This window comes from Chiroxiphia lanceolata, chromosome 1 (assembly GCF_009829145.1).
Source record: "Chiroxiphia lanceolata isolate bChiLan1 chromosome 1, bChiLan1.pri, whole genome shotgun sequence".
Taxonomy (NCBI): Eukaryota; Metazoa; Chordata; class Aves; order Passeriformes; family Pipridae; genus Chiroxiphia; species Chiroxiphia lanceolata.
The window spans coordinates 48,439,624-48,569,948 of record NC_045637.1 but is presented as its reverse complement, the minus strand read 5'-3'; the positions used below and the strand labels follow the sequence as shown (position 1 = coordinate 48,569,948).

At 40.2% G+C, this 130,325-nt stretch overlaps 4 protein-coding genes across 9 annotated transcripts; 2 read left to right on the top strand and 2 right to left on the bottom strand.

Annotated features, from left to right (window-relative positions):
• Positions 1-12,438: 12,438 nt before the first annotated feature.
• On the bottom strand, positions 12,439-67,921 carry TMEM241 (transmembrane protein 241). 5 transcript variants are annotated; one of them, XR_004359520.1, is made up of 16 exons: positions 67,771-67,918; positions 64,272-64,318; positions 61,609-61,686; positions 58,011-58,092; positions 54,860-54,937; positions 53,414-53,439; positions 51,646-51,697; positions 50,463-50,511; positions 48,408-48,453; positions 47,375-47,410; positions 41,160-41,194; positions 39,848-39,917; positions 37,050-37,143; positions 16,459-16,523; positions 13,929-15,505; positions 12,439-13,127 (listed from the first exon to the last, which is right to left on the bottom strand). XR_004359520.1 is itself a non-coding variant. In XM_032701447.1 (16 exons), the coding sequence occupies exons 1-15, from the start codon at positions 67,840-67,842 to the stop codon at positions 16,484-16,486; spliced, it is 894 nt and encodes a 297-aa protein (XP_032557338.1). In that variant the 5' UTR covers positions 67,843-67,919; the 3' UTR covers positions 12,439-13,127; positions 16,459-16,483. The 5 variants fall into 5 exon arrangements, 4 of the variants coding, with proteins under 4 accessions (XP_032557338.1, XP_032557347.1, XP_032557329.1 ...); XM_032701447.1 differs by lacking the exon at positions 13,929-15,505 and adding an exon at positions 20,465-20,553 and having other exon boundaries at positions 67,771-67,919; XM_032701456.1 differs by lacking the exon at positions 13,929-15,505 and having other exon boundaries at positions 67,771-67,916.
• A 3,844-nt stretch (positions 67,922-71,765) lies between these two features.
• Positions 71,766-83,520, top strand: RIOK3 (RIO kinase 3). 2 transcript variants are annotated; one of them, XM_032703051.1, is made up of 13 exons: positions 71,766-71,977; positions 72,784-72,905; positions 73,755-73,900; positions 74,029-74,133; positions 74,669-74,778; positions 75,490-75,633; positions 76,514-76,641; positions 77,788-77,976; positions 78,434-78,593; positions 79,557-79,637; positions 80,174-80,263; positions 80,617-80,724; positions 82,187-83,520. In XM_032703051.1, exons 1-13 carry the CDS (start codon positions 71,783-71,785, stop codon positions 82,286-82,288), a joined length of 1,680 nt encoding a protein of 559 aa, XP_032558942.1. In that variant the 5' UTR covers positions 71,766-71,782; the 3' UTR covers positions 82,289-83,520. The 2 variants fall into 2 exon arrangements, with proteins under 2 accessions (XP_032558942.1, XP_032558951.1); XM_032703060.1 differs by having other exon boundaries at positions 71,781-71,977; positions 77,791-77,976.
• Positions 83,521-86,374: 2,854 nt separating this feature from the next.
• RMC1 (regulator of MON1-CCZ1) lies at positions 86,375-102,325 on the top strand. The gene is made up of 20 exons (XM_032684761.1): positions 86,375-86,605; positions 88,101-88,177; positions 89,638-89,722; positions 90,107-90,163; positions 91,251-91,337; positions 92,518-92,658; positions 94,293-94,396; positions 94,854-94,943; positions 95,583-95,688; positions 96,997-97,108; positions 98,108-98,152; positions 98,544-98,597; positions 98,892-99,020; positions 99,363-99,469; positions 100,170-100,289; positions 100,495-100,572; positions 100,730-100,834; positions 100,920-100,988; positions 101,138-101,363; positions 102,126-102,325. Exons 1-20 carry the CDS (start codon positions 86,384-86,386, stop codon positions 102,203-102,205), a joined length of 2,094 nt encoding a protein of 697 aa, XP_032540652.1. The 5' UTR covers positions 86,375-86,383; the 3' UTR covers positions 102,206-102,325.
• Positions 102,090-129,420, bottom strand: NPC1 (NPC intracellular cholesterol transporter 1). Its single transcript, XM_032684746.1, has 25 exons — positions 129,225-129,420; positions 122,296-122,418; positions 120,915-121,021; positions 120,168-120,343; positions 119,119-119,286; positions 118,273-118,522; positions 116,646-116,722; positions 115,600-115,970; positions 115,014-115,240; positions 114,380-114,480; positions 113,359-113,461; positions 112,196-112,385; positions 111,591-111,773; positions 110,834-110,948; positions 109,904-110,031; positions 109,673-109,813; positions 108,976-109,065; positions 108,674-108,864; positions 108,199-108,314; positions 107,511-107,640; positions 106,596-106,796; positions 105,563-105,794; positions 104,409-104,522; positions 103,491-103,653; positions 102,090-102,848 (listed from the first exon to the last, which is right to left on the bottom strand). The coding sequence occupies exons 1-25, from the start codon at positions 129,303-129,305 to the stop codon at positions 102,766-102,768; spliced, it is 3,861 nt and encodes a 1,286-aa protein (XP_032540637.1). The 5' UTR covers positions 129,306-129,420; the 3' UTR covers positions 102,090-102,765.
• Between the last annotated feature and the right edge of the window lie 905 nt (positions 129,421-130,325).

The following is a 130,325-nucleotide window of genomic DNA, read 5'->3' as shown; positions in this document are numbered from 1 at the left end:
GCAGAAGGATGAGGCACAAGCAGGCTCCTCAGCATTGTTCTTATCTCATGACCCTTTGTGCACAGGAGAATTTGGAATATGCCATTTTGGTTTAGTCCAGGTGGTAGTAAAATTTACAGCTGGTCCACCTACCAGTTGTAGTTCACAAGAAACTGCTTTCTCTTCAGAGGTTTAAAGTTCAGTTTTGGACATTTGTGTGTATGTACACCCAATTGTCCACCAGCTGTTAGCATTCAAACTGGTTTTTCACCTATGATGCCCCCTAAATCCAATACCTATCTAGGTGGTCTCACCAAACAACACCTATTTACTATGCATTTTCATTCCACATTAATAAAGTTACGGAAAAGGTTTGGCTCCCCACCGTCACCCATCACTCCAGAGACTCTCAACTGTAAATTGTATTTGTGACAATACAAACATTAGCATGATTTACACTGACCCCAGAACATACACACATACTTAGAAGAAAAATACTTAGCAAATCATTTTCCAAAACTACTTATTAACAGGCAAGGGCTTCTTTGGGATAGTTTGTAATATATTTAGATTATACAACCTCAGGTCATTGCTCCAGACTTCTAAAATATGCTCACAGCATAACTTCCACTTCTGTGGAAGCAGTGAGGAGTAATTTTTTAAGAGTCGATTACACCTTCCCACGATGCTAAAGGATTTTGGCACCAGGTCCCAACAGTAAACATTAAAAAAAACCAAACCAAAACCAAAACAAGGTAAAAGTAGTTTAGCGAGGTGAGAGACTGAGCAATCACAGTAACAATGCCAACATCACTAGCTGAGAATGAAATCTGTCCCAAGTTGCACCTTTGGGAAGGGGAGAGAAGGAGTGTGGGAAGCAGATTGGAAACTTCATTTGTTCATCTTTTATTGTAAACTCTGTAATTAAGAGGGGGAAAAAGGAGGAAAAAAGGAACGTTAGGTGCATCCCTTCACAGAATGTTGTATGCAAAGCAAAAAGGCCTTTCTGAAATCCTAAACCATAATCCTTCCCATCAACTTCACTGTGAGCCCATACAGCCAGAGACCCCCTGCCTCAGCCTGGAGAATGCAAGTGCAGATGAGTTCAGAGGAGAGCTTTTCAGTCACTACAGAAAAACCCAAACACCTTGCCCAGCCTCCAGCAGCAAACACCACACCAACAGTATGACAGAGGAGAAGCAATGCTTACACCGTGACACTAGGAGAAGAGCAGGAACTGTGATCCTGGAAAATGGCCTGCATACCTTCAAGCAAGGCAGGGGTGAACCAAGAAGTTACTGAAGTTGCTGCTGACTTGAGTAGCAAACACTTCCACCCCTTAGCAAGAGCTAAATATTGGCTACTATCATAATTTTCCCTTTCTACACATTGAACTAGTCTGTCATACACCCCTTTCCGTAATCTTGCTGAGCATCACCTAAACCACCTAGGACCCTTGCCTCTGCTACACTGTTTTAGACAGATGCTCTAGGCCTTAATTCCTCAAACCTGAAGAAACCTTCTAGTTTGCAGTCAGATTTCATTGGTGACCAATTTATAACTTGTTGAACTCATGTCAGTATCTCATCTCACTTTGTGCTGGTTTAAAAGTAAACCGGTGAGAGAAATGAACCCAACTCTAGAAAGATTATAAGTCAGAGTTACAATTTACTAAAATAAATTACAATAGATGCAACGATACAGAGAAAAAACTGGTTTTAACCCACAAAAACAGATTGTATAACCCAGCTCCCTGTGATAAGAACAGAACAGTGTTCATTGGCCCTGTGGTGAGCACCACGTGGCCCCCCCGGGTGCAAAGTAAAAGGAAAGGAAAACCTGTTGGCCAGATGATGGTGGCAGTTCTGTTGAGGTAATGATCACAATCCTGTCGAGAGTGGCAGTGGCAGTCCTGTTGGAGTTCTGGTCCTCCTCTTGATCCACCAAGTGGTACCCGAAGTCCCAAAACCCCAAGATTATATATGCTCAGGTTCAGGTGGGAATGTCCAGTACCTCCCCAGGGCAGGGAGTTTCATAATGGGTGATTTAACTCTGTGACTCATGGGATATTTTTGGAGTCTTTGATGGTCTAGGTGTTGCAGCTCCCTATTATGCCAGTCCAGTACGGCCCATTAGCAGAAGTGACCCCTCAGGCTGGATGTGAAGGTGCTAATTCCTCCCCAGGAGGGAGTTATCACAGCTCAGTCATTAGGTGTGCCCTGGGCAGCTGCTGCAAATGATCCATTATTAACAGTCCATCAGAAATGACATAGAGGGTGTAGAATACACAGTTTTGGTTATACCCACATAGTAATAAACTGGTCTCAGCCCCTGTAACTAGGACAAACTTGAAACTGAAATCTTTCCCTTATGGGAACTCTGGGGTGGGGGGGTCCTCAGTAGCAGCTGAGATTCTTAACCAAGTTCTGTCTGGATCCCTTTCTCCCCAAGGCGTGGGGCGGCCCAGTTCTAGTTCCATTTCCATCTGAGGAACCATTCCGACGTCTTGAAGGATAGGGAAAGGGAACTCCAGCATCAGGGATTTCTTCAGGTCCTGAGCCTGGAGGGGAGAGGTGCCCTCCCCTCCTTCCACCACCCACATGGTTCCATGGCCGGTACAGAGACAGCACACCAGCGTGGAGAGGAGGCAAGAGAGAGTTTGTTGTTGGGGGTGTTACATTTATAGGCTTAGGAGGATTCACAGAGTAACCGATTACAGGTTGCAGGAAGGGGTTAACAACCATAGTAAGGGGTTAAAAGGGGCCAATGAGAACACCTCAGGATATCTTCTCAGGACATTCTTGCATGGGATAAACACTTGTCGTGGGGGGTGTTGGGAAGAAGAAGCATGTGTTTGCAAAGAGACCACCAAAAGCCATTTTAAGACATGTTTAAACAACAGTTTTCCCATATAATGCAGATTTACTGCCACAGTTCTGGCATTTAGTTAAGCAAGATAATAAAAGGAGAAAGGAAAGGCAAGCAAACCAATCCTCTTCCAAGAGCTTCCAAGTGCAGTATCAGTCGGTAGACTGTTGGGGGAGAAGCTGTGCAAGCCAGGTTTTCAGCTTTCCTTTAAAAGGAAACACAGCACCAACAAAAAAGGGAAGCAAGAGGCCATCACCACAATTGTCCACATGAGCATCCCTACAGGAAAAGGGAGAACTGAGGCATGCTGAACACATGTTCACCTAAAGAAAGAGTTGAAGCAATGACTACCCACTCATCATCATCTTCATCATCTTCACCATCATCTCTTCTTAAGAAATGGATCTCTCATCTCCCACAAGTCCTGTGAGAGGACTAAGAGGGTGCTGAATGAACAGCATGATTAAAATGCAACCATTAGCAACCTTCCTTCTGCCTTCCAAGTCAAAGTGAGCTATTCAAAGAGGGCTTGGTCTGTGCTCTGACCTCCTGTGATGCAACCCACAAACTGGCTGAACTGTTGCTCCTCACAGAGCACAGGCATTTTAAAACATCTAAGCATAGATTTAGACATTTTAGGTGGACAAAGTCCAATATATTTCCAAACATCAGTACGTTGTTAGAATTTCAATATTTAATGCCTTCTTCTAGAACAACATCCTCCCAGCTATCTTGAAACATCATCCAATGAGCAGCAGAGAGTGGGTGGCATCAACATCTGGGCTATTTCCATGGGTAGAGATGACAATGAACACAAAGCCAACACTGTCATCTCCCATGACAGTCTGAGAGGTTAATTTATGTTTTCTGAATATAAAACTCTGCAAACTGTCATCTCCCTTTCAGGGCAACCTGTATATCTGTGCAGAATGGAGTTGAATGAAGTTAACAATCCTCATAGAAGAAAGAATGTGGTGGGTTTTTTTTGTCTAGTACAGACTCCTTCATTTCCTCAAACCTGAGCAATACCATGCCTAGTCAGACTTCTGCCAGTCAGTGGAACATAGGAGGCATTGCATTCAGATGTACTCTCCTAGGAACATTTCAGATATCACAGTTTCAATTATGGATCATGCAGATAGATTAGAACTGGAGATCCCATTTCCTCTTTTATTCCTTGTTATGGCCTTTCTCTTGACTACTGCTGTTCAAGCATTTTTTTTTTCCCTTTTTTTTTTTCCGCTTTGGTTCACCTTTTAGTATTTCCAACAAACACAAGATAAACAGAAGCTGGTGCAGTGCTGGGAGTTGGGTCTGGCTGACTCTTTCACACGGTGCATCCGGAGCTGCAGACTCCACCCTTCGTCTGATTTATTTCAAAAGCCTGCTGTGTCCATTAATGGAAAATTGGACTCTGTTCAGGCTGTGATGGTGTCCATGGACAGGAAAATGGAAAGTTTCAGACTAAAGCTGCAGGAGACCAGGAAGAAAAATATCTGGAGAATTTAATTGATAGTGGCAGCAGTTATTACAGACAAATACTAAAGAAATGGCAGTTTGTGACCCAAAGCAGATCTTTAGGTGGAAAGATAAAGGAGGGTAGCATGAACATCTGCAAGGCTACAGGGCTGACAAACTGAAATATTCTTCGCCAGCAGGAAATTCAGACATTTTTCAAAACTGAACATACACAAAATTTAACAATCATTGTGATGTTAAATTTGCTGACCATCCAAGTTATTCACCTCTTAAAGATCTGAGACATATCTGATGACACTCAGGCATCCTCTGTGCACTTCTGTGCTCCTCAATAGGTTTGAGAAAGTGATAGGAATCTCAGAGACATCATTCTGCAGCTTTATGAGAATGAACAGCTGAGTGAAGTTACCATAGGAGCCTTTACTGAAGACCTGATAAGACATTGGAGAAGCCCATCAAGGCACATAGAAACCCATCTACACCTGAATTGCTGCAGTAAATCAGTTGAACAGACTTTTCAAATCACAACTGAGCTTAGAGACTACCAATGAGATTCCTAAGGGGAAAAATAAATAAGTTAAAAGCTGCAAAAACAAGCAGAATTGCTGCTCTTAAACCCACTGATTGACATAATAGCAATACTGACCTCATATGATTTTTTTTTTTTGCCATTAACAATGTAGCAGTAAAGTAAAAGAATAACCGTAATTACAGTTATTTATATAAGGCTACTATAGAATATAGGAGGATGACATGGAAACTTAATGGATTCTACACCCAACCCCCCTACCCCAAAATTCCAAAACCTTAAAGAATGCTCCAGCTGAAATCTCATGCCACGGTCTTGCTTTATTGTTTGTTTTTAAACTGTTACATGGAAAATGATGATAGAATTCTATAGCAGGAACATATTTTTGGAGTAGTCAAAAATATTTCAGGCTACTTTGTACCTTCCTATTAAGGCAAGATAGCCAAACCTCCAGCCCATGAAAGATATGTCATGAAGTGAGCTTATGAAGTCTCTCAGAAAGACCAGCACAAAAGACATTGGCTCTTTAAGAGCATATTCTCTTTCTCTCCTTTCTCCAAGAAACACTTGCAAAACCTTTCCAATCTTTACCTTTGGATGAAATAATTGCGTGGACAGGGAGCTGATGCAACATAATATTCCATTATTTTCCTCCTCCTAGCTGAAGACACAGCCTAAGACATTCCCATCAGCACAGCCATCTGTTTACAGGAGCTGTATCTAGCCTGAAGCCCATAAAAAGCAAAGTGAGTACGACGACTGATACAGCAGATTCAATTTGCCTCAGTTTAAAAGATATGGTTTATTAACTCACAGTGCAGAACTACCTTGAATACCCAAGCGACCTTTAGTCTAGGAAACTCTCCCTGTTTTCCCATGATCTGCTGAAGCTCCAGATTCTGGCAGCAAGAGGTTACACAATCTCTCAGTTGTTTTCCACTGCATAGACTCCTTTAAACTGGACTTTCCATGGTTTCAAAGAGGAGTTTGAATCAGAATGGTGCCTTTGGTGTCACGTTTTCAGAAACAAGAAGAGTAAAAAAACATGAGAGAGATTTTGAAGGGAAAGGGGAAGTTATTTTTCTAGCCTTTACATCAATTTATTTAGCAGGAGGTTAAGGGTTCCTCTGTCAAAATTTTCAGTGGTGCTGCCTTTGCAATTCAGCATTTGCTCTGGTGAACTACACTGCTTCTCTCCAAACATTTCTGAATCACAGAGGGTTTGTTTTATGGATTTTGTTTGTTTGTTTTAACCCAAAGAAAACAATAGTTAAGTTTTTCCATCTGAGAGTCTGTGGTAAGCAACTTACCCTACAGACAGCTATTTCACAACAGAGCCATTCAATTCTTTGCTCAGCAATTTTAATATATCCACTTTAAATACAGCTGAGCCACATGAAATTCTGTTGTGTAAGGCTCTCCTTCAAAGTGGAGATTTATTTTCTTTGGTTACAGCTCATGAAGTCTTGAGGCTACAACCATCTGTGTTAATCTATGCACAGTCTGTTCTTATTCATCATCATAATAAGCCCAAGAAGCACCCATGCTGAAGACAGTATGAACAGACAACTGTAATAAAGAATAAAGCTGCCTTGCTGAAATTTTTAGCTTCTGTATCTATCCTACATCCTAATTTTTTGACCGTAACTGGAGACATTAAATGAGAGAAAACAATTACTTCACCCTGAAGGAACATAATGTTTGAAAGGAAGTTCAACTATGTTTTCTGAGTGGCCATTATTGGAGTGATTTGCAGATCTCAGTCTTTGGCAGTGGCAAAGAGAAGAACTTGGGTGCTGTTGGCTTCTGCCTGCTAAAATTTATTGTGTCTCTTGCACTACAGCTATTGGGATGTTCTCTACTAACTGCTGAAGTCTGCTGCAACAAGTAGACCAGGCCATTCAACTGCTTGCAGTGAGGATCCAGAGCAATGCCTGCAGAGTCACGCACAACATTACCTCCCGCCTGATCTCCACTGACACCAAAATAGGGTTGTCACTTCTGTCATTCAGCTTAATGAAGAAACTCACTGTAAGGGCTGATCACGCTGAGCATCCCGGGCAACATGCTGATAATCTTTTCCTGGCACTGGACTGCCCACAGGGTTGCAGACTTATGGGGATGAAGGGTCTCAATTAAAATGTTTTCTGTCTGCTCAAACCTGAAGGAACTTAATTTGCTAACTTGTGAACTTGTGGTGTTAACTGGCACAGGGACCCCTTCCTTGAAAAGGCAAAGGACAGACTGATTTCTAGGCATCAGTAAGGAGAAGTGACTCCTTGAGAGAAGTTTTCCATGCTTTGTTTGAAAGCCAAAGCTTAACCCTTCGTGTCCCAGAAGGTATGTGACAGAGAAACAACAAAACTCCCTTCTGGTTCCTTGAGGGGACAATGAGCCAGACAGGCTTGGTCTCCACATCTTCGAAGAAATTCTGAGAAATATTTGCCTTGAGGTGTTTCCCACCCCAGTCAATGATGCTTCCCGCTTTTGCTGGTGTGACTGCTAATTACAGCAGTCAAGTTCTTAACAGTGGGCAACTGCCAATCTCCAAAACATTTCTGCTTAACAATAACTTTATGCTTGAACCACTGTCCTCTTAGCAGAACTCCAACCCTCTTGTTAGTCTATCTGCTGTTAGTGATACTCCTTCTGTGCTTATGCATGGCAAACAGCATTCCCGGCTCTCCACCTTCCCTTTCCATCTTTGTTGCCTAATGACCAGTTTCTCAATCTGAATAACCATTTTCTTCAAACAACATCAACCCTTCTCCTTATCAGTTTCAAAGGGGTTGTGCTGGTTGTTTTATCCAGCCAGCTTGCTTCAGGCAGGTGTTGTTCTTACACGGTATCACAAGGCACTGGTTGCCCTGCAACTCCAGCATAAACAACTGTTGGTGCACCAGCTTTCGCCACTGGCGTGGTACAGAAATCAGAAGTTTAAGTGTTAAACAGGGATCAAACTCCTACAGGAAAATGGGCCTTGCATTTGCTTCCCAAGTTGTACTGGTCCTCAAGAACTTGAACTAACATGAATCTTAGAGCAACCGCTTCCTAAACAGACTCATCTTAAACATGCAAGTTGCCTTCCTCTCAAAATGATGTTTGTGAGGAGTCAGTCATGAAAGGTACAGGACTGCTGATGGCAAACAGCAAGCAGAAAAAGCTTCAGCAGTTGCAGGGTCTCCTACAGTCATGCCTGTGAATGCAGCTATGGGATTTCACCCATTGCCTCGTAGGAGCACTGAGAGAGGCTCACACCCATTTTACAAGGCAATGAGTTCAGAGCTGAACTCTATAGGGGCAATGAGTTCAGAGCTGAACAAGTTCTGGGCTGTATGTTTTTAAATCTGAATGACAGAATATAAGACAAAATATACTAAGTATGGTCTCAGTGTGGTTTTCAAAGAGATTTTGTATACCACCAAATCAAGAACCTAACATGTCAACTGTCTACTCCCACCCATTCTGGAAGCCAAGACATTTATTAAAAAGAGGAGCACTGTGTGACTGCTTCTCATCCGAGACAGTAAGGAGGAAGCACACTCCTCTCCTCAGTGATCAAGTAGAGAGCAGAGCTTTTTCATCAGCATTATTCAAAAATATAAGAAATTAAGGCTTACACAATGTCACTTTCAAAACATAATTTAAAAAAGGGTTAAGCTTCTCAAACCAGGCAATTCATATGGAAATAGTTACATGGGCTCCTCTAATTCCTTTTTGGAACTAAACAGACATGTTTTTATTATATATCCTAATTAAAAAAAAAACCACAAATGCAACAAACCAAAACCAACCAAATCCCCCCCCCAAACCAACAACCCCTCCCCAAACCTATGAATAAGAAACACACTTTTCAGAAGCAAATCTCTTCCCCTTTTTTCTCCTTCTACAAAAGTATTTCAGCCTCAATTTTTTTCAGTCCTGCCCCCAATTCTCCTTCCTCTCACCCATGCCTTCTTTTCAAACAAAATGAATCTGTCCCTGTGTCTATCCTCTGGAACAGGATTAAAGTTTCACACTGAGCCCTTTGCCTGGTTCACAGTAGCAGATGATCTGTTTGAAAGCTGTTCATTCAGCTTCTGCTCTGGGCAAGACAAATTTGCTATGGAGTTTTCTTCAATCCACTACCTCCTATAGTTTACAGGTAAAACAAAGCTGGATGAAACCTGTCCTCAGCACTCAGTGCAGCTCCCTTTTCTACAATACTTGCTAAAAGCATCCTCTTCAATGCATGTCCTATGTTGACATCAGATTTCCTGAATTCTTCAGATCTTCTTTTTTGAGGGTGGGAAACAAGAACATAACCATATATTCACTCATCCCCCAACTAAGACATAGGTGTTAAAAAGGGTAATAGAAAATCAGAATTCCATCCCTTACCAAATGTTTTAATAGGTCCAGTGCTTTTTTAAAAAATAATTTTAAAGGCTTTTCCCACTGCTTTTTGCTAAGATCACTTGCTCTGCAGATTTTCAGCTTCTGTATTAAACTGGTCCTGAAAGACTGGTGTAGACTCTCTGCCAACCCAACGCACAACCGCCACACACTAACAACAGAATCGCTTCAGTGGTATCAGGTTCATTTAATTCATTTAATAACATGTTCTGCTGGAAGCTATGTTATAGCCATCAGATCCAGAATATTGTTTCAAAACGGAATCTCTGTTGCCTGCATTTTACTAATCCACTTGTATTCCATATCCAGCAGTTTTACTGTCTCAATCTTCGCTCAATGGCAGCTGGTTTTAAGTAGAGGCTCTTTATGACAAAGGCCAGCCACATGCATGAGTCATGCCACTGCAGCAAAGAATATAAGCCTTGTCCCAAATCAATTACTTTGTAATAAAAAAAAAAGACATTTGGAAAATAAAGTGTAAGCAAGATAAGATCAAAAAGGTATTACCTTATTCAGGACCATCTCTGTCAGTGTTTTGATCAAAACCAGTAGATGTGAAAAGGGCATGACAGGACAGCCTCCAGGCATCTGCTGCTTCTCAGAAATACCAGCACACTCCAATTTCTCTCTCTAGTCTCATGTGTTGACAACCCAAGAAGTGGGGAGTTTTCAGACAGTAAGTTCCTTAAGTGATGGATACTGATAAAATCGGAGGTTTTTCTATAAGTTGAACTGCAGACCCACCACTATGCATTCAGGTAGTAATTGGTGTCATTGCAACATTGCAATGTAAAGGAACTCCTCCTTCCTCAGAGCTGTATGTTCGTCACTTAGTATTTTTGATTCACTGGAAAAAAAGGTCTGTTAGATATAAATGATCCACTCCTGCATATTTCTTCTCTAAATTACTGAGCATAACTGTTCACTAGTCTTGCAAGAACCATTTTAAGCTTGAACTTCTGAGATTTCCTGCTTTGAAGATCACTTTAATAACACTGAAGTGTTGGTTTTTACCATGCAGCATCCCTTCTTCAGAGGAAAGGCTGAATTAAAGATCAGGCCACTGCTTCCTCAGGAAATTGCTCTGCCCTGTCCCCTTCAGCCTCCAACCTCTGCAAGTAGCCAGTATGTGTCTGCCCTCCCCACATTTCCCCTCTGCTGCAATTGCCTGCCTGGGGCTATGTGCTGCCAGGACAGAGAGCCCAAACAGTGGCTCTCCATGTCTCTTCTCCCTTGGGTGCCACTGGTGGGAATGCACCCCGTCCCAAGGGCACTGGTGAGGAGCCAGGGTCTTCCTGTAGGTGTCCTCCCACAGCTCACCTTTAGGTTTGTATGGCAGGCACTGCCAGCTGAGATGTCATCTCAGGGCTTTTCAATTGCTGCAGCTCTCCATTTCCCAGTTGACATCCCCACCCCAGCACACATGCGTTGACAAAGGCACCACTTGTTCCAGCAGCCAGAAGACCCCCTTAGGGCTCTGTCCCCACCACCTTTTCCCCTACAACAGGCTGACCCCAACAGTCAATGCTGAACCAGCCCTTGGCTCACAGGCCCTCCCTCAGAGGCAGATGCCCCACTGGACCCCAGCCCTGCGGCCCCCTCTGCCACATTCTGAGCAAGGACAGCAACCCATGCCTTTAGCACCTTGAGACAACTCCAAATATGCAAAGATGGATTTGCAAGGCCATCGAGCTCTATTTCCACCCTACTCTTGAGTCTTCAGCAAGACTGATGAGCCTCATGCTGGTCCGCAGGAGTCACCTTCACCTGAAGCAGGCCAGGTCGGTTCAGAGGGTTCAGAGGGTACTTCTTCTTCCCAGTCATGTTTGAGAAAGGAGCCCAACTTCACTGTTAACTCTGGTTCTTTGATTTGCTTACACAGCAATGAATTTAAACCTGCACTATTTTACTGACCTCAAGCAGAGTCTCATTGCACTAAGGCACAAAAAGGCAAGCAGAAGTAAACAGCTCAGTGTTGTTTAACATTCATGAAGTTAAATAAAAAGGCAGTGGACTTACTATGCAGGGGGATACTAATGCAGTAGCTGCGGAGACTGAATTCCCCCAAAGCCTTTACAATGTAATGCCTGTTGCAGCCAAACAAGCTTCCCACAGCCACCCCAAGTATGCTCTCTGTGATTAAAATGCTACAACAAGCCTGGTTGTTGGTTTGACCACTGCCTTTCCGCTGAGACCACCAGCAAGAAAGCAAATGGGTTTTGGTACATTGCTATGAACAGCACAGGCAAAATAGAGGAAGAAAAAAAACCCAGACTGCAGCCTATCCTTGAAAGTTATGCAAGAAGAGAGGTACATGATGAGCTTTTCCCACAGCAAAGTTTCCAGCTACTATTGCAAAACCTCAGCAATCACTCAGAGACTCTTTCATGAGGTCTCCTAGGGTCACTATTCACTTCAAAAATCAGCAGAAAGGTGGCACAGCAAGGATTCTACTGTATTGCTACAACTGGTTGGCAGAATTGTCTGGGGAAAGCCAGAATGTTGCAGCCATCACTCCCAGAACTGTCTGAATTTACAGACTGGTAAGCCATTAGGATCCATTTTGTTAGATTGAAGAAGATATCCTCTGGTAACTGTAGCCTTGTACAGGCCATGTGTCTTATCTAGACTAGTCACCTTGTTTCTATCTACAGAGAGATAAACACTTTCAGAGGATCTTTCAGTCATATTAACACAGCAATCTATTCCAGAAGAATTATCTCTCTTAGGGCACCCCTCTCTTTCCATTGAGTTTGTCAACTTAGATTAAGGGACTACACTTTTCATACCTAATGTCATGTGAGACAAGTCCCTCTCCTCATTGAAGATTTGTTATCGAGTTCCTTTTACCATGTAGACCTTTCCTCAATCTTATCACCTTGTCATTTAATATTACTTTCATACAGATTGCTTTTGTAGGCTCTAATATATCAAGACTAGTTTCTAACAGCCATTTAGCAACCTGAAACGAAATTATTTTAAGAACTCTTGAGATGAATTGCTTTACAGTCTTTATGACATTCATTCAAGGTTCATAATCTTTGTTGCCTCTTGCAATAATTTAAGAGACAAACCACTGCTGGGAACAGTATGTGTCCCTCCAACCCCACCAGCCAACAAAAATTTGCAGAGTTCAAGAGAAATCTCAGAGAATGGAAGAGGAAAAAAAACTCACAAAGAGCAATCACTACAGATATTGAGATTTATTGCTGATTTTCCCTTTCTGCAAAGCTGTCAAACTGCTGCAGTTCCAGAAGGGGATTATCTCCAGAAGCCCCTTGGCCTCAGTCCCTGTGCCAGTTCAGACGACGTGACCAGAGACCTGTGTGTGGCAGCTTGCTGCTTACAGAACAGTTGGAGACAAAATCCGTCCTTCCGGATCCTGAATTTATGGCAGGATCTGGGCTCTGACATTGCTTGGTATGACCTGCTGTCAGCTTCCAACAAAAAAAACTGGGGGCATCCACTGTGGAATGTTGCTTTTCCTGAGTTTAGTTCCCTGTGCAAGAAGCTGCTACTGAGAGGTTCTCACACAGAGCCATCAGCATGAGACAGTGCATTTTTTTCCTTTACCACATCAATCTGATATAGTTTGTCTTGTGCTTTGAGGCAAAGGCTCCTTATCATCTTGCCAACTATGCAGCTTCCTTACCAGCACTATTAATAGCATAGCTTTTCTTTCTTAATGAAAAAACAATAGATCTCTTTCCTCATGTTTGGTTGCACTTCTTCATTCCCGCTGCCGCAATTTTTTTCATCATAGTGTCTCTAGGCTGCAAGTCAGCTCTTTTCCAGCTGGTGAAATCTGGTTCCTCTTTATGTGCCTGTCCTTTCAGTGTAAACAAGCAATGCTTCTCCAACTCCACTGATTACAAGGCTGTAAACAAAGTACACCACAAATTTAGCATCAGGCAAGTCCCTCTACTTGATACAACAAAGGTATTGTTTTACCTAAACACATTTCAACCTAGAGACAGTAACCCAGGTGATTTTTTTCACTTGTCTTGCTAAGAGAATGCTGAAACCCAAAATGTCTTATTTAACTGATCGTATCAGAAACAACCTTTCCTATATTTTAGTGCTGATGGTATTCAGTGAAAATGCATAGACAGAAATCTAAATAGAGAAAGTTGCCCCTAGTTACAAGAATAGCTCCACACTAGCAAGAATAGGAAAGGAAGGCAAGGGAGTTTGAACCTCATTAGCTTAATGATTCCCTCTTTCTGTTTGTGTTCTGTCCTGAAAACTTGCCACTTGATAATGTCAGGGGAGATGTAAAGCCTAGGTTTTGGGGACTAAGGAAATTTGGGAAAAATACTTTTGCTCTGGTGTGATCCCATTGGCACAGTGAGGCCAGCAGAAATGCTCGTGTTTGCCTCTCTCTGTGCAGAACACGGTGAAAGAACCTGCACCATCCAAAATGGCACACATGCCCAAGTGCTTCCTGTGCTGCTCACAGCATAGTGGAGGCAATAACACCTCCCTCCAAAACTCAGGCTAGAAGCAGGATGAATTGTTTTACAAAAACCTTCACTGAAATATGCTATCAACCCACTCAATCCATTCAATAGTTAATCCCCAAATATCCTCTCTCTGCTATCTATCATAGCTGACAAGAATATGGTAGGATGCCGACTCTTCTCCCCTTTTATAACAGTGCAAAGCTAAGTGTACTGACCTTTCATCTTGGCCTCATGGCTTAATTAGCTTATGAAACAGAAAAGCTCCTTAATGAACTTTATAAACAAAACAAACTTCTGTTAAGTTCATTTGTAAGAGGGCTTTTTTTTTTCCTTGGGAAGATAAAAAAAAGGCATGTAAGGCTGAAGGCTCTTTGGTCTAATAGTATTACATTCACTTAAATCGTAGCTTTAGTGAGCTGTTTTAAAAACCACATAATTGCCCTTGTTCCTGAGAGGGAAAAAATATTGTATAACAACAGCACAGTATCTTACAATTACACAGTAAACAGCCCTGGAAAGTAGGTGCTACAGACAGTCTGTAGACAGTCCACTGGGGAGACAGGCTACCTTTGGTGTGGAATCACCAACAAGGAGCAAAGGGCTGAGAGGGCTGCAAGCTATTAGAAAAGATCTAAACCACCTGAGTCTGGTTGCCTGCGACCACTAACAACCTCTGAGTGCTTTTCTTTGGAGAGGGTTAACCCCACTGTCTTGCCTGGATTTCATCTCCAGTTATAAACATACACTCTGCATTAATTTCTTTGGAAACTAAGGTTGGATAATGTATTCTTTATCCTGAAGAAAAAAAAACCCAAACCAAAACACTTCCTGTAGAAGACCTAAAATCAACAGAGACTTAGAAATTTTTTTTTCCCCATTTCTACAGAGTAGTTTTCCAAATTTTTAACAGAGACTTTAAAAAACAAACCTAATTTTGACATACCATCCTAAAAATTAGACTGGCAATTCTGTACAAAAGATAGTAACTGCACAGCCCCATTCTGTAAAAAGATGCCTGCATCTAAACTGTTATTTAATATCATACATCCTACATAAGAGAAGAAGAATCCAGATTACTAGGCCACTAGAAACCACTGTTATATCTTCAAGATAAAGCAGAGCAAAAACCACAGCTAAATGCCAACCCTTGATTTACCTTCAATTTACCATCTGGCAAATCCTTCAGCTTCTGTTTATAGTCGGGTAACAGCTAACTGCATTTGCCTGTCATTCAAAAATTAACATATGATATTGTCCATGACAACACTGAACCAACACTAAAATCCTCAGTCATTAATGATCTCATGAGTGTTTTGCAGCTGCTATCATCTAACAAACTATTCCCAAAGTTTTGCTGATAAGCCAAGACAGTGCCGATGCACAAGCAATATGAGAATTCAAATTAAAAAAATAAATAAAAGAAATGGTTTTCTTTTTGAATTATGACAATCAAAGTGTAACAGTGGCCCAAGGGCTAAAGCAAAGTTTCTCTTAAACATACAGAAGTGTCCATCATTTATATAACTTGAAGTACATACAGGGCATGTGGTATGTGTGCAACTATATGGGTCCACATGCTCACATTAACAAAGGTACACATTTTTTTTTAGTATACGTGTCAGTGAATACATATATTTAATCCAAGCCTACCTCTAGCACGCACATGATAGACCTGCACAAACACATGTAAAACACGGTGAAGAGCAGCAAGTTAATGGCCTAGACTAGGAGTGTTGTGGGTGCATTGATAGCAGTTTAGTCTCTTACACACAGATCACGTGTATTCCTAGCTCTAAAAAAAATACACAACTTATTTCAGCACTCGAGATTACATGTGCCTAAAATACACATAGGAATGCATATTCACACACAGGTAAATGGGGCTGGTTTGCACCAAGATTCTTCTTTCTGTAACAATTTTATCACACTTGAAAAAAGAATATGCTAATTCCACTCACTGTAGAGCTTAGTCTTTAGGATGGCAATCAAACTGTAAGGTACAAAAAGAAAGACTAAAGCTTTTCAAAAGTAAGCAGACTTTTATTTCCATTAACAAAGCCATCCTCAGAGATACATGCCTAATCCCAAATTGAGATGTTATTTGCACGGCAGAAGCACTGAGGAGCATCAGCCATGGTCTGTGATTCCCTTTCACTGGGTGCTATACAAACACAGATCAAAAACACTGCCTTTGACCAAAGCAGTTTGCACCACAATCCTTTATATTACTACCTAAAAAAATTCAGGTTAGGTGATTCATAATGTGTGGCCACACATTTCAAAATCCAGATACAGCTTTGGAAAAAGTTTATCATCATCACTTTCTACTGTTTTCATTTTATGCATTCACAGTACACAGTGTGTTAGGGAAACTTGAATGCACCCTTTTGGTTAAAACGATGTCAGCAAACCTCGGCTCCAGTGTTTTATTTCCAATTCTGCCACTAAATTGTAGCATGACTTTGATGGGTCATTTATTTGCCTATTGCATCTATTTGCCTAGCAGTAAAACATGCTGAGTGAATTGTGGCAAGGCTTAACATCCAAAATGTCCATGTTCTCCCACAGAGGCAGAAGAAACACTCTTCTATTACTGTACTGCATCCATCACTGCACACCTGGTTCTCCTTACATGCAAAATAATACTGGCAGCAATAGAATTTGACATTTAAAAGTATTTCCACACAAAGCACTGTATGGAAATTCATTTTTACTGTTAAGAAAAAAGCTCGTGTAGGCACTTACCAAGAAATTGTTAGTACATTGGCAGTCATGGCAAAGAAGAATGGTGATAAGCTAGCAGTGATAACCTGTTAAATTGAAAAAACAAACAAACAAACAAACAAAAAACCACTTTGTGAACTTGTACTATCACAAATGAAAACTGGAATACTTTTGCTAAAATTTAATTTCTGAGTATGCAGTCATATTTTTTCCTTTTATTTTTTCTTTTGTTTTCTTAAACAGTAGATGCAGTACCTAAAATAGACAGTCAATGTACAGGAGAAACCAAATGGGTCTATGATAAACAGCGAGGCATCCTGAAGACAGAGTTTACCCTCCTGCCCAACCTTCTTCCCAATGTAAGTAGAGAGACCACATACAGGCACCTCCTTTCCCCCTCAGCCAGTGGGAGGCAGGTCAGAAAGAGCAGAAAAGGACCCAGCAGACAGGGACACAAGAGCTGCACAGCTAGCTTAGGGCAGGAACCTGATTGTGGGGTATTGCTGAGAAAACGTGCTGCAAAACATCAGGCTGGGAAACCAGTGGAGAAACAGTATGACAGTCACACATCACAGTTCAATTCTGACTCCTTGCAGAACCTAGGACACAGCACAGGGAGGGCAGGGAACCAGAGCAGGGTTCCATCCCACCTGGCCTGGCCTAGAAGCTTGCTGGCTTTTACTTGCCAACAACAGACCGGGGAGAGCAGTCAGATCCCATGTTTGGAAAGCCTTGCATTTCTGAGGAGAATGAGAGCTTAAAATGTGTTTATGGATGTATTAAAAAAAAATAAATTATCAGGGTATAGGGCAAAGAAAAAACCCACAATTTCGGTAGGTTTATATCACAAATCTCTCATTACCACAAGGTGTCCTGGGTAGAGAAGCTGGAGAGAAATGATTTTATACTTTCCTAGTACTGATCCCAGAAACAGCTAGATCTTGACATACAGATCCCTGCCTCAGCAGCTATAGAGCTACCACATCTGCAGCCTGCGTGCAGTTTTGGACATTTTGTTGCCAGATGGATAATGTAAATGGAAAGAGTTCAAAGAACAGTGACAGAGTCATTAGATGGGGGGATTGATTTTCAGTCAACAGTTAGGATAAGCAATGCCTGTGGGAAAGGAAGACTTGGTAGTGGTTTACAAATACTTGGAAAACACAAGTACTGAGGAATGAAAGGAACTATTTAGGATAATACAAAATTGCCCAAGGAAAGAGATGAAATTAAGAAACAAAACATTTAAACAATTATCAGCTAAGATTTCCTAATCGTTGTTTGCCTAGTTGACTCCCAGGGGAGACAGCAGAAACTTCATTCCATAATCTATTACTTATTAAAACACTACTACGTGTGCATTAGGGAAGCAAATACCATTTCATAGTGGATTCTGTGCACCAGAGCTTGGAATAATAGTATATCAGTCAATACCTACTACATTTGTTACAGCCACATTTTAAAAGTCGGGTTCTGAATCTGCCTGGAATATAATCAGTGCAGGATCACAAGCAGCAGCGGCAGATGAAGAAGAGGTGGTTGTATGTCACTTCTCCAGCCCCACTCTAGAGTTAGCTGGAGAGGGGACAATAATCTAAAGTTAGCAGTAAGACCATGCAATGGCAGTATGCACCACTCAGGAGCGATGGTGCCCAATGGGGACTACACAGTGAATACCTCCTCTGGCCTATTTGGGGATGTTTCCTACTTTAGGAAGAGTCAGGCATACAGATGGCTTTTCTCCTTCCTAGACATTACCATAAATCACACCCTGATTGTTCTCCATTTGCCTATAGACCAGGCACCTGACAGAGGAAACGAAGCAGGAGATGGACTTGATCCAGGCAGGATACCACAAAACTGCAGACCCATTCCATTCCTGCACAAATGCAAAATTGCTGGTATCAATACAATCACAGACATACCTCCTGATACTAATTTCATCTGACTTAAGTATTTTCACACTGCCAACTGCAGTAGTGTATAACACGGGCAATGATGTAAAGCTTAAAGCTAACAGAAAAAGTGAGCCCCTATTCCAAGGGAAAATCAGAGATGTGTATCAGCTCTACTCCTACACTCTTTTATGTATACATACAAGCAAACATACAACTAAATATATGTACCAAAAAGAGACTGACAAAGAACAAGTCATGAACATAGAATTATTCTTCAAAATTCAAGCAGATCATAATTGCAACTGTGCACATGCATAGTCATTTGCAGCCAGAGAGAGCTGACACCTACTCAAAACAGTGGAATTTAACCATTCAAGAGCCAAATCTTTCCTGCACTTTACCTAAATACAGCTCTGAGGCTAGATATCCATCAGTTCAAATGCAGCGCTCTAAAATACATTCACATCTTGTTATAGCAGGCTGGATTCTCTCCTTACACACATTGCAGCAGATGCATTGACCTACAAGGAACTATTTCTCATTTACATGAGTGTGAATGCTTGTAGAATTAACTGTACCGAGTTTATTTTAGGTTAACGCTAATTCATTACACAAAAATATACAATACTAATTACCGAGCATGCAAACAGAAATGAACAAAGTATGGCAGCTGTGGTATCTACAGAGCATTCTTTTCTTTAAGCTCTTCTCCCAAAAGAAACTGAAGAGCTGTACTTGAGAAGTGGCACAACTTAAAAGTTGTGTCACCCACTCCCTTGTAAGTGCCTTGTTTATTAGAAACTTGAGAATCGAGGCCAACAGCAGAGAAACAGGCATTTAAGAACCCTCCCAACACAGGCCTTATCAGAAACAATACACCATTCTACTGCGATCATCCCAAACCTCTGCAAAAATGGAGGCTGTAGCCTCTTGGACTATTACAGCTGAACACTGCTGTATTTTTTAAAAATTATGTAAGAGTGTCTCAGTGCCAAAGACAGACAAAATGTGGGTTGGAAGTAAGCGTGTGTAAGGAAAAAAAAAACAAACCACAAAACAAACCAAAAGGAAAACACATTGCTAAAATGTCCACCTTTGATTGTTTACCTGAAAGAGGAATATATTTAAAAATGAAAAACAAGTCTTCAGAGAAGCTAACTATATAATTTGTTCCAGGAGAAAAATCTAAAATCTAGGGACATAGTACAGAAGGTAATTTTCTTTTAAGTACATTTCAGCATCTTCTGAAGTGTTTTAAGTGCACATTTAGTTTGAAAAAAAACCCACCTACATTGATGTTCTGAATGGCCTTTAAAAAAAAACCCAAATCACAACAAGCTAAGTGCAGTAATCTCTCTTTCTTCACTTTAAAGGTCACAGTTGTCCTCCCAGGCATTTAGATGCCTTAGGAAAAGGAATGAGCTTGCAAGACAAAAGAAAGCAAGTTAAAGGGCAAACTAAAGTTAATGATTTCCAAATATATTTTGATGCTGAATCTTTAAAATTAAGAGGTGGAAAGGAAAATTTTACTCAGCTATAATACACCCATTTTGAACAAAGGTCCTGAAGATTTTGACATACAGTCACTACTCTATCAAATTATACAGACTGGATGGTTGAACACCGACTATTTTAGAAACAGGAGCAGCTCCATAGACTCTGTTTATTTATTTGCTTAAAGGAACTGTGAGCAGGCAGTATTACAAAAGCTACTTTAAAAACGTCCATATCCTGAAAGTTTCTCCCAAAATTCTGACACAGCTTTCCACGATTAGGAAAAAAATCCAAGTGGAGCATTACTTAACAAAACATTTCCATGTGAGTTGAATTTTATCCTGAGAAATCATTTCAAATCCTTCCTTGCACCAAAAAAAAAGTTAAAAAGGTTAAAATATTATTTCCTAAAATAAATCTAAGTTTAGTGTGTCATTCCATTTTACTTTGGAAACAAGACCCATTTAAAGGAACACTTTATTAACACCTATTCTTCTTGATTTCAACTATTTCTGTAGTTTCGATCACTGTGTTATTTACAAGTAATTTTAAAAATTATCAAAAATCTTGGCATTTCAAACTGTGTTCTAGTTCTTTACACGGTGCATCAGCATATCCTTATGATGGATACTTACCTAGGAAGAGGTCTGTGCATAAGAGGAGAGTGGGCTGATCTCCTCCACACAAAAAACTGGGCCTGAATAGTCAGGTAATAATACAGGGACTGAACAAGAACCAGGAGAAAAAAACAGAGGGCGACTCAGCCAGTTAAAAGGTATCAAACTTCTTCATTGGAGGACATTCCAAAATTCCGGTCCCCATCCCCACAGAAAAGGGTGAAAACTTCAGGGATCAACATCATTCTGGGAACCAAAGACAGGCCTGGATGCCATAAAACATCCCATACACTGTTTACATTGTCATTTACATTTAACAAGCTCTTCTCAAGAACAACACAGTGCCCAACTTCAGGATCCAGAGAGAAGAAGGGAGTTAATTCCAGAGCTCCAGAGTTTGCCACTTATCAGGCTGAATTACTGGCTACTAGAAAAAACAACAGCATCATTGAAGATCTGGGTAACAGACTCAGATCCATAAAGCATGAATATCCTAATGTGTGGAAGAACTTGTTGTAGAGTAGGGACAAATCCAGCATTCAAAATCACCTTTGCACAGGAAAAAAGTAGGTATAGGAAAGAATATGCTCTAATGCATCTGGTTTTTGTAAATCTGCTTTAGTGACTCACAAGTGGAGGGATGCACTATTACTACTATCTTTAAAGAGTTCCCAAGAAACTTGGATAGACAGACCCCTGCACAACTCATGGCATGAATTATCTCCTTTCTCCTAATCACATCATGGTCAGACAAGAAAAAGGATTCAGAAGTGACAGTAACATTTGTTTCATAAATGTTGTTTAAAAAAATTGGGGGAAAATGGAACTTATGTTAGATTTAGAAATTAATTTAGCTTTATAGATTACAAAATAAAAAAATACAGGCTGTTCGGAAAACTTCTTGCTGAAGGATCTTAAGAAAAGGCAAGATCACTATTGAGCCAACTTCCCTATTAGATCTTTTTCTTGAACACATAACTATCAGAAAACTCTGGTAAGTCTGATGGCATTCTAAGGGTTCCTGGTCCTTGGCAAAGCAGGAACTTGCATCCAGGGAGATACAGGAATGTGGAACTCTGTATTCTTCTCTGCCTTGCCTTCCCCATTGACCAGCTGTGGTTATATCACAGGTACTACTAGAGTGTCAAATCTTGACCAGTTAAAACCAGCCAGCACTGGGCTAGATGAATGTGTCATTCTTGACAAAATTATCATTGATCCCTTTCATCCCTGATTTTACAATTACTTTAGAAAAAGATTTTCAAGCTGCAGAAGCTGGTTGTAGCTTCTGAATATCTAGCATTTCTGAGCTGTTCAAGAACATATTGTTTATACAGCCAAGAACACAGATGAGGACATTTTCAAATTTTAGATTCTGATTTAATCTTCCTATCTGGAATAGAAAGATATGGAGGGGATTTAGTCCTGACATGACCATGATTTGTTAATATTACAACCATACTTGTACACACCACATAAAAAGTATGTTGCCTCTGAAACTTTTAAACTGTTAAAAAGTTAAATGTCATAGTTCTCACTGTAAGGGAACACAGAATACTTTACAAAAGTTTTCCTTAATTTGTGCACACAGAGTCAATCCTTGTAACCTCACTTCCCCGAACTGCCAAAACCTCTGTCCTTACAAAAACGCGTATTTTTTCCACAGACAGTGTTTTGAAACAGCTCATCAAGTTCACTCACTGTTCAAAATAGATCATTCTATTTACCATCAGATCGTCTTCTCAAAACATCAGGAAAAAGCTTCTGATGTACGTAACCTTTGTTTTCATTTTACTGTTGGAATTAAAGCAATATCAAGCTTTTTATAGACATAATATTCGTTTTGTCCCTCTTCTGCGTGGTTTAACCAGCTGCTAAGATAATCATCAAAAATCACCAGGGAAATGGATCACTGTTAGTGACACTGCAAACAGCTACACCAAGATAATCCAGTACTACCAAAAAGGTACAAATTACAGCAGGTAAACATCAGCAAAAACACGTAATCTTTTGTTTCTTGAAGGAGAGCCACTGAAATAATTTCCCAGATTTCAGAGTTACATCTCTTTTGTACATATGTTTACTTCAGAGTAAACATATGTACATATGTGCACACAAAATGTTATGTCAGATACGGAAGTATAGCAGAAACAAACCAAAAATCTTCAGAATAGAAAAAAAAGGAATAGCTAATATTTTAATGCCATCTTCCGTATTCATTAATTCACATGCATTTTCTAAGCTATTAATACCATTCCTCTGTTTGCACACATTTTTCATCTCAGTTTGTCTACAAGCCATCTCTATCTAGCTATCCTTGGCTTTGTTATATCCAAATTTAAGGCAACCAAACATCACCAGATGGGTAAATTCTCTGCACCCTAGCAAGAATACTTTCATTCACAGACATTCAGTAGCTACAGAAACAGATGAAGGCATTGAACTGGGACAGCCAAATACATGGAAAAACACTGAGGGACCGAGATTTCCCTTGTCCAAACCCTGACTGAAGTGGTCCAGCACGTACTGACAAATCTTTTTGAAATAAACTAGACTTGAGAGGAGATCTTCATAGAGCAGGTGGTGATTGTGAGGTTTCAAACTGCAGAAGGTCAGCAGTGAACAAGGAGAGGTGCCAATAAGACTACCAGTAAGCTCACTGATTGTGGAAGGTTGGTACCATCACTGGAAACCTGCCATCAGGTTGGCAGCAAAAACCCCTCCTAAAGATGACAGACATGGTACACATCCTCCCTCATAAGAAAGACAGGATGGGACTAGAACTAATGTCAAGTACAGCAGGATTGCTTGTAAATAGCACAGGGGGAAAAAATACAAACAAACTGTGTAGAAAAAAAGTAATATTTTTTCCCCACGATCATCAATCAAAATAAAGCACCATTAACAGCTACAGATGCTGTGAACAGATCTCCTCCATCCTGAGCAGAATTAAGTATCTGAATGAATGCTGCATGCAGAACCAGACTGAAATCAAAGTAGCATTAGCTGTTCAATTTCAGGTCAGCTTTGGGGATGACCTACCCAGAAATAAAAACCTCCTTGGAAGCTTTCAAGTATATTGCCTATTGCAATGACAAGGCTTTCTGTGCAATCATTTCTAGAAGCTCAAAGGCTTTTTGCAAACAATTTTTACAATGCCAAAGGCCAATATCTGGTTAAAAAAGAGATACAGCAAATGCAGGCAAAATTCCTCTGACGAACTCTCCTGTAAAGCCTCCTCCCTCTAGCTATTGATTTAGTTGTATTAATCAATACAATGAAACAAACTGAGAGTTTTCAACTTTGCTCTGGGGTCTGCTGTTACCAGTTGAAAAGCAAGACAATATATTCTGCTTAACCTACAGGCCTCAGGTGATAACACAGCCCCTGAAGGAGCACTACTAATTAATGCACTGACAAGGATGGATCTTAAGCAGATATACGTCTTTTTCCAAGGAAAGGTAATGAAGTTTTAGCCTTGAACCACCAAAATAATGGCTCTTCCCAAAGGAAACAGCAATGCCATGATCCTACCTGAAAAGCTGAGCAGCCCAAACAAGGGAAAGAAACAATCCAAAGTAAAATACATTGAAGGAGGGGGAAAAGCAAACCAGGCTTCCTTCTCAATTCTCCCTATTAGTTTAAAGCTAATTTGAGCATGTCTGCTGCGTACCCTCACAGCCTGACCAAAGTGCAGACATGCCCTAAGGGTTTTCATTCTCTGACAGACTTAACTGGAGACCGTCAGTCTATGAAATCAGGGGACACTGCAATGAGTTTGTGCATTACAGCACACTTAGCTGCACATAGGTGCTCATAGGCGGACTCTGCACAGCTCTCCTGAAGGAAGAAAACCCTTTAACCCTTCTGACACACGGGCTGTTCCCTAAAGGATAATCTGGTGCTGCTGGCACCATGGCAACAGTGGCACCATGACAACGGTGACAGACTCAGTAACTTCATGATCCACAGAGCTTTGATCCAGCCACACAGAAGTTTTTCCAGCTGCTGTAAATTTCTTTGAGAACCTTTATTTCTTATTTGTCTAAATGCCTGCACTCATCTCCATCTTCCCCAAAGTCTCTTTTTTCTCAAATGAGTTTTTGGTCACTCTCTTCTGCCCTTTCCTGATATTTTCTTCTTCTTTTTTTTTTTTTTTTTGAGCATTATTACAACAATAATGGTAAATTCCAGGGGTTAAGAACACAATCAATTCCATGTATTATGACTCAAAAGTAGCCAATGTTTAAACATGCCTTAGCAGTCAAATGCCTAATGATAATGACAAAACTTAATGAATCTATCTGGTTTTCATAAAAATTAACTTCTGACAAAGCTTAAAATCCCCTACATATTTTAAAGTGGGGTTTTTTTTCACTTTAGCAATACCTAAAACAATAATCTCTGTATTGCAAAGGAGTATTTCTATATATCAGCTTTTCAACTGCTATAATAAAAGTAGATTTCTTAATTATCCCTAGTGTGCATTTAGAGGGCAGATAATCCTCTGCATTTCTATGGCTAGATACCCATATGTAGATGCAGTATCCAAAGAATTTTGTATCCATCCTCTACTTTCTATCTCATTTATGAAGATTTGGTTTTGGTGCTGTTTTCTGTAAGTTCTTTTCAGTTCCAGGATTTGATGACCAACACAACCATGATGCTGATTCTTGCAAGTCCAAGATTCTGCAAGACCAAGATTGGAGCAACAGGTGGTTGTATCAGCTTCCTTAAAGTCATCCAGCATTCTGTCTTACCAGACTAGTACATTAACTGTGTATGACTAACGTACAATACTTTCAGATTAATATTCTATAGTAACTAGTTTTTAGCCCCAGCACCCTGTGAATACCAAAAGAACTGCTGAACTACTGTGTAACTTCATAATTTTTTAATTCCTCATTAGATGAAAATGGCCAAGCTATTGTTCTTGTACTGTATGCATCTCATTAGCAGTTTGGCTGCAGGAGAAAATGAGCCATTAGGGAAGCTGTGGTTAGTAGGTCATTCTGGAACCCAGCTGTGTGCCCAGTCCCATTCCACAGTTCAGAAAGGGCTCAGGAAAACTCAGGCCTCTTGCCCCTGAATCACTTCTAGAGAATCCTCTGCCTTCACCTCTTTAAGATATGTGGCACTTGTCTTACAGCTCTCAGCCATATAAAGATTTCATGTATAGCTCACAGACAGCTCTTCTAATTTGTGGCAATACCTTCATTTTCTTGGCTCTGCCAAGAAACCTTACATGAGCCACCACAAAGATATGGCAATTATTTTATGTTGCAGAAACAACTTACCATGTTAAAGTAAAGTAAGTAAAGAAGGATATGTGTGTTACTGAGTGTAATTAATAGGATCTGTGTAAGAACATTCTCCTCTTAGGAGAAGCAGGATATCATGATCATATTTACAATGATCAGACAGGAACAAGGCAAGGCAGGACAAGACTCCTCCTTTTCAGAAAGGTCTACATCTATCAATGTATAAACATGTATCTATCATTCATTTATAAACATGTACTACATATATACGATTGAAATATATAAATGTACATCACAGATGAGAGAAGACCGAACTATTACAAGCACATTACAATTCATTTTGCTTTCCTCAAAAAAAGTGAGACTTTTAAAGAAAAATCAAAACTCTTTGCTCCTTGTAAAATACCACATTGGGTTGAAAATTATGGTAGCTATTTCTTTTTGAATATCAAGTAGCCACTACACCCCATCTTCAGTCAAACATAAAGATCAGACTTTCTGTCAAAGCCAAAGCCAAAACAAGAAGCATTTGCCCTCTGCTCTTGGAGATAATGGCCAAAACATACATTTCCCCTTCCTGTAACTAGAGATAGCTGGAGAAGTGCCATCAATCTTCAGCCTATGGAGTGGCTGTAGTACAGAACTCAATTTTAACAGTACCTCTGCTCATATTTAAATATTTCTCTTAAATGTCACAATCTGTAAATCCAGATACTATTATTACTCTCAGATACAGTTCTGTACTAAGAGGACAAAGGGAAAACCCTGTGCAATTCTTGTAGGTTCTCCCCCAAGCATGCTTTGCTGATATGGATACACTATAAATCATGATTCAAACAGGTGTATGTACATGCACCAGACTAAGAGCATCTGTTTAGGTCAGTTCTGCAAATGAGAGGCACAATCCATGCTGAAGCTTTGTCAAACAAGGACAACAGAAGTTATTTAACGAGGGACATGAGAAGGCTTCTTTAGGCCAAATAGATTTGATTTTCTTTGATATCACCAAGAATCTTTTTTCCTATTCTTGCTATTACCAGATTGACTGTTAATGTATGTATACATGACCAAAAGCTGAAATATATTTGTATTTCCAGGTTACATCAAACTTAAGACCCAACACTTCCTGTTTCGTGTAAATGCTTCCTGCATTATAATGCTGAACTGTACTTTTCCTGTAGCTTTTCAGCCTGTCAAGAAGTCTCTTTCCCTTATATGCTGCCTCATTACTGCAAAGGCCTTAAACTGCTCCTGACATTAGGTCTCTCCCCTGAAACTTCTGAGCTCAGAAGCTGACAGGGTAATGTGATTCATCATCTTGTTCTTATGTTATGAATTATTAAATATTTGTCTAATGGAGTAAGCATTGCAATAGCAACAACAACAGCTATGAAGTGTCCTATCTACCAGGACTGCAGACACCAACTGGATGGGACTGAGGGTTTGTTTAGTCAAGTCTTGGTTGATGGTAAAGAATTCAGGAGAATTTATGATCTTCCTTAAAGCATCAAGTCTTCAGTCAATGTGCACAGCAGAGGAAAGGAGGTTATTTGCATCTTGATCTTAGTTGATGCAAAACTTCCATCCCATGGCATGCAGTTCATTAATCTTTCCACTACTCTCTTAGAAACATTTCCATATAATGTCTGCTTCTGCTGAAATTACTAGCAACTCAGTCACTGGAACCTTTTGAACCTGCAAAAAATATACATCTCTCTTTACCTTTACTCAGTCTCAGTATTATCTTCTGTTTGATGCCTTAAATTTTACTGCTCAGTAATATCATAAACTGTGTTAAACAATTACTTTTTCTATCTGATTTGGAAAGCACTGATTTTCAGTTTTGGGGAGCAGTCAGCTGTACTAACCCTCTGCTGCTGTAAAATACCACAATAAAATACACTTCATCTTATGGTAAGCTCAGAAAGAGCTAGCCTTTTGGCAAGTTACTCTTCACCTAATGAGATCATGAAATAGAAATTACCATAAAGAGACAGAGACTGATAAGATAAGAAGACCATGCTTTTCGTTGTCACACATAAGCAGTTGTGGTGGGTTGACCTTGGCTGGATGCCAGGTGCCCACCCAGCTGCTCTATCACTCCCCTTCCCAGTGGGACAGGGGAGAGACCAAAGTGGAAAAAAAAACAACTCATGGGTTGGGATAAGGCAGTTTATTTAAAGCAAAAAGTAAAGCGAAGCTTGCGCGTGCAGAAGCGAAAGATACCAGGCTTTATCCTTTACTTCCCAGTTGTGCACTCTGAAGTCATTACACAACTGACTCAAATGACCCAGATGGGGACTAGCTCAGGACTAATCATATCTGGAGTACTTTGCTGTAAAGGGGTGTTGGGTAGGATGCTGCACACATTCTCAGAGATTGCTCTTTCCATGCCAGATTGCCCAAAGGTCTCAGGCTAAACACTGCAGATTGAGGCCAGTGTCAGTTCAAGACCTGTGCAGTTTTTGTGTGCATCTTCAAACCTTTTCCTGCCCCCAGTATCACTGCTATAAGAGAACAGGTCCTACACATGCTGCTTTACTTATGCATGGAAAGCCCAAATGTTGCTCAAAGGGTTCAAGGAGATTGTGAGAACCAATGAGGTTGCCTAGCTTAAGGGGACTGTTTTAGTTAAAAGCAATAAAAATTCAATTTTCCATTGTTAAAATCAATAGAAACACCTGAAGTGCTTACGTTCCTTGTCAGCATTATCAGATGTAAAACATTTTTCTGTCATGACTTAACTCAGGACTCTGTGGAGGATATCAGTAGTATCAAAATAGCATAGGAAACTTTGGGATGCGTAATCAAGTTTTTTTTTTTTAAAAATCTGTTAGCAAAAATAGTAAGTTTCCATCAACCTCTCTCCCTCATGACACTTACAGTTTTGGTATTTCTGTGCATGTATAAAGTCCATTTCCTATTGTATTTCCCATCTCACGACTCCTTTGGGAAAGCCTACTTCATAAACAAACAATTCCCAGACCAGATAACTAAATCTCCCTACTGACCCCTTTCCATATAACCCAACAATAACAGAGACGCAGTCTCTGCATTGACATTCTTTGGTGTGTTTATGCTGTTTTAGTAATGATGTAATGGAAAGTAAGTGACATGCTATGCTATTATTATTATTATTATTATGCTAAGGACTGCAAGGAAGAATTGGTATTCTTTAAGGTTTTATTTTTCCATTCAAAAACAAAAGTCTATCCAGGGCTTTCTAACCATTCACTATTACGAAAGGTCAAAATATTCCATCAGAAACATTAAAAAATATGATACTTGAAAAAAGTTTTTTCAAAACATTTACACAGCTGATCGATTTTGAGTAATGCGTTTTATGAGCAATGTCACAAGGTTATACACTTAGCCTTGTGGGCCTCAGCAGTTCCTGCATGTCCCACACATGGGAAGACAGCGACAGAAGTGACTATAGCTGAGCATAGTCTTGGCCTCCCATTCCCTCATAAAGGGTGGGGAAGCCTCTGCAAGGCAGAACCATTCCCTTCTGGCTCCTTAGAACAACCATCCACAGTAACACACATGGAAAAAGCTGGCCTCTGCCCTCTTCCTGTCCATGCCAGCCATGTATAGGTCAAGAACAACTCACATCTCCTGAGATTGTCTGAAGCCTATGTGATTTCCCTGAGCACCACATATTTGAGGAACAGGACATATGCCATTTAGTCTGAGTTCCCCAGAGCCCTATGGTTGTTTGCTGACTTTTGTTGAAAGTCAAAATCTAATCCCTAAACAGGCGTACACAGTTAGACCGAGAAATTAATGCACTTGAGATCCGGTAGGGATCAGGTCCAAGGTGAGGAAGAAGGGAAAGACACGGAGCCCCATTTCAGAGAGCAGCAGCTCGTAAACATGAGAAGTTTCTGAAGGAAGCCACCTGAAGTGTGACACCAAGTGCCTATGAGAGAGGTCAACGATTACCCTCAAGAGCTGTGAGACAGTCTGGAGACATTTCACCCATGAAGGTGAATCAACAAGGCAGCTAGCAATCCAGATTCGGAAAAGAACAGGGAACCAGCAAAGGAGAAGAACGTGGCTGTTCTTGCTCATTTTTAGAAGCCCAACCTTAGCTAGTTTTGAAACCTTCTACATTAGTATGTTACATAGTGTGCAGTTCTCCCATGTAATTTTGGCATTTACATCAGTGCATTAGCAGCGGAAATTGTTTCCAAAACAGTTCTCATTCTCTTTGTCACACTTATGATTCATCTACCAACCTCGGCTCTCCATATATAAGTAACTCCAGGAGACCAAATAAAAACTTGGGAGACTAGGAATCTATTATGCAGAGGAAGCAATGAACCTCCCTCCTCTGCAATTCAAAATTCTTTTAGATTTGACAAAATTTAGTTTTAAATTGCAATTTTCTACTGTCAAGCATATAGAGACAGTTTGTCAGTAGTAGGAGTGAAAAAGTACCTTCCAAAGACATACTCCGAGCTAGTACTTCTACTGTTAGCTTTATGTTCAAGAAAATGACAATACCAAATGTACACTTCAAATGGATATCATAATGGATAAAAGGAAACAAACTAATTCAGAGCATCTCTTAGGGCTCAATCTATCAATTAATGTCTGCTAAAACTGGATTGATTATATCGAGCACAGATGAAAATCCATGTGCTGCAATACTTCCTCCAAGTCATAACACATAACTTTATGCACTTATTTGTGTGACTTATTTGTTATGCCCAAAAGCTGTGTAGCTAGCGTTTTCAATGGATACACAACTGCAGCCCAATACACCACCTCTTAAAATACTGAAGTTTTCCATTACCTGGAGATTCAAAATCTCCAACAAGTCTCAGCTGTTCTTATAAGACAGTTTTCTTAAACTGCGTTAGTGCCCCAGGGAGCCTGTGTCACTTAGCTTAGTGGTCACGAAGCACACAAAGGAGTTGTTATGGAGACTGATGTCTTTCTAACAATTATATGGTGTAATTAGTGTTGGCTGCTACAACATAACTATCAAGCTGTCTCCATGGAAACTACCCAAACCCCTGTATTTTTTAAGGTTTCAGCAACTGGTCTTTTTTATAGACCCTTCATATGCGGTGAAGTGCACACTGATTGCCTTATCTGCTTGTCAAGCTCAGCTGAGAAACACATTTTCTTTTCCAAGGTATTTGCATAGTCCCCATCATGACTCAGAGGAATCAACTTTGTGTATGAAGAATAATGTACATATTTCATACAGTGAGGACCAATCACAAAGCAATAAGAATTGTTACCATTTTCAATTACCTTTATGCATATATGTGTGCATATCCACGCGCATTACAGTGCACAACATGTGTAGCTGGAAGCAGCTCACTTCTGCTCTTATGAACCCCTTCCTGGCATCCTTGAAAGCTTTAGGGTCACAGAAACTCCTTCTCAGATTAGAGACACACTTCTAACCGTGCTGGTGCCACAGAGTTCCTACCAGTAGAGTCCAGATGGGTCTAGCACACAATTCTCTCTCTCTCCTGGGGCCTTGGCTTGCAGCTGCACAGTTTCTCCAGGTTGGGTGAGGAGAGATCTTGAGAGAGTCTTGCATACAGGGCAGGATCTTTGCCGAATGAAACCACACTGTGTTAATGGAATTTCAGTGGGAGTTTATGACATTTTTGCATAAAGCTTTATGAGGTCCTAGCCAAGAAAGCAATGTGATTTTCAGCCAAGAATCTCACTGTCACTGTTGCCTGAGCCCAGCAGCATGTGAAGAAGACACTTTTTCTGTCTACAATATAACCAAGTGGGCAAGTGCCAGAAAACCAAACACATTCTTGTTCTGGTTACGATACACATATAAAACTTTTGAACAGACTTTTTAAACACAGAATCCTCATGCATTAGGGCAGCGAAGAACAAGGAGATCCATTTGCTTCACAAAGTATCCATGGCAGGACTCTTGAGCACCACTTATTTCCTGCAAGTAAATAGCCCTCAACAGAAGTAAGGAACTGACATTCTGGACTAGAATATTTTCTAGCACTTGCATGCGAAGCTGCAGTGAGAGAGGAATTAAGAGATATACAAATAGAAGCACATGCTTTAGCAGAGGCTTTAAGACTGCAAAAATATGGAAAAGAAAGCATGAATTAATTTTATTTCTCTTGGTTGGTTTGCACCTGGGATTAAAGCAGATAAAATGTGAACAGTCTGTGAAAAGGTGCAGTGAGCACAAACAGCCTAGGAGCCTCAGAAGACCTGCAGTTGTGGCTTATCCACTTCATAAGAAGCAGGAAAAAGAGAATTTCTGCTTCAATAAAAATCCTCAGTACTTTTCCAATCATTAAGAGTGGATATTATCCTTTTTGTTTGCACTGACATGAAGAGGGATCTAGCATATCCATTTTCTTCAAGGCGCCATGGGGACCAAAGAAGCAGACACACAGACACAAAATATAAAATCCAAGACACCAGGAGTCATTCTGAATAGCAGAAGGGATTCTGAATAGCCATTATATATTTTGGAGGAAGACTAAAACTGCTGGGGTATAAATATATAGTGGGCTACAGTTAGGTACACAGGACCCATAGATGAAATACGTTTTCAGACACTCCTGCAAAACTGCTTTCACAACGTCTGGCAGCCAGCATTAAACACAGGATGACCTGGGGCAAACACGTCTAAAGTTAACAAACAAGGAACCACAGCAGCTGCCAGGGGATAGTTTTATGTATTAGGGAGCCTCCAACATGTTCCGATAAACTACAGATTACATAATAGTGCCTGGGATGGTCATATAGAAAAGAGTTGCATACTCTTGATCTGATTAATCTGAATTTTCTTCCAAACAATGCATAAGAAAACCAGTGTAAAGCTCAATGCAACTTGATTTCAGTTATTCAATTTTGTTTCTTCAGATGAGGAAGAAAGAGAGAATCCCAAATCCACTGATTTTCTCATTTGTTCTTCCTCTTTATAACAAGCTGCCTCAATAGATTCCTACTGAGAACAAGCTGAATTCCCTACTATAAGTTTATTAGGATTACATTAAACATGATATTGCAATATGAATTTATAAGTAACCAGTATCTCGCTGAATTTTTCCATTCTATTTATTATTTAAATTATTTCTGCTACTTAACTTTTAGAGGCCCTAACAGGCTTCATCATCAGATATAGATTGGTAGACTTAATCAAAACAAACTCACTGACAGCACTGTTAGAGCTCATTAGTGTTCTCACCAGATGCTTCTGTCTGTGTATATGAGCATCTCCAGTTTTTCTTTCCAGTGCATGACCCATGATACCAGCACTGTTCTCAAATTAAAACAAGAAATCTAAGTACAGCTTCAAATCCTTGCTCTTCTGGGGATTAAATCTGTGCAAGGCTATGACAAAGCATTTAATATTTCTTGGACCTCCTAAAAGCTTTTTTTTTTTTGTTATACAGATCACTTCAGTGATTCTTTTTGGCATTTCTCACGAATTCATACAGATATGACTAACACACACACACAGTTTGCTCTCACAGAAAAAGTGCAGAAAGCATTTGTCACTATAAATATCACCCTGGACTACATACACAGATGAAACCTGTGCTTCGTCTGTTTCTGCACAAAGCAATGCTCTGACATGAAAGCTGTCAGAAATCATTACAGGAAAGAATTTAAAAACCTCATACATTGATTAAGTTGCCTCAGCCAAAGTAAGTATCATAAAAACGAGTTATGACCCAGCTCCAATTTATAAGTGAATGAAAAATTAGAGGGGAGGAGGCCAAATATGTGGGCTGCACAAAGAATGTCTCCTTGAATGTGCAAAGCAGGCCTGATCAGATCTCATGGTTAGTTCATTGGAAATGAAGCGGTGGCAACGATCTCAGCCCCAGCTCATCAGTCAGACAGGTACAAAGCATCCACATGGAAAACAGATTTTCCGATTCTCTGCACCTCCCTAGAGGCCTGTGCTGCTGTCTGAGGACTACAGCATTCTCCTTTCTTGGCTCATTTGCAAGACAAACATATTCTGGCCTCTAGTGCTGCTCCTTTCCAACTGCTGGTGAAAACTCCAGTCAGTCTGAGAGATTAAGAGGATGATCTAGGGCACTACTCAATCCAAGAAAAATGCTCATGTGGGAAGGCAAAGCTGTTGTCATGACCAGAGGTGGTTTTTTTTTTCACTGAATACCATTCTGCAAGTCCAGACTCAAATACTTTCTACCTTTATTCTTCACCCACATTAATTTAATTTCTTTTTTTTTGGTTGTTTGTTTTTTTTTCCACAGGAGTCACACACTTTGATTTAAACAGATTTTTATAGTGCTAGTTAAATAATGCTTTTCCACACTTATGATGATTTAAGATGTGATTGACACAATTCTCATACCCGTGCAGTGCGGAGTTGGATTAGTACATAGTTCTAACACTTTCAGACACCTGCAGGAAGCAGCATTAGTGATCATACAGATAGGACTCTTCTTAACTACCCCATATGTAAATTTACAGTTCCTTATAGATAGAAGGTTCCTTGGGAGAATTTTGTAGGAGCTGGGAGATCAGCCTCAACCCTTCAGGCAAGCTCCAGTTCAGCTCTTGCTTTCTGTCTATCTGTGTCTGTCTCTGCAGTGTCTTCTGATCCCTTTCTAAAACTGATGTATAGTGTTTCTGAATTTTTCAAGCATTCACTGACTTCTAATCCCAAATCAGCTGCATTTCAGTACTTGTAGCAGCAGTTCCTCCATGCTCCTCGTGCATCCCCAGATAGGTATGGCAGAACCTTAAATAAGCCTTATAGCAAGCTTTAAAACAGTAGTGAAAGACATAGGGAAACTGCTAGTTTTGATAAAATTATTAGTGCTACAGACAAATCTCATGTCTTCATTACTTCTTCCCCTATTTAAACTCAAGACAAAACATATTTTGAGCACTCAGTTAGAAGCTACAACAAAAGGAAAAGGATTAATGTGCTCTGTTACAAAAACCTTCCTAAACAAGATAATTAAACCATGCATGTTAAAAAGCACACACTTTTAAGGTTGAAAAACAGATTACATCCTCACAGTGACATAGGGGCAAATTTTTAGTTCCTATAAAGGCACATAATTTCATTGACAACAGTGGCTAGAACAAACTTTGTCTTACTTATGTCTAGAGTTAGCCAAACCCCCACAAATCTAGAAACCCTTGAACTTTGGGAAAGCTTTGATCCAGTCCAGACTTTGTGGCTCTGATCCACTTCAGCTGGGAAGGACCCAAATCTGCTTAAAATATATTTCACAACACATCTTTGCCTGCAGTTTTTTCAGATAGGTCATAAATACCACATGTAGAACCATTTACCCTCATTCACACACAACACCCACACCCACTAGCAGAGGCAGCTATTCCCATCTCCAACTCAGAATGTTAAACAAAAAACCAAAAAAAAAACCAAAAAAAAAGACTCATGAGCAAGTTTTAGATCAGTTGACTTGCTACCGAGAGAAGAAAGCTAAAGTACTGAAATCTGCACAGTCAGAATGTTTGGAAGAAATTCAAACTGGTGAGACTTGTACAGTGTGGAACAGCTTGCAAAGCACAAAGTAAGCCATATCACTCCCTTCTTGTTATCCCCAGAAAAACCAGACTCATTTGACTACAGTTTCTAAACAAGCATATTATGCAAGTCTACTTTTTTTTTTTTGGTAAGGCAACAGCTTCATTTCACTGTAGTAGGAAAGTTGTGATCACAAACCGCATAGGAAGGTTGTGGTTTTCAGATGACCTAGCTGAGAGTGATGAAACTAAGTAAAATCTAACCAGGGAAAAGGAGTCTGACAAGCTCTTCTGACTGCATTCATCACCAACAATTTAACAAATCAGCTGTTAATAACTTAAATCAAGCACAGCCAGACCCCAAATCCTCAGATCATAGGATAATTCCAGCAGGAATGGACCTCAGGAGGTCAGACTGGGTTGCTCTGGGCTTTATCCAGCTGGGTCTTGAAAACCTTCAAAGATGGAAACTGCACAGCCTTCCTGGGCAACTTCTGCCCCTGCCTGATTTGTCCTTGGGGTGAAATAATTTTTCCTTATACCCAGTCTGAACCTCTATTTTATCTTACACACAGACCCCTAAGCACCACTGTGAATAGCCTGGATCTGTCTTCTTGATAATTTCTCCATAGCTACTGGGTGGCTGCTATTTGTTAGGTACTCCCAGAGTTGTCTCTCTTCCAGGATGAACAAGCCTGGTCCGATACCAACTCCCCTAAAGGCAAGTGCTCCAGTCCCCCGGCTTTCTTGGCAGCTCTTTGCTAAACTCACTCCATTTATCAATGTCTCTTCTATATTGAGGTGCCTAAAACAAGGCTCCCTATTCCATCTGTGGTCTAACAAGTGCTGAGTAGAGGGGCATGATCACTTCCATGAATTTACTGTTTATGCTACTCTAAGTAGAACCCAGGATCCTTTTGGCCTTCTTAGCTGCCAGGGCACACTGCTGGATCTTGTCCAGCTTGCTGTCTACCAAAATCCCCAAGTCCTTTTCCATAGAGCTGCTTCCCAGCTGTGCAGTCCCAGGCTGTATTATTGCCAGGCGCTCTTCCTTCCCAAGTGCAGGGCTTCACATCTGTACCTGAGGAATTTTCTAAGATTTCTGTTAGCCCATTCCACTAGCCTGTCCAGATCCCTCTGGATGGCAACCTTGTCCTCCAGCACTATTGACTAGTCCTCCCAATTTAGTGTCCATTGCAAACCTGAGTGCACTCTATCACCTCTGATTCTTCAATAAAGATACTAAACAGGAAGAGTCCCAAGACAGACCACTGCACCACTCCGGTTGTTGCAAGCCTCCAGTTACAGTAGGAATCATTAACTTTCACCTTCTGAACCTGATCATCATTTTTTTTTATCCATCTGGTTGTCTGTCCATCCAGACTGTAACAATCTAACTTAGATATAAGAATATTGTGGGACATACTGTCAAAAGCCTTGTTAATGTTAAGGCAAATGACACCCACAGCTCTCCCCTACTCCAAAATCAATGGAAGTTCTGGTACTGAACTTCAGGGAACTAGTTTTAACTCTTGGCTCAGGTAAGGCATGCTGCAAACAACAGCTGGTGCACCCACTTCAGAAGGAGTATTCTTCTTCAAAACACCTTTGGAAAGTATAGATTGCTTTGGAAAGCACTATGCTCAGTTTATACACAGTATTTCATCTCAGCTAATGATCTTGGTGTATTATGCACTTGATATTTGTTGTCTCAACTCTACATGCAGGCTGCACAGACAGGCCCCAGGAGTGTCAAGTAGGAATAGCAAGGGAAACTAGAGAGATGCAGAAATTCCTCAGTTCTCCTGGGAGAAGCCTAGATCCACTGTGTTTCTGTGAGGGTCTCTTACCTTTGCAAGGAAACTCCAGGCTGCATATTGCCCTGAGGTTGTGCTGCTTTTTAGCTTTGCTGTGTGCAACATCAGAAAGAATCCCAACAGTCCACTGTAAGGGATAGGGAAAGCTTGTTAATAAAGTCTCTTAATTTCAACTAAACAACCTTTTACAGGCACCTTGGTTTTCAGAGCTGCAGTGTTAATCCCATTCGGGTAAAGAAAGCTGGTGGACAAGGAGCTTACATTATGTCCGGTACATCTTGGGTTTTGTTGAGTCAGTGACTAGAATCTGAGTAAAGTAAGTCTGACGCTCTTATGGCTGGTCTCTAATGCACTTGCATAATCAGAAAAGTAGAGATTATTGGAAACATGAGGTGAAATATTAACTTCAGGCATTGAAATGGCCCTGAATAACAGCAATGCTAATTTCAACAGGAACCACACATGTTTGGCAACTAACTCACTTCAACCTCCACAGAGTCTTGAACTGAAAAAATATCCAGTGGAAAGTTTCTGCCTGAAGCTTTCAAGCTGTTTAAATCTCATGAAACCTAAATTCCAATTAGGAAGTCAAATACATCTCTACTGTATAACAAATAGATGACTCAGTAGTGCTGGGAACAGGATGCTCCAAAGTTTTCTGCTGACAATTAGGAGAATTTTGATTCTCAAGTCATATCGGACAGCAATTCCCAATGCTCATGTAGCCAAGAGTACTTTAAAGGAAACTGTTCCACATTTCACTGGACTTTACAGAGCTTATGAGCCTTGGTTCCAGAGTTTGTTTCACTTCTGACTTATGTACAACCCACTGATTGTGAACCAGTGAAATAGTGCAAACCAGCAAGCAGGGAATAGAAAAAGGACTTCAGAATAAGTAAGGTAAAAATTACTGTGAGGCGTAAGAGATTACAAAGTACTGTGGGAAGCTGCATGGGAAAGGAGACAGGATCAATACCGCATACAAGTGATGAAGCAAAAAGTGCCTTGGTATTTGCAGAGGGTATGCTGTTCTGGATAGTGATGCAGTGCAGTTGGTCCCCTCTCTACAACAGCAGGAAGGGTGGAAAATGGTGGCTCCCTGGGTCAGAATTTTCCATGCTGGTCTCCTGTATATCAGCCAAGTGCTGTTTCCTGCTCAATACACGTGGCAAAGTTCCATCTCAGCCACATGTCAGTACAGGTACCAAACAGTAAGGTAAGATAACTTCCCAGGAATAGAAGGAACTAGGATTTCTTACACTGAGCCATAACATGAGACCCTAAAGGACAATCCGCTATGCCCGAAGACGAGGAAGTAGATGTTGCTTTGATGACAAAAGATAGGCCCAAACTCAGCAACTTGTGGCAGAAGATGAATTGCTGAGCAGTAGAACATTCCACTCTGAGAAATGAGTGAGTTCAATGATCCAACATTGCCCAGACTTTTTAGAGTCCAGTAGTTGGCTTAAGTTTGTTTCACATCTTCTGCTGTGAAGGGTTTTTAGTCAGAGAGATTTGAAGATGTTTAGTGTAATTCAAAGATAAACAGTGAAACAGCAAAACATGGGAATGTTTACCTAAATACTGATGCCACAATTAACATCAATTTATTTTGTTAAATAGATTGAGCATTTTGCACCTCATTGCTAATGCTTCAGACACTCTGCAGAGGCAGCAGATTTAGCTATATCAGTTGCCCTTACTTTACACTGTATACGTTTTCCTCCAAATCCTTTATGTCTACAAAGACACTGGATTACAAGATGTAGGAGAGCAACTGAGATGCTTGTTTCTCCATCTAACCATTCCTTTTCCCCTTCCTGTAGTGCACTGTGCTATCTACTATACATCTGCTGAAGGTGGGGCAATGGAAACAGAAGTGGGAGGCTACAAGTGTTAACATTCTAATGAAGTGAAAGAGAAGAACATCTGGGCTAGACAGATATCCATTAGTGCTTGCAGTTAGACCTTGCCTTCACAAAAAAATACCTAACTACAAGCTACTTGCAGTATGGATAGTCCACCCTTGAAAAAAAGTCACTTTCATAACAAAAATCTATGTACATTGGAAATTATTTAACAATAATTCTTAATATCCCCTTTTAATGGAAAATCTGGATACTAGTAAGAAAAACCCTAAAAATGAGAAAATATTTTTGCCATCAGTTAGCATGAAAAGATTTTTTTCCCCCTCTAAAAAGAAAATACTTTTATTTAGCAAAAGACTGGAGGGAAAAGATGGAATAATTTTTTCTTTTTTGAGATAATTAAGATCTATAGGAAACATATTTATGTTGTCCTGTAAGAATTATGCTATTAGGCAGTGAACTTTTGCTTCTCAAAATAATGGAATGCTTGTTAAAGCCTCTCCTTTTTACCCCAAAAAAGCATTCTGCCAAATAACAAGATGTACAGGCAAATAAATCCATGTACAGCCATATACTGCTGAAGACTAATACTTCGTAATCGCTGCAAACAGCAAGTTTTACCAGGGCTAATCCGACTTCAGAGGCATTTGAGAGATGCTATGTATCAAAGCTTTGCTACATTTGGTAAAAATTATTTTACTGGTGACTGGGAACTCTCTGGATCAGAAAGCGCTCACTCAAGGAAACATAAAATTCCGGCACATTTGAATCTCAGGCCTTCAAACGCATATCCACAGATATGCACAGATGTATATTCTCTGCATTTTTACTGGTTTATGCCAGCAGAAACTAGTATAACTAAGGCTTTACATACTCCAAAAGTTTTAACTGAGAGTCAAGGTTGGAAGTCAGTGTGCTCTCTTATTTTGAAAACATTTATATGTCCTGTTACAGAAACGTTACCTGGCACAGCAGCTGCTATGAAACCTGTAGAAGTACAGGAATGGAAAGTCCAAGGCACTGAAGAGATCACCTGAGGGACAAAGCAATATACTCAGTGGAACACTGTTACAAGCAAGGGAAAAGCAATTACAGGAACATTATTAGTTTAACATTCCTCTGAGCCTTTACAGCTGGCTAACTTTTCATTTATGATGCTTTCCACATTTCTGGTGTGTTTAATGATTTCTTTCTGACCTTGCTTTTAGCCAGTTCCTGCCTTTGGCTGAAAAAGGGAAAAGGGATATGTAGAAGTATTCTCTGTGAGTATACAGAAAATCCTGCTTAAGCAACCGTTGCCAGTGGACAGACATGCATTATATCCACTTCTTTTATTATAGAGTTTGACATAATTCCTACTGAAGTAACAGGAAACACACACATATGGTGGTTGCTTCCCTCTTTGGCATTTGAACTCTCTAACACGTAGCATGTTGAGAGGTTTAAGTTCTCCCAGGTTCAAGTAGAGCTCTTGAGTACTTGAATTTCCAGGAACCTGGGTCCTGGTTGCTCTTGGTAGCAACAATTTCTAGGAGTTCTCTAGCCTTTAGGCTCTACCGATTTGCAGGAAGCTCCATCCTTCACTTTTTGAAATTCAGGACTGTTCTGCTTAACATTTATGTCTATCCTGTGGGGGGGGGGGGGTGCCTATGTACACAATATGCACCACCAGGCAAAAAGGGGAATTTATGTTTCTTTAAATGCTTCTTTGATTTCTGACTGAACAAATGTCTAGTGAAAGCAACAGATGATCATCTTTACCCCTCTAACTATAAAAACACCAGTATGGTAGGATTATTAGCCACCATAAAATAACAAAGTTTTCAATTTTTACCATTTGATCTGTTGCTACTTCAAATCCTGTCATGGGCTCAAGTAATGGGATACCTCTTATGAAAGCAACAAAACCAACACTCTGCATAGCACTGAGGGCAGTGCAGAGAAGGAAACTCAGTTCTATATGGCCTGCTGGGACACTGCCCTGAAGAGGACATGTTGACCCAGGGAATCCTTGTTCTTTACCATGCACCAACTCGAAAACTGTTCTTTGTTGTCTGTCCCATGCTGCTTCTTTGCAAAGGGCAGCTAAGAAAGGTATTAGGAAATATCATGCAAATTACACCAAGTTATATACTATTCTCCACTCTTCCTACACAATAACATATTATTGGTCATACCCAAGGCTAAAATTCTAGAGGGTATGGTCTCTAGAAACATGCATGGAAAGAAAATGCAATATGAAAACCTAAAAAAGGAACAACTCAATACACTTTACCTGCTGGATGGGACGCAGAGGCCAACAGCACCACACTAGAAAATTTTAAAAAAATTAATTAATTGGATACTACAGAATTTATGACAAGGGCTGAACATTATAAATTGACAGGTTTGTGTTTGTTTTTTTCATGGTGAAACTTATTCCAGTTAAGTAGAATAACTGAGGCATAAGTATCAATTAAAAGAAAAACAAAGTTGATTGGGAAAGAATCTCTGGGGTCACTTAATACAGTTTCTCACCTGAAGCAGAACTATCACGAATATTTCATCAGGCCCTCTGTGGTTCTGTCTCAAAAATCTATCAGCATAGAGATTCCACATTTCTGGTAACTTGTCCTAGAGTCACTCTACCTACCCTCCTAGCAAAGAAGTTTTTCCTGCTGTCCCATTTTTAAACCACCAAAGCTGCAACATATGGTTGTTGTTCTGTGTTATGCCAGAACAACTGCACTTAAATAAGTTTAAAACCACATGAAAATAACACCAAATACCAGCCCAAATGATTTTTCAGAAAGATACAAGTGATCAAGCAAATCAACTGTAACCAGTCCTTTACCTGAAGTATCACTTAAGATTTCTGAGGTCTTACAAAGACTTCATCCTCTGAGTTTGCAGCATAGGCTGTACAGAGCCTTTTTCAGTGCTACGGATTCCTCCTCTAAATTTCTGATTTTTCCCAGATTTTTTCATTCCAAGTTGTTTCCAAGGTTAGAAGGCTACAGAAACATATTGTGGGGCACCGTAAGATGGGAGAAGCATGTATGTCTCCAAAGCAGAGCTACAGCTTCTTCCAATTAACAAAACACATCGATGACAAACACTAAGGATAAGTGGGAGAAGGACAAAAGAGCATCTGCAGAGTCTTCTTGAAAAAAGCAGCAAGCACTGCACTTAGAGAGGTAAAAAGACATTCATTAATGTTATGAATGCTAAAGCATTCCAGGCCAACTCCCTTTTCCAGTGTTAACACAGCCACTATTTCGAAACCTGCTCACTCAGCTCATCCCAGCTCTCTACATGATCAGGCTACTGCACTTGTTGACCTGCCCTCAGCAAGCTCTGGTGAATTCCACTGTCATTCACAGAGGCACCAGCAGTAAAACGAACCGGCAAGAGCATGGAAATGCCATGGCCAAGGAAGCCCCAGAGGGGGAGCTTGTCACTGAAATCAGCCATGGAACATAATGGGTTGGAGAAGGAAAGGGTTTATGAGGGATAGACAGGCAGGTATTTTAGGCTTTACATTCTATATGTCTTTGAAAGGCATCAGCCAGTACAGTACATTCACGCTGTCAATATTTATACATGTTTTTAAATGATGTGGTTGCCACAAAGATAATGAAGAAGGCAAAGCAGATCACTTACAGTAGGTAATTTCCCCCCCACATTCCTCCCCACATACGGGTGCTCTCCCTGCATGGGATGCCAAGAGGAACTCACAATAAACAGGCCCAATTCCTCGGTTTCCTGCTAAAGAGAGAAAAAGGAAGCAAAGGTCTATTGCTTTTGACTGAGAAACAGAGAAAACAGGAGAGGGGAAAGGAGACTGTATCAACAGTGATGGGAATTAAGACTAAACTGTGTTACTCCACTTCCTTTTTGCACTATTAAATTTTAAATAAAAAAACACCGATATCGGGAAAACTCAGAGAAAAATTTCCTTCTGCAACCAAGAGGAACTGATAATCCTACCAGACATCCCAGGTTTTAAACCAAAGAAAACATATGAGGAAAACAAAACCTTATTTGTGAAGTGTGGGGCAGGCTAAGGCAAATGGGTTAGATGGCATTACAGCTGCACTGTAGCTCTGCTCTGAACAGAGCATCAGTAGAAGAGACACAAAGATGCTGAAAAACCAGATGAGGAATTCAAAGGTTTCTAGTAGGACAGCCTGGACACCAGGCTGCAGCAAAACCAAAACCCCTGCACTGGATTTCTCTGCTCCTCTCTTTTTTCCCTGTACTCAATACTGAGGGCTGGGTCACCTGCAGTTTCCTTTCTGACTAAGAAGAGGTTTTGTCAGCAAGAGTATTAATTTCTGCCTGCAAAGCTGCCCTCTCCTTATGCAGAAAATCTACTGCAGCGTTTCTAATTCACAAAACTGATAGATTAGCATCTCCTCCAGAATCCAGATGTACTATGCTGCATAGAGTAGAGCCTTTACCTCATACCTTTGTCAGTGTCACTCCTTCACCATTTGAAACTCTCAAGTGTCTGTTTTCTCCTCACCAGTAGCTGCTAGGCCATATGGTATGCCTTTGTGAACACAGATCAGACTGGGACAGATATTAGGATGTACTGAAACTTCCTTACAGGTTCTCCACAAGAATTAACATATTTCTACCTGCCTCAGCATGGGAGAAAGTCCAAGATGAGCTGCAACCTGCTTCTAAGACACATTATGTATCCCTCCACATGTGAGGCAGACATTACTACTCCTCCCCTCACACTAACTCTTGCTTTCTAGGGGGGGAGAGATTCCTTTCTTGATAAAAAGTAGGGGAACAGAAAGGAATAAAGAAAATACAAGATTATTAGAAAAAGTACTAGTAAGTAGAACACCAATGCAGAAGTCAGAGTACAGGGAAATACAACAGTGCAGTAAAAAAAGGAGGTGGGATCAAGAGAATTGGAGAATTAGAGGGAGTATCTTGGAAGTATATTGCCCCTCTTCTCTTCCTCCCTCTCCCTGCCCCAGATGCTTAAACACAAGGGAGAGGGATGAACAGGATGGGGTTGGGCACTGCCTCACCCCTCCCTTCTCTGCATAGCACAGCTCTGCTTTCCCTCTTACACTTGCTCCTGGCTCCCTTTTTAAAAGCCATTGAATAATCGTGCTGTAAGTGATGAAGAGAGAAGAATGCCACACTTTCAACATCAGCAAATATTTCTACAGATCTGTTTAGTTCTGGAAAGTTCTCATTCATGTACATTTTCTTAGGATGTCTTTCCCTCCCAAACTGTTCCAGATTTTAGAAGAAGAAACAGTGCATGGTATGTAAGGACAGTATATTGTAGGAGACTTTGCTAATTTCAGTTGCACCTCTGGAAACGTCCAACAAAGCCAATACAGTTAATGTTTCTTTTTAATCTGAATATATATTTTTTACTCTAACATATTGGTACATTCTAACATTCAGCAATGTGGTGCAAAACTTTCCATCTGCTCTATGCAGGTAGCCTCTACACTCAGAGTACAACTGTGCTTTCATACTGAACAGAAATGCTTTGAACAGCCTCTTCTGTTACAATCCTATATGTTTTCCTATATATTAGGAAAAATTTCTTCACTGAAAAGGTTATCAAACATTGGAACAGGCTGCCTAGGGCAGTGGTTGAGTCACCATCCCCAAGAGTACTTAAAAGACATATACATGCGGTGTTTAGCGAGTGTAGGACTTGGTAGTGTTTGGTTAATGCACTCGGTGATCTTAAGGATCTTCTCCAATCTAAATGATTCAATGATTCTACATTCTATCTGCCTGTGCCCACACAGCTGCTTTCTTTTACCCGCACAGCCGCACACCAGCTGTGTGATTTAGGTTAGAAATAAGCAGCTTTAAAGACCCACGGATCATAGTGCTAAGAGGAGAAAGTTGCACTAATACCACACTAGCAAGTTCCTTCATAAATCATAGAATCATACAATCATGCCTGTATAGACAAGATCTCCAGTACACATTACAGTATCCTGTTCTGGAGGTGGAACTGGGATTCTGTCATGGCCAAAACAGTCCTCAAGAAGCCTTGAGTACAGGAAGCAGCACATACATTAACACCTGCTAAATCACAGAATTTAGCGCTGGGCACCCTCTCACAGAGATAAACCCACGTTTACAGTAATGCTGACCCAGAGCTGCCTTTGAGGAGTTCATTCAGAGAATATTCTTCTACTCAGTGAGATTTAAAAATACTTTTGACTGTTTTCTACAGAAATTAAGCTTGTGCAGTAAAGCTGCGTGTACACAGCTCTACATAGCTCTCAAACTCTGAACAGCTTCATCAAAGGTCTCATGAAGAAACAAACCCCGCCAGTGCCTTCTGCAGCAGAAGGATTTAAGTCCCATTAAATATTGGAGGTGGCATGCCATGGAGGTTGCAAACGTGGAAAGAGCTTCCACCAAATTTCACACCCTTTCAAACATCGTCAGCTATTATGACAAAACAAAACTCTAAAAGAAATCAGATGTCACTTATCCCATTGTCTATGGTACTGCTTGTTTTCCCTAGTCCAAATGTTATGGACTGTGAGCTTTTGTAATACATAGAAATACAAACATACGTAGATATCTATAGACCCAAGCCAAACAAAGAAGCATCCAGTCTGCTACCTCCTCTCAGTCACCTGTTTCCCAGCAATTGCTTTGCACCATCATCTTATAAGCTATGCTGACCTTTAAGCCTCTTATTGGTGAAAATCTTTGGAAGATTTGATAACAAATTTTTGTTTTTAAGCAGATGCTGAAAATAGCCACCTTCCAATTTGCACAAATCCATTGTTGGATTATTTGTTTGTTTGGGTTTTTTGTAAAAAGAAAAGTTTGAAAATACATACCATTGCACCTCATAGCTCCTTAGCAAGAAGTTTCTCCCTTTCAAAAGCTTCCAAATAAACAATCATACTTTCCATGTAATGTGGAACTCCTGCTCTCTGCTGGACACAAGTTCACAGACTCCAAAGGACCACGATCGCCGATTAACAGAGAAGACACCCAGCCCTGACTTTTCAAACAAAGGTGCAAATTTAAGACCTTCAGCCAAAATCTGAATTTAAAGGTTCAGGCCTATGTGCAATTTTCAACTAAAATGACAACTGAAAGCCATATTCAGCAGGCAACTGCCAAATAAAAAATCAATTGATTTTACTGCTTGTTTAATTATTTTCCCTTCAACACAGAAAAACAGCTAGAGCTCATTCAAGACTTCATGAGTTATTTCTGCATGTGGCAGCTATTTGCAAATTCCACAACTAATTCTTCCAAAGTTTCAATAAACACACCTACCTCCTTTGCATAAAATTGATTTGCTTTGCATTTCATAGTGCATTGCATAGATAGAAACCAACTGATTTAAACAAGAGACCACTTCAAGCAAACTGATATTCAGATATTATCCACGAATGGGACCCTGGTGAATAGACACTGGAATCATGCAGAGGTAAAATCACAGGCCTGCATTACTTATGTATAGAAATAGGAGATTTGATTGAACTAAGACAGAAAGAGAGGCTCTGTTATCATATGGATGATGTTACAAGATAAATGGGAACTGAAGTGAAGCAATGTTCCTACACTGGTGTCCCTGATGTGTTCCTATCAATGATCTTTCATGTGGTCATCCATCTAATTAAACAGAGAAGTACAACTTTACTTTTGTTATGCTTATTCCTAACTTCCGCTCCCTCTTTCATTCCTTTTGACTACCCTTTCTTTGAATTTATTATTCATACTTCGTAGTGTCCCCATATGACTTTAGCTACCATCCTAAGAAGACGCCAACATATACAACATACGGATGGAGGAGAATGGGCATCCAACATATGGATGAAGGAGAATCTAATCAAGTTTCTCTATGCCCTACTTCAAACAAAGCCTCACCAAAACCCAACAGAAGCCAAGTACACTGAAAGTTCTGACTTGTGTGGCTCTTTGAGGGAAGGATTGAATTTAAAAAAGCAGGGGAATATGGTCGGTGACTCAGGCTCTTTCACTAGCTAAAAAATAACAAGCCACTTTTATATCTCCAAATCAGAAAAACAACTGAAAGTCTGAATTACTCAATCCCACTAACAGCACTCTGAACAATCAGTTACTGCTCATGTTCTTTGCACACAGTACTTTTGTAATCACTACCTCCCCTTCTGGCAATTTTGTACAAGTTTTATTTTCTGAAGTGGGGTATTGCCAGGGAGTTACTCTGTAAATATTATTTCTGGAAATGACAGATCACTTGTGCACACGGTGATTTAAAAATTCATAATTAACACCTCGTTACCTTCCCAGGTGTATATTGGCATATCCATCCAAAACCAGAGCCAAAAAAATTCATCTGCTAAGCCATTCAGCTTAGCACTGTTCTTTCAGTGAATGTCCTTCTAAATTAATACATTTAAGTAGTGGTAGCTATGAGTTTCCTCAACAAGCCACGGTTGAAAATGAAAACATATACCACATAAAACCAGCTATGGTGTATCAAAGACTTATTCATTTTACCTGAATACATAGTTGATGTACTGTTGGTCCAGATCACTGGGAGAGGAGGGAAAGAAAAAAAGGTGCTCGTTTAGCAAAGCAATTCATTTGGTATAAGAGATCAGTAGATTAAGCAGTATTATAACACTGTAATATTCCATTATATTAATTCATATAATATAGTTAGGTAATAGTAACATTATATTATATACATAATGAATATAATATAGTAATAACTTTATAGATATTAATAAATTAACTAAATTCTCAATTAATTAGCATATTAATTTACACATAATTCACATATTATTTCTGTTGTCACTATGTCAGTGGAAGTCTCATTTAAAGTGACGTAAAATGAGACTGACTAAAATTTAGAACCTTTAACCAGAGATGGAAAACGGTTTTGAAATAAATGAGCTTATCCATATTCTACAGATGCATATATTATGAACATATACATAATATGCAGTGGCAACAGATCCATCTCCATCTATACAGACAACTGCAGATTACAGACACTGTGAACATGTAGTGCCATCTGATTCTAAGACTACTATTGCATGGTTGGAGTTCTAACAAGCAAATGGGATTAGTGAAAGGTTTCAAGGTGCTTAAGGCACTTGGCCATTTCAGTCCTGTGGTAAGTCAGCAACTGCTGAACACTTCTGAGACTGTCACAAAGGGAAGTACTGACAGATTCAAACCATGCAGCTTTCCACATGAACACAAATTAACATTGCCTCTTAACACCTGTGCCAGTAATTAGGGGTTCTTTTTCCAGGACTGAGTCATCACCCTTGGATAACACAACGTTTAAAACTAATTCAGCGTCCCAGTTAGCAGTACAGCTATCAATAACCACATGCTATTGTTACCAACAATAAATAAGGCTCCTCTTGCAAGGGAAGTCATTAATGATTAACCAAGAGTGGCCCAGCTCATGTTGATAATGCAGAGATCCCTACAGTTTACCTGACTGCTACACAGATGTGTTTCTAAGCCCCTTTGATAGCAATCTCTTTCTTTGTAAAAGAATATGAAAACACGCTACCTTAAGGAGCCAGGTTTCCACAACTTGTGAAATACTTTGTAAGCCCCTGTAATTGAAATGACATGTGTAATTGCCATAACGTGCAATCATTCTGACAAACAACAGCTTGTTTGGCCGTGGTACTGGCAGACGTGAACCCCTCTGAATTACAGTTTAGCAACACGGCACAAAGGATTCCTAAACCATGAGTAAAATGAACCTATCGCTTCAAATTAATAGTTTTCAAAGTGTTATCATCTCAGAGTACAGTCATGCTTTGTGCTTCTGCTAGTTCTTCTGAGGAAGAGACAACTTCTAGCTCACAGCAGCTACAAAGGAGAGTGCGTGTGTACGTGTTTTTGTGTGTAAATACATACAGAAAAGTGTCACAGAACAGGTTCTTCAGCCCACCCAATTTTTGGGGATAAGTTCTATGACACATTAATCTGTGTGGACCCCTCCGTAGAGCTGTTGGCTCTATCTTCACTATTTAAAGTTCTCTCAGCTCTAGCATCCCCAGGTTCTTTACATTTTTGACACACTCACCTCTTGGTTAGCTCACATTTCTATTCTGGGTAAAGCTTTAAGCACTCATGGAAGAAACAATACAGCTTCAGGCTCTATTTTTTCAGACTCTTTCTTAAAGGCCTTGGGGTATTTTTTTTTTTTTTTAATTCACAGAGAGAACCAGAACATGAAAATTAAATCCAGTAGAACACTGAAATAGATGTACCCAATTCTGCCTCTGCTAAACAAGGTGAAGGGTAGAATACATGTCCTTTCTCTAATGCCCTGTCTCGATAAACTTAATGCAGGAAGTTGGTTCATCTGTTTGCCCTTTCTTATAGCATCTTTATGTCAGTTGATAGGAAATCTAATTACACAAAAAACAACAGTCAAATCAACAACTCTCAAAACCAAAAGAAATGAAAAGAAGCTATATTTTGAGCATAAACATTTTGTTGGCACTTCCCACACGTTTCAAACACTCAGAAGAACCCTTCTGAAGATTCTCTAAGCAGTTTTCCACCTCCATGACCAAGCACTGCTTTACAAGTGAAACCACTTGGCTTTGAGAAAGCAGTAACATCACTCATTACATCAAATAAGTATCTGATGTGAAAAAATCCATAGCTTCTACTTTTTTCTAAATGAGCAAGTGTTTATATATATAATATTTCCTAGAGGAAAAAAACTCCTATTTCATATTTGTATATTAACAACATTTTAGAATGGGATCTCTAGACCTCCCTAGACACGAATACATATAAACACATTACCTCTGCCTTGAGAATTTTACAATTTCAATAGAAGAAATAAAGAAGGAATCATCCTTAATCTGCAGATAAGACTTAACATATGAATGAGTCACTCAGTCTATAGGACAGGTAAGAATCAAATACAAGTTACTGATTATCCACCCAAATGCTCCAAAGGGCACAAATCTCCTAGTTAAAAGATTACTACTTTTGTTTTCTTCAGATTTTCTGGGTCTGACTGTTTCTAGCTTTTCAGGGAAGAGTTATGATTTATCTGAATCAATGTTTAGTCTGAAAAAAAGACAAAAGAAAACCTGCTGGGTTATGCGACTCACTGTTAAAATTCTTAAAAAATGCGTATGATTGTTTAAAAAACCCCAGCATTTCAACATCCTTCCTCTGGGACCATATTCCATGATATTTTAGAGTATTTTTGTCAGTTTTTAAATAAAATCTGCGTGTGTAATAAAGGTCTAACTACAAGTTATTGTTTGCCTTTTTCATGTTTATTCTCCTCTTATAAAGAAGTGTCTCTCAGTAGGTAACCATTAAAAAACAACCAGAAGAGCTTAGTGCTGATTAAAATTGTATGTGCATTTTTTCATCCACTGTTAACAGACTGCAATACCTAGTTTATTCTGTTGTTGTTTTCAACATAAAAGCTATAATAGGAACGCACTTTCTTATGTTTACTGATCGTCATTCTTTCCAAGTGTTTCTTACATAAAGAATCTGAAATATCGGTAATTTCATAATAAAGCTCATTTCTCCAAAACATTTACTCTTCCTAAGTCTTTTCTTAAAGAAAATTACTTACCAACACAGACCAAGTGAATTAGAGCCCATAAATAACCATTTGGATCAAACTGCAATAAAGAACATCTACATAAATAAAAACATGTTCATGTAAACATACATATTGTGATTTCCCTGCAGTTAACTTCCCAAAGCAAGTACAGCGAGTGGGAGCAATGCTAAAAGGAAAGAGAAGATGACTAAAGAAGACTGGGAAGACTGAAGTTCTTCCTCTCCCCCTTAGAGACCTGGCATATGCCAGTTACCCAGGTTCTCAGCTTGTCTTGACAGAGGTGGTTCTATTTCCTTCAGCTATGTACAACATTTTAAACAATCCAATCATATGGACCCCAGTCTGTTTAGTCCTGTATTGGCAATCAGGGAGAAGCAAAAGGATCAGAGGACCATCACTAAGGTGTTTGTCATGTCTCCTTTCTCCTCTCAGCCTCTGCAGCAGCTAAGGCTCCAACTAATCACAGAGTATCCAAAAGACTGCTTCAGACATCTGCCCCTGAGCAAAGCAGGTCCTCTTCACAATCAATGGGTAAAACCAAATATTTTGAGAGGAGTTCACCTGGCATATTTTAGATGTCTGCTTTCAAGGGAGATGAATCATATATCAGAAGTTCCTGCTCTGCTCCATGGACTATGCAGAGCTAGTGCAAGTGCAATGCTTCCGATGGCCACATTTGATCAGATGAATCTAGACAAGTTCCAGATTCATCTGACTTCAGATATTAACTGAAGTGTCTAAAGCAAGGAAGCAGCCTTCATAGGTCTCCAAATGAGAATCTCCAATGAAGAAACCTTTGCTGGATGGAGCACTCTCTGGAGGTACCTCCTTTCTTTCTCCAGTAGCTACAGAAAGCGTGTAGAATGAATACAAAACTAGTTTAGGAACCTTCTGAAAGTACATGCAACTAACTCAAACCTAAGTGATTTGCTGTAAGCCCTGTAAGAAGTAAAATCATGGTTTCCCCAGCCACTATCTTCACCAAAGAGCTGCATGTCCAGACTGCTCAGAGGTTTTACCATGATGCAAACACAGTAAAACCAGCACGACTACAACACAGCAACAGGAAACATTTACAGTTCCTTCACAGGAATCCTACCCTGGCTTACAAGTAAAAGCTGCATCCCTCGTATCCTAACACAATGTCACACATCAAGGTCTAACTAGAGCTGCTTTACTAAGCAGAACTCACCTGTGTGTCACACAAAGGAAGGCACACTGCTGCTGCCAGGAGGAACAGCACACTGTGGAGAAGAGAAAAAAAAACCCCACAAGATCAAAAGCTTGCAACTTGGATTTGTACTCTCAGTAAAGTAGAGGCAATTCCACTTAATTTTACACTGACACTTCAGTTTTTTATTCTATATTTAAAAAGCAATTTCCGCCACCACAATTAAGTTTTACTTCATGCATTCTTTGTAACTCATACACAGCAAAGTTGTATGAGAACAGAAGCAGCAAAAAGCATCTCAGAAGTGATGAAATCAAGTTTTTTTGGTAGAGAATATTATTCTTCACTTGCCATCTGGCTTCCCTAGGCTTCTTCAGAAGGCCAAAATCAACCAATTTCTGTCTGAATGGCTACCAAAAACTTCTTTTATTAAGGTGAACTGCCTGTTACAATAATTCCAGCAGAAGTGACTCCCTTAAAAGTAACGGTGTTACTCCAGAACACAGAGCAAAGTCAAAATGAGAGGTATTACACTAGAAATCATTTAAGGACAACATAAGTCCTCTCCTAATCCACTGACTTAAATAAATTCTCAACCTGTGGCTGAGTCAGTATTTCTTCATGCTACACTGAATACACTGATGTCGAATTTCTGTGGACTGTCACTATTAATAATAACATAGACTTGTGTTGGGAGCTTATTTTCCTGCTCTCTAGGGGCATAGGAAAAGACAAAATAAAGATTATAAAAAAACCCCAGTATCCTTGACAATAATACAGTGGTGAAGACAAGGCCAGAGTAAGTTAGATAATGGAAATAACAGGAAGAAATTAGGAAGATAATGCCTCTAAGTATACTAAACAGTAACCCAACATTATCCATTCTTAAGTACAGCTAAAAGATTACAGGATGTGGAGAATAACAAGTGTGCTTTCTTCAAGGGATGTGGGGGCACAGAATGAAACTTTAAATACATGGCTGGTTGACTTTTGTTTGTCCCTTTCTATCTCCTTTTTGAAGCCTAAACAACCAGGGCCATCAAAGGTTGGTTGTGTAGGTAGGTTGTGTAGCTTATTATCACTGAATCACAAAACCATTGAGTTTGGAAGAGATCTTTAAGATCATCTGTCCACCCAGTACCACCATAATCACCCCTAAACCGTCTCCTCAAGTGCCACATCCAGATGCCTCTTGAACATTTCCAGAGACGGTGACTCCATCACCTCCCTAGGTAACTTATTCCAATGCCTAACCACTCTTTCGGTGAAAATTTTTTACTGATATCTAATCTGAACTTTCCCTGGTGCAACTTAAGGCTATTTCCTCTCATCCTGTCACTTCAGACATGGCAAAAGAGACATACTTCCACCTTGAAATAAATTATTCTAGCAGAAATAGATATTATTTACCTTTTATTTCTCACAAAAGGCATTTTTAGCTATTTTCTAACACATTAATCACCTTTCTGATAATGTTTATGACCACCCATTGGAACTTCAAACCTGGTTTCCATCTCCTTTCCAAAAATGTTATGAGCACTGCTTTTTCATTCAGGAAGACTGGTCTTCTGGCTTTTTTTATTTTTGTAAGAAGAAAAAACATATCGATTCAAGTAATGGTTAAAAAAATTTAAAAATATTTAATTACTCCTATGTTGCAACTTAGGCTTACCGCCCACAGGAATGTGCCTGACATTCTTCATTGTTCTGGTGCCATTATCTGAAGCAAATAGAGAAGATGGAGCCAAAACAAGTCTGAATCTGAATGTGAGTAGTTTTAAAAGCTTACCTACAGACTTTCAGATGAGAGGTCTGCTGTAAAAAAGAAAGTATGATTAAAAGATTAAAATTTAACATAAAAATGGTGAAATAGTCCTTTCTCCTTCCAAAAACTGGAAAATGATGACAGCTGATCTTATTGCACCAAACACATTAAAACTTCAATTAGCAGCATTCAACAGCCCATTACTTTTGAGCATGGCTGAGCAAATTTAAATTGGAAAAGAAGAATCAGGATTACAGATTAGCCTACTTCAACTTGATTTATATTTTCAGATTACTTACCAGCAGGTAAATCTAAAACCAGCATGAACTTTATACCTCGTCCTCAAACTTAACTTGAATTGTACCAAAACTGTGTCATGTATGTACTCAAATACTGAGTTTTCTTAATTAGGTACTAATTAGGTACCTAATAAAAGATATCAGTCAAATCAGTCTTGATCTAAACTCATGAAAGTTTCCCAATTCTTTGGTACAAAATTATTCCTGAGAAGCTTCTCAGCAAGGCCTGTCTTTGCATTATCCTTGTCTGCAGTGCTTTTGTTTTTAAAGAGAGGAATCATAAGCATGTGACATAGAAGGAAAATATGAAATACCTTGACAGGGACACTAATCAGAGGACAATGTCACAGGGACATAGTATGGTACACACTCTTATGTCCCTTAGGCATAACCTTCGTGACCTCTTCTGTTTGTTACAAGTAGTAAACATGGGTCATTTATTTGTCTTCTATACAGACAACAGATATAATGAATGGAAGATCCCTTTTACAGCAAGACAGAGGTCACTGTAAAAATGACTTTGCGATGAATGATTTCCCAGTGTTAGCTCATACAGCAGCTCTTTAGTCAATTAGAAAAACATTTCAAGAAAAGCCTAAAAAAAAGGCTTCCTATTACAGTTTGTGAGAAACAAACTCAGCTCTTACTAAAGGGTGCAGGAATTATTCACCTGACTTTCACAGGTCTTAGGGAAGATTCTCAAGAACTCAAAACAAATTTAAAAATGCACTGTTCCTCCTGCATTTCATATGGAGATATGATCTATCTATAATCATACAACACACTAGACATATCATACTGGTTAGATATAAGGACGCAGTCCTTCTCCCTCTCAGCTCAAACAATGAGATTTTTATGTGGGGACATAAAAATTATGACAGAGAGGGAATATTAGTTTTCAAAAGGAAAAAACAAGCAGGATCAAGCCAGTCTTAAAAATGCAGATCAAACTGGTGATACGCATGTGCCCTGTTTCATATCTCGTATCAGTATAGATACCTGTCAATGGCAAAGCTCTCTCTGGGTATCACTAATGACCAGCTATCACAGAGAGACTAGAAAAGCACACTGTACTAATGTTGCTTGTATTAAAAGAAATTAAGTATCTTGTTATATAGGGCAGTTATATCACAGTAGTTACCTTGAATGTATCAATAAACAGATCAATTACCTCTTTCTGCACAAACTTCTGGAACCCACAGGTTATAACTTCTGCTGCATTGTGCACAGTGAGGAACACTGGGATTGGCTGCCGTTGGGAGAGAACAAAAATGCCCAAATCAACCCAGAACAGTCACACACATAGCAAGGGACACTCCTCCTAGAGACAGCTGTCCCACATGTTTGTGGTTTGGGTTTTTTGTTTTTTAAACTGTAAACCCGCGCCATATCTCCTAAAAGGGACTTAGACCCATTCCAATCATTACCACATGGCACAGGCATCTTTAAATGCAGGTCCTGCTGTAGCACTGCTTGCTGCTTCTCCCACTTCTGAGTGCTAAGCCAGTTTGTTTGTACACAGCTGCCTCGGTAAGATTTGCTCCAGGTTTCTGCCTCTAGTTTTCCTTCTCTGATCCAACATCTGCACCCTCCACAGTAAACAGTTCTCATTAGTTTTCCCATCTCTGTCTACTGGTACTAAGAATACAGTGTGACTCCTAGCAACAGAATTGTGGGCAAGATGATTTTAGGTGATTGCTTTCAGTTACTGCTAGGAAGAGATGCCCAAAATTAGGGTAGAAATGCAATAGTTCATACACAAGTGATGTTGAAATTGTACTCACTGAGGCATCTGGACACCATCCCAACATGAAATCATTAAGAAACAAAACCCAGTGATAACAATAATGAATCAAACACTCATTGCCGGAGGCAAACCCAACCAGAATTAGTGGTTCATAATACTTCCTCCAAATCAGATCCATGGTCTCTCAGACAGCTGAAACAGAAGCAATTCTCTACTCTGATTAAGATAATGTAAAGACTAAGCCAGTTTAGGAAGCAGTATTTCCCCACTTGTGTATAGTATTTAAATCACATGAGTAGAGAATGAGGTAATTTCTCAGTGATATCCATGTTTTTAAGTATCAGGTGATATAAGCAGCAAACATCTCTTAAATTGGACTTCGCGTTCAGAAATCTGTATTTTCTGTAATTTTCTTTTCTTTACCATGAAGCCAGATAAGTATCGCTAATTAAACATTTTAAGTCATAACGACAGCTGAGGTGGATTCATAAACACAGGAGTTACACCAAGGTAACTTCTAACATCTTAAAAAGGAACAAAAATCACACAAACACAACAGCTTCACCAGTTCTGAAAGCCAGTTCTCAACTGAGAATATAAAACCAGAAGTATACAACATGAGCACCCTGAGCCTGACACAGTAATAGGAAATACAAGAAATAGCCATAAACAAGGAAAGTTGACAGCAGAATTTACATTCTTCCTTTTGTGAAGCCAATTTGTTGGGTTTTTCTTTCCTGCTCTCTGCTTTTGGCTCTTCCAAATGTGTTCTGGAGCCAACAATGGCTCCAGTTTGCCTAGCCCAGTTAACCTTCTCCATATGTCTATTGCCTTTGATGTGACTATTTCTTAAATTTGTGAGTGGGTTATGAAAAGAAAGGTTTACTGGTTGGGCAGGCAGGGTGAATTGACTCTATACAAACCTCCCCTCACAGCTCTGCATACTTTTGTTAATGCATCACAGTCCAGAGCTAAGCAGTCCTCCTCCACTTCCACCCCTGAACCCTTGGGCAGGGGAGACTTGCCAGCACCTCTAGGGAAAGGCACAAACAGAGATAAAATTGTAGCCCTGCCAGTATACAGGAGTGTTTGAAAGCGGTTCTCCTTGGATTTGATAAAAAAAGGGTACATAAATTCTGCTTTAGGAATAAACTTGCTTAATTCAAATATGCTCCCAGTCCCAGTACAAGGCAGTACATAAAACCTGCGACCTAAGACTACTTGTCCTTTTGTCTTTCCTCCTAAAACGGCCACAGAGTTAGGCCTCTAAATCCCCATTCATGTACAACAAAAAGCCATTCAGAAATGGGAGATTCTCCTTAAGAAAGGTTTGGGATATAAATCAAAACCATTCATAGCCCCTCTGCCACTCCAGTGCAGTTCACTCATGAATGACCAGAGCAGGAACAGGAGGGAAACACAGTAACTGACTGCATGACTAGGAAGTAAGAAGAAATAGCAGAGAGGACGTGATTCATAACTCCTCCACCACCCAGGTGAGCAAGCAGAAGAGATGCTGCTGCCAAGGCTTTTTGCTGTTTCCAGGCAAGGCTCTCCTCACGGATCTTTGCTCGCTTTACACCAGGGAAGGCCAACGGAACCTCCTTTGACAAGGAACCAAGAGGAAGTAAATGCAATCACCCTGAGACAAAACTAAAGTGGAAGCAGGGGCTTCTGAGCACAGGTCTGTGTTTTCCCAAGATTATCTGGTTCCAAGATGAGGCCTCCAACCTTGTTTATGAGGACAGAGACCTCCTGTCCTTTTCTGCTCTGCCTCTCTACTGAGATGTTCAAGGAATCACTACAATCAGAATCCTGTAAAAAATTCCCTTTTGATCTTCTTTGGGGTTTAGGAGCTGACAGGAGCAAGCTGGCTCTAGAGTTACAGTAAGATGCACCGACAGAATGCAGAAGGGAACTAGTGCAGAATTTGGGCTTGCAGACTGCATAACAGCAGTAAAACTTTATTATTTTTAAAAAATTCAGGTCACTAATTTATTTTATTTTTTTAAGAGAGACTATATCATTTAAGTATAAAGCATTCAAGTTTAATGAAAGCAGATTTGACATCTTGTAAACATTTGATACCTTATTGTGATGCAAATGGATCATAAAACTGATTAATCTAACCATTCCAACAATCTCTTTCCAACTTTCAATTTATTTTTTCAAATCCGGTAAAGAATCAAAAGGCTCTCACTGAAATGGTCTTCATCACTTTCCTGAACGGATTTGCCACAGATCCCACAGTCCCATTCCCCCTTTTGCAAAGTTACAGCGTTCTTCAGTTTCTTCCTTACTTGCAAAATTCAGACCACTGAGGATCTGTTCTGAAAAACATTGAGCATTCTGGAAAGATGCTGAGTCCTTTGGACTGTCACAGAGATGCTTTTTGATACTTCAGAGGACTGAACCACTGCTTTAGCACCATTAACAATCGATGTATTATTTAAATCCCTCCTCTTTCCTTTCCCCTCAACCCAGGAACAGCATTAAACACCATGTATGAAGGGAATGTTCTCTGTTTACAAAGTAGAGATAACAAAGAATTGACTTCTACTTGTACATTTCTTACCAATCTGGACAGTGACCTAGAGCCAGCATAAATGATGCCCACAAAAAGTACTGAAGCAGGAAGCCATGACAGGATTTCAGACCTGTGAAAACAATTAAAATCTCATTATTTCACCACATTCTGTTTACATACAGTCAGGAACAGTTGCTTGCAAGGAATATAATATGTATATATGTACATAAATTTCAAATGTGTGCATATTAAAGTCACTGTCCGATTGTTCAGTATTCCTCCAATTTACTACAAGTCCAAGTCAGAAATTATTCACATCATCTAATCCAAGAGAGGAACTATCTGCAGATATATTTTTTTCTTTTACTCTTTCCCTGGCTCCTCTCTCTCCAAAATTGTGTTGGTTTATCTTTTTCCTTAGCAATTACTTGCATTGGTTTTAAAGGAGAGAAATTTCAACTAATTTCCTTGATGTGCTGTGAAAGGAACAAAAACTGACAAATGAAGGCATAAAATGGCGCATTTGCACAGACAGCACACATTTTCACTATGTACAAATACACTTGGCCACCCACACATTCTTTTCTCAGTCAGATTTACAAAGAGATTCTTCCTAAAGATCAGATTGTCTCTGTGGGAGCCTATCTCTTGAGATTTCCTAATGATATTCCTTGACTAAGCCAAACTCCTGGAGGCAGTTTGACAACTAATGGAGGAATGAAGTCATCAGATGGATCTGATTAATTTTATTTTTTTAGCTATGGTTGTTGCAGCAGGGTCAGGTTTCAGTTCCGAGAAGGGGCTTCAGAATTTGCACTTTTCCATTTTTTTAAATCTTGTTACTTAAGGGGAAAAAGGGACCAGGTAAGTGGCAAATTTCAGAGAGAATAATGGAAGACTTTGAGCAAGGGAAGAAAGGAAGAGGTAAGGGCCTGAATCAAAGGCTTCCCAGGACTGAAGTCATGGCTAATCCATTCACTCTTCCCAAGCTTTGAATTAAAGTCAAGAAAAAGTTAGCAAATAATGCTGGTTCTCAGAATAAAACCAAACTGCTTGTAGTTCCTTAATTTGCATTACACTTCCAACTAGTATGTAAGACTTAAAACATTAATTACAGGTACTGCTACACTACTACACTTCATGGAACACAAGAAAAACAGATCACTAAATAATGAAATCAGAACAGTATGAATGAAAATAAAACATAAAGATACATGTAATCACAGACAAGGAAGAAACCATAAATATCACATTTCCTGTTAATCATTTTCCAAGATACTCAATCAAAAACCCAGGGCCACGAATACAATCGTATTTTTATGACAGATCCTTTCACTGGCATAAATATTTGCTCAGGGTTTTCTTGAGTAGTCACCATAATTTTTTATAAAAACACTGTTCCTTTTAAGGTTATTGACTTCAACTGGAATTTCATCAAGACCGAGATCTAAAACTGTCATGCCTCATTACCAATGAGTTCACATCAGACACCAACAAAAATACCCACCGCCCTATTGGAACTGCAACAAATGGAAGGAAGGGGGAGGGAAGAAAAGAAGGTAGGGCCAAGAAGATGAAAGGAACACATGATGAAAAACGAATTTTCATTTAGAACGTAAAAATATCATTCTTTCATGTTTTCCACCACTAAACTGTAGGAATCCCAAATATGTCTTCATCTCCAATGCAATACTGTGAAGTGCAATGGAAAAGTACTTCAAATGCTTTTTCCATGATGTAAGGGTAGAATTTTATGCTGCCAAGTGGGAATTTCAGGACTGAAAAAGAATGTATGGATGTTTGATGTAACACGTCAGCATCAACAATCTGTCTTGTATGTAAACCAATTAGCAGTTTCTTATGTTGGAGCTACAGTGATGTACACGCAAAACAGGAAAATAACTGATGAGCTTGTGGTTGTTGCAGGACTAAATCCAAAGCCCACTGAAGTCAACAGGTAGGTTCCCCTAAACCACACTTTGGAGCTTTGGTTTAAGTAAGGCTCTGAGTTGCTGCTTAGCTGTGGGGGAAATGCAGCACTACAAGGAATGCCAACCAGAACATACTGGACTTATGTGCCTACAAGGGTTAGGCAGAAGTTGGACAGCAGACTGTAGCACTGTGTAGCGTTATGTAGATGCTACCCCAATTCCACTGTGCTCCACAAAGACCTTGTCTTGGATACAAGTTTTGCAGGTAGTATTTGCTGTTTAGAAGCAATGATGGAGAGTCCCTTAAAGTTGGGAGCACTGGGGGGAAGCAGATGAAAAGCAGGTTATCCACAAAATCTAAGAGAGATTACCCTAAGTAATACGTTTTCATTTGGTCTTTATTGTGAGGTTAGTATTCTGGACTTTACACAAAGGCTGATGATCTTTATGTAATAATTTAATACAGCTGAGACACTTGGAGATAACCTGAACTGGCTCAGAAGGTATATGAGATCAGCCCACATGACAGAAAAACTTGACACTTTGTAGAAATAAACAAACAAATGGATGGCAGTTTATTATTTGAAGCATGAGGAGACTGCATATGGTATTCCTAAGTATACTACACATAGACAGAAAAACCCCAAACCAACAGATGGATTCAGAGACCAATATTCTGTAAGGGGTGGGGGTGTGGAAATATCCATATCCCAGTGGTAGTACTAAATCACCTTTTGACATTACGTTTGTTTGTTGGGGAGTTTTTTGGTTTGTTGTTTGGGTTTTGGGTGCTAGAGGGTTTTGGTTTTTGGCTTGTGGGGTTGCTTTTTTTATTTTGGTTTAATTTTGTTTTAATACAGGAGATACAATACAAGTCCAGCTCGGTAAAGCATTAAAGCATGTGCCTGATTCTTCTGAAGAAAAACAGGTTTAAACTCATGATTAAGTATTTGTCTGTATTATAGCCAAAATGTGTCAATTAATTCTGGTCGTTCCATACAGTCTATTCTAGAACAGGTATTCTGCATTCACTAAACTAATAAGTCTCTCAAGATGTATTTTAATCCATTTTCCTATGTCAGTGCACTGACACCTAGTGGCCTGAAGTCTCCAGCATCAAAATACAAATAATTTTTCACCAAAACTTTTCATAGATAAAAACAACATCTTCAACATCATAAAGTGGCTCTTGTCCAGTATTTTCTTTAAATTATTTCAGAATTTGAAAAAAATCAAATAAATTTTCCAAGCTCGGGAAAAAAAATATTCAACTTATTTAATTTCATGGTTTAAAGCAGAAGCAATCATGAGTGATGACAATTTGAACTAAAAAAGGACATTACTGACAGCTATATTTCTTTAGACTGTTCTGTGAAAACGAGGTCTGCACCAAAAATACACATTTGCTAATAATATATAGATATCAGTAACTGCCACTAAAGCAATGTCTGTACCTAATCTTGCTTCTACCACTATCACTGATGGCTGTTATAACAATATCCTCCATTTATCTACACAGCAGATAAAAGATTTACTTGAGTAAAACACAAGTTCTCTTCTACATCTGTGAAGCAGCACCCGCAGGCACACACACACCCCCCCACACCCACCAACCTGTATTTTTGCCAGTTAGTAACTTCCACAACCTATCTAACTATGTTGTGATCCAGCTACAGAAAATAAATATTTAGCAGATACCAAAAAAACCAGATTACCTCGAACACAGGTTTATCTCCACCCAGCCCAGCTTCCAGGAGAGGTGAAGCAGAAGTCCACCCACTAATGTTTGCCACCTGAAACAGAACAACACAGCATCTCTGAATTGTTTGTCCTCTTTAATCATGAGAATGACCTTAGAATCCACAGAACTTCTCACAGCACACCCATGATTCCAGTTATCTACCATTTCTCTAGGTTACCAGGGATGCCACTATTCTCCTTTGAATCTTTCATTTCTTTGGGCTTTCATTTCCTGCAGATTTTCTAATAATCTGGTGCTTCCACATCCTTTTTCAAATGTTTTATAAATAAATCATCACCTACCACAACTACCTTAATCATGTTATTGAATCCCCATTTTATCATCTCTTCCTACACAAGGTTTATGATAACAATAGCGATGTTACAGCCACGATGATCTGAAGATGCAAGCAAGGCAAGGTTTGTGACAAGAGATGACTATCTTTTCATACATAAACTGTTACTGTTGGAACAAATAAACATGATTTCAGGACTGAAAGACTCACTTCAGCTGAAGTAATAAGCCCCAAGGATAAAGTGTGTAGTCCTACTAGTTTCAAACATCAGCTCCATGACTTCCCATGGTAATTCATATTGGGTTTAGATTACAAAATCCCTTGAACTGACTGCTTCCTCCCCTGCCTCTAGAGCTTGTGTATCAAGCACCAAGTGAAGTGTCATCAACAATAACATCATTATTCTGCATGAGCCTCTGATTCAGAGTCCCTAGAGAAAACATCTTTACAGCCAGATAACCTTGTGTATGAACCACAATGCTGCAGTTTTCTCATTGAAAATGTACATAACAATTATGTTCATTCTGCACTGATTTATCTATCTAATGACTTATCCTACCACAAAGCTGTTCCTTTGTCTATTACAGAAATAGTATGTGAGGCCTAGGAAATATTTGCAGATAGCTCAAAATGAGTAGTGATGCACACTGATTTTTTCTAAGCTTTAAAATAATTTATTAGCTTTCTTCTTCCTTAAGTTACTGGTTTTCAGAGAGGTGTTTCATGTTTCTTGGGTGAAAATCCTTGAATATCTAGCGCAGTTCAGACAGAGATATTCTATTACAATGTTAAATGACAATAACATCCATAAGAGGCATAAAAGTGGGTTCATTTATTATTCCCATTCATTGCAATGCAATGATTTAAAGCAATTATTTAAAATCTTTCTCACACATACACAAATAAACACATATTCACTCTACACAGTATTACACGCAGCTGGACATCGTCAGAGAAGAGAGGGCACATTTTCCACGTGGATATGGTAAATATTCAATGCTAACATCACAGCTCACTGAACTTTTTTTTAAGATGAGAAGCATACAAGAGCTTAAAAGCCAGATTTTCCCAATGTTTGCTGTAGTCTTGACCATGCTCTGTTCAAGCCAGTGATGAATTCCTATCAGCTTTATTGTGAAGAATTTCCTCTTCTCAGGTTTTTATGACAGAAGTTGAAGTTACTGACAGTCTCAGATGCTTAGCACTATGCAATATATTCTTAGATTATAATGGGAACAAAACCAATGACAATTAACTATAACAGCATGAACTGAGAAATGCATTCCTTTCCTCCTTTGCTCATCTGTCACAGCTCCAAATGAAAGCATGTCTGAGCCAGTTAAAAAAATTTCAAGGAAAGATCACTTTTAAAAGCCAGAACTTACGAAAAAATATTAAGACGCTGAAATGCAGTGCCAAACAATAGAAAAAGGAAATAACTGTGGTAACACAGATACAGTAAGGCAGTTGCTTGCTGTTGAAATATGCTTGTTTACTGTTGATTTACCACACATATATTTTTCAAACTTTACTCAAAACCCTTTCCCCATATGATAAAAGCCTTGTCCAAGAGACAGCCTCTGTGTGTGCCAAAAATGAAGAAACCGTTCACCGAATATTTAATTGAGCTGAATACACTCAAAGTAAATGGAGATTCCCCAGGCAACTATTTCTAGAGTTGCTTGCAGTCCTGGGTCTGCAAGTCAGACAAAAATGTAAGCCATGCTAAGCAGCAGAAAAGGAACTAAAGATATCCAGTGTGTGCAGATTTCAACATTATCTCAAAAGAACAAATGGGGGAAGTCTTGACTCTAAGAGGCCAGATTTTCACAGAATGCCCCACAAATTATCAACAGCACTGATGGTATATATGGACACTTGTCAAAACATTAAATTTCTCATTACAATCATCAAAATGACTCAATGACAACCAAAGCTAAGCAGAAAAATAAGCAACGTGGTGTTTTTAAGTGCCTAACGATGGATTTAAGGTTGGTTTTGTCTAGCATAGCTAAAGAATACACCACAACTGCACATTATCCAAGAGTGTCATTTCCAAAGAAGACAGGTTGTACTACAATTGTTACTTTTCTATGCTGAAGCTAAGACTTTCAGTAAAATGAGAAATTATGGACTCTCTATATCTTAATTACATCACCATCAGGATGTCAAAAAAAATTAACCAAGACACATTAATGAATGCTTTACTAAGGCTTTATGAATTATGTTCTCTAGACAGCAAAAGCCAGTAATGACAAGAGGTACTGAATTTAGCTTCAGCACGGAACAGCAAGACATTAAAGTCAATTTTCAAACAACTGTATTCTTAAAACAGTACTTACCCTTGAAAAAGGGTAGGGTAGGTAAATTGCAGGACAGACAGGACATACTGGAAAACAAATACCAAATTAATGGACATCAAACACCTACAGTTTATAACATTAACAAACAATCACAAGAGCAACAAAATACACACAGAGTTTTCATTTTTCCTTATTTTGGTAGAAAAGACAAAAAAAATGCTTAGTAATTTCTCTTTCCGTGGCACATTCCCCCCCCCTGCTCTCTTCAGGCCACACTGTGGTCTCAGAAATGCTCGTTAGGCCTCAGTCTTGATGAAAAGCACCTGGGCTAACTTTCTCTAGAGCTTATCAGAAACACTGTCTGCTCCCAGGAACTAGTGCTGTATAATGAGCTCCTGTTTTTTAACAAACAACCTTGGAAACTTATTTTCCTTGCCTGCATAACAACCCAAGTGGAACAACATTTTTGTTATTGAACTTTTAGAGAAAGTTACCAACCCGCATTGCAGCCAGGATGGAAAATTACTATGACTAAAGCCAATTCTCTTGTGACCCTATAAACAGCAGCCCTAAGTGAGCCCCTTTGATCTCTCCTGGACCAGAGCAAGCTGTGACCAGCAATTTCTCTCTGAGTGGGACACCTCTCAGAGACAGTGAACTCTCACGTTTGCTATACTTGGAGGACTGCCACCGAACACTGACAATGGAGCCTGCGTTGACACCCCCACTTCCCAAGACATGACCATTTCACTGCACTCAAGGGGAATTTTTCACAGGTATACCTTGTACATACTTCTTCAGGTCTATGCGCACACAAGTGTGAACATGCTATAGCAAAAGTACTATGAATGTTGCTCTCTTACATTTTTAAGTACGTTAGATTCGTAAGGAAGACAGGCCTCTAAGTGAGTCACTGTTGTACCTATTGTAAATTCTGTATGAATCTTTCGTTAAATTGTTTAAATTAAACTATTCATTTAGCACCGTTAAGTGCTGTTAAAACCTTTAGGCCTAAACTGTTGGTCAAGTCTGGGGCTAAGTTTGGCATGGGGGTCCACTCTGAACCCTGCGCTCAATTGGAGTGTCTTATTCCCTTTTACCCTTACACTTTTGTACCCTTACTTCCACATAGATCATTTTAGGTTGATTTATTTTTAGATTGATTGATTTTAGTCTGATTTCTCTCTGTCTGCTTTAACCACCTGGAAATGCTGTAGTAGATGCAATGACGTAGTAATGTAATAACGATATAATGTACGTAGTAATGATGGTAGTAGAGTAAACCTTGCCAATGAACTCTGTTGTGATTTCACCTTAATATTAAACCCATTCTTGCCAATACCTTTGCCAGTGATTCTTTGAGCAACCTAAACCACTCATTTGTGACACTTCCCACACCAGAACTGCTGGATGCTGCTTGAGTTACTGTGGAAGGTAACAGACACTAAAGTATATGGGGCATGGAGTGACTGAACAATGGAGAAGGCTACCTTCTGAATTGTACTTTCACTTTCTGAGTACGCTTCATGCATCATACTGAATACAAAAAAGGATTAACAGAAACAAAAACCCATAAGCACCTGTCAATTAACATCATATCATACCACAGAGGCAACCTTTGGCAGAATCAAGACCAATAATCTTAACATAACTGTCTCCTTGTGATCAATGCATCTCACACACCTAACATTCTGTTCACATGCTATTACATGTAAAACACTAAGCAGTCCATAAAGCCTATTGGAGATGTAATACATGAGGGTGAAACGCAAAGTCTCTGTGTTATTGTTTTAGCACTCTTTGTCAGGGTCTGCGTGTATGGATGCTGGTGTCTTTTCATCCTACATATGTATGTATGCAAATATGAGGCATTATTACATGTCTTTCAACATGTATACCTGGATCTAACAATTTCCTGTAATGCAGTTTATAAATACTATTCCTGCAAAGGAGAAGAATGACTGAAGCTTCCTCAGAGGAAATGAAACATCCCTGCTGCTCCTTCCAGGAGCCAGCAGAAGCTGTCAAGGGCAAAAGGAGAAGCTGAAAGCTTTCAACAGAGAGGAAACTGTGCTGAGCGCTTTGCAAAGTCCAGTTTTTAGGTGTGTAGGGTGTCACTAAGAAGCTGGCATCAGTATAGAGAGGCAAGGCATATTGATGAGCCATATTACACAAACAGGAGTCAGAACTACCACATGGGTTTTAAATCAGGACATGTCCACACCCCTGCCTGCATTTGCATACCACCTGCAACAACTAAAAGGTCTATATTCTAGTTATTTTTAACTTTATTACACCAAAACCTATATTCAGGTTTGAAAATGGAGGTCCTATGTCGAAGTCCTTCTGACTTCCTCTCAAGTACAGTTACCCAAGAACCTTTCCCAATCCATGACGCAATTTGGCAGCTCTTCTAGCCTCTTTCTGTTTAAGTAACCGCTGCTCCTAACAGTCTGTCAAATCAAGTGCATTATCTCTCCCTACAAACTTTGTTTCCTCTCTGGACTTCAGTCTTTTTCTGGGCATCCTTAATGGCAAGTGTACTTTGGAACAGAAACCAGTGGCCACTGCCCAGAAGAGGTTTCATTTTCACCTCTGGAATGCTGCTTTTCTCTAGCCGTTTCCCAGAAAATCCATAACGATTCCTTCAATAACACCTTTTCTTTCACAAATCGGAACCAGAAACACATACTCTAAGATAAACAGGACAGCAAGGAGCAGTTACTCTATCTCCCCCTTCCAGAGTGAAAAAACTACTTCAAACTATGTTTTAAGTGTACAATTTTATTTGCAATGTGGTCATCTGCAGCCTATTTCTCCTTCTGCTTAAACATTTCAGCAACACTAATAAGTAACTCAGTCACACAGTGGAAAACAAAATTCTTGTCCTTAATTTGCCAACTAATTAAGTTGTCACAGGGTCCATGGAAGTTAACATTTGTTCCACTACTGATATAAATAATGCTTTCAATATTTCAGATTTTTCCCTTGGTATTATTGTTCCAGTTAACAGATCTTCTCTTCAGAATGAGTGTGGTTGCTAGATACCCAATCGTGCAATATATACAGCATCAGCGATACTTTCAGAACAGCCTAATTTCTGGCTCTATAACACTTCATTCATTGGAATGATAGGATGTCACCTCTTTGCTCTCCTCAACAAGCCAGTATTGGAACTTCCGTGTCGTGGAAATGTTGAGATGTCACACACTGAGAAAAACAAGACCGGTAGCAGACAGTTCTATCCCCAGTTTCGGGAGCACACTGCGCTGGGGGGCGGTGGCCCTTTGGGCTGGAATGCCAGGGAATTTTTCACTCGTGGGACAGTCCCGTCGGGGAGGGGCTGGTCCGCGGCTCTCCCCGACCAGAGCAGGGCAGGGCAAGCAGAGGACATCGTTCCTCCTTCGCCTCCTGCTGGGTCCCTGCACTTACCTCGCCCCCCACTCCTGCTGAGCGGACCGCCTGCCCGGCACCCCCGCACCTCCCTCCGCCCCGCCCGGCCCCTCCGAGACTGGGGCGGCCCCGCTCCCGCCCTCACCTTGTTGGTGAAGCAGGACGCCAGGTAGAAGAGGCAGAAGGCGAGGCCGCCCGCCGGCCTCTTCAAATACATCTGTCACCGCCGCCCCCGCCGGCGGCGCCCGTCGGCCATGGCAGCGACACGTCGCGCCGCGGCCGCTCCCGTGGACGCCGCCTCCTCTGGCGCCGCTGCTGCCGCCTGGCGGCCGTGCCCGGGGAGGGGCCCGCCGGGAGCGCTCCCAGCCCGCACACCGCCGCATCCAGGGCGGCAGCCAGGGAACCGCGGCCACCAGGGCAAGGCAGGTGATTGTCCCCCTCTACGCTGCCCTTATGAGACCCCCCACTTGGAGTGCTCCGCCCAGCTCTGGGGCCCTCAGCACAGGACACGGACCTGTCAGAGCGAGCGAGTCCAGTCACGAAGAGATGATCAGACGGCTGGAGCGCCTCTCCTATGGAGACAGGCTGAGAGCTGGGGTTGTTCAGCCTGGAGAAGACTCCGGGGAGACCTTAGAGCAGCCTTCCAGTACCTAAAGGGGGCCCATAAGAGTGATGGAGAGACTTCCTACATGGGCATGTAGTGACAGAACAAGGGGGAATTGCTTTAAACTGAAAGAGCGTGGATTTAGATTAGATATAAGGGAGATATTTTTTACGGTGAGGGTGGTGAGACACTGGAACAGGCAGTGGATCTGCCTCGAAGTGTTCAAATTCAGGCTGGGTGAAGCTGTGGGCAATCTGATCTAGTGGAAGGCACCCCTGCTCACAGCAGGGATGTTGAACTACATGACTAAAGGCCCCTTCCAACCCAAACTATTCTATGATCGTATGATTCACTGGTGACATGTAAACTATAAATATCCCATGGAGGTAGAGAAGCAGAGAAAGACACGCCCTATCAAGTCATGGTTACTGGGCGTCCTTTTATTATGGCGTAGGTAAGCCTCATTCTTGTCAGACCTGGTATTAGCAAGGTTCTATCTGCAGTTCTCACCTTGACTTTGCTCAGGTAACACTCTCTCTGTACACATACACCCTATTTTTAGAGGATGAAGCAGCATAAACAAGGAACTGACCATGGCCTAAACTGGGGAGTTAAGGGGGCACTAGGTAGTCAAATACAACCCATAAAATGAGCTTGTCTAACCTGCTATGTTTAGCCTCCAAAGACAAAGTCAACAGAGTGCAACAGCTGAACAGTCACCACCGCATCAAGACAAATTCAAGCATTTTGGTGCATCAGACCTGATCCTATCTGTTTTGTAAGGTGGTGGCCCAAAAGAGACATCTGATTTCCAGTGCTGAAAGATTTGGTCTATTCAGGTCTACAGAGATCACTGACAAGCCACTGTCAGAGTTAGAGATGGCAGGGTAGGTGACACAGCATTTCCACTTCGTAGAGCACCTGCTTATATAAGCATGGCAGAAGTCTATTTTGCGGACAAAGGTGTACTTTGCATTGTGCCAAAAATTCAGCCTGTAAAGCTTTAAAAAAATAATAAGAAAAGTTTACAGATATCTACAGAGACTAATGAAAGCATGCGACGAGTACTTTTGACTTCATATTTCAGTGGGGTATCATTTCCAGAGTGATAATCTCTGGTTTTTTGCAGTATTTCTTATTACAAGTGGGAGACTTGGGCAAAGATGATATATCTTCCTACAGCTAAATGCAGAGGCAGGTTTGAATTCTTGTTAACCACTTACAGTCAGGGATCAAGAATGAACATATAAATTTCTGCCAGTATTGTTTATCATGACTGACTTGAATTGCACACTTAGTAATTGCTATACAGCTTTGCTCTAAATTTTGATTAATATGAAGGGAAGTTTCTGCTCTACCAAGACTTTAACTATTTTTATTGTGAGATGTGAATGTGTTGCAAATTATTTAGTTTAGATGTCATTTTACAGAACATTTCTTCTTAACATAATTCAGTTCAAAGCTTGATCCATTCATACAGGAGGTCATGGGATCAAGGCCTAATCAGGTAATATTTAAGAGACTAAAACAGAAGACTTATTTTTGAAAATTAAAAACTTAATAACAAGATATAGGAATATTAAGTCACTGTTTGAATAAAAAACTACCAAAACCCATTTTCTTAATCAGTGCTTGCACAGCTGTGCAAGAACAATGATTTTCCCAGGGCAGCAGGACACTGCTTTGATATTCTGCTCATTTATAAAACTCTTAAATTTAGACAAAGAAGACTGAAGGGGGCATGGCAGCAATCTTCACATCCCAAAAAGGCAAAGAAATAATCTCTTTCTGCCACGGCTAAGCGCAGAATGGAAAAGAATCACACTGGTACTTATCACCAGAAAAAGCCACCCTCGCCAGGCACTTGGCAGTGCTGGGTTAACGGTTGGACTTGATGATCTTAAAGGTCTTTTCCAACCTAAATGATATTATGACACTATAATGTCTCCATGGCACAAGCTTGTGTTGTACCTGCAGGTTGTACGTTACAACCTGGGTCCCTGCCACCTTCCAAATGGTTTGTTTTTAAGTTGGGGATTTCCTGCAATAATGAACACTGGAACAAATTGTCTTGGAATATTGCACTGTGTTACGTCACTGCAGGTTGCTAGAGACAAATTAGATGAACTTTGGCCAATGAAGCTGATTCTTGCATGCCTGAGAGTTGATGAGAGTGGCTTTTGCTGGGCCTCCCTGGCAGAATGGGCTTTGCTAAATGTGTAATCCAGAACTTTGAGCAGGCTGGGAGATGCCACAGGAGCTATGCAATCCCTTACCACTTCTGCTCTTGGAGCCAGCCAACTTTGCTAGGTTGTTTTTCAGGTTATTGATGGCAATTGTGATGGCACATTTGTCTACAACTGTTGATAGATACCTTCAACAGCCGGAGGTGAGCCAGGCCTGAGGGTTCTAGGCATTGTTTCCTTCTTGTTGGGAAACTTGTCCAAGCAGACCTAAACAGCATCTGTTGCTGTTGTGTTGTTGCAAAATGCCATTCTATTGCCTCTGTCCTGGAAATAGGGCATTTAAATCACAATACTATTTTCCAGAAAAATATTATGTATAAAACTGAGGTGTAAGAGGTGGTAGGTCACATACAAAATATTTAACTTTGTATTTACCAAGAGGTATGGGATTGGGATTAAACTGTTTGCTTATGGTTTGCTTTGGGGTTTTTTTTCCATTCCCTCTGTTACTTCCTGAGATAAAAACAAACATCGCCTATTTAATTTCACGGAATCAATTAGGTTGCAAAAGACCTCTGAGATCATTGAATCAACCTGATGACCCAACACCACCATGTCAACTAGACCATGGCACTAAGTGCCACATCCAGTCTTTCCTTAAGCACCTCCAGGGACGGTGACTCCGCCACCTCCCTCAGCAGCCCATTCCAATATCTAATCACCCTTTCTGGGAAGAAATTGTTCCCAATGTCCAACCTAAGTCCCCCTGGTGCAGCTTAAGACTATGTCCTCTTGTCCTGTCACTTGCTGCCTGGGAGAAGAGACCGACCCCCATCTGGCTACAACCTTCGTTCAGGGAGTTGTAGAGAGTGATGAGCCTTCTCTTCTCCAGGCTGAACAACCCCAGCTCCCTCAGCCTCTCCTCACAGGACTTGTGCTCCAGACCCTTCACCAGCTTCGTTGCCCTTCTCTGGACTCCATCCATTTGTTTTGCCGTTCGCTCATGGTTTGGTTTGCTTTGGTTTGGCTTTTTTCCACGGTTCCCTCGGTTACTTCCTGAGATAAAAACAAACATCAGCTCTTTAATTCCTCCCCGTTCGCTTTGCCGGCAGCCCAGCTCCGGTGACCGGCGCTGTCCCTCGGCCCTCCGGGGCCGCCTGGCGGGGTGGGGTGGGGCGGGGTGGGGCGGGGTGGGGTGGGGTGGGGCGGGGCGGGGCGGGGCGGGGCGAGGCGAGGCGAGGCGAGGCGAGGCGAGGCGAGGCGAGGCGAGGCGAGGCGCCGGAACCACGGGCCGGCCCTACCGAGAGTTCCGCACGCCGCCCCGCTGACATCACCGGAAAGGCGGGCGATGCCCGAGCCGGCGGCCAATGGGCCGCCTGACGGCCCGTGACGGCCGGGGAGGACCGGGAAGGACCCGGAAGGTTTCGCAGTCGGAGCGTCGCTGCCCCGAAGAGAGACCCCGTTCCTGCCGCTCCCTGCTCGCCCCTGTGTGCCCCATGGACTCGGTGGGAGTCGCCGCCGCCGCCCCCGACGCCGGTCCGGGCCCCGCCTGGCAGAGCAAGGTGAGCGCTGTGCCGGCAGCCCGGGGCCGCAGCGGGGCGGCCGCCGCTGTCCGGGCTCCGGGGAGGTGGTGGAGGAGGAGGAGAACAGAGGCCGTGGAGAGGGCGCTGCGAGGCGGTGTCAGCACCGCCAGGGTCACGGTCACTTGGCAGAGCCACCCGAGCAGCGATGGACGGGGAATGGCGTTCTTGCTGCTACCGGCAATTATCTCCTTGCTGGAGAGGGCTGCTGTGGCAGCCTGATAAATGCGTTGCTTCTCTCCAAGCTCTGCCGGTGAGCAGGGAATTGGAGCTAAGCGAGCTTGGTTATCACGGCGGTAGGCAGTGAGTCACAGCTTGGTTGGATTCGTCACTTCCCAGCCGCCGCCTCCCCCAGCGAGGTTATGTGTGTGCTTCTGCAGTTTTGAGGGGATGTTTTATGATGGCTGTCTTTTCAGGGCCCTAAAAACGGGGGAGGAAGCTGTGCATAAGCTATTACGGTTGCGTTATTCCAAGAGAAGTTTTACATAGATGTACAAGTGTGTACGCTTGTAAGCAAACTTTCTCAGAAGGCTTTACCCCGTCTTCAGAGAGTACCGACAAACTGACTGTTTCCTACCCCGATTAGTGACTACCAACAGAGTTTCAGCCCCAGTTCTCCCTACTGAGTTTATGAAACTACTCTTTGAGTAGTACATCATAGTTCCCTAAGTATCTGTAGAAGACAAGATTACATGAGCTTATTTTGGTGCCAGCGGTAGCTTATTATCCTGACTATTGTGTTGTCACTTTACAAATCTTGCTGATTTTAATAAAATGTTTATTTACAGTGTCCGTGGGGAGCCCCTAACACAACATCAATATCATGTTCTCTTGCTGATGTAATGAGTGAACAGCTGGCAAAAGAACTGCAGCTAGAAGAGGAAAATGCTGCTTTTCCTGAAGTGGTTGCGTAAGTTCGAGCCCTGGATTAGTGATCTCCATAGTTGTGCTGCCATCTTCTCTCTCTTGTGCGTTTTCTTACAGTGTGCTTAGTGCATAGCAATACAGCAAATGCTTTGCCTGTTGCCTCTTAACTCTGCTTCTTCAGATCTTTTTCAGCAAAGATGGCTTCCCCCAGTTAAAAATCTTCCTTAGATTCTCTTCTCTGTTGCCCTTCCTTCTTTTTTGATGTTTTCTTTGCATTTTCTGGGTGCATTAACCCAGTCTGTAAGCTATGTTTAGAAAAATCTCAGAAATGGGGTTTTTTTTCCTACCCTTTTAGAGACTCCTTTTAACAGTTTAAAATGTTATTTCAAGAACTGTCAGGTTTATCACCTGTATCCTCCTACTACTTGAAAGTTCTAAACAAGGGCCAAGAGCTTACTAGTTCTAAACTTATAAAAATTTTTACTGCAGTCTTTCCTGTGAAGCAGAGCAAAGCAAAGTGACACTATTTGTGGGTTTATTTGTTTTTATTTACAAAACATATAAATATGTATGCACACACATACACCTGTATGCTGCCTTTTTTTTTTGTGAAGGACACCTTAAAAATAGTGCTTAATGCTTCTTATAGAATGGTAAGCAAGTAAAAGTTCAAGTAATGTTTCCATCATAAAAAGTGGCAGAGAGAAATGAAGTCATGATCTATTAATATTTAGTGTTGGCTTGAAGGGGAGGTGGAGAGCTGAGATCCATTCCTTTCTGTGCAGCTCTACATGAAGTCTTTTGTATAGAGTGATGAAATGATACAAAGCAGTGGTTTATGCTTACATTACTGTGTTTAACTTTTTAAAATTTCTGCTTTCATCTCACATAGTGTTGCTGAAGGTCCATTTATTACAGGAGAAAATATTGACACTTCTAGTGACCTAATGCTAGCTCAGATGCTGCAGATGGAATTTGATAGGGAATATGATGCACAGCTTCGGCGTGAAGAGAAGAAGATCAATGGAGATAGCAAAGGTACCTTCATCAGAAGAAGTATTTTTGCTTTGGAGATATTCTTGGCACTCTGTTTAAGTTGGCAGAGCTGTGAGGAAGTAGCAAATCCCTGATAATCACTGACATACTTACTTGTTTTCTTTCTCAAGTCTCCATATCCTTTGAAAATTATCGGAAGGTGCATCCCTATGACAGTGACAGCTCAGAGGATGAGGTTGATTGGCAGGATACCCGTCATGATCCTTACAGAGCAGGTATGTGACAGTTTTAAACAATACAGTTTTTTCAGTTCATAGGCCTAAGAATAGGACATAGTTAAATCAAGTTTTCTTTGAATGTAAGGAGGTATCCCAGTTGTATGTAAAAGCAATGACACCTCATTGGGAGGTGTCAGCAGGTGGTTGGGCAGGTAATTTCAGGCTTCTGTCTGCCAGTATATTGGCTGCAGTGGCTGAATCTGGCTAAATAACTACTGTACATGGAAAGTATTCTGAGATGGGCATATCTATCATCTACATTTGGCTAGGGTCAATATCATCTTCACATGACATTGAATATTCCTGTCTTAATATGCCAAAAAGGTGTCTGATATCCCAGAGAAGACATAGAAGTAAGTCATAACATAGCAAAAGAAGCTGTCATGCTTAGGATAAGAGAAGACTTCATTAAGATCATACAATTGAAATAATCTGAAATTGTGTTACATTTTTGGACATTGTGGGACCTTTGTGAGCATAAGTTATGTTTGTTTTGGTGTAAAGTTTGATTGATTTTTCGCACTGCTGGCAGATAAACCTACCACCACACCGAGAAGGGGTTTCATAGGAAAAGGAAAAGATATTACTACTAAACATGATGAAGTGGTATGTGGAAGAAAGAACACTGCTCGCATGGAAAATGTAAGTGAAAACTTAGGGAAATTTATTTTGTGTATAAAACTGGAATGCTGCAATTCAGCCAAAGAACTAATGCTTGTCCATGTGTGCTACTGGATAAGGTGCTGATTTTTTTTCCCATCAAATCAAAGCAACGTAGTGTTTGGTTTAGTTATTCAAATTGGCAGTTTGAGTTGTGCGGGTTTTCTGTTTAATAATAGTTTGTTATTGACCATGATTCAAGAATTTGTACAGAACTGTTTTGGCAAAACAAAACTATCAGCAAGTTTGGCACACAGGCAAATAAAACACTGAAGCTACTTTTGAAAGGCATAGCTATTGTGTAACCTCCTTTCTTTAATTAATTTCATCTGATGAGCCAAGTAACTTATTTTCAGTCAATTATTCGACTTACAGCTTTTCAGTCTGTTTATCTATAGCACATGCCTTCCATTTTCTTTAAGGTAAGTGGTGCAACTTCTGCAAATAAGGAAATGCTGCAAGTGCTATTTTTACAGGATGTTAGGTAATCTCATATCAATATCGGTAGAACTTTGAGTTCTGAGTTTAAAGCAATATGTTTTTTAACATAGTGACAACATTACACAAAGTGGGTTTCACATAGGTCCTAATCTACCCTGGGTATTTCCAAATCAGAATGAGAAATTTCTGTTTGTGCCAACTTTTGGTGTCTGCTAGTAACAATGCTTAAATTTCTCTTATTTCTACTTGTAGTTTGCACCTGAATTCCAAGTTGGGGATGGAATTGGGATGGACTTAAAGCTGTCAAATCAAGTCTTCAATGCCTTAAAGCAACATGCATACTCTGAGGAACGTCGAAGTGCAAGGCTCCATGAAAAGAAGGAGCACTCCACTGCTGTATGTTTTTGATAAATTTTCTCTATATACTTTTTTTCTTGTGTAATAGCTGAACGCTGCTTTGGAAACTTCTTGAAACATTCCATTTTTAGTAAAACAGTTAAGAAATATTATACTGACATTGCTAAAGGAGATGTTATCAGCCAGCTCCTACTAGAAAAAGGCTGTTTTTATTTGAGCTGCATTACTGTGAGAGCCATATCAAAGTAAGAGCAAGCACCTTCCATTTTCTTTTTCTATTTGTCTTTCTAAACTTGCCTAAACTTAATCAGCTATAATGAATAAACTGGCTGGAAGTTATTTATAGAAACTATCCAGAGGACTAATCCTCTGCAGTTCAACCCTCTGGCTCCAAATATCTGTCTTCATAGCAAGCTCCAGGAAGATGAGGTGACCAACTAAACTGACTTAATAATTTAGGAAGTCAGTTGATAGGCTTTATGGGTGATTTTAGAGTAGAGCCTCTGGTGATTCCTGCTGTGGACTTCTTCAAATCTGAGTGTTATGCTTTTCTTTATTATTACTGATATCGAAGAAATATAATAGTTAGGATATTTTGATTTATGATTTGTAAAGACTTCTTGAAAACACTGTAGAAAGTGCTGTTGAGTCTGTGTGGAATTGGTAAAATACTGTATGTGTTATACAGCTGATAAGGAACCTGAGAGTATTAAATCCTAAAATGACAGTCTGGAGCAGACTGATTTTGCTTCATTTGTTTATTTCAGTTTGGTTTTTCTTCCTCTTTATCAGTTGAGAGAATTTTATTACTACATTATTCTTTCCACATAGTGGAAATCTTGTGGTGTATAAATATCCTAAATTCGCTGTAAAACAAAGAATTATTTTAATGAATTGAGTATTAATTTCTTGCCTGTAGGAGAAAGCAGTGGATCCCAAAACACGTTTACTTCTGTACAAGATGGTCAATGCTGGGATGCTGGAGACCATCACAGGCTGCATCAGCACAGGAAAAGAATCTGTTGTTTTTCATGCCTATGGAGGAAAGTAAGTGTGTTGTTGTTACTGATGGTAGCTTTAAGTACCAGAGATGATTTAAAAAGCAGAAACTACAGAAATATTTAAACAGCTCCTTTTATAGCTTTTTTATTTCCAAACCTCTAAAGTCTGTATTCATATGTATGCAGATAATAATAAAATCTAAAAACCAAATGGTACCAACCATGAAGTAAAAAAAATCCCCACTTTCCTCCTTGGAGTCCATTTAATGAATAGGGACAAATCCACCTGCCTTTCTGTAGAAACAGATGTACTCCTTCTATAAAAAAGAAGTCTTGAGATTTTTGAGGAACTCTTTCCACCAACCTGCACAAGATTATAGAGCTGTCATGATGATATTAGGGTACCTGAAGATTGTCTTTCTATACAGATCACTGTATGGTCAGCTCCATCTGTGCAGCTCAGTGGAGGTGCTGTTTGTTACTTTAGGGTTACCTTGAGCATACTGTTGGGGTGCTGTTCACTTTGTGAGTCATGCAAGAGTCCAGCTGTAAAAACTGCCACACTGGGAGGATTATAATACATTAGTAGTGATTGTAGTACATTTAGCTCACTTTAAATTAGTGGTGTTTGAGAAAGAACTAATAAAACCCAAATACAGATAATCGATTTAGAGATGTCAAGATAGAGGTAAGTTGTAAGTTGGAGTTGGGTAGAAAAGCTGTGCCCTTTTTTCTTTTTTAATTTGACTGTTGCTTCAATGATGTTCAGGAACGTTCTTTTGCTTGGTACTATTTAATATTTTTGTGGTGCTTTACAAAATACTATGATGCTACTATTATTGTTCTAAGGGAAGACTATTTTCACCTGTAAATTCTTGTAGCAGGTATATCCATTAATAGGGCTGTTATTAGCTATGGCATTTTAAGTAAAATATTACCAAACTGGGAGAGGTAACCTGTTTGATAAGCAACATATAATCAAAATGCCAAAACCCAAACATTCATATGCAAGTTTAATTATAAAATTGTTATAAACTTAACTTGAGTTGGCTTCTAGATTTGATAGAAAGTCAGACCTTCTCTTATATTAAAAATTGCTGTATCTTGTATTATATAAAAAACCTAAAAGCATGCATTTGGTTGTAAAGATGCGAATAGTTAACTTTGTTATATATTTGACTTTTTCCACGAGAAGTGCAACTGAAGATAAAGTTATTCCTCCGGAATGTGCCATCAAAGTGTTTAAAACAACTCTTAATGAATTCAAGAACCGTGACAAATACATCAAGGATGACTACAGATTTAAAGACCGCTTCAGTAAATTGAATCCACGAAAGATTATTCGTATGTGGGCTGAGAAAGAAATGCATAACTTAACAAGGTAAAGAAAAAAAATCAAGAGTAGTTGTCAGATGCCTTCTCTGTGTGAGGAAGATACACTATGTCTGGGTAGAAGTTTAGATTTGTTTTTCAGGTCAAAATAATATGCAACGTGCCATAGGTTGAAAAAGCCTCTGGTTTTTTACAGTTTAATGAGTTGTCAGCATCTTCAGTGATTTGGCAGCACAGTTTACAAGCCCGTGAAGTTAGCAGGCTCTAGTTGTAAAAGTGTTCAGTGAGCGTTCTTAGACTCACTTATGACTTTAGGATCTGAATTTTCCTATGTGAAATAAATATATTTATTCAGTTTTCAATTCTCTCTATTTCAAAGACTTTTTTTATTCTGGATCGAGTTTCTTACACACTCTCTCAGATTGGAAATGAGCAAGCAGGAACTAGAAGTATATGGTTTTGGGGCTTTTGTTTTTCTAAATCAGTATCTATTTTCCGATCCACAGAATGCAAAATGCCGGAATTCCTTGTCCTCAAGTGGTTATCCTTAAGAAACACGTCTTGGTTATGTCTTTCATTGGCAAGGATCAAATCCCAGCTCCTAAACTAAAGGATGTAACACTTAGTAGTGAAGACATGAAAAAGGCCTACTATCAGACTCTCAATGTAAGACAATGCTGATTTCTCCTCCAATTGTGGGCTGTGTTTTCTTTTAGGTGAATAACTTAAAGGACAAATCATCATTTATTTACTTTTTAGGATGCTTGCATCACTTTCAAGATATGAAGTTCAAAGTCTTATTTTGCTGCTGTTTAATGTGTGACTTAGAATAAATAAAAAATTATCCACTAAAAAAAGATATTTAAATTTAATCTTAATCTGAGTGGAAGACATGCTGGGACTTGATGACAGATACTTAGCAGTAGAGGAATTATGAGCAAATAGTCCTTTTATAGAAGCAGCATGTGGTTTATAAAATTCTCTGAAGTCTTTCTGGGCTTACCAAACACATAATTTACAAGGCTCAAGCACTTTCGAAGAATGAGTTAGAATATTGCACAGTGGATTTTTCTATTTTCTGCTGTAATTGGTTCAAACGTACCTGCTAATTGTCCACTCACTATTCCATTATAGAAATTAAAAAACTGAACCAGCCAACCAACCCCCTATGTTGGTAATATAAATAGTCTAGGCCTCAAATTGTGAGACCAGTAAGCAACACAACCATGTTTTAAGCGAATATGTATGCTAGTTAGGATTCAGCATCTACAACTCTGAGACTTCTTTCCTATGTGATAGCAGTGAAAATGACATGTGTATCTAGAGAACGTGTTTATCTGTCTCGTGCACTTGGACTGATTGGCAGAGCTGACCTGAGTTTACCAGACTAATTCTTCAGACTTGCCAAAGCTAAATTCAGTGATAAAAGCTTAGTTTGCTGGCAGAGTACCAAAACTGCGATTCCCTGTGTGGAAATTTATTGAAGACTTGGGTAAAAATTATGTAAATTAAGTCGGTTGGGGAAAGGCATTTTGTTTGTTTGTTTGTTTGTTTGTTTATTCTATAGTCACACAAGCAATATTTATGTGGAGTATAGCATACTTCTTTCATTAATTTGGTTCCTTGCAGATGATGCAGCAGTTGTATAAGGAGTGCAACCTGGTCCATGCAGATCTGAGTGAATACAACATGCTTTGGCATGATGGGAAGGTGAGTTTGTTCTTAATGTGGGGAGGAAAGGTTTCACAGAATCACAGAATATGCTGAGTTGGAAGGGACCCACAAGGATCGTGGAGTCCAACTCCTTGCCCTGCACAGGACCATCCCTAATAGTCACACTATGGGCCTGAGAGTATTATCCAAATGCTTCTTGAACTCCCTCACGCTTGGTGCTGTGACCACTTTCCTGGGGAGCCTGTTCCAGTGCCCAACCACCATCTGGGTGAAGAATCTTTTTGTAATATCCAACCTAAACCTGCCCTGACACAACTTCAGGCCATTCCCTCGGGTCCTGTCACTGGTCACCACAGATGAGATCAGTGCCTGTCCCTCCTCTTCCTCTCATGAGGAAGTTGTAGACTGCAATGAGGTCTCCCCTCAGTCTCCTCCAGCTTGAACAGACCAAGTGACCTCAGCTACTCCTCATACGGCTTCCCCTCAAGGCCATTCACCATCTTCATTGCCCTCCTGTGGACATTATCTCCAATGTAAAATTTTAATACAATGCTATTTCTCTGTGACTACAGGTCTGGCTCATTGATGTCAGTCAGTCTGTAGAGCCAACCCATCCTCACGGACTTGAGTTTTTGTTCAGAGACTGTAGGAATGTTGCACAGGTAGGACCTCTTTGTCTGACAGTCTTCTGTTCTGCTGAATGTTTTCCAAGTTAAAAATCAATTCAGAGCTAATTCAAAATCAACCAATACAACTCAGTAAAAAAATTATCACCTCCACATATAGAAAAGATTAATTACTCTTGCATATTGTCCATGCTGATGGTGTTTTTCTCTGAAAGGGAAAAAAGTGTGGAAGAGTAAAATGATATCACTAGAACTTAAAACTTATTTCAGGGTCAATAAAAGCAAAAATGTAACTTCGACTAAATATTGTGATTGTAACTTGGGGAAGGAAAAGGAATATTTTGTTCTGTATAGTAAAGTGTTTAACGTGTGCTTTTTATATTGACTAGTTCTTCCAGAAAGGAGGTGTGGCAGAAGCACTTAATGAGCGTGAACTCTTCAATGCTGTCTCAGGTTTAAATATTACAGCTGACAATGAAGTAGACTTCCAAGCAGAGGTATAGCTTTCTCTAACAATTTTAATTTGGTTATCTATAGTAGCTGTTGTAATGCTTTAACTTTCCACATTTAGTTTGCATGATTGGTGCGTGTCAATAAAATTTCAGCAGTCATTCTGCATCCCTTGTTAAAAACTTGAGTATTTCAACCTAGTACAAACGTTTACAGAAACTCATATTGACAGGCTTCTCCACTCCCTTTCCTGATCCCCCTGCTCCCAAGTGTAAAAGGCTTTATGTTGCATTTAGTTGCTTCTTTCAGGATTAAGGCAAATCTAGTGATCTGGTTTTAGTTTAAAAGCTAGCATTGTTGTCTTCCCTTACATACCTTAAAAGTTGTGCAGAGAAGGGAAAGTTGGGTAAACAATAATAATTGTTCTACTGCTTATTTTCATGGTTTAGATATTAACTTACTTGAATTAAAAGTTTAGGCTAGCGTTTTCAATTTTCAAGCCTAAAACCATGGTACTGTAAATACAGATGTGGGAATCTTTGGTCACTGTTGGCTTTTAATTTTCAACCTTTGTCTGTAACTTTTCAAGGCGTGCATCCTGATATCGGACACTGAAAAAAACAGTTGTCAAACAGTCTGTATTTACTAATTAAAGTAAGGGCGATGTGGCAACTCTACCTAATTACTCACGACAGTGTAGGTTTATGCTAGTCCTGCATGGAGTAGGTGGCAGCTTGAAATTAGGTAACTCCTGGGGAAGGTCCTCAGAGATAAAGGGACCACAATGTCACAGTTCCATGATCATTATGTATCAGGTAATCAAGCAAAAAACAGTTCCCTCACTGACTGTGGTGTGGCACCGGGGGGGGGTAGGGTGCAGTGTTTTTCTTCTTGTTTTATGTCACTTTTAGTGCTTGTAAGTTTTATGGGAAAGATTTAACATTGCTGCTTACGTAGAGGAGAATTTGAGCAGGTTCTTAAACTTCAGACTTTTGTTACTAGGGACTAAAGTCAAAATTATCTCCCCTGGAGTAGAAGGGGAAGCAATCCAAACTTAACAATCAGAAGATCAAAATAAGCCACTGTACTGTGTTACTTTGATTGCATAAAACACTGAAGTATATCTGTATTCAACTTTCACTGTTAAAAATTACTGCAGTGGATTTGTAATGTTAGTATTACTTGTATTTCTCTCATGCTGATGGATTGGCTGAGTTACAGTGGAGGTGTTCAGAGTTGGAGAAAGGGACATTTCTATACTTTGAGGAATACAGCTGAAGACCTAAGAATCATGCAGTCCTCCCTGCAACTGGTACATTTCAGTTACGTAGCTTGAAACTATAATGGAGTGCTGCTCATTTTAGTAACTTGTTGAGAACACGTTTCAAGCTGTACTTTCAATCATTGAAATATACCTGCTCTGTCATCTACTTTTTAACGCTGTTTAGCAGCATTTTGGTGCAGGCATGGTTTCATGATTTCAGCACGGTTTTATTTTTGTCTCTCTAGATTGAAGCTTTGGAAAAGATGAATGAAGATCATGTGCAGAATCATGGAAAGAAACTGTCAACGTTTTCGAGTGATGGAGACCCACCTATATATGATGAATAGCACTGAGTGTATAGCTGCTAACAAAACAAAACACAAATTTACTGCTTCTAACTATGTTGGTGCAGTGGTAAATGTCAACTACCGATGTCAAGAGAGAGTGGTTGGCTGGGAATACCAAAATGGAAAACACAGAGAGCATATGGTGATGCCTCAGTGGTTTGCTTTTTTTTAACTTGTCCCACACATCAGACTGGCACTGTAAGAATGGACTGTCACTACCACTTTGGACAGTCTGACAACTTCACCAATTGCCCAGTTACATTAGACTGATGTAGCTCAGGTGGTCATATTTTGCATGATTCAGAGCTTATGTATGTTTTAGTTTAAAAAAAAAATTTTAAAAATCATCTATATCATCCAAAGTATTTAGTGGAAAAGCACATGAGAAGAGCCCTTCTTTTTTTCCTATTGCAGCTTGAAAAACTAATTTAAAAATGTGTATGGACACAATGTCAGTGAACCTTTCATCCATCCTCCACCAAGGGCAAAGTGAAAAGTCAAACTACTCACTGCAATCATATGAAAATGTTAATTTAACAAACTAATGTATTTATATATGCAAAAGTCTGGACCTTTTCATTTGAAGTAGATGGAATGTGGCTCTAACTATCTCTGTAAATACAGTTGGGTATTACATGAGAAACAGATATGAATTGAACCTGCAAAGGACTTCCTTGGTGACAAGGAACCTGCAAAGGACTTCCTGGCTGCATCCAAGGTGCAAAGAGTAAGTTCAGTTAGCTTCACTCTTAATATACAAATGGTTCCAAGAACTCGGTGCAAACCAAAACCAGAACTCTGTAATAATCCTGTCTCTGCCTAGGATGTCAGTTTAGAGCATCAAATGTGCTTGCCCTGAAGGTAATCACAGACGAATCTGTGTATTCTTTTTGCACCTGTAAGCAAAAAAGCTTCACTTAGAAATATTTAGTTTCCCCAATCTATTTCATACTTTTATTCTTAATGTCAGACTTTATTTTTTACAAAGTTCTAAAAATCTAGCAATGTTTCTCTCCAAAACAACACATTTAAAGATGGATTGATGTGGTGGGATGGTTTGGAATTAAGAAATTCTAATCAACTTCTTTTTAACAGATTGCTGTTTTTGATGCTGCTCTTTATCAAGCAGAATATAGTGATGCTACATGTGACATTCTCACAGTGTGCTGTGAAAGTGACTTTTTTATCTCTTTGTTGGAAAACTCGTGGTGAAGTAAAATCTTAAGATCTTATGGTGGTATTCTTGCATAGTTCTTTGCATCATACAGGCCTTCACTGATCCTCAGTGTTTCACTGGAGCAGTCTTAGGGTAGGACTAAACTCGTTCCTTTTAACAATAGAAGAATTACTATTTGAGTGGGTACTACATGAACAGTAAACAACCTTGATGGTTTTGCCAGTTTCACCCCAGCACTTGGATCCTCTTCCCTTTCCTAAATCAGGTAATTGTCTTGCAGTTACCCCTTACTTTTGAAATAAAGGAACTTTTATCTTTTGGATACTTAAGTCTGTTCCAGATTTCTCAGTGAAAGTTTCCCAAAATAATAGCATTAGGGAAAGAACAGACTAGGTGTTGCTGTTAGCTGACCCCTTCAGGAAGACTACAAGCTTCGACTTTTTCAGAGGAGAAGGCTTTTAAAAGGAAAACGGTAATCTTATTCTAGGCTTATAACTAGCCTTAATACTCTTAACACTTCTTAGGGGGGGGAAAAAAATCTCAAAATGGTTGCTAATACCTTAAAAAATTCTTGTCTAGGAAAGATGCTGATATCTACAGATACTTGCATCAAGTGAGAGGAAGAGAGAGCAGAGATAAAGGGAAGTGAAGGGAGGGTGTTTTTTGGCCTGTTTGACATTTGAAACAGGCCCTGCTTGTATTACTATGCTTGGACTGAACCCACGGTTGTTACTATAATTTTTAATTTCTTTCTAAAATCTGGCTAGCACAGGTTTAAAAAAAAACAAACCAGAAAACAAATCACACAAACCCCACCAAATAAATGAAGTAATTGTTCTTAAGTCTAATTTAAAGCTATTGGGCTCAATCATATTCTGTGTTCTATATTCTATATTTTATATCATATATATGTTTACTTCCAGCAGTAAAACTGGCTCAGGAATTTGCTTTGAGATTTTAAGACACCTTGGTATGTTTTCAAGTAGTTGAAAACAAGTATTTGCTAAAACAAGCATTTTCCTGGACTCCTTTGAAAGAAAAGGTTTCAGGACTATTATTATTATTATTAAGCAAATAGGATCTTAGTTTTGGAATTTGCCATCACAAGAGTTTCAAGTTGTGTGTTTATTTACTTGTCTGCTGACTTCAGCCACGAGATAGTTCAGTTTGTACTGCAATTATAGGAAGTGCATGCTGTTCTTTAGAGAAGTAGGAGAAGGTTAAATGTCAGTAGAATTTTTTAAATTTTCACCTTGGATTAACTAAATTTCTGGCTAACATGAAATTAATTTTGTTATTTTGTAAAAAATTATAAACTTTTAGGTACTTTAAATGCTTTGGAAATACTTGTCATCTCCAGTTAACACAGAATTGTTTGATGATGCAGGAGGATTCTGCAGAACAAACATCTTGCTATAATTCCTAGTTGTGACTTCAGTATCTCTAGTCTAATGTGAAATTATTGCAGATGGACTAACTGGGTCACAAGTAAGCCAGCAGTTGTTTGTATGATACTGTCTTAGTATCTGGTATTTAAATTTCTATTTCTCCTGTACTAAGCTGTGCTACTCTGTTCTAATCTGAAAATTTTTAAATCGGTAAGATCTCAGTCTTTCCCCCCCCCCCCTTTTTAAATTTCCCTTTCAAAACCAATAAGCAAATATATAATTGATATTCTCTCAAAAATTCTGAATCATACTGTAGGGTTTACAACTAGTGAACTAAGGCATTAGCCAGTGCATCAACCAAAAAAAATCCCATTGCTAGTTTACTGTCAAGACTAAAATACAAATAAGCATAAATGCTGAGGACCAACCCAGATTTTAAATAATGTTTTATTAATATTGTCCCTGAAATAAGGGCTATTTCCAGAGTATAATTTCCATTTCTGAACTATTTTACAACAAACCACTGAAAAGCAGTTTCCTGCCCAGGAGCAGGATCAATAGTGACTGCTTCTCAGTGATGACGGGGACAAATAAAGGCAGAGCTCTGAAACAGCTGTTTCCTTTTTTTCCCCTCACCTAAAAGTTTTGGGTTGTGTTGTTTTTAAAAGCACTGTAAAAGGTTGGGCCAAAAGCCCCGCACTTACCGCGGCCTCCTCGATGCTGTTTTGGTTTAGAAAGACGAAGTGCTTTTGTTTGCCTACTTACTGCTTTGAAGTCCACTAACTTTGCTTTAAAAAGCAGAATAAGTCCTCCCAGCTAGAGGAGTGCCCTGATAAGTGGCACTGGTTAAAGTCAGAGCTAACCCTAGGACCTTCATTCCTCCTTTTTAACTCCTCTAATATTTGCACCCCTAAATATTTACATTGTGGAGCCAGCCCGTAACTCCACGCTCCTTCGGTGTGTTCCTTAGCTGCCCCCTTGCAAGCATTGACACCTTTTATGAAAGAGTTTTTACAGCTTCTCAGGTTCCTGCTTTCATTTGTTAAGGTCACTGGTACCTTTCAGATGTTGATGTTCGACACATCAACACATCCGAGCTCTGCAGCATTTGGGATTTGGGCTGTTCTAAGTGCGGGGTCTCTCGCCCCCTTGGCTGACTTTGAAATGCGATATAGCGAGCAAAAGACGGAGAAGACACTGGTTCAGAGAGGGGAAATCTGAGACTGTACCAATTTAAAAGCTTTCCGATTAAAACAGAGTGGCACCACTTAGCGCAGGGGAAATAGAAATTTGCCTGCTCTCCGGACAGGGTGTGGGTCCCGATACCCTAGTCCCACCAGCAGCCCTGTGCCGCGAATCCGCAGACTGAAACGGAGAGCCGCCGCCTTCTCCTCCTTCCCGTCTTTCCTCCTCTCCTCCCTCCCTTCTCCGGCCGCCGCGGCGCCTTTAAGGCGGGAGCGTCCCGCGTCACGCGCGAGGGGAGTGTAAACAGGAAGCGGCGGCCCGGGCGGTGGCGGGGGGGGCTCGTCCATGGCCGCCGCCATGAGCCGGGAGCCGCCGGGGCCGGCGGAGGAGGAGGCGCCGGGAGCAGCGGGAGGAGGAGGAGGAGGAGGAGGAGGAGAAGGCGGCGAGGGGAGAGCGCGGCCCGGCGGGGAGGGCGGCGGCTGTTACCTGGCGCTGTGCGCGCGGCCCGTGCACTTCGAGAAGGCGAACCCCGTCAACTGCGTCTTCTTCGACGAGGCCAACAAGCAGGTGGGGGCGGCGGGGCCTCCCCGCCCTCACACGGGCCGGGGGGCTCGGCACAGCCAGCTGCTGCTCTCCGAGGAGCGGGGTCTGGAGGCTCTCACGCCCGGGTTTGGTGTCTTCCCCTCCCCTCGGCTGCTGAGCATGAGCCTGGTTGTTCCCCTTCCCTCCGGGTGCTGGCTCGGGACTTGTCATCGTGCTACAGGCGGTAGATTTTTTTTTTTCTCCCATCAATTTGTTAGGTTGAATTTCACCTGCCTCACTCTCGCTGCCGTAAGGTCTTTCTGGAATTCTTCAGTCAGCACTTTTCCTTTTTGTTCCAAGCGTCCCAGCATGATTGTCAAACTTTGTCACCTCTCTGTTAGCTTAATGTCTCTGATTCCCCTGCCACCGTCTTTTCAATTCCTGAAATTCAATATAATCATAAAAAATGAATATTTATAGCTTTACTTGTGTCTCAGACCCGGGTGGCCATTTCTTGGCTTTTAGTACTTTTAAGCATGCTTTCCTTAATATCCCTGTGGGCTTTTGAGCGTTCAGCTCAGTATAGCTAAAAGATCCACAGTCTGTCATCAGGCTTATATAGGTGTGGATACATTCCACTGTCTAATTCCCGTAACCATTCTGCGACCTCAGCATTCACAGAGTCAAAACCTTCAAGCTTTCTTCCCCGTATAGATCTAATCACCCTTTCTGGGAAGAAATTGTTCCTAATGCCCAACCTAAGTCTCCCTGGTGCAGCTTAAGACTATGTCCTCTTGTCCTGTCACTTGCCACCTGGGAGAAGAGACTGACCCCCACCTGGCCACAGCCTCCTTTCAGGCAGTTGTAGAAAGGGATAAGGTCACCCCTGAGCCTCCTCTTCTCCAGGATAAACAGCCCTAGCTCTTTCAACCACTCCTCGACGGACTTGTGCTCCAGACCCTTCAACACTTCTCTGGACAATATTCCTAAACTGCAGGGCCCAGAACTGGACACAGCACTTGAGGTGCGGCCTCACCAGTGCAGAACAGCAGATTACTATTAAACTCTTCCTTCTAGTAGCATGTTCTGCTAGGATCAAGCTTCTGGGTCATTGAGTTGCATCTCTTCCCAATCCCCAAGCTGATTTCCTTTTTGTTTTAAACAATGCCCTGATGTCTTGGATATTTTTGCTAACACCTGATTTAGGAAAATATTAATATAAAAAAGAAAAAAAAGAGAATAGGTTATAGAGATATTTACTGTTTTAACTTTCCCGCTAGTTCGGAATATGCTACAAGACTGTAACAATACCATTGGAAACCTCTCAATTCTAAGCAAACTTGGAAGTCCAGAGGAAGGAACTGATTATTCACACTGAGGAATTGATTATCTTAGTGTGAACTGGCAGATCTGTGGAAGAACAAAAATTGTATCTAGTAAAAGAAGAATTAAAGGCATTTCTATCAGCTTATAGAAAAGGCAGCATGTTAAGGTTATGACTTTGAACAAGTTAAAAATACGCTCACAAATTTTTTTATAGGTTTTTGCTGTTCGATCTGGTGGAGCTACAGGAGTTGTTGTTAAAGGTTTAGAGGATAGAAATCCCATCTCCTTCAGGTAAGGCACCTTTGTCTGGGGATGAAATTATGCGATCTTTAAATTAGGTGCTTATTCCTGATTTGCTGTAATTCAGGCATAAAACTTATCCTGTGCAGGGCCAGGAGTTGGACTCGATGATCCTTGTGGGTCCCTTCCAACCTAGCATATTCTGTGATTCTGTGATAATCTTGCAATTAAGATGGTATGCTTTGCCCTTACGTATTTATAGTCTTCTGGGGGGAAAAAAAAGTTATTAGGCTGTGTCTTCTTTTTTTTTTAAACAATAGTGTTTTATTAAAATGTGCTATAACATGCAAGAGAATATGGGTATTCAGACTTGTGATTCCTACAGTAGCAATGACTTCTCTAAGGATACAGTTAGCAAGTTAAACAGAATGAAGCAAACTTAAATGTGTAATTAATGAATTTTACGCCTATGATTCAAGCACAATGTACAAATCTACATGTGGGTTTCTTGCGTTCTGTTCCTTGTTTAACCTAACTTGGCTTCTTTTCTGCCTTCTGTTTCTTGTGGAAACATTTTCTGCAGCATTTGACAACAATACTTTCAACTAAATGACTTTGTCTTTAGAAAACTATTTTATATATGCCACTGTCAAGAGTGATAGCTCTTTGAGCTCTGCTGTCCATGCCTAAGGAAGTGTTCTTTCACTCGAAGGTTGCTTCAGTGTAGATGTGGGTGAAACAATTCGTAGTTGAGGTGTGTTTGCTGTCATCGGTTAGGTGTTGCATAGGGCCTTCCTGAAAGTTGCTAATTTTGTTTGACTACCCTCATCACAAATCCTGAGGGAGCTGAAAATACTAAGAGAACTTCAGGAGATTCCACAATTTTCCTGCTTGACTATCTCACTCTCCCTTTTTGTGGACTTAATAACATATACTGGAAGTAGAACTGCCTTATTTGTGCCAACTGAACTGATGCTTGTTTGGTAAGAATACATTTTTAATTTTGTTTAATGGTGTGAAAACAGCCTCACTCTCCCTTTAATATAAGAGGTTGTTCCAGATGATGTGTCCTAAAGAGGAAGCAAGTAGGCTTGTGTTAATTAGATGTAGTCCTGGAAGTAAAGGAGCTGATTGCAGGATGTTGGTGGATGCCACAGTACTCCAGACTCACTGAGACAGGACCAATAATGCAGGTTTGAGTAGTCCCACAAGTCTTCCAATTCCACACCACAGGCCAACAGAGCTGAACATTTGTAGTGACCTTAGGTGCTAATTTGTGCAACCTCTTCTGTGATTCTGTAAAAAATGTGTTCTTTTGAAGGGTGAGCTGACATCATTTTTCAGTCTGGGTTTTGAATCCATTACTGCCAGGCAACAGTAATAATCTGTATTCAAAATCATTTGCATTACACTTTTTTCCTCTCTCCTCGGTTTTTTGAGGGTACATTATAGAGTTCTGTAATAAATTGTTTTAGAAGATAATTTCATAACTTCTGTTTCTTTCTGTATAGAATGGAAGATAAAGGAGAAGTGAAGTGCATCAAATTTTCCTTGGGGAACAAGATTCTGGCTGTGCAGAGAACTTTGAAGAGTGTGGTAAGAAACCTACACCCTGCAGATAGGGTATTGGAGCTGGAAATCTTCTCCTTACAGTACCAGAGTAGAAGTATCTGAGACAAATGTTCAAGAGGTCTGGTGGCTAACAAGAGCTGTAGTGAAAAATTCCTCTATCATCCTGAGAGGCTGGACAAGGCAGCATTACTGTCTTGCTAATATCATCATTTAAGTAAAAGTATAAGGGGGAGCCAACTTCTGTAAAGAATTCTCTGGCAGGGGTGAAGTGGAATATAGTGAGTCAAGTTTTTCTTTGATATATGCCATCCAAAACAATTTGATAAGCTAGTATCTATTCTTTTGTATCTATGTATGTAGCCAGTCTGTCTTCATAACTTCTAATACACTTAATGGGTGTTTTTGCAGGATTTTTTGAATTTTATTCCAGATAGCCCTCAGTTAGAATATACACAGGAATGCAAGGTAAGTTAAATGTCCCAAGCTTATATGCTTAAGTGAAACTTTAATGTTCGTTACACTGGTGGCCTCTACCCTACAACAGAACTAATTGAGATACCTTTCAAAACACTAATGTGGAGTAAATGAGATATGCAGTCACCACTATTTATCTAAATTAAGGTGAACAAACAGGTATTGACGATCTCATAAAAAACTTCCTGGTCCTGTGAATGTAATTCTTTCCTAGCAAGGAGTGGAAATGTTGTGGAGGCCACAAATGTCCAGGTTTGGGAAGGAGAAGAGACAAAGTGGTGATGATACAGAAACAGTGGACAGTAATGATATTAATGCCAGATGTGTTATTGTGGATGTTTTACCCTAGTTTCGCTAATCAGTAATAGTAAGCTATTACTAGTTTGGATATTATTTTTGGTATTTTTAAATAATTCTTCCGATTTTTTGATTATTATTTTACCAGAAACAAGTACTGTTGTCATTGTTTGGTACTTTCCAACTTTAAAGTAAGACAAATTACATTTTGGAGTAATAGAATGATAAAGTAGATTTGCAAAATGCCTTTATTTCTGTAGCTTTTAAAGCTGAAGCACTGTCTGCTTCATTATTTAGGATTATGTGTTGGAGTAAACCATTCTAGCAAAGCTTTTATGGTAGTGAAACTTCTGAGTGTAGTAGTAGAAGTAGACTTCTGAGTGAAGTCATTGCAAATTTTTCCACTTTGTTCTTTATTTTTCTCAACATGAGGAAACCGCTTTTTGTGTCAGGAATTGGTTGAATTGACAGTACACTTTGAAGCAGAAGAACCTAGTTTCATCTAGGTTGAAAATAAAATTTCATTTTATAATAAACCTGTAAATCTCACATGCTGCCAAAAATCCAGGTCATACAGTCATACAGTGTTCATATGTAGTTTTGGAAGTCTTTATAACAGCGACTGATACGTGCTGGGTATCTGGCTGGCTAAAAGTATTAACTTCAGAGATTGGATACCTAAATTGCCTTTGGTCTCATGTTCTTCATTTAGTAATATTAGCTTATCTGAATAGTTAATTTTTCCAAGTAAAAGAGTATTTGTTTGCTTGTTTGTTAAAAGACAAAGAATGCCAATATTCTAGGATTCTGCTGGACGAGTTCTACAGAAATTGTCTTCATCACAGATCAAGGAATTGAATTCTACCAGGTAACACAAATAACTCCCATAGGACATGTTTAGAGATTTGAAAATGTAAATTTGTGACAGTATATTTGAATTTCTTTCTTCTGTCTCTCCAGCTGAGAAAGTGCACTACAAAAAAAGACAAATTCTGCCATTTGGTTTGCAGACTGCAATTATTTTTTTTTTTGAGAGAAATACTTTTTTGGAGCAGAGCAAATTTGTCATTAACAGGTTTAAAGACCCTGTATAAAGGAGTACTCAACTAAGCCTTGAGAACTCTAAATTAAGAGCTGCTATTGGCTTGTATGGAAATGAGTATTTAAATCTAATGGGAAATACCACTTCATGCAAAATTAATTAGTGTTAGGGAGGATGTGTGCATGCTTAAAATGCAGCAAAGAGCGAATAATTGACTAGCTAGTATACACTTCTGCAAATTGGAAGCTTTTTCCTATATTGATCTCATTGAGTTCCTCTGTGTAACATGTAATTACCTTTGCATATATTTTTAAAGAAGTCCAATGAATAAATAACCCTTTCTGACAGTCACAATGAGGGATATGTAAAAACTTCCTGAAAAAAAGTTGTACGCTTCTCAATAGTTTCAGTCCTGGAGCTAAGACACGATGTTTCATGTAATTACTGTTACTAATAACTGAAAAAGCAGCATTATTTCCTGCTGATTGAGAGGGAAAATACATATTTAGCACCTAAAAGGATTATGAATGTCAACCCTGGAGGTAACAGGACCAAATCAAAAAAGTATGTTTTTCAAGAGAAGATATTGAAGCCCTTAAAATGAACAGCATAGATTTATATACTGTTAAAATATAAAAGATTAGGGAAACTGGGGAGTGAACGCAGCAAAGACATTGGAAAAAGAACTTTTTAATGAAATTTCACTAGTTGTGTCAAGCTAGCTGTTTACTCTGTTATGGACAGAACCTATACCCCTGTCTGGATGAGTGGGAAGACACAGCACCTTTGACTGCATTAGGGTTTGAGGAGGATTTGATGTGCATTTCCTTAGCTGCAGTAAATTGGGGCCAATGCTGTAATTGTCAGGTTTCTGATTTTTAACTCTAGCCCTGTAAATGTCCTTACACTTAACTGTTTCTCACTTACTATCCCATGTTACTATGTAGTGCCATTTATGCTGTTGGAATATTGCTGGTAATATAATGCTGATATCCTGTGTTTCCAGGTATTACCAGAGAAACGAAGTTTAAAACTTCTGAAGAATCAGAGTATTAATGTCAACTGGTACATGTATTGTCCAGAGAGCTCTGTTATCCTTCTTTCCACCACTGTCCTTGGCAATGTCCTGCAGCCATTCTATTTCAAGGTAAAGGGATGTGTTCCAAACTTTTCGTTTAGTGTGCTTCCTTTTCTTAGGCTGCTTCTTCACTCAAGTATTCTGTTGCTTTTCCTGGATTTATTTCAAGAGATGCACATGTTCACATCCTTGTATGACAATAAGCAAATCTATAAGGTAGTTCATTAGGTGATGTCTTAAAATTAAGTAATTTGCTGGTTTTTACATCCTCTTTGGAAAGAGGTGTGTCCAGCCAAGGTTGGACAGTTGATCTTCCGAAAGGAAAGAAAAAATTGGTGACTAAATATTTTACAACTTAAATGCCTTTCAAGTGATCCTTTTTTTTTTTTCACTTAAATAGGCATTTATGATTTACTTTTAATAGGGACATTTGCACTCTGTAGTATGATAAAGAAAAAATAAGGGCCTTTCACTTGTGTTTGTAATTACAACCTTCTAAATGTGAGTGGATGAAAAACAGAAAAAGAAGAAAGAAACAACAGTTGTCCCAAGCACAAGAGGGCTTTGTTTGCAGTATTTATTCCTCTTGGTGTTCTTCCCTGTAAACAACACTTGCAGTTTCTGGGAAAATATTTTTCTTTTTGTCTTGGAAAAAGTGTAGTGTAAACTAGCATCTGTTTTAAGTTAACCATGGAGTTAGATGATTTTAAAAACGAGGAAAAGAACTACAGCATTTTGCTTGCTCGTGTCAAGGGATTAGGAAGATTTCTGTTGCAGTCTAAGGGAAGAGATTAAAAAAGCAGCTTATTCAAGTGAGTTTCCTGCCTTGGGTTAATCTTGTGTAGGGTCTGTACTGCATCTTGAAATGATGTTCTTTTAGGTGGCTGAGTAGCCAGCCACTCACTAGCCTCTCACAGTTTTCTTTCTATTGACTTAGGTCACGCTTCCCCCTCTTTAACATTTTGTGTGAGGTTGCAGCTTGAAGCTAAATAATTTTTATTATGTGTTCAGGAGGTAATATTTAAAGATATCCTGGGAAAAGTACTGTACTAAAATAGTATTTGCAAATAGAGCTCTAGCAAAGGAAATACTTCCGTAGTGTTCATACCTCACACTCAAGAATGAGTTAATGAGAGTAGGAAGTGAATTTCAGTAGAAGCTTTGGAAATTCTTAAAACTTGCTTAAATATAAATTCCATAGAAAAGAGGAAGAGGAGAGAGGAAACCTTGGGCAGAAGCCAGGATATGCTTTAAGTATAAGGCAGATTCTGGAGTTAGAAGGAACAAAAGGAGAATGTGGCTAATAGGACGTACTGATATTTTCCCCAGTAAGCAGGTATTTAAGAGTTGGAGCATGTACTTTGCTGGAAGAGAGAAGGGAACTTGAGAACTGCCAGGCCAATTTTACATGGGATTTGCATACAAATTTATCTTGACATAATTAAAATAGAAATATTCTTCTAGCTGAAGTGGATTTTATAAAATCAAGACTTTGATTTTATAAAAGTAAAGTTACGATAGCAGAAGAATGTGTTTAGAATCACACACTGGGGGTTGTTTTAGGAAAGCAAGCATAACCCCCTTTCTTTTCGGCTATGACCATCCTTCTCCTCGTGGGGGCGCTGTCGATACGCATTTGAGGAAAGGCGGCTCGGGATCTTTCTGGTTCAGGTCTTGACAGCTTTTGTTTTGCTGTTTAACAGAGTGGAACCATGTCAAAACTATCAAAATTTGAAATCGAGTTACCTGCAGCACCCAAGTCGTCCAAGCTCAGCCTTTCTGAAAGAGATATTGCTATGGCCACAATGTACGTATCTAACTCATCAGGTCTTTCTTGGGAAAGTGTGACAGTTTGGGGATGCTGAGAGAACTTTTTCTTGCACTTTTTCTTGTTTTAGCAGTGTCGTTGCCTTAAAGTGCTTCAGTTATGGCCTTGAACAAAACATCTAAACAACCCTCTTGGGGGAAGGTGGGGAGGGGAGGCAAACTGAGAAGTATTACATGAAATTGTTCTTGATTAGTACGGAAGTTTTGAGAATGTTTCATTTATTAATTGATATTTTGATAGAGGAGTTGTTCAGAGATGCCTAACTTGCATGAGTGTAGGCCATGCATTGTGATATATCAAGTACTGTTTTAGTCTTTCACTTTTAATTAAATGATTACTTGACTTAGGTAATCTCATTTCTTCTTTTAGGATAAAATGTGTGTCTCTGGTAGAGCTCTTAACTGAAAATAATGCTTTAATTCTGTTGTCTTGTTAGATACGGGCAGCTTTATGTTCTGTATTTGAGGCATCACTCGAGGACTTCCAACAGTACAGGAGCAGAAGTAGTTCTCTATCACTTACCCAGGTAAGAGCAGAATGAAAAATATTAGTGGCAATTCTTGTGAGAGTGTCATGGTTTAACCCCATCTGGCAACTAAGTACTACACAGCTGCTCACTCACTCTCTGCCCAAATCCCTGCTGGGAGGGGGAGGAGAATCACAAAAAGGTAAAAGCTCGTAAGTTACAAACAGTTTAGTAAGTGAAATAAAAACTAGTAGTAACGAAAAGGGGCGGGGAGGGGAAAAAAACCCATGAAAAACAAGTGACACACAATACAATTGCTCACCACCCAGCCTGCACATCATCCTGGCCAACTCCCTCCAGCTTATATACTGAGCATGATGTCTTGTGTTATGGAATATCCCTTTGGCCAGTTCAGGTCCACTGTCATGGCTGTGCTCCCTCCCAGCTTCTTGCACACCTGCGTGCAGGCAGAGCATGGGAAACTGAAAAGTCCTTGATTAAGGGTAAGCACTGCTTAGCAACAGCTAAAACGTCAATGTGTTATCAATGTTATTCTCATACTAAATCCAAAATACAGCACTGTACCAGCTACTAGGAAGAAAATAAACTCAGTTCCAGCAAAACCAGGACAAAGAGACATCTGCTTTTATAGTCTAAACAGGCTTACTGACCGGTTCTCATCTTTGTTTGTTTCCATAGAGAGGGCTCCTGTAAGAAGACGCATATTTTAAAGCTGAACAGAACTGGGAAGTTTGCACTGAATGTGGTGGATAACCTGGTGGTAGTACATCATCAGGATACTGAGGTCTGAGTTATTTATGTTACATCATGCTGTAACTTTTAGAAGTTATGGGCAGATATTAGTAACACTCAAGAAAATATTTTTCTATGTTGCCTTTGCCAAAAGCCAGAGTATTTGTAGGATCAAAACCATAACAGTATAAGAGATTCAAATTTATTCTTTTACCTTGTTGAGCTATCATTTAATAAGGGCTGTTGCTAATGCCTGCTTTTTCATACACTCTGGTTTTGCTTCTTGTTAAATTTCCTATGATATTCTGCTGCTGCACTGTGTAGGCTTTTAAAGCATTATGCAAAGAGGTGGAGTTAATTGGATACTAAGTTATTAACCCTGGGACACTTCTCATATCACAAACATTTGAATTATACATTTCTTATTTCATAACATAAACTTATGCTCGTTTAGTTTGAAGGCCTGGATCTGTAAAAATCTGAATGAACACAAACCTTCCTATGCATATGGTAGCATAGGTAAAACTTGCTTGTCTGTAGTCTCAGTAGGAAGGCCTGGTCAGTGGTAAAGCTAAAGTGGTACTTTGCTCATAACTTGTGGAAAGGCTTTGGCTTCTTGTATTATGTTCTTCTTTGAGAGCTGGGGCATGTTACTTCCTTAGGATGATTAGTTGATACTTGAGTTACATTTCATGTTAATTCGACACATTAGCATTTAACTCAGAGCACTTATTCTTGAGCATTTTAGTCAAGCTACAAACGTGACTACAGAAACCCAGAAGACATATTCAGCTTGACTTTGGGAGACACCAGTAATTGAAGTCACTTTTCACTGGAACTGAAAGCAAAGCTGTTTTCTAGGGTAGCTGTACTGGGTAGAAGTGTTAATGACCTGAGTTGAGCAAGACTGAATGGTAGAAGTATGAGGATATCACAGGAAGTTGCAGAATTTTCCTTGCAGTTTCTAGCAGTGAATTTGATGTGAATATCGAAGTCATGTCATATGCAAAACAGGTTGAGAGAGACTTTTTAGCAGAGCCTGTAGGGACAGGTCTCAAGGGGCAGTGGTTTTAAATGGAAGGAGGGTAGATTTAGATTGGATACAAGGAAGCAATTCTTTACAGTAAGGTGGTGAGACCCTGTAACAGGATGCCCTGTCCCTGGAAGTGTTCAAGGTCAGAAGGAATGGAGGTTTGAGGAGCCTGATAAGTGAAGCATTCCCTACCCACAGTACATGCCTTCCAGCCATTCAGTGGTTCTAACAGAGAATACAAGACGGAAATGTGAAAAGCAGCCTGAATACATGTAAATGGGTGGTAATTCACATTTGTGAATACTGATTTCCTCTTTTTAATTGCAGACTTCAGTTATATTTGACATCAAACTAAGAGGAGAATTTGATGGATCCGCTACCATCCATCAATTTGTACTTCCACCTCGATCAATACAACCCTATCAAATACCTGTAGCAGGTAAAACCACTATATAATGAATATCCTAACACTTACCAAGAATATTTAAAGCAGCTCACACAAGTGCTTCAATTTTTAGGATGCTGGTTACTAACATTTCAATTACATGTATTTGAGAGGGTGAGGGAGGAAGGAGGTAAGGAGTAATCGAGCATAAATTTGTGTTCCAAATGTGTGCCTAAAGAGTTGCTGTTTGAGGTGCATACTTCCCATACGACTTTGCTTTTACACTTGAAAATTGTTGGTTTGGGGTTTGTTTTGGCCACAGCTATAAAAACTTGAGTGTGCTCAAAAGCACTTTATGCTTTTCTGGCTTAAGTCACAACTGTGGGACTTAGGAAGCTAAAAAGGCTGAAAGACAATCCAGGGTCAGTATGAAGTTTGAGACCGGTTTAGAAGTAACACCATGATCAATGTTATGCCTTAAACACTTAGATGATTCCTCTTGGATTAGCTTTTTCTTCTCCTGTCCTAGAAGTGTAGCAGGTAATTACCCTCAAGCTGGAAGTAGCTAGAAGTAGTCTGAGCAAAGTTTCACTAGCAGGTGGTAAAGCAGCAAGGTTCTCTTTGTAGAAGAGATAGATGCTTCTATACAAAAAAGATTGCACATTAAAAGCTCTTTCACATGTTAGCAAGCATGACTGATAAATCTGCAGGTGTAGATTTGTATTAAACAAAAGGTCAGAATGCAAATCACCCTTCCTTTCAAAGAAACTGAAGTGATTACATATAAACACAGCCAGTGGAGTCAGTGTATTTAGAATTATAGTACTAGAGCTGGAATAGTTCTGCAGGTGTTATTTCCCTCAGCTAAAAACCAAACAGTCGTGTTTTGAAGAATGTGTTTGCCTTCTCAGTGTCAGATTTTCCTTATGGAACATCTGGCTACACAAATGGATCTTTTTGGCTGCGTGCGGCAATGTTACAATCCATACTTGCCTTTTCAGTATAAAATTGTAGTTAGGACAGCTTCCAGCTCTTTTATTTTTTTTCCTGCAGGTCCAGCTTCTGTGACAAGTCAGGCTCCTGTTCCATGTAAACTCTGTATCCTTTAAATCCTCTCCAAATGTAAGAACCTCAAGCACAGAAGAAGCTAGCATTTGTTACCTTGACCCCTTAAGTGCAGCTTTAGCTGATTATGCATATGTACTTCAAAAAAATGTCTTTCGTAACACTCGCAGTGCTTTCATAGAGTTGTAAATATTGAAATCTAGTATAATACCACCTTTCTTGGTCATTTGAGACACATGTATGAAATTACTGAATAGGTACACCATAGAATTGAAGATATAATTCCAAGAACATGGTTCAAAAACTTCACAAGTGACAGTAAATGAAAGTATGTTAATGGGATCTGCTTCTGTACAGTAATGTGGATTCAGTAGCAACAGTTGAGAATCAACGTTAATATGAATGTTAAAACTTTAACATTTAGATTCTTCTTCTTGGATTGTCTTTCAACCTGATATTATCATCAGTGCAAGTGAAGGTAAGTGGTAAGCTCTTGGACTTTACAATATTCAGTGTCAGGATGGCACTAGTTTATACCTTCAGTGCACAAAGCAGCTTAAAAAATAAGGGACTTATTAGGTACATCTGCTAAATTGATGGCTTTTTGTAGTGATAACTGAGGATGACACTGTATCTTTACTACAGCTTTTCAAGGGTAATGCTGCTCTAAAACATAGGCAAATAAGTGATAATCTTGATGTGTTTTTGTTTAAAGGTGGAAAAGGCTATACTGTATAAGGCAATTCACTTTGTTTTACTCTCTCAAATCAAGGTTACCTCTGGAGTCTTCAAGTGAAACTTGAACCTGTAGTTAACCTCTTGCTAGATAAAGGAAAACTAATGGATTTCCTTCTCCAAAGAAAAGAATGCAAAATGGTTATCCTATCTGTATGCTCTCAGAGTAAGTTCAAATGCATTATCTGTATCTTCAAAGTACCACAGTGCTTATTCATAAATACTCACCCAAGATAGCTGGGCTGTTCTTAGATCTAAGATCACCTCTGAAGCCAGCTTGGTCCTGTTGGGTGTCATTTGCCTAGATTACCCTCAGTCACCATTCTAAAGGAATTTAACAGCATTAAAGAATTCAACTCCCCATCCCCCTAGTAACTTTAAATTTTAAACTTTGAAGAAATGCTTTCAATCATGTCAGATGTATTTGAATTAAAGGAGAGATCACCTTTTGAAAAAGGCAACATTACAGTCCCTGGTTTTTTCCCCTCATAGTTCTTTTTCTTTTCAGTGCTCAGTGAGCCAGAAAGGGGATCACTGTCTGTGATTGCAACTGTTTTTGACAAACTGAATCATGAATATAAGAAGTACTTGGAAGCTGAGCAAAGCTATACTATGGTAAGCCATGTTAGCTACAGCAGCTTACAGAGATGGGATGATGCTGTTTCCATTTCAGGTGGCATCATGGTGAAGTCATGCTCTTTTCTACTTAGGAAATTTGGGCCTACCCCAAGCTCCTTGCTGCCTCAGGCTCCCAGTAGAAGTCTGCTGTGCAAGGTGCACTAAGACCTCCACTTAGCACTTGGGTGGCAGGTGCTGCACAGCTCATTTTCAGAGTGATGACTAACATACTCCAGCACTTGAAAGCAGGAAGAAGGTAGAAGCTCAAAAAGCAACTTTGAATCAATAACTGATACCTTAGTTTCCAAACCACTGATCTCACTGCACACTGTATCACTGCATAAAATATTCAGCCCTGATGCATCTCATAATTCCTATTACAATACCAAGTTCAAGCACTCAAGAGTACAGCCACATACTCAAAAACCTTCTAAATCTGAGTATTACATCAGTGTAGTAGGTTTGATTCATCTCCTGGCTTTTAGGTGTACAATAGCAGCTGTATTTATATAACTTTAAAAAGCAGCTTTAAATCTAATAGGAAAGCCCCACCGAACAAGATGCATCTAGTATAACATGAACTTACTCCTTAATATGTTCATAGTTATGTTCAGAGTAGAAAACTGTCTGTACAGCTGAGTCTGACTAGAACTGTACTACAACAGTAGTTTTCTTTTTAAAAACTTTTTTCTTCTAGGTGGTAGAAACAGGCCTGAGTAGAAGTAATCCACTCCTGAAACGTCCTGTCCGCACTCAAGCAGTTATTGACCAGTCTGACATGTACACACATGTTTTGTCTGTATTTACAGAGAAGAAGGTAAGTCAATTTTAAAGGCTAATTAAATTAAGTAATTTGAAGAGCTAATTTGGCAGCAGGCTCAGAGCAGCCAATTAAGCTGACTGCTTGAGACAGGCTGCAGAAGGCTTTGTCAGGATTAGGGTATTCTGATGCTCATTCTTACAGGGTTGTCATAAATAGAGAAGCTATGCAAGTTCCACCTAACACTTTCTTCCTTGTCCAGGAAGCACCTCATAAGTTCACTATTGCAGTCTTGATGGAATACATTCGCTCTCTCAACCAGTTCCAGATTGCAGTTCAGGTAAATCACTTACATGCCAAGTATATTGCCCCACTCCATGAAGTGGAGTTTTAGTTCAGTCTCAGTCACGTGTCTCAGTCCTATACAATACTGCCTTTTTGGTTGTAAAAACTGGTATAGAGACATACCTTTGATGGTCTTCTTCCTGCATTCACAGCACTACTTGTATGAGCTGGTCATCAAAACCCTTGTTCAACACAACTTGTTCTACATGCTCCATCAGTTTCTGCAGTACCATGTGCTCAGTGACTCAAAGCCTTTGGTATGTGAGACAAGCAGCTTCAATAAACTGGTGATGGAGGTTGGAAGTCCTTGTAATTTTAAGATTATTTCTGCTTTTGCTCTAGGCTTGTCTCTTACTGTCACTGGAAAGCATTTACCCTCCTGCACATCAGCTCTCCCTGGACATGTTAAAAGTAAGCATTTCTGGCTATCATAACTTCATGTCACATGTGGGTTAGACTGGTCAAACAGCTTACCTGACTAAGCTTGAAGTGACTAGCTAGCATCTCAGTCATTTGCATTCATTAGAAGCATAATCTTACAGCTGTGATTGATTTCACAGAGACTTTCCACAGCAAATGATGAAATAGTGGAAGTTCTGTTGTCCAAACACCAAGTTTTGGCTGCCTTGAGATTCATCAGGGGTATTGGAGGACATGACAGCATATCAGCCCGCAAATTCCTCGATGCAGCAAAGCAAGCAGAAGATGACATGCTTTTCTATACCATATTTCGATTCTTTGAGCAAAGAAATCAGCGGCTACGAGGAAATCCTAGTTTCACACCAGGTAAGCAATAAGCAGTTTGACCAAGATACTTGGTTGTTCAAACAGAATTAAGATTTGTTTTGCTACCAATCCAGTTGAGTCTGTATTAGAAGATGAGACTCCTGGTACATTTTAGTCTATATTTAGGCTTACCTTTAAGCATCATTCCGAATTAACTTGTATTACTCCTTTATAAAGACTAGGAGTAAAGAGACTGAGCCAAGCAGAAACCTGCAGATTAACTACCCTGTTTGACTTGCAGTTGCTCTCACTGCTTAGCTTAGCAGAGCCATTATCTCCAATTAGTGCTTTCTCCTGAGGTCAGCAACTGGGTCAGGAAACCCTTGAGTTTTCAGATGTCTGTTTCCACGAATTACAAGAATTCAAGGCCTGTTTTATAGTACAGTTCCTCCTCCTTTAAAACACAAGCTAAACTGCTTGCACCAGCAACATGTTTGTAATCACCTGACAGTCTGTAGGCACAGAATCCCACTCCAACATGTTATATCTTGACAGTAAAGGGCTCTCATGGATATGAATCTGCCGGTTAGGTACAGGAACTAGATCCAGGAATTAGATGGATCAAACAACTGCTTAAACACTAGAATACTAGTCACAGGACTCAAAATACCTCAGTATTCCACTGCTTTCTATTTTTTGAACTCCTGTACTCAAGAGCATTAAAGAATTAGTACTAATAAATTAAGGTAAGTGAAACTACACAATCTTGGTTCTGTTTCTGAGTTGTGAAATGAATGGTAACTTTTATTTTATTGCCCTTAGGTGAGCACTGTGAAGAACACGTCACCTTCTTCAAACAAGTTTTCGGAGAACAAGCTCTCATGAAGCCCACAACGTTCTGAAAGACTCTTCCACTGAAATGTATAAACTTAATTTATTGCATTTAAGTAGATTTTTGAACTACAAAATTGCTATTTTATAATAAAGTATATACAAGACATTTTGGCAAATAGTACTAAAAATATTACAACTTGTGATGGCTTCCCCCTAAAAATAGAGACAAAAATTGCATTGACCTGCATTTAAAATTAGTGTCAGTGGTTTAGCAGTCTATTCTCATCCACATCACCTCGGATTTCATTGACGAAATGCTATTCAACTCTCAATACAGCTGGTTTAGGTTTCTAGAAAAAAAAAAATGCAACCTCTTGAAAACAGAAGTATTTTAGAAATCTTATTAACACATCTAGTTTTAGTAATACTGTTACTTGAGCCACACTTAGCATTTCCTGAGTTTAAAGCTATGTCCAAAGCCGCAGCTGGTATCCTCTAGTTGAATGTGTGCAGAAGTCAAGTCAGTGGTGGTTACAGTGTGATAGTCATAGAACAAAGCTGCATTTCAGTTCTTGAAAGTTGGGCCTAAGCCACAGTTCATGGAAGTCCACTGAACACTGTTAAAAAACTAGAAGTAGAGGAGTCTCTCCCGTTCTGTACCTCTGGTCCTCTCTTGTGCAGCACGAGTTTTAGCTTTATTTACTGATGGGCCTGAGTGAGAGAACACAAGAGTTACTCCGAAGTCTCAGCATTATAGACAATCAGACAATCATCAGGAAGCATGCACGATCTTACTGTCTAGGTCCAGCTTAACATTCAGAAACATGCTTCTGCTTAGCTATTAATACCTGTCAGCAGCAGCAACAAGGGCAGCAGTAGGTGAATCAGTCTTAGCCCCATTAAGTAAAGGCTCAGTTTAAGTCTACTTTTAAGAACTACGCTATGCACATGCATTTCTGCTTTCAAGAGGAAAGTGTTTGGACCACCCTCACCACAAAGCAAGATTATATCTGCTAACACAGGAACAGCATCCCAGAGGAGGTTTGTTGCTTCCACCCGCATCCTGGCCCCAGGTTGAGACATGCCAGTCGTGCCACATGGGCCCTCTACAAAGCACAGCAAAGTGCAACCACACAGGCCAGGCTGTGGTTGCTTCAGTTCAGCAAGTCCACAACAGTGGGCTTGCACTGCCACCAGTCAGCCCTTGGTTTCCAAAAGACAGGCTTGAATGAGAGAGGCACATTCAAGTACTGCTTTTCATCTTTGCAATACTTTCCATTTAATGGAAAGTGTCCACAGACAGCTAGCTGGTTTTGTTTGAAGTGTGGTTTAGAGCAGACTGTTGCATCTTACCAATGTAACTAAGCAGAACTGGAAGAAATATTAGTCCGTGTGTTGCTCCCAGCACAACCATAGCTAGATACATCCTGAAGTAGAATATCTTGAAGATTTGAGATTTGGAAAAAGCCAATACTACAATTCCTCCAAATTTGGTCAGTGTGATACCACTGAAAACCTGTCAATAAAAAAAAGTGTTTAAGTGGTAAGTAGGGCTTTAGATAATCCATTTACTTCAAGTGTTTAGCATTTAGTAAAATTCTTATGTCTTCTGAGGCTCCTTCCCTGTTAGTCCTTAAAACGAAATCCAAGATTCACTCAGGAAAAGAATTCATCTTTTTGGTCCCACAGGACAGGCTCAGTATGATTAAAAATCTACTCTGATCTGTGCAGTCACCTAGTTTAATTTTTCCTTCAGGCAGATACAGATGAACACTATTACTTGAAGTAACTCATTCCAGCAGAGTTCCTTACCTAGGTCCAGTACACACATCACCAGAATAGTCCCATTCCAACCCCATCCAGGTCACTTAAGTAACATGACAGTACTGCCTAAACACTGAGCCCTGCTTGTGTTCCCAAAGCTCCAATTGCCACCCATACCCAAAATAACATTTCCTAGTCACCTCTCAGTATTTGGAAGAGAGAAGCATTTTAATGGGACAATTTGAGGTTTATCCAAACTGCTAGTTCAGCTAAAGCTTTTAGTTCTTTTTTACTTTTAGGTAGTAGTAGCATCATTTTAAAAATTGTAGTCTTCATCATCCCTATTACTAGTAGGAGCCTAGGTTGACCTTAAGGAGCTTTAAGTATTCCAAAAAGAAAAGGCAAGGCCATCTTTATGACTTGAAGACTATTGTCTGTATTATTTTTAAGGAAATAGTAAAGTTGTAACTTGGCTACTTGTTTGCCCCCCATATAGTAGATACTTACTGAACTGCCCATGTGAGACAGAGCTTCTTCTGCACGCTCCACTCTACTGCCCTTAGTACTAACAGTGAATGCTCTTGTCACGTGACTGCAGAATTCCACAGCAATACCACAACTCTGGAGAGTGAAGAGAAACATACACAGAAACATCATTTAGGTAAGCACTTTGCTGGCAAGGCTTCTACTCAGGATTGTAAGGCTAGAAAGGTTCCTAGCAGCTGTGATCAGTCCCCAGGGTTAAAATGATATGGGAAGTTACAAGCTCAGTGTTAGTTGCTTTCCAGAGGCTGTTGCAGGTACTGTACTGTGTTCCAGCACCAGTCATTACCACCAGACAATCAAACAGGAAGCAAGATACAAGATTTGACCTCCAAAACAAAGTTTCTTGATGTTGAAGCAAGCTGGCTTCAGTGCAGGTGTGCAGTGAATATTGAACACTAAAGTCAGTTCACAGCTATTATAGCTGCAGTAACATTGCTTTAGAAAAACAATATCATATACATCCTGATTTGATACTGTAACAGTTCAGCTGCTTAGTCATTTACTGACTAAGGCTAATTTTAGCCTTATCTAGTAGATAGATTTGCTTGAACATACACTTAATTGTAACATGGGCCAACAGTTTACTCTTGTAACTTTCTCAGACCTGCCACAAACCTCTAGAGGGCATGGTAAGCCAGAGCAACTAATAGCTGCTTGCTGGAGCTAGTTCTGGAGTGTTTTACTAAGGTACTCTGCCCACATGATTTCTTCCATTTATGCAGGAAGAATACTCGTGCTAGCACGTCCCGTATCTACTCTGTAGAACACAAATAGAGCAGAAGCCCTAACATGAACCTACATATCCTCACCTTCAGCACAAACAACCTGTGTTAATATGGAGCAGCACCCGGCCTATACAGCAGCAATACAGCTGCTGCTGCAGAACTGAGGTGACCACCACCAGATGCACTGCAGCTTACAGTTCCATTGCAGTATCTTATGACAACTAGGGCTAGCTGTCAGAACAAACTTGTGTATTAAGGTAGTTTCACTATTGTTCAAATGCCTGTCAAAGTTCAGTAGTGAAATACTGCTCAGTATTGTGAGTATATACTTAGGACACAGAACTGTTCAAGACTTGGAAACAGAAGCAGAGTGATGTCTTGTTGACTTACCATGACAAGATTTACTAATGAAACTGCATTCAAGCTGATGCCCCAGAGCCACATCACTCCAAACATGTTGATGATTATCATAGCAATAGTTATTGAAACTACAACAGCAGCCCATATTTCAAAACCAAGCAGCACAGTTGTCACCAAAAATATTGATCCCAAGGAGATGCAGAGGTTAAAGATAGCATCGTGCACAATTGTCAAGTATTGTTCATAGAAGACATAAAACACACTGTGGAAAGAAGAGAGGTTGTTGTTAGCCATCTTCCCTGCTATATGCTAATACATTAACTTCTATGCTAAGGATAAAGTAGTTCCCTACCCTTACAGAACTCACCATCAGGAACTTGCTTCCTTGTATCAGTGGAATGACTCCAACAGAACACTGGCTGTTACATGACAGCTCCTCACTAACACTTCAAATAAAGGTTGTGTCTGGAAGTCAGGGTAATTCCCACACTTCAACATAAGTAGCTAGTAGATACCAGAAAGTAGGTCCTGAGAACCACTGTGGTATGCAGTAGCAGCAGCTACTGCAGACAGACTAAGTATGGATAGGATTCTTTGATGCAAAGAAATCAGTATTTCAACTGTACAGATACCAATTCCAACTCAATTTCATTACGGTACTCTTATACTTGACCTCCCTGCTGCATTTGCTTGGCATTTAAATAACTTGTTTGAAGTCAAAACTTTGATATTACAACTTGCAAGTACCCAGGTCAACATATCTGCTTATGTTTGAGCTATTAAATCCTATGAAAGCTAGGAAATGCCCAAAATGGAGCCAGAGCTACCTTTCTTGTGAAGAACAGGCTTCTTGATTGAAGTTAGGTATTATCAACCACAGTAAAGAGAAGTCAGTTATATGGATATAGAATGTATCTTTCTGGTTTTACTAGAAATTCCAGAATCTCTGCATTACCTTCTGTTAGACAAAACTCAATACTCAAGTTTCTAATGTGTTATTAGCCAGCCCCTTTTCTCAGTTGCTTGAGCGTTTGTCACCAAGGCAAGAAAGATCTAACCATACCTGTAAGGAAACACCCGGTAGTTCTTCTCCTTGATGCCCATGGTCTCAGTAATGTTATCTGCTATAATCCGAGCTTTCCTCATAGCATCAATAAAATCAGATGATGTTTTCAGTACAGTATGATAAGTCATAAAATAAGTAGCTCCAACATCAGATTTGTTGTTTATAAAGTTGACAGCAGAGTTATACGCAGCATGTCCTCTATATAAACATAGTGACAGATGTCAAGTGTCAGCATCATTCAAATTTATTAGCTTTTATAATTTATAATCTTATAGAATCATAAAATGGGTTGGGTTGGAAGGGACCATAAATATCATCTAGTTCCACCATGGGCAGGGACACCTTCCACCAGACTAAGGTTGCTCACACCCCATCCCACCTGGGCTTGAACACTTCCAGAGATAGGGCATCCATAACTTCTCCGGGCAACCTGTTCCAGCGCCTCACCACCCTCACAGAATTTCTTCCTAACATCTAATCTAAACCTATCCTCTCATTTTAAAGCTGTTCCCCCTTGTTTTATCCCTACATATGCCCTTGTAAATAGTCCTCCTCCAGCCCACTTGTAGGTGCCATTCAGGAGGCTAACGCAGAACAGCTGTTAGTTGTTTCTGGCAGTTTCCAAAACTATAAAAGCTTCAGAGCACCACACATTTCAAGATTGCATAGGATATTCCAGAAGAGACTGATGATAGAAATTGTTCCTCATTGTACAGGGGAAAGCTACTGTTCCATTTAGTTGACGATGCATTTGTTTTTCCAGTTTTGTTTCAGAAAGTAGTACAGAACAGGTGAGATGTCAATGTTTGTATGCCTTTTAGAGGGGACACTAGATAATCTGGCAGACATAAGTCTAGAGCAAGTATCTTTGACAGACTGGTCTAAGCAAGATCTATAAAGTAAGACTCTTACCCTTTGCCACATTTAGGATTAGGGTTGTCTGATAGGAACATTGGCAGAAAGGTCATGAAGTCTTTGCCCTGTGGTCTCTGCTTGCCTTCTTGAGTCAGTGGTCGACAACGAGTGCATGATGGATCAGTGACTGAAGAAATACAGGAAGAATGTCAGCTACAGGATCAAGCATTCTTTGTCCTAACACTAGTAACTTCTGACTTGCAATATTACAGGATACGATTCCATACGATTAAAAAAGCATTTTTAATGATGAACTAACTGATCAGCCCCGGAATTCTGTATAAAACCTATAGTCCTTTATTTTTATTTATTACTAAAAGCAAGGGCTAACAAAGAACTCTGTTACTTGTGCACTATCTACATTAGACCTGATGAGAATTACACCAAACTGAAGGACCTGAACAAAACCAGAGCACTAAGTTTGTGTGCTCTAATGAAACCAGCAGAAGGATCAAAATTTTTACAGCAAGTTACATTAGTTGTCTAAGTAGGCTGTCTGTCTTCAGCCTGCAGCATTCCAGTAGAATATTAAAGTTCACTCAAACAGCAGTTCAAATAAATTAGAGGGCAACTCAAGAGATGCCTGCTCGCAGTAAGTTCACCTGACTCATACCACGATAAAGTGTTTTGGCTGTGAAATTTATAAGCCAAGCTAATCCCCTAGGAACAAGATGGATGCTAATACCTGAAGCATTGCAAAACTGTCCAGTGGTATTGTAGACTCTGCAACAGGATGACTGTGGCTTCACCCAGTCAAAGTAGTCATCAATCCAGGACGATGGGGCATAGCCTATCCTTGTGCTAATAAAAATAATGCAACATATCCATTATCAGTAATTTTATATTTCATTCCAGAACATATCCCTTGATCTCTCCAGTGCCAACTTATGCTATGTCAACTCATTCTCATCCAAGCTACTTAGCTCTCCATATATTCCTGTGCTCCAGTAACCCATCCAAGAGCTGTAATGCTCAGCTAGCTCTAGAAGATTGCCACAGCTTCTTCCATTCCCCTCCCTCCCAAAACCACAGTATAATGCAAATACAATATAGTGTCAGTTGAACAACCAACAGCTAGGTCTGAACTAAATCAGAAGGACACACTGGTCAGCTACATTTTTTTCCTTGCAACTACACAGAGACAGGCATGAAAGACTTACTAGCTACCAATTTCCGCAGCATTGAAGACTTGCTGGACAAGTGAATTGTTATTACATCCCATTCCACCACACACCATGTTCTGCCCTTCCAAAGAGGTGTAGTTGTGTCCTTCTTCTAGGACGAAGTAGACAGGGGGACCCGCATGCAGGTACTTGCTGATGTGGCTGAAGTAATCTATTACATAGGAGTCCTTAAAGAGAAGGTTTTGAGTTATTATATGATGTTGAGTGAGCACAACAAGGTATCGATGTTTTCAATTCAGTCACAAACTGCTGAACAGTGACACGATCATAGGACTTACATCTGGCATTGAGAGAGACTGATCCAGTCCAATCTCTACATTGTGCATAACTGCTGTACTGAATGACAGGATACCCACAAACACTGCTATCTGCAAAAAAGCAAATCCATGGAAGTGAGAACTGTACAGAAACAACAAGCAATAGGAGTCATTTACTAAGCTAATAGGAACCATGCAAAGAGGCTCTAGTTTAGGTATGCTAGCCAGGCTTAGTACAACAGTGCTAAGTAGTCAGTACTACAGTTTACAGGCAGTAAAACCTAGCTACTCAGAGTTCCCTTTGGAACCATAAGGAAATTTATCCTTAGAAATAAGCAATGAAAGATACAAACACACACCTTCCGTAAATAAGTACGGTAACTCCAAACTGAATCATGGATTCAGCAACAACATTGTAGATTAATGCAGTGTAAGAGCCAACATGTGCTTGATTTTTACATAGGACTAAAGTAATTCAATTGTCAGTAATGCAACTCCTAAACCTGGGCTTTGGACAATCCATGATCAAGCCTCTGTATATTCTCATTACTCTTGCAGTTACAAAAGCTTATTTCTATACTAGTGCTGAAAGCAAAAATACTAGAGGCTTCATTTGTTTCATTGTATTGAAGATTTTTTTTCCCTATTTAGGCCTTCAGGCTTGCTACACTTTTGCTCAAGTTTAGATGACTGCTTATTTGAAACAGAGTATACGTACTACTATTGGTCTCATCCAATCCTTAAGTAGATATGGAGAAAACAGATTTTTGAAGAACAGAAATAACATGCTCTCAGAACGCTGGACTCTACCCGTTTCTTCACTGCTTTTGATGCAACACAGAATATCCAGTCTATTCCCCTGAAAAATGGATTAAATGCCAGATTTAGTGCATTTCTGTGGATGTCATCATCCCCATTACACTGTATTTACAGGTGCATTTATACTCACCTCTTGACGCTTAATATCCAAGCCCAGGAGACTTACGAAGCAAGTAACTTGAAGAATAAAGTCTATGAGCACAGCCATTCCAGCAAAAAGGGAGAATGTGCGAACTGCTGGCATCGTAGACAGTGTCCCTGAAGGAAGTGACCAAGTTTGTTAAGCAAGCTCCCTTCTCCTAGAAACACATGAGCATTTTCTAGACAAATATCCAATTTAGGTGCTGGCCTTTTAGCAGGACAAAGCCTTTCTCTTCAGAGCAAAGAAAACATTTGATATGAGCCTGGCTACAGCTGCTGTCTTTGACCTGATTAACAGCATTAAGGCTGTGCAAAGGAGTGACCAGTTTTAAGACATTTCTTAACTCCAAAAGTACATGCAGACTGTGTAAGAGGGAAGTTAAGGAGTCCTGTCATGCAATACCTTGCTCCGGTATTAAGCCACTCCAATGCAAGTTGGACCAGTGACAAATTGCACCCCAGGTGAACAAGTCCATAGTGAAAGAAGGCCAAATTATACTTGTAGGGTTACAACATAAGATATACCTCTAACATGTACTGCAAAATGAACCTCAAATACTCTGTCACAGGGGCATTTTTCCAAGCAGTGGCAAGATGACTAAATGTGATATAGAAGTTCATACACCTTGACATTTGATCTATCACTAAAGTCAAATTTAGACTTGTCAATTACTGTAAGTCAATAAAACGCTCCAGCCTTTCATATTGAAAAGCATGACAGATTCAGAAATGGATCTTTTTAACTGTGCCAGACTCAAAGTACCACCATGCCTATCCCCAACAGAAGTTTAACTTGCTTAGAGCAATGAAAAACTAAGCTAGACTGCCTTCTTACTTTGTTTTTATACTTTAGTTTTGCATTTATTCTTGCAACACACAGGTATAAGGCCCTGATCTTCAAATATTAAAGAAAACTTACCAAGAAAGAATGCCACAGTCTCCGAAAAAGATGAGAGAAACATACTGGGTGCCACATCTCCCAAGACTCTGCCAATCTGTTTATCCAGAGTTTCACCCTGAAGGCGCTCATCTCTCTGTTTTAAGGCAAAAATTTATTATAATTAGGAATCACGCAATTTAGGAAGCTATTTCATATGGCTTTAAAAAAACTTAAAACTTTTCAGTATCACAAACTGTCTTTTATTGTTTTCACCACATTAACAAGCATTAAACAGCTGAGACTCTCCAAAACAAGAGCACCATGAACATTACCTCTTAGCTTGCTTCAAATTTAAAATTTAGTACTAAGTTCAGTACTTCAGCCAAAACTACACACTTGACACAGGCAGTGCCAGTTTCAGTGGGTTATTGAGCCTGTCAAATCCAGAAGCTAGGACTTGGTGTCAGAAGTCTCTAGTCTTAAGCATGTAGTTCATGATTACTGCTCACAATATGCTAAACTTACAAGCAATCAAAATAGCAGTCAAGTTGTACAATCTTTTTGCATCAGCCAGCAGTAAGAAAAGGCAGAGACTTTTAACCTGGGGGGAGGGGGGTTGTGAAGGTAGAATGTACATAGAATCTTGTCTCTCTTCAAGAGCACTAGATATTCTGTGAGAGGCCAGAGCTGCTCAGATTGAGCTGAGCTCTGGAATGCAGGAGACTTTCTGGTTCAAGTTTATAGCCTTCAAAAACGACAGGCACTTTTAGAAGAATCTGTATGAAAGAATATATACCTGAAGTGTCTGAACTATAATGAAGATGTTGTCCACTCCAATAGCCAGCACCAAGAAAGGAATTACTTCTATCACAATCAGTGTCAGTGGGACTCCAAAGTAGCTGAAAATGCCTATAGAACATGCTACTGAGCTCAGTACGATCAGGATGCCTGCAATGCCCAGAGATATTTTCGAATCCACCTAAAAAAAGGTGTACTGACTGTCAACTAAACAAGCATCATCACACAAGACAGATTATAGCAAAGGTAAAAGCCATATTCTTACATTTAGTGTAGTTAGTAGTAAACTTACTTTTCTGGTTCTTTTGAAGAACCAGATATTAAAAAAAAAAAAATAATCAAACTTGAAGTTACAAGTCTTAAAGCTGAAGTTAACTCGGTACATCTTGGGCATCTCAAGTGATAATATTTAGTTGAGACTATGAAGAACACATGAACTAACAAGTATGACAAGAATAATGTTCCCTGTAACTCCTGCCCAAGGAAGACTCGATGCTCTAATACAAAATTGAACATGAGCATTATGCAAAAATATTTAAGTCACTTAAAGCTATCAGCAAGCTATAGTGTCAGTCTTTATAGCAATGAAAACTATACACATACCAGCAGTCTTCTACAGCTCTGGATATGCCCCAAAGCTATGGAGATGTATACAAACATAACAAGATAACTTATCAACACAACGCTAATATCACTGTTGCTTTCCCGGTTGATTTCATCTTCAATACTCCGTTCGGCAGTAAATGATATAGTTAAGTTTGAATTATTGTAGTTCTTCAAAAAGTTAATAAATCTAAAAAACAAAACCAAGAGGTCAGTCACACTTTAAAAGACAAAACATCTTCTATTAGAAATACATGGAAGCCAGTTGATGGAAGCAAATTTACATCATCTGTGCGGTACAAGAGCGCACTATGGTCAGACAGTACTTTGAGGGAGCTTCCTCATTTTTAAAAAAAAGAGAGGTGCTGGCTACATATACCTAGAACTCTACTCCAAGCACTAGAAATACACTATGCTGAAATACTTTCCATGTTCTCTCCAGAGTTTGAGGACAAACAGGGTATCTTGCATAACTTATTTCAAACTCAGTGTAAGTTTCCTCAAAGCTAAACCTAGGATTGCAGACTTGAAAGGTGACTGCAGCTTGTTTACAGGACTGGAACAATTTATTAGCCCTTGTTTCAGTTCCCCAGCTTGAGAGGTGCTTGTCACACAAGCAGATTCTTGTCATGCTTCTACCTTTGTCTCAAACTTTTTAGTACAGTAGTTTTTATCCGAACTGCTAGCCAGAGCAGCTGACTTGTGTAAGCCAACATCAGCTCTTCAAGATGGTGAAGGGGCTGAAAGCTTCAGATGCTCCTCTGGATGACACTTTTAAAAATTAAATGTTAAAAATCACAGGATCATGCTGGACCTTTCCACTCACGCTTAATGGTTCAGTAGACTAATGAGCCTACCTCTATCATTTTAGCCACAATAAAATACATCAAATATATCTAAAGTTACTTAACAGCAAGTAGTACTGAGCTAGATGGTCACTAACAGGACTAGAACCTACATCCTCAAAAAAAAAATGAAGTGTGCCAGATAAAGTGAGGGGCTTATGACCAGCACAGTCTGTTTTTAACCAGTTTTGCTCCTCTCAAAACATCCCTATAGTTATACTAGAAAACTGTCAGTACAGTACAGGTATTTTTCATGTATATACATTTAAAGCTGCTTTAAGTAACATACACATTTCAGAATACAGGAAGACTACTTACTCTTTTTCCCATGCCAAGGCTTTCATTAGCTTTCTTGAGTCATTGTAGTAATTGTTGACAGGAAAAGTAATCACAAGAGCTGTAGCATTATTATAGTTATCATCTATAGAAGGAAAAAAAAAAATCATTTGGCATTAAGAAGTAGAGCCTATATTCTAGTATAGTAGATTTAAAATTAGCAATGTCCAAAGCAATTCCATCCCTACAACTCCATTTAACACCACTGAGTTCTCAAACACTACTGAAATAAGAACAGAAGCTGATAAGCACTGCAGATTGTATTCAAAAGTAATTATTCATAATTTATCATGCTCATGACACCAATATTAAATTGGTGCATGGTTAGACAAGGGACTACTATATAACCAGTGCTTATGACTTTCCATCTAATGAGAAATAAGATGTGGCTTCCTAAACACTGCCTCTTGCATACTTAGATTTTACTCAAAGCAAGTACAAAACCCCTACAGTTTAATCAAGAAGTGCTTGCCTTGAAGCACTGTTTTAGATATAATCAAACACAAGTGTACTACCAAGTTATGTTTAATTAGATTAATTGCTTGAACAAAATTCTGGCTTCAGAGTAATAATGGAAGAATTTCCTTTGTGAACATCTAAATCTATTCCTAACTGTTTTATCAGATCAGTGACAAGACTTCTAACTCAAAGCAAAATACACGTACATCCCACCATGTCAACTTGAGCTACTTCATATTTTTATCTAGTATTCAGAAATTAGGGATCTTTTAGTAGGCCCCAAACATTTATCCTGTTGACCAGTATGTTCTAGTTACAGACTGCTTCCATTTTGCACTTTCTGAGCAGTCTGTCTCCATTCCCAGCACTGGTCTACTGAAAACTTACTTAAAACACCCTTACTTATCAAAAGTTGAACAAAACTCCAGTTTCTCTGGAGTACATTTAAACATCTGTGTTAAATGAGAATGCACCTTTAGCACCAAAGACATCACACAGGTATGTACTCTCAAGACTTTAACTGCAATACTGTTTTGTCACCTACCATCATATCCTCCCAACACCAGCCACGGAAATACAGGTCCACCAAATGTTCCTAAGCAGGGATCGTGAAGCATGCTTGTGTCATTCAGTGATGCTGGAGCCCTAAAGAGATCACCAGCAATAATTGCTGACTCAGGCACAGCATAAAAAGGTTAAAAGCTGTTGTGCTATAACTGATAATCGAGACAAAGAGGAGGTAAGACTGCTAATGATACATTGCCTTTGTGCTACATTTGCTTTGAATTTAAATACAGTTTAAAGGCATGTGCCTTATAGCCTCTAAGACAAGGAGTAGCTTCTATCCAGTTGAACTATAAACTGAAGTGAAAGCTTAGAAGTCATCATCTGTTAACAGAACTCCTCAGAAGTGTTGAAAATATGTTTAAGGTAAACGAGTCAGTGTCTGTACAAAACCAAGTTTAACTGGCAACTTGATTAAAATCCAACTCCTGCTGAAGTACTGACACAAACACAAGCAATCTTATACTAACCTGCAGTTCCATATAGTATTGCAAGTTTAAAAAGGGGTAGGAAAATGTTCAAGGGGGCAGTGAGAACTAGCTAGTTTTGTCTGCCAGCAAGACAAAGGCCTAGTTGGTCTACAGTTTGAAAAAACATGTAGTTGTACTGCTTACCGAACACAGTATAGGAAGTGAGTGTGGTAATCAGCATAGACAAAGAACTCATCCCCAATAGCGTGATCTAGGACAGAATGGCTGTTCTGAAAGTAGTTGAGTACGCTCAGTATAGTGCAGTTGTTGTTGTAGGGAGCAAGAGGAGCCAGACAAACGTCCTTCAGCGTTACAGTCTCGTTGTCAAAAGAAGCAGTTATGTTGACAATAGCATCCTGCAAATCCAGCACCTTTAAAAAACCAAACCACAGTTTAAGAGCAGCACAAGAAAGCATTTCTCTTGCAAGGTAGGATTTAAGTGCATGCTGTATTCCTGCAAGTTCCCAGAGACAGTGGCACATGTCAATAGAAGCATATCACAAAATATTATTCCTGTGTTCATACTAAGAATACTTAGTGGGACTTAGCTTGCAAGTCTCTCTAACAGAAAGGTTTTCAGCAAAAAGTTTTTATAGCAAGGCTGGGATTTTTAATATGAATATCTAGTGAATGTCTCGATAGACACATAACACTGGAGATGGAAGCCAACTCCATGTGGTTATACCTGTTAAGTGTGCTTACATCTCTGCTCTTGGAAAGTTCAAATTACCTGATGGAGAATGTCTTTGGTAAGTGGAGGCCCAAAAGGTACATCTTCTCCAGATGGGTAAGGTGAATAGGTGTCCGGGCGGCTGTTTGGCGCTTGAATAATGAGTTGTTCAGTACGAAAGAAAGGCCCAAAGTGTGTGTCAAAGTATTCCTTCTCCTTGCGAGCTTGGCTGCTTGGGGCTGACCAGAGATCTACAGGGTTTGTAGTTGCTTTAATATATACAAAGCCTGAGCAGCACATTGCAACGAAGACCACAGAGAAGAGGATAACAGGACGTGGATTTCTGACACAGAAAGCCCCCCATGATGTGAATGTCATCCTCAGGCCATTCTCAAACTTTTCACCAAGCCTTTCACTGCAGGTAATTTTCCCTGCAAGAACAAGAAGTAAACAGTAAGTGTTTGGGAAGTCAGCTAAGCAACATTTTGTTGAATCCACTAGGAAAGATGAAATTTTATTCTAACTGTCTGTAGTAAGCACCAGAAGCTATGTCTACACTGACAGTCAGACCCTGTGACCAATCCAAGGTCAAGGGGGTAGAAACCAGCTTGTACCTAACACTGCCCCTTCTAATATAAGATTGTCTTTGACAGAAGCAGCAAATAAAGGCAGGAAGCAGCTAAAATATATAAATAATATGATATAAATAATATATAAATAATAATATATATATAAATAAAATGAGCTATCTCAGCTGCTATGCAAATTAAACTACAATTCCTTCATAGCATGCTTTAAATGGATACATGGATGAGTCAAAACACAATTAAATTGATTTCAGCATTGTGTTGCCTTTCCCATCTCCTGCTACAAAGCCCTCCAGAACTTCCTTGTAGCATAGCTAGATCCATGAACTGTGTACCCAGCAAAATAGGGTTAAGTACTGCTCTAAAAAAAAGAGAGTTACTGGCCAAAAGACTGAAATAAAGCCCTCTAAGAATGCATTATATGGCCTAACAAAGCTAAAATTCTAGAGCCCATCTACAGGAAGGGGATGCACTCAAGCCAGGTTTCTGAAAAACCTCTCACTCTTCTCCAAGACATACCGTTGTCACGGTGGGAATTCACAGAAAAGGCTACATTGCTGTCAATTGGTGTGTACTCTGAGACAAAGTGCCGCCTCCTGCAAGAGAAAAAGCTACGTTAACATCCTTACTCAAAACGACATCTGTACTGTTTGTACAGAAAGAATGAAGTTCAGTGCTACCAGTAAATTTGAAATTTGACTCCTCCAGAATCTACAGGCATCATGTTCCCCCTACACCCACCCACTGAAGAACAGTAATCTCCAGCTTTATGATGCTTTGGAACAAAATACAGTCATTTCCGCTGTCTTAATAAATGTTTCCACCTTAGATCAAGCACAGGTTCTTTACGCATATTTAAAAGATCAGTAGCATTAACAGCACAGAGAGTCTCTTTAAACTGACCATATAACAGAGAGATAACATTTGTAAGAGATTTTTACACTAGAATATTCTGCTTTATAAGTCAAAATGCTTAAAGTTACACATACTTAGCCTGAAAAAATGAGGAAGAGAGGAAAAAAGGAAAATAAGGTAGTTTCTTCCTGTCCTGAAGACAAGCAAGTTATAGCACAGAACACTTATGACAGAACTAAATTGCTTATATCCATTCCTGATACTCAGAGCAGGAGCTAAGTTCAACAGCATCCTCCTGCTAATCTAACCAGACCTCCAATTATGGCAGGATGTTTTGGGCTACGAACCAGACATCTCAAACACACTTACAATTTCGTGTTGGTCAGTTGTACCCACTAACTTTTTCCACACAGACTTAACTTTTATTATAGAGCAATTTCAGTTTCCTGATCAGAGAATCATAGAGTGGTTTGGAGTGCAAACCTTAAAGATCATCAGTTCCAACTCCTCTGCCATGGTCAGGAGGAGACCAGATTACTAGACCAGATTACTCAGTGCCATCCAGCCTGGCCTTGAACACTTTCAGGGATAGGGAGTCCACAGCCTCTCTGGGCAACTTCTTCCACTGCACCTTCACAGTACAGAATCTCTTCTTAATATCTAATCTGCACCTACCCTCCTTCAGCTTAAGGCCATTGCCCCTTTTCTTATCACTCCATGTCCTTGTATAAAATCCCTCTCCAACTCTCTTGTAGGCCCCTTTTAGGTACTGGAAGGCTGCTCTGAGGTATTCCCAGAGCCTTTCCTTCTCCAGGCTGAACAGCCTCAACTCTCTTGGCCCGTCTTCATAGGAGAGGTGTTCCAGACATGAGATTGAGGGTGATACGCTATAGTTACTGGAAGCCCAGTTTCCATTTAATATTTTTCAAAACAGGAGCCTAAGGAAGAGTACTCATGACTTCATTTCCAATACAGCACTGACTGCTTTGTTATGAATATGCATTCCCCAGACTTTTTGCATACTTGCATATGAAAGTTGGAGAACAGTGTATTTGATCCTGTAGCTAGGGATGCTATGGGAATTGTGCATCCACTAAACCAACTTCTGCATTCACTTTCCACCAGATGGTTTGAGGAGTCAGAACATTCCCTGTAAGTATAAAAGCATCTGCAACAGAACATAACTTTTTGCTGGCTGGAGTAGTAGAGACAATAAGCACCTGACCTGGGCAAAGAAAGTTTTCAGGGAAAAACAAGTGACTTGCAGAGCTGAGTATTTTGAATGCTTTACCTGTAGCACCACACTCCAAAAACTAGTGCAAAAAATACAAGTAGAAAGCCCATGTAGGAAATCCACATGATGACATACACAGCATCCAAACCAAACAGTAGCCAAGGAGGAGGCAATGGAGGGGGTTGAGGTTTTGGACCACAAACAATTGAACAGTCCTGACAGCTGCATGGTCCTGTTGAATCATCCATGGACTCATTACAGCCTTTGGTAGCATTATTCATAGGATTCATTCCATGGACAGGAACATCTACGACAAACCACAAGTTGCAGAGTCAGTTTATTACCAGGAAAAAATTCAGACCTTCACAGTTAAGTGAGTTAACCCTTGGTATGAAAGCCCCTAGCCTCTACACAGAGCAGCATTTCTTGGCCTTACAGATGAAGAAGCCAATCCCTTTTCCGTACCAGCTATTTATATATTACTACTAATTAAATGACTGGTCATGCTTATAACACTTCAGGGTGTAAAAGTAACAAGCACATACTTCTCTCATCCCAGCAATGATCTGTCATCCTCTTTATCTGTTCAGATTGCACAATGTGCAACAATCTTCTTACAAACAAATCCCAAATGATCAGGGTACTGCCAATTTCTCAAGTAATACAAGCTAGCCATTTACCTAAGCTCAGTCCATCACTAGTAAGTTTTAGAGATCTATACAGTAACAAAGAAAGCACCAAGTATGACTTCCAAGTAGAAATCAAAAAAAGGTAAGTGGATCTTACACTGCTTTGGAAGGCTCTGACTGCAGACATTCATTGCTGTTTAATAAATTAATATGCTAGCCATAGCACACAGCCTTCAACAGAGGTTTCAAAGGCAAGGACCATTCAGTTTCTTACCTGAAAAGATAGGAATAATGCTGAAAGGAGTTTGTCCATTGTCTTTACTAAACATGTATTCAATCCAGTTGGTTGCATTGCAGTCCTTGACATCCTTCCCACACAGCAACCCCAGTGCTTTAACATTACTTGATGGAGCCTCTACATCTTTGCAGGCATTATACATTGCTAGGAATAAGTGAATGAAGACAGAAGAGTCATTAAATCAACATTATAATTTGAGTGAGCATTCCAAGTATCTCCAATATTACAGAGTCACCAAGTTCCAAGAACATACTAACATACTTACAGCTTTCAAGAGAAAAGGATTCAGTTGTATTTATAGTATTCAAGGTTGCAATGCTTTGTTACAGCTACCTTGCTCTGAGTAAGCCACCCAAATCTGCATTATGCCAGCACACACTTTTCTGCTTGAGAGGTAACACTACTTTATACTAAGTTATTTGCAGGGAAAGTTATGACCAACATTTAAGGTACTTTTGACCTGTAGGCCATATGACCTTCAGGTGTCTCATAATTTGATTAAAGGTTACTGCAAAAAGCATACAAAGACTGAATTAATGATTTAAGCTTGTTAAAAAATTGAAATACAACCGAAATTTATTGTTCTCTAAAAATATCTTTGATTTTGACAAAGGAATAAAACAGTCCATTTCAAGAGGAGTAAGTGCCTCCTAGAGAGCCCATTGTAGTGAACTGTGTACACTTATTATCATACTTGCCAGACCATTTTAGTATGAGGTAGGCTTCGGACATTGAGTACTTGGCAACAACTTTGTTTTTTCTGAAGTTAAAGCCATCATGGTTAACAGCTATTAACCATTTGTAGGGATGTTCAGGCTTTGTTGAGTCTTTAAAAACACTATTATTAACAGTGTCAGTGTAATGTCCCCCACTCGGGCAGAAGTTTTCAAGGGAACTACTGTTACCTATGTGATGACTCAAACTTGAAAAAAGACAGATCTTTCTCCCTCCCAATTCTTCTTAAAAAAGCACTGGTCTTGTTACCTTGACAAAGGCCAAGGTAAATCAACATACTCTTTACTCACCATTTGCAAAGCGTTCTCCAATAAAGTACTGCAGCTCTGTAATGCTACTTTTGTTCTCTTTTAAAACTGGATCATAATAAGGTATGGTGCTTGTAACATTCAAAAAGTCAGACTGATTTGGACTGCAAGTCAGTTCACAGAAGAGGTTTATCAAGTTGTAAAAACACGATGGACACCTGGGTAGGAAAGTCAATGAACAGCAATCAGATTAAGAGGTAAAGATGCCATCTATATAGGTCAAGTCAGGTATGCCTTGCAAGAGTAAACATTCTGCTCAGAGTGACGGAACGAAATATTCAAAATTGCAAGTTTGTAATCAGCAATACAACATTAGTTGTTGATGCTACAGATAAGCAATTTTAAGCACTGTAATTCACCAGCAAAATTGCCTACCTCAAATAGATATAAATAGAATTTCATTAAAAACTTAACTGCTTCTTAGCAGAAGACTCCTGTTAGAACAGGACCAAACAGTACTTTATGTCACCCTCTTCTGAAGGCTTCGTTAGACACAGCAGCATGAGACAAACTAAGAGAATGCTTATTCTAACTCAGCTAACTCAATCCAGACTGCAAGCAGTTGTTCCATGACATTAAGCGACTTCCTCATCTATATCAGAAGGCTGTAAAGAGCATCTCCAATAAGCCTTTAAATGAAATTACCACCTTTCCTACAATCTACTTGAAGAGAAGAGTTTTAATGTGCTTTGTTATTCTATTACAAAACTAGTTACTTCATTAGCATACCTGGAGAGAAACTGCAGAGGCAGTTGCAAGTTATTTTTCAAAGTCTGAAGCTGACGAACATCACAGCAAGTGCTAATATTGCCGAAGAAAAAACCTGGACAGAGTTCCTTAAAAAAACAATATTGAGATCAGGGGTGAAGGAAGAAAAAGCATGTTTAAGACTTCAGAACTTATTATAGTTATGGGTTCTGCTCCAACATATTTCAGAAGACAGTAGCTGTTGCTGTGGGAGATGCATAGAAAAAAAAAAACCAGTCTGACAAAAAAGATTGCTGTTTACAGACTAGAGAGAAGAATCACTTTTTTCACTTCTTTTATTCAAGGCAGCACTTCCTTTTAAAAAGCTCCTTCAGATGATCTTTAGTCACCAGAGTCTATATATAGAATGATAAATGGCATTTGAGAGTCTGCTGGGGAGAGGACAACACGTTTATCCAAGTTGAAAGTATTCCTGCAGCTTATCCTCTAGTACTCCTTCCGGATAGTATCAGATTCTAAAGTCTCAGAAGACAAGCCACTAACGACAAAATCACTGATTACCTGGAAGAGCTATTTCGTGTTCAGTTTACAGAAGGGACAAATGCATTTAATACAAGCATAATTGATAGTAACATACAAGAACTGTATCTTAAGGCTTCAGAAACAGTATATAACAGTAGTTAGCTCACCAACATATTTAATTAAGTCACTCCTGCCACCAGTAAACCCCTCCTTTAATGCCATAGTTACTGCACACTTTACAGCTTTGAACTATCAGATGCCAGAAGGCAAGTCTGGCAATATCATCCTATACTGTGCACCAAATATACAAATTCTTTTGACTGTGGGTTTGTTCATTTTGGCAGCTAAAGCCCAGTAAGGAAATACCATCTCACACTAGGCACAGCTAATTTTGTCCAAATTTGCTCAATTTGAACAAGTGTCAGTTAATGCCTTCCTATTTAAGGAGAGATCAGGAATGATCATCTGATGTAAAACAGTTTAGTCTTGTATTTTAGAGATTAAAAGGGCACAACTACAGAATGTATCATAGTTTGGGAGAGTCCTAAAAAAACAATCTGACTGAAGAGTACTCAAACCACTGAGGAAACTATGCAGACAAGTGGACCAATCCTATATTTAAGGTTATGTCTGTAAAAGCTCCTAATCACACGCTATGGAGACTTCTCATATCTCTGAAAAGGAACTGAGGTATATTACCTTCACCCAATTGGAGCTATGAGCCATACCTGAGAAATCAGAGATAATCTGTTCGCTTTGTCATCAAGTTAGGATGAGAAAGCTAAAGGGCACAGCACAGGTCCAAAAGAACCCAATACAGAATTGTCAAGTGGAGGAGAACTATTTTTTATTAAGCAGCAGACCTCCAAAAGAAGCTCACCTGCATTAAGTCATAGCCATCTTCTGGTAGTGCTATTGGTGGTCCATCATAAGCACAGTTGTATCTCTTGTCTCCGGAAGCAACTCCACATTCTCCATACCAGATACACATTTGTGGACGTACCTAATTAACATGAGATAACTGATTAACTGCAAGGAATAGTTGCCAAATTCCTCAGCTATTATAGAGTTTATGAGCTACTATTCCAAAAGCCACTTACAATCCAGATTGGATAACTTCCCATCAGCACGTACTACATAAAATGCCCTTTAACAAAAGCATGCATTTTTTGACATGGTGCACATCACCACTGATCTTCAGCTCACCTCCCCACCCTTCCCTGCCCAATATAGAAACAGGAAGTGCATTGTCTATAGTTAAGAACAAGTATAAGAGTTCCTTAAGAAAAATCTAATTCAATACCTGAAAAGCATCTTCAAGTATAAGATGATTTAGAAAATATTTCTTTTCCACACAAAACAACAAACTGATTACTGGGTAAACTGTCATGTGAGGGCACACAGGTCAGCACACATGGAGAGAAACGTATTGCTTATGTGCAATTTCAGTTCCTCCTGCCACCTTCTGATCCTTCTTGCAAACTCATGAGTGACAGAATGAGGAAGCAGCAGTATAAAGAGGATTCTGAAACAGAACTTCATAGCTCTACACTTGCCATATATGTATTGTCACAACCTCAAAGGATACTCTCCATCATCACTTTCAAGCCTAAGCATGCAACATTTAAATGGGCTTACAGTGTTAAGTAAAAAGGAAAAAGCATCAATCTCATATTTTGATTTAAGAGACTATTGAAAAATTCAGAAATCTGTTATTATGTGCATAAAATAAAGGAAATTGAAAAAGGACAGTGGTACCTTGAAAGCCTTGTATTTTTTGTCAGTGGTACTGACACTGAGACATCTGAAATACTAAGTCAAAATATTTATTCTGAAAATTAAAACACGTAATGCAATAACAAGTTATTTACAGTAAAAGCTTTAAGACAGCTCCAAGGTTTTCCTTTGCACATCAAGCAGATTGCACAAACATTTACTACACTTCTGCCAGCTCTGATCAGAAGTTTGGCTAGTACAGTTTGAGAGATAACTGACCTATTTTTATCTCCTGAGCAACCTTGACCTAGCATTTGTAGAGACACCATATGCTTACGCTGCAAGGACAGACTGCTGTGCGCTGTGCTTGACCATGAATAATATTGTTTACTGACCAGAGAGGCCCCTGAAAGGCTGTATTCATAATACCCAAGAGCTACCCAGAATTACAATGCCTTCACAACAACCATTTTTGTGCTGAACAACACTGACAGTTCACCAAAAAAATACATCAGTAACTGGCTGTTTATCAGGGTCAATACCCACCACCAATTTAGCCAACCCTGTTAGACCCGCTTCCCCTTTAACTTAACCAGGGCAACATGGCTTGCTTCAAAGTCACTCACTACAAGCCAGGTCTAAAAGCGAGTTTACATACCACTCTAGATCACTACTTCATTTGTCTACTCTAGCACTTACAGCTAAACCCGTAACCAGCTGCTAAGATACAACATGGAAAACACCACCTTCAGACTGCACTTAAAAACACTGAATGTTTAACACCATGATGAATCAAAAACATTAGATTTCCATAACTTGGAGAACATTTATCAAAACTACATCATAAATTTGTTCATGCCTCAAATAAATTAACACTTTTTTGATGCAAAGTCACCGTCTTCAACTCTGCTTCCTCGCATCCGTTTACCTCAGTTTTAATAGCAAACAGTCTACTAGTAGGGAAAGATTGTTTAGTGGTTTTATGTACCAGTGTCACAACTGAATTATCTCTTCAAGAGAAAGCACAGATTCATTACTATTCTTACAAAATGACGAAGAATTTGGAGCTGCTTAGTACTGCCCATGAGAAAAGAATTAGGTATTTCTTCAGTATCAGAAGAAATGGCTTTGATGTTTAGTCTAGAATGGTTTGTAATCATCCTTTCTAAAACACTTTCATTAAGTCTTATCTAACACTTCTTGTGTTTTCAACACCACAAATTCATCAACCTACTCTTTACAGAAAGACTTTGTTTCTTCCAGAGCAGAAAGCGTGGGAAACCTGGTAATGCAGTTAACAGTTACAAAAACCTTATCAGCACACTTCTTGCACAGAAAAACTTCAGTAAATTTCAGCTACCACATCAGTCTGACTGATAGTTCTATTGTTTTAAAAATGTTGTCTGTATTTCAAAGCAACAATTCCTTGGTTATAACTACAGAGATACAAAATAAAATACAACCTGTATTATGTCTATAAATTTACCTGCAAGGCTTTCTGCCATCATTTGCAGGACAGAACATAAAGCATCTTGCACATGACATTTGATCACATACCAAAAAGCATTCAGCTAAACATGCAAGAAAAATAAAGCAAGATGAGGTTCAGCCTAGCATTAGTTTACATTTGAATTTGGATAAAGACTCATATCATATTACTAACATTCCACAGCAATAACATGTACAGTGAAAAATCCAACACGTTTACCACTCAAGCTTTCAGGCTGTTTAAGAAAAGCTGAACGTATCAGTGACTTTAAACTACTTAGAAGAGCACCTAGACCTAGAATTGCAAGTCTGAATACTCTACTTCAATATTAACACCAAGAATGTAATTTCAGAGACAGTCTAAGGTTTTACATTTACGCCATAACCTAGCAGGATTTAACTAATAAAAGTATAAATTTGTTCCCTGAACCAGTTAGTTTTGGTGACCCTTGATTCACAGTGGTTGAACCAGGTCAATAAGCCTAAAAAACATCAAATCATTGTAAGTCAACAGCCTAAAGTCACCAACATAGCTCTTGAACACTAACAATACAATAGCCTGCTCATCATTGAGTCAGTCACAAAATATGGGAGAGGGCTGGTCTCCGAGGGTTGAGACTATTCAGGGTTACAAGAAGTAACTAAGTAACTACTCCATTACCACAGATAAGATATAGCTGGAAGTTCTCCCTCTCCCAAAACCCTCTAGTAAAAGCTAGATTAAGTCACAGAGCAAGACAAGCACTTTGCTCTTTCCATTCTCTCAGAAGAACACTCCTATACTGGTAGGATGAGACAGGGATGAGTAAGTGTGGTTGTAAATAAGTCATAGTTAACAAAGCTGCTGCTTGCGGAGTCAGACTTTCAAGTCACTTAATACTCAGGCGAGCAATCGTCTTTCTTAAATGGGTGAAAGCCTAGCCCCAAAATTAGCAGATGTTGAAACCAACTGCCTTCTAAAAAAGGCAAAATATCTATAAGTCTAACACAGGGCTCAGTTTATAGGTTTGAGTTTTTTATGTGCGGGGGGTTTGGGGTTTTTGGGGGGGGTCGGGTTTTTTTGGGGGGTTCTTTAGTTTGGTTTTGGGTTTTTCTTTGGTTTTGTTTTGGTTTTTTTGTGTTTTTAAGATCACATAACTAAGCACTCCCTATATTAAAACGGGACTTTCCTAAGTACTTCATAAAGCAACAGTAACATAACCTTAGATTAAGGTTGTTCCCTCCTGCCTCCAGCATATCTTAGAAACCATTTGGCAGTACCCTCAGTACCTCCCCAGAGTTCAGAAAACTGTATTCCTATTTCTGGTAGACTTGGCCTGTTTGAAGAGAAATTTCATCTCAGGTCAAAGCTTCGGGAGCCCTAATAAAGAATCTGCACATGAGCAAGTATGGGCATTCTACAAAGGTTCTGTTAGAGCTTTCTCGTTCCCAGGCATTATCATTTATTTGTAATAAAACTAGTGTCCCAACAGATCATAAACACATTTACTTCAGCCCGTGTTTCTTCAACTGCACGTTGAAACAAACTGATGATCTTCAATGCTTCCAGCAACATTTGCCATCACCAACAATGAACACATAGCTGTTAAGCGGACAAAGAACAATGATGATGTTATATGCAGAAACAGCAGTTATTTGTAGTCTTGCAAATACCAAATGACAAGCGAACACTGTTCGGCTCTTCAAATTAAGATTACTAATGTATGGAAAAGGCAACAGCCTCAGATACAGCTGTTTCCCCTCCTTTCATCTAGGATGATGCATCTGGAATCCTGCAGGGCAAAGAGATCAACCCAGGAAGGAGCATACTCTTGCCTTCCACTCCCTTAATATCTGCTATTGCCCACTAGGTTGAGAGTTCTAGGGAACTGCACCACCACCCTTAACAAATGGCAAGTCTGGTTTATGGAAACAGGTCATCAGGTCAAGTTCAAAGATCTGCCCTAGAAGTTGCATATGACCTGACAGCACTCCCTATGAGGGAAGGAGGTCCATGGACTAAAGGAAACTTTACAGGTTTAATTCTTACTCTTACTTTATCTCTTTCAATAACTTATTCAGAGGCAGCCAATTCAGAGATACACTTTATCTGCCAAGTTCCTCTTGTTCCTTTGATCCTAAGTAAGGGACTGTTCCCTTTCAGACAGAAAAATTATTAGCTACTCCTAAGTATGCAAAGCAAGCCACAGTTATGGGATTACCCAGGTATATTTGAGACATCACAGTAAAATCAAGGTCAAGTAGCAAAAGACAGTTGCAATAGTTCAATATCTGTGGGAACGAGCTGGTGTTAGCTGACAAGGAGTTATTGGGAAAACACACACTGCATGCATGATCAGAAACTGCAGGGCCCCTAACTAGCAGCTGTCTGCATCTAAGTCCATCTACACCAAAATACTTCTGATGTCCTGCAGGGAAATAATAATACTGCACAACACTTGGATTATTTTGTCTACTGCCCAGCAAAGTACTAGTAAGTTCTACCAGTCACTCCCTTCAGTCATCTCTCCCCTTCTAAGAGAGCTTCCTCACTTTCCATCCAGAAAGACTGAAAAAGTCATTCCTGATTTTCCAGGAAGTAGTTTAGGCAAAGTTGTTACTGCCTTGTTCTGACGCTACACCATCATCCCTGCCAAGGAAACTGCTCCACGCAGACATTCAGAACTTCGTGTCCAAGGTCAGGTAACACCACACTGCAGGCCACTTGGCAAGAGAAGCACCTGTCATTAACATTTTCCCATAGGATTTCAGAAACTCAAATATATCATACAGTTTGGAATCCCAGTTGCTGGTAGGAAACCTGTGTCCAACCTTGATTAGCCATAACTGAACAGCTTGTGTTTTAGTATAATTATACAAGGATCAACTGCAACAGCAGCCATTAAGCACATAAATGCCATCCAGTACATCAGGATGTTTATAAGATAACACAAACTAGTAATGGGATGGTTGGCACAAATCTTGTACCATGCACTGTTCAGAGTAAAAGAAGCACCTTACACAGGCTGAACGCTTCGAGTCCATTGTGAATGTGTATGTAATGGATGACGAAGGATTGCAAACTGAAGTGCCACTCTAGTCCACTGGCTTCTTCAAAGAAGAAGAAACATGACATATAACACTTGAATTTATATGCACCACAACTGAAAGCACAAAGCCATTACACTACCAGTACACTCGAGGGAGAAAACAGGTTTGCCTTCACAAAGCTTTTCTCCTGCAAGCATCTAACACTATATGGACTCAGTCTAACTGAAGGACCAGCTTGTCCTTGAAAAGTATCGAGATCCTCTTTGTGGAGTGCTAGTCATAAATAAGAGTTAATGGAAAAAAAATCCAAAACACCCAATTCTGCCTTCTTACAGTACAAAATTGAAACCTGCATGGCTGAAGTCATTCTGCAATGTTTACTTCTAGGAACCACAAAGCCACATCCTCTACAAGGATTCCCCTAAATCTTAGGAGAACTGGTTTCAAGCTCCTCTAGCTCAGTATCCTTCTGATACATAAATGAAAGCATGCTGTAATTTCTTTACCAGCCTAGGACACACCTCATTGCCATAGGATGGTATCTCCCTCCAAAAAACACTACATAAAGGCACATTGGTTAGGAGTGAAGTACATTACTTACTCACCTGGAGATCATGAGTCATTACTAATAATCACCTTCTCCAGTGGTAATAGAAGAATGAATTCCTAGTTTTATGTTTAAGCTCTTCAAGAGGTTTTTTGAAGAGGATATGAAAACAGAACCTCAGCACACACACAAGGTGACAAACTCGTGGGTTTAAAAAGGGCTAGTCATAAAACTTGACCCAGAAAGTATGTTTCCAACTTAGGGAGAGAGTTGGAAAAACAACACAACCACTAAGGTTTAGAAGACACTCCTTGTTTCTCCAGAGGAATGTGGAGTATGCCGCTCCTATCTTGCGCCACAGCATAACAAAACATGACTGGGAAGAGAGGAGTGAAGGTTTTACAGTATTGTTTCCTAAAGTATCAAGAAATCCAACTTATTTTAGCCCTTAATTTTGAGGAAACACGCAGTCTTAATACTGGCACATCAAGAGATAGCAGCTCACTCCGCACAGACTATCACTCCCAGGAAGCTGTCACCCAGCATAAGCAACACCCCGAGCAAAACAAACCAGACACCCAGGACATCTGCAAGCCTCTCCGGAGCATGTGACTGCGCGGCCACTCACATGCACCGGGCATTGCATAACCGGGGCACGCCACGGGAGCGCGGCACCCCGGGGGCAGCCGCCGGGTGCGATCGCGGGGCACGGGGACCGGGCAGGAGCTGAAGTTCGCCGGTGCTCCCCGGCGGGCCTGCCGCGCCACCGGTTGTCACCCCGCCTGCCACCCGGAGAGCACGGCGGGACGAGGAGGGGGCACCTCGGTACCACGCTTCAGCTTGGCTGCGCCCCGAGCCCAGCGGCCTAACCCGGGACACCGCCGCCCTCACCCAACCCCACCGTCCGGGAGAGCCCCGGCTCCCCCCGCCCCAGGCACCACCCGCGGGGTCCTGCTCCCTCTCCTCCCCACGGTGCCAGGAGGCCCCGCATGCCCTACCCCACGGCGACCTCCCCGTGAGGGACTCACTCGCACGGGCAACAGCAGCAGCAGCAGGAGGAGGAGCAGGCCGAGGCCGCCCCGCCCGGGGCTGCCTTGCAAGGTCCCCATGGTTGGAGCGCAGGGGGCCGGCGGGGGCTCTCGGCAGCAGCACCGAGAGGCGGCGAAGGGGAGGCGGCAGGAGGAGCTGGACAGGCAGCCGCGCCAGCGCAGGTCCGGAAAGGCCGCTCTCGCCTGCCCGGGCGGTGCCACCAGCCCCTTAGAGGAGCGGCGGGGGGGTCGCTCCCGAGAGCCGCCGCCAACCGCGGCCGCCACCCCGCCTCCGGCACCGCCTCCCTCGGCACCGCCCGCCCCGGCACCGCCTTCCCCGGCACGGTCTCCCTCAGCACTGCCCGCCCCGGCACCGCCTCCCCGGCACCGCCTCCCCCGGCGGCGGCGGGCGGGGCCTCGCATCACGCCACAGCTGCATTGTGGGGGGTGGGTAATCCTCTCTGGGGCTGTGGCGGGAAGCTCGTCCCGGTGTCGGAGCGAAATCATGCCTCTCCGGGGTGGACAATCCCGCCCAGGCTGTACCGGCAGCTGGGCAGCGGCTTCGCGTGGGCGCGGAAGTGTTAATCGCGTAGTTTGTGAATCTGCAAAAGTCGCTTTAAAACCCCCCTGGTTTTGGCAAAAGCGCCTTAATTTGGCTTCGGGGTCACCGCTTCGTGATTTTCAAGCGCTGGTCTCGCAGCCCCGTGTGCTCTCGCTGTGCCGCTGCGATGCACCCCGGGCACGCCGTCCCGGGGCTGTTCCCGGTGCGGGGCCGCTCCCGCCGCGCTGACAGCGGGGGCCCGGCCGTGTCGCAATCAGCAGCTCTGGGAGTGCTGGCTGCGCTCTGCCAAAGCAATCTGTTTGTTTGGGCTCTGTTTACTTGGGCTCCGCTTGTTTCGACTCCTGTTTTGATTCAATTTGGGACCTGGCTGGGAGGAGGCACGCTGAAAGCGGGGTGGGGCATTCTCTCTCTGATTTCCCCACCTCTTTACTGCCTTCCCGGACACTTTATTGCCTTCCCAGATAGTTAATGCACATTGCGCTGCTGGAATAAAGCGTGTAATTTAGCTGACATTGCCATCTGCTGACAAAAATGCAGAC

Excerpts from the sequence above, each read along its gene's own strand:
- TMEM241 (XM_032701429.1), bottom strand. The coding sequence starts at position 67,842 with ATGTATTTGAAGAGGCCGGCGGGCGGCCTCGCCTTCTGCCTCTTCTAC. Across the intron at positions 58,093-61,608 it reads GAGATAAACCTGTGTTCGAG|GTCTGAAATCCTGTCATGGC; the intron begins GTAATCTGGTTT and ends TTGTTTTCACAG. Across the intron at positions 48,454-50,462 it reads AATTCACTTGGTCTGTGTTG|GGGCTTACAAAGTATTTCAC; the intron begins GTAAGTAATTTT and ends TTTCAATTACAG.
- RIOK3 (XM_032703051.1), top strand. The coding sequence starts at position 71,783 with ATGGGCCGCCTGACGGCCCGTGACGGCCGGGGAGGACCGGGAAGGACC. Across the intron at positions 73,901-74,028 it reads GATCAATGGAGATAGCAAAG|TCTCCATATCCTTTGAAAAT; the intron begins GTACCTTCATCA and ends TTCTTTCTCAAG. Across the intron at positions 78,594-79,556 it reads CCTACTATCAGACTCTCAAT|ATGATGCAGCAGTTGTATAA; the intron begins GTAAGACAATGC and ends GGTTCCTTGCAG.
- RMC1 (XM_032684761.1), top strand. The coding sequence starts at position 86,384 with ATGGCCGCCGCCATGAGCCGGGAGCCGCCGGGGCCGGCGGAGGAGGAG. Across the intron at positions 89,723-90,106 it reads AGAGAACTTTGAAGAGTGTG|GATTTTTTGAATTTTATTCC; the intron begins GTAAGAAACCTA and ends GTGTTTTTGCAG. Across the intron at positions 90,164-91,250 it reads AATATACACAGGAATGCAAG|ACAAAGAATGCCAATATTCT; the intron begins GTAAGTTAAATG and ends GTTTGTTAAAAG.
- NPC1 (XM_032684746.1), bottom strand. The coding sequence starts at position 129,305 with ATGGGGACCTTGCAAGGCAGCCCCGGGCGGGGCGGCCTCGGCCTGCTC. Across the intron at positions 119,287-120,167 it reads TGGAGAACGCTTTGCAAATG|CAATGTATAATGCCTGCAAA; the intron begins GTGAGTAAAGAG and ends ACTTATTCCTAG. Across the intron at positions 109,814-109,903 it reads TGGATATTAAGCGTCAAGAG|GGGAATAGACTGGATATTCT; the intron begins GTGAGTATAAAT and ends TCCATTTTTCAG.